Genomic DNA, 122,496 nt, shown 5'->3' with positions numbered 1-122,496 from the left:
GAGCCAAACCTCAGGGAAGAGGCTTCCAGGCCAGCTCCAGCTCCATCCCTCCAAGTTCTGTACCCAAAATGTGTGGTGTATTTAGAAATAGGATAGGAGTTTAGAGTTCCAGGAGGCAATTAAAGAAAATGGCAATAGCCTATATATTTTGGGGAGTCTCTAAGATTCCTCTGACCAAGAACTTGAAGTGATGCTTTCCGTGCCTGGCACTAAGAGTTTTGTTAATCTTTTGCTATTGGGGCAGGGGGCACACTAGCACCTCAACAGATATACAATTATTTAAATTCTATGCATGTACGTATGTATGCATGCATCTATCAATTAATATGTCTGTCTACACTTAAATAGGTGTTATATACATGTATTTCATTTAATTTTTTATTTTTATATTAATTTCAGTTTATTCACTTTGCGCCCCAGCTGTAGCACCCTCTCTCATTTCCTCCCAATCACACCCTCCATCCTTCATCTCCTCCCAGGCCCCTCTCCAAGGCCATAGATAAGGGAGGTCTTCCTACCCTTCCATCCTACCCTAGCTTATCAGGTCTGATTAGAAGTGGCTGCATTGTCCTCCTCTGTGGCCCAGCAAAGCGGTTCCACCATCAAAGGGAGGCAGTCAAAGAGCTAGCCACTGAGTTCATGTCAGAGATAGTCCCTGTTCCTCTTACTAGGCATCCACTTGGATACTGAGCTGACATTGGCTACATCTGAACAGGGGTTCTAGGTTATATCTGTGAATGATCCTGAGTTGGAGTATCATTCTCAGGAAAGACCCCTGTGCCAAGATATTTTGGTTCTGTTGCTCTCCTTGTAGAGTTCCTGTCCTTTCCAGGTCTTATTATCCACCCTTTCTTTCCTAAGATTCCCTGCACTTTGCTCAAAGCTTGGTTACGAGTCCCAGTATCTGCTTTGTTACACTGCTGGGTAGAGTCTTTTAGAGGCCCTCTGTGGTAGCTTCCTGGCCTGTTTCCTGTTTTCTCCTTCTTCCAATGTTCATTCCCGTTTGCCTTTCTAATGAGGATTGATCATCTTACCCAGGGTCCTCCTTTTAACTCAGCTCCTTTAGGTGTACAGATTTTTGTAGGAGTATCCTATATTATATGTCTACTACCCAGGTATAAGTGAGTGTATATCATGTGTGTTTTTCTGTTTCTGGGATATCTCACTGAGGAAGGTCTTTTCGAGTTCCCAACATTTGACTGGAAATTTCATGATTTCCTTGTTTTTAATTGTTGAGTAGTATCCCATTTCTGTACCATACCACAATTTCTGTATCCATTCCTCAACTGAGGGACATCTGGGTTGTTTCCAGTTTCTGGATATTATAAATAAAGCTACTCCTAACATGGTTGAACAAATGTCCTTGTTGTATACTGGAGCATAGTTTGCCTAGGAGTGGTATAGCTGGATCTTGAGGAAGCACAATTCGTTATTGTCTGAGAAAGTGCCAGATTGATTTCCAAAGTGGTTGTACAATTTTACTTTCCCATGAGCAATGGAGGAAGACTCCCCTTTCTCAACATCCTCTCCAGCAGGTGTTATCAATTGAGCTTTTGACCTTAGCCATTCTGATGGGTGTAAGGTGAAATCTCTGGGTCATTTTGATTGGCATCTCCCTGAAGACTAAGGACATTGAGCATTTCTTTAAGTGTTTCTCTGCCATTCTATATTCCTCTAGAGAGAATTCTCTGTTTAGCTCTGTACCTCATTTTTTAATTGGATTACTTGATTTGCTGCTTTTTACCTTCTTTAGTTCTTTATATATTCTGGATATTAGCCCTCTGTCAGATATAGGATTGGTGAAGATCCTTTCCCAGTCTGTAGGCTGTTGATTTGTTCTGACAACAGTGTCCTTTGCTTTAGAGACGCTTTTCAGTTTCATGAGGTCCCATTTGTTGATTGTTTACCTTGAGCCTGTGCTGTTGGTGTTCTGTTCAGGAAGTTGTTTCCTGTGCCAATGAGTTCTGGCTCTTCCCCACTTTTGCTTCTAACTGCTCTAATGTGTCTGGTTTTATGTTGAGGTCTTTGTTCCACCTGGACTTTAGTTTCATAAAGGGTGTAAATATGGATCTATTTTCATTTTTCTGAATGTAGACATCCACTTAGACCAGTACATTTACTGAAGATACTATCTTTTTTTCATGGTCTTCAGTTTGATTTCATTGATCCACCATTCTGTTTCTATTCCAGTAACATGCAGTTTTTATTACTATTGCTCTCTAATACAGCTTGAGATCAGGTATGGAAATATCTCCAGATGATCTGTTGTTGTACAGGATCGTTTTGGCCATCCTTGGTTTTTTGCTTTGCCATATGAAATTGAGAATTTTTCTTTCAAGGTCTGTAAAGAATTGTGTTGGTATTTTGATGGGAATTGCATTGAATTTGTAGACTGCTTTTGGCAAAATAGCCATTTTCGCTATGTAAATCTTACTGATCTATGAGAGGATTTCCATATTCTGATAACTTCTTGAATTTCTTTCTTCAGAGACTTGAAGTTTTTTTTTTCAAACAGGTCTTTCACTTGCTTGGTTAGAGTCACACTAAGGTACTTAATTATGTTATTAGTGGCTATTGTGAAGGGGGTTGTTTCCCTAATTTATTTCTCAGTCCTTTTGTCTTTTGATTACAAGAGGGCTTCGCTGAAGGGGTTTATCAGCTGTAGGAGTTCCCTGGTAGAATTTTTGGGGTCACTCATGTATACTATCATATCATCTGAAAATAGTGATACCTTAACTTCTTCCTTTCTGATTTGTAGTCCCTTGATCTCCTTTAGTTGTCTTATTGCTCTAGCAAGGAACTCAAGTACTATGATGAAGAGGTATGGAGAGAGTGGGCAGCTTTGCCTTGTCTCTGATTTCAGTGGGATTGATTTAAGTTTCTCTCTGTTTAGTTTGATGTTGGCTTTAGGCTTGCTCTATATTATCATTACTATGTTTAGGTGTGTGTTTTGTATCCCTTATGTCTCCTAGACTTTAAACATGAATGGATATTGGATTTTTTCAAATTATTTTTCGGGATCTAAGGAGATGATCATGTAGTTTTTCTTCTTTAGTTTGTTTATCTGATGGATTACATTGATGGATTTCCGTATATTGAACCACCCCTGCATGTACTACTTGGTCATGGTGATGATATCTTTTATATGTTTTTGGATTCGGTTTGCCAGTATTTTATTGATTATTTTTGCATCAATGTTTATAAGAGAGATAGGTCTTAAGTTCTCTTCTTGCTTGGGTCTTTGTGTGGTTTAGGTATCAAGGTGACTGTGGCTTCATAGAATGAGTTTGGTAATGTTCCTTCTGTTTCTATTTTGTGGAATAGTTTGAGGAGAATTAGAAATAGCACTTCTTTGATGGTCTGGTATAATTCTGCACCGAAAACATCTGGCCCTGAGCTTTTTTGAAATGGAGATTTTTGATGACTGCTTCTGTTTCCTTGTGGGGATATATGGCTATTCAATCTTTCTACCTGATCTTGATTTAGTTTTGGTGAGTGGAATCTATCAAGAAAATTGTCCATTTCATTAAGATTTTCAAATTTTGTAGGTTATAGTCTTTTGTAGTTAGACCTAATGATTGTTTGGATTTCCTCAATGTCTGTTGTTATGTCCTCCTATTCATTTTTTATTTTGCTGATTTGGATAGTTCCTCTCTGTCTTTTAGTTAGTTTGGGTAATGGTTTGTCTATCTTGTTGATTTTCCTAAAGAACCAGCTTTTGGTTTCATTGTTTCTTTGTATAGTTTTATTTGATTCTAGTTTATTGATTTCAGCCCTGAGTTTGATTATTTCCAGCCATCTACAACTATAGGGTGTGTCTGCTTCTTTTTTTTTTTAATCTAGGGCTTTCAGATGGGCCATTAATTTGCTTGTATGAGATGATGTTTCAAATTTTTTCTTGAAGGCACTTAGTGCTATGAATTTTCCTCTTAGTACTGATTTCATTGTGTCCCATAAGTTTGAAAATGTTGTGCCTTCATTTTCATTGAATTCTCGGAAGTCTTTAATTTCTTTATTTATTCCCTAACCCAGCTGTTATTGATTGGGGAGTTGTTCAGTTTCCATGTGTGTGTAGGCTTTTTGCTATTTCTGTTGTTATTGAGGTTCAGCTTTAGTCTATAGTGATAAGATAGAATAGAAGGGATTATTTAAATCTTCTTGTATCTGCTGAGCCTTGCTTTGTGACCAACCATATTTTCTATATATCAGGATAGCTACCCTAGCTTGTTTTCTGGTTCCATTTGCTTGAAAAACATTTTCCAGCTCTTTATTCTGAGGTAGTGTTTATCTGTTGTTTGTTCCTGGAGTCTGTACTTCAGACTAGTTCTGTCTTTCTCTGGTGTCTGGGGTATTCTTCAGGAAGATGAGAGAGGTCCATGATTTGAGAGTGTGCCTTGTTGTTTCTCCTGTACCTAAGGGAGCAATGACCGCTGGTGCAGAATCACAATTGCGGGGGAGCAAACATGCAAGTGTGCGTTGAAGTTTTTCTTAAAGGACAGGGTGCTAGAGATTATAGATGCTTGGAATGTGGAGTGGGGGAAGAATGTCTAGGAACGGGTGTGGATGCTAGTGCTGTTCATGGGTGCAGTTTGTGGGTGCAGTTTGCTGGTACTGTTTGCTTGTGCAATGTGCCTGTGCTGATTTCCTGAATACCTCAGTGGTCTACAGTCCTGTCATACTGTTGTTTTGGTATTCAGATCTGTCTGGGATCCAGGAGTTGTTTGCCTCAATTTCACTGGTAGACCCGCAGAGCATGGGCTTCAATGTTGATAATGCTGTCCCAAGAATCTCTATGTTGCTGCAGATCTTGAGTGCTGGTGTTGCGGTTCACTGGGAGTCCAGCCATAGTGGCAGAATTAGGAGGCAGCTGGAACAGATGCCTTCTGGAAGGCCCTGGGGAGCCACGGACCTGGTTGGCCTGGTGGAGCTGCTGGTACTTTGTGAAAAGAGCTATGGGCACTGTGGACTGGGCACTGTACTCTGTGGTGGGCATTGTAGGCTGCCTCTGCAGCCTCCATCTCCACTAAGGAAAGAGAAAGGGAGCCTGTCGAGGGGAAGTGCCAGGGGATTGAGTATTCTCTTTCTCAAATCTCAATCTAGGGGTTCTGTGCTAGGAGCAGCCAACACTATGTTCTGTGCTAGGAGCTGCTTGCACTGTAGACTGCCTCTGCTGCTGCCTTGGCTGCCTCCACCGCTGCCTCCACCATTGAGTAGGGAGCCCCATTAAAGGCAAATTGCCTGTGAATCGAGTCCCCAGGAGAAGTTTGCTGTTGACCTGAGTCCTAATCGTCTCAGTTCAGGGTTTGTCTCCTTTCTCCCAGGAAGCTTCAATGTCAATGTTCTGGGTTCAGCTGCCCTTTCACTCACCAATTTCAGAGTTTCAGATCCTCTGTCCCTCAGATATGGTGCATGCTGGTCGCTGCCATCTTGGATCTCCTATATGTATTTTAAATACACATATACTAGTAGGTTTCCTATTGTTTTTTCTCATTCTTAGTGTTCTTTTTCCCAGTTACCTCCCTCTTCAGTCTTGCCTTCCTTTCCCATTCGCAGATAAAATCTTCTCTCCATTTTTCTCATTTTCTTCTTCATAGCACCTTCATCCTACTATGTTCCTCTCTACTGTTCTTTCTTGTCTCTTTTAACTTCCCTGTTTTCTGTGGTTACTCTAGGTTACATGGTCATATCAAAAGATTCTGAGCTAAGATCTCAAAGTACCAGAAAACAGGTAACATTTGTCTTTCTAGATCTGTTACATCTCTCATATAGTATATTCTAGTACTATTTACTTACTTGCAAATTCTACTTTATTTTTCTTTACAGATGCATATTCCATTGTGTTTCAGTAACTACAGATTTGTTTGTTGTCTTTCTAATTTTTCTTGACTGTGCTTATTCCTCTCTTCCATCTGAAATATTGTTTCCAGTATTTTCTGTAGGGATGATTTTGTCGACATGACTTTTTTTTTTTTTCAATGCAGTTTATTCAGGAACCTTGAACAATCCTTGTACCCTGGGGAAAGCCAGCCCACAGCTTAAATAGCCTCTGGGTAGCCAACCCAGGCGTGCCACGTGGGCAATGCAGATAGGTCCACATACATGGAAGCAAGCCAGATCCTCAGCCTTAGCCAAATGTGGAATTGTTCGTGACAGAGAGCACTCACCATCGGGAAGGTGGAAGGCAGAAACCAGCTCCATCTTTAAGGCATAGCATTCCACAGCTCTCTACAGTTCCCCCTTTTTGTTTTAGACGCATCAGGCAAGAGTAGAGGTCTGATCTCTGATATTAGAAATCAATTGGGACTTTGTACCGATGTTCATTTAGGTGTCATCCACCCAAAGAGCATCAGACCTGTCTGATACCTTTTTCTCAGAGGCGGGACCTGGGGTATCAACCCGCATGCAATCAGACATGCTCTTCTCTGGGTCCAAAGCGGCTGACCCTGAGTGCAGTGCTTAGCCTCGCATCCTGAGCCTAACATTTTAGCTTTTTATGGTATCCAACCATGCTTGGGGAGAATGTCCTGCTTCAATGGCTGTAAAGGCCTGAATGATCATGGCTGCATCACACTGTTGTGAGACTCTAATCTTGCATATATACCACAGGCAAACCAAGGAGACCAACACCAGAAGGCCTGCTAACGCTCCCATATAGTTTGTTTATAGCATGGAAAGTTTTTCTTTTTTTTAAACAAGAGCAGATAGTATCTCAAGATGCACTAGTTTAAGCTGGAAGTCATGATCTTTTAGCTCTTAAAATGCATTATTCCAGGTTCTTCTGGTTTTCAAAAATTCTATTGAGAAATTAGCTGTTATTTTGATGGATTTTCCTGGATGAGTGACTTGTATTTTCGTCTTGAAGCTTTCAATAGTCTTTCTTTGTTCTGTATATTTTGTGCATATGTATGGGGATTTTCTTTTCTGACCTTGTTATTTGTTTTTTCTTTGTTTGTTTGTTTTTTATTTTTTATTTTTTGCATGCTTCCCAAATCTGTACAGGTATGCCTTTCTTTAGTTTGGGAGGTATTATTTTGCCAAAAATATGGTCTATGGCATGGACCTGGGATTCTTCTCCCTTATGTGTGCCTATAATTAGAAGGTTTTGATTTTTCATGTTGACTCACATTTCCTATATATTCTTTCCCTGTGTTTTTAATTTTTTTTAATATTCTTTACTTATTCCATATAAATCCTTCTATTCTATAAATCCTTCTTTGAGTCCTAAAATTCTATCTTCTGCTCAATCTGTGATCCATTCTACTTGTAAAGTAGAACTTTCTTATTGAGTATTGAGTTTTATTCCAGCCAATCTTTATTTCAGCTTGAGTTCTCTTCAATGTTTCTATCTCTTTATTGACGTCAGATTTCAAATCCTAAGTTGTCTTCATCATTTCATTCATTGTTATGCCTGTACTTAGTGAGATTTTTCTTTAAGTTAACCAAATTGATTTTTTTCTTTAAATGCCTCAATTCTTTGATAAAATTTATAATTGTTTTTTAAGTTCTATGTACTGGGTTCATCTAGGTAATTCTCACTAAAGAACTGGTGGAAGTGGGGGTATAATATCTTGGCCTTCATATTGTTTGTGTGATCAGACCTCAGCATGCAGATCTCTAATTGGTTTTATGTCTGATATGAGGTTCTATGAAGCTTTTCTTGAGTAAAACTTGTTTTGTTTTTGTTGTTGCTCAAGCTTGGTGGATCTTACAACTTGAGAGCAGATATGAGGAGTTGGCAGGTCAATCCTTCTGATAATGTGTTGATTTTGGATTAGAGGAATAAGGATGTTACAAATTCAGTGGCAAGCAAGACAGAATACAAATGTACAAACAGCTGGATCTGTTTAGGCTCGTTTACAAGGCTGTGATACCTAAGTTATGCCAAAGAGTTTGAGGATATGATGAGTGAGTCTGCTCTTTGGGTGATCACTAGACTAGGTTTATAGTCTGTCTGACTTAGCTGACCTGAGGAATGGGGAGACTAACCATACTTGGCTGGTACACAAATATGCATTCTTGGCTATGCCTGGATATTGGATGTGATGCAGGTTAGAGAAGGTTTGAGGGACTTACTTAACTGGAGCAATGCACACTATGTCCAACCTGAACTAAGCCTGGAAGTTGAATATGGTGTGGGTGGGCTTGTTCTGGTAGACTCACCAGTCAGATTTAGTCTGGTAGTCCTCCAAATCCTACCCTGACTGTGTTATTTCCAATCTCTAGATTCATCCAAGGAACATAGACTACCAGACTAAATCTGACTTCAAGATACATGACTGAGACTAGGCTCAGAAGTTGAATATGGTGTGGGTGGCCTAGAATCTATCAGACCCACCAGGCTGAATTTTGGAGAAAGTTCCATGTGGTCCTGAGGAAAAAAAAAAGTGTATTCTTTTGTATTTGGGTGAAAAGTTCTGTAGATGTCTTTTCCATTTGATTTAGGACCTCTGTAAGTATCATTTCTCTATTTAGCTTCTGTCTCAAGGATCTGTCCCTTGATGAGAGTGGTCTCTTGAAGTCTCCCACTATTAAGGTGTTAAGATCAATGTGTAATTTAAGCTTTAATAATGTTTCATTTACAAATGCAGGTGTCCTTGTATTTGTGGCATAGATATTAGGGATTATGGTGTTTTCATGGTGAATTTTTCCTTTGATGAGGATGAAGTGTTCTTCCCCATCCATTTTGATTAGTTTTGGTTGAAAGTCTATTTTATTAGATATTAGGATGACTATTCCAGCTTTCTTTATGGGTCTATTTTCTTAGAAAACTTTTTTCCAGCCCTTTATTCTGAAATAGTGTTAATGTCTGTTGCAGAGGTGTGTTTCTTGGATGCATCACAGTGTTGGATCATGTTTCTACAACCATTCTGTTAGTCTGTCTTTTTTTTTTAAGAGTTGATTCCATTGGTGTTGATAGATAAAAGTGGTCAATGATTGTTAGCTCCATTTATTGTGAAGTTGGTGGTGATAGTATGTTTGTGTGCTTGTTTTCTTTTTATTTATTTATTTATTTATTTGCTGTGAAGTTATCTATATTCTGTGTTTTCTTGGGTGTAGTTGATTTCTTTAGATTGGAGTTTTCCTTCTAGTATCTCCTGTAGGGCTGGGTTACTATGTAGATATTGTTTAAATTTTGTTTTGTCATGGAATATTTTATTTTCTCCATCTATGTTGGTTGAAAGTTTTGCTGGGTATAGTAGTCTGAGTTGGCATCTGTGGTCTCTTAGAGTCTGCATGACATCTGCCCAGGTCCTTCTGGCTTTTATAGTCTCTGTTGAGAAGTCAGGTATGATTACGATAGATCTACCTTTGTATGCTACTTGGTCTATTTCCCTTGCCACTTTTAATGCTTTTTTTCTTTTATCTGTAGATTTAGTGTTTTGATTATTATGTGGCAGTGGGAATTTCTTTTCTGGTCAAGTCTATTTGGTGTTCTTTAAGCCTCTTGTATGTTTAAGGACATCTCTGTCTTTAGGTTGGGGAAATGTTCTTTTATCATTTTCTCAAAAATATTTTCTGGTCCTTAGATTCTGGAATATTTTTTCCATCTATTCCTATTATTCTTAGGTTCCTTCTTTTCATGGTGTCCTTGAATATCTTGGATGTTTTGTGTCAATAATTTTTTCATTTTAATATTTTCTTTGAGAGCTTTATTGATTCCTTCAATTGTATCTCAATCACCTGAGATTCTTTCCTTCATCTCTTGCATTCTGTTGATGATGCTTAACTCTGTGGTTCCTGATCTCACCTCTAAGTTGTCCACTGCTAAGGTGTTCTTGGTTTGTGTTTTCTTTATTGATTCTAATTCAGGTCTTGAACACTTTTATTCATTTCCTTCACCTGTTTGATTGTGGTTTCCTGTTTGTCCTTGATGGCCTCTATTTGTTTGGTTGTATTTTCCTGTATTCTCAGAGGGATTTATTCAATTCCTTTTTGTATGCGTCTAATAACTGCATAAGCATAGATTTAAGGTCATTTTTCTGTGTTTTAGCTGCATTACAGTATTCCTTTTTTGTATGAGTTTCTAATGGAGCCATGATTTCCTTTTTTTTGTTGATTGTGTTCTTATGGTAGCCTTTAACCATCTGGTTGTCTGTAGTCTTGGCTGTTTGTTTCTGGAACCTGCTGGGTTTTTCAGGTCTTTATGATCAGGTGAGGACTTGCTGGTCTCTTCAAGTAGAAGAGTTTCATTGAAGACTGGTTCTGCCCATCTCTGGAGTCTAGTGTAGGTTTCACCATGGCAAAATAGGTCCAGGGAAACACAAATGGTCTTAATGTTTGGGATGTAGCCCTGCTGGGGTGGGTATTTCTTAGGAAAGCAGGAGTGTGGACACAGGTGCCTAAAAGAGCAAGTCCTCTTCTGTGGCTTAACAGGACTGCTCCTCCCTTGGGGGGTCGGGAAGTCAAAGAGCCAGCCATTGAGTTCCTGTTAGAAATAGTCCTTGTTCCCCTTACTATGGGAAACCAATTGGTTACTGAGCTACCACAGGATACATCTGAGCAGAGGTTCTAGGTTATATCCATACATGGTCCTTGGTTGAATGTCAGTCTCAGAAAAGACCCTGTGCCCAGATATATTTGGTTCTTGTGGAGCTCCTATCTTTTCCCCATCATATTAACTCTCCTTCTTTCATATGATTCCCTGTACTCTGCCGAAGGTTTGGTTATGAGTCTTTGTATCTGCTTTGAAAACACTGCTAGTTAGAGTCTTTCAGATGCCTTCCATAGACTCCTGTCATACAGTCAATGCACATCCCATCTGTCTTTCTAAACGAGGATTGATCATCTTACCCCTTGTGCGTTCTCTTGATTATCTTTTCTAGGTGTATAGATTCAATATGTTTATCATATCTTATAGGTCTATATAAGCGAGCATATACCGTGTTTGTCTTTCTCCTTCTGGGATATTTCACTAAGAATGATCTTTTCTAGATCCCACCATTTGCCTGCAAATTTAATGATTTCCTCCTTTTTGATTGCTGAGTAGTATTCCATTGTGTAAAAATACCACAATTTCTGTACCCATTCCTCCGTTGATGGACATCTGGGTTGTTTCCAGGTTCTGGCTATTACAAACAAAGCTGCTATAAACATGGTTGAGCAAGTATCCCTTTTGTGTACTTGAGCAAACTTTGGGTATATACCTAGCAGTGGTATAGCTGGGTCTTGAGGATGCACTAGTCCTAATTGTCTGAGAAAGCACCAGATAGATTTCCAAAGTGGTTGTACCAGTATACATTCCCACCAGCAGTGGAGGAGGGTTCCCCTTTCTTCACAACCTCTCCAGCATGTGTTCTCACTTGAGTTTTTCATCTTGGCCATTCTGATGGGTATGAGGTGAAATCTCAGGGTTGTTTTGATTTGCGTTTCCCTGATGCAGCCTGAAATTTGATCTGCAATACATATTAGTGTTTATTTTTTCCTAAAATAATTACAACAATAAAAATCACACACACACACACACACACACACACACACACACACACCCTTAAAAGTTCATGTCTTTCTCCTCACTTGTTTTTTCTATCCTGTGTTCTCCATAAGTCCAGTCAGTATTGTGACACTATAATGTACTAGACCCCTTCTTCTTTTAATGAAAACTAAACAAACAGACAAACAAAAACTTCTGTGACTAGAAGTTAAGAATGTGAGTATAATTGTGCTTCCTCACACTGAAATTATAAAATATTCTCCATTGTCTGGAAAAGGTACAACAATCCAGGCTATATTCCCTCCCTCAGTGACATTGGGATGTTGGATTTTATGACAAAATGCAGCTGTCACACTCAGTCTCTCTGCAGAAGACAATAATCCCACTAGTATCAGCTGATGGATGAAAAGCAAATCACAGCATTCTTTGGGAAGAGAGTCTATGGATTTATTATTCTCACTACTCTTCTTCTTTTTCTGTTCTTGTTTCTGTTTCTTTTTTTTCTCCTTTCATACTACTAATCTGATTCATCTAATAAGTAAATATTTTTTTCTCTTGTCAAGATGACCAATATGGGCCATACTAGCTCTGCAGGATCGCCATCACGAAAGGTACAGCCCTCCCAATCCCACAGTGACAGAGAATACGCTATATACGCACCAAAACCAGGCAGAAACGTCATACAACCTGGACACACCAGGCGCTGGGCGTCCCAAGCTGGGAGAACACAACAAAGAGAAGCCAGGACTTCCCAGAAAGTGTCAGGACTAGCGACCCAGTCTCCAGTTACAGCGGGACTTGGCAGCGGAGCAGCACTGAAATGGCCGGGCACAACAACCCTCCAGTTTAAGACTAACCAGGGCCAAACCAGAGAACGGAGAGCCTGGTTACCCCATCCCTACTGATGTGACCACCCTGAAATCTCCAGCTGCAGCAAGACCTCAGAACCTGGCAGTGACAGCAGCACAGAACTGGCAGAGCACATCAAAGAAGCAGGGCCAAACCAGAGAGCAGAGAGCCCCAGATACCATGATCTCTGCCAAGTGACCTGCCTGTAAGTGAGTGCACCCTTGAAAATCTGCAGTTCCCAAGATCCAGGGTCCTTCTAAATCAGAAGCCAGGCATCGAACACCCTCCCACCCACATACCCACTTTGGGAAACAAAGGGGCACTAGGACATTGAAGTTCCTGCACTGTGGGCCTAATTGAGGAGTTAAGGCAGTTAATGCCAGAAATTGCGCTGCGATCATCATTAGTGCCTGCAACATATACAGTGCAGAGCCCTTCCCACACACTCAAGGGTTCAACATTAGCCATCACTCTGTCCCTTGAGACACACGTCCACGCACACTTACACACACACACACACACACACAGACAGACACACACACGTGCGCGCACACATGCTTGCATTTGCCCCGTTTGTGCCCTGCGAACTTTCCTCCCACAGGTACAGCTAGTCCTCAGCACACGCTGAGAGTGCTCAGCTTCCTGAAGAACTCTCCAGACACCAGAGAGAGACAGTACCAGTCTGATCTGCAGAATCCAAAAACAAACAGGGAAGGTTTCAGATAAGCCAATGGCCAGGGGTAGGCGAAAAAACACTTCCAACATAAATCAGGACATCATGGCTTCACCAGCAAACCCCAAAATTGATGAATACTCCAATTCAGCAGAAGCACAGGAAAATGATTTTAAAGCCATGCTTGCCCAATTATTTGAGGCTCATAAGGAGGAAATAAACAAGTCTTTCAAAGAGATGGCCAATCAATTGGAGGCAAAGAAAGAAGAAATAGACAATATCCTTAAAGAAACACAGGCAAACATAGACAATCTAATAGATACACAAGTAGAGGAAAACTTGGTGGCATATAAAAAGGAAATGAACAAAGAAATAGAGGCCGTCGTAGAGAGACAGGAATCCAGATTCAAACACATGAAAGAAATGGTGCAAGGCATGAAAACAGAATTAGAATCAATAAAGCAAACACAAAATGAGAAAACCCTTGAGCTGGAGAACTTGGAGAAAAGATCAGGAACCACAAAAGTAAGCATCACCAACAGAATACAAGAGATGGAAGAGAGAATCTCTGGAGCTGAAGACACACTTGCAGAAATGGATACTTCTCTCAAAGAAAAAGTAAAATCAGAAAAGTTCCAATCACAAAATATCCAAGAAATCAAGGATGCTATGAAAAGACAAAATCTAAGAATAATAGGAATTCATGAAAAAGAAGACTCCAGGCTCCAAGGTCCAGAAAATATGTTCAAGAAAATCATAGAAGAAAATTTTCCCAACTTAAAGAAAGAGATGTCCATAAATATACAAGAGGCCTACAGAACTCCGAATAGACTAGACTAGAAAAGAAATACATCACATCACATCATAGTCAAAAGACCAAATCTACAGAACAAAGAAAAGATATTAAAAGCAGCAAGGGAAAAAGGCCAAGTAACATATGAAGGTAGACCTATCAGAATCACACCGGACTTCTCATCAGAAACTATGAAAGCCAGAAGGGCCTGGGTAAGTATCATGGAGACTCTTAAGAGATCACAAATGTCAACCCAGACTACTATACCCTGCAAAGCTTTCAATCAACATAGATGGAGAAAACAAAATATTCCATGACAAAACTAAATTTACACAATATCTACACAGCAAACCATTCCTACAGAAGATACTAGAAGGAAAACTCCACTCCAATGAAAACAAATTCACCCAAGAAAACAGGGCATACAGATAATATCCCAACAAAAATGAAAAGAAAACAAGCAAGGAAACAGGGTTAGATCACCGACTACATTACAAAAGGAACTAACATGCATGGGTCACTCTTATCTATCAATATCAATGGACTCAACTCACCAATCAAAAGACACAGGCTAACAGAATGGTTAAGGAAACAGGATCCAACATTCTGTTGCATCCAAGAAACACACCTATGCAACAAAGATAAACACTACCTCAGAGTAAAGGGCTGGAAAACTGTTTTTCAAGCAAATGGTTCCAGAAAACAAGCTGGAGTAGCCATCCTAATATCTAATAAAATAGACTTTCAACCCAAGTTAATCAAAAAAGATAAGGAGGGCCACTATATTCTCATCAAAGGAAAAATCCACCAAGAAGACATCACAATCTTGAATATCTATAACCCAAATACAAGAGCACCTACATTCGTAAATGAAACATTATTAAAGCTTAAATCATACATTGATCCTAATACCTTAATAGTGGGAGACTTCAACACTCCACTCTCACCAAGGGACAGATCAACTAGACAGACACCAAATAGGGAAATAAAAGCACTCACAGAATCCCTAAATCAAATGGACCTAATAGACGTCTACAGATCGTTTCACCCAAACTCAAAAGAGTACACCTTCTTTTCAGCACCACATGGAACCTTCTCCAAAATAGACCATATAGTGGGTCACAAAGCAAGACTCAACAGATACAAAAGGATTGAAATAATCCCTTGTATACTATTTGACCACCATGGACTAAAGCTAGACATCAACAACAACAGAAACAACAAAAAGCCGACACGCACTTGGAAACTGAACAACTTACTACTCAATGACAGCTGGGTTAAGGAAGAAATAAAGAAAGAAATTAAAGACTTCCTAGAATTCAATGAAAATGAAGGCACAACATACCCACATTTATGGGACACATTGAAAGCAGTGCTCAGAGGAAAATTTATAACACTAAGTGCCTGCAAGAAGAAATTCGTAACATCACATACAAACAACTTAATGGCCCAACTGAAAAACCTAGAAAAAAAAAGAAGCAGATACACCCAAGAGGAGCAGACGGCTGGAAATAATCAAATTAAGGGTTGAAATCAATCAATTAGAAACAAATAAAACTATCCAAAGAATCAATGAAACAAAAAGCTGGTTCTTTGAGAAAATCAAAAAGATAGACAAACCCTTAGCCAAACTAAGTAAAAAGCAGAGAGAAACTATCCAGATCAGCAAAATCAGAAATGAAAATGGGGACATAACCACAGACACTGAGGAAATCCAAACAATTATTAGGTCATACTACAAAAGCCTATATGCCACAAAATTTGAAAATCTAAATGAAATGGACCATTTTCTTGAAAGATTCCATCTACCAAAACTAAGTCAAGATCAGGTAAAAAGACTGAATAGCCCTATATTTCCCAAGGAAATCAAAGCAGTCATTAACAGTCTCCCCTCCACAGCGCAGAATTCTACAAGACCTTCAAAGAAGTGCTAACTCCAATTCTCCTCAAGCTATTCTACAAAATAGAAACAGAAGGAACACTACCAAACTCCTTCTATGAAGCCACAGTCACCTTGATACCTAAACCACACAAAGACCCAACAAAAAAAGAGAACTTCAGACCTATCTCTCTTATGAACATTGACGCAACAATACTCAATAAAATACTTGCAAACTGAAACCAAGAACACATCAAAGATATCATCTACCATGACCAAGTAGGCTTCATTCCAGGCATGCAAGGGTGGTTCAACATACAGAAATCCATCAATGTAATCCACTACATAAACAAACTGAAGGAGAAAAACCACATGATCATCTCCTTAGATGCCGAAAAAGCATTTGACAAAGTCCAACACCCATTCATGTTTAAAGTCTTGGAGAAATCATGGATACAAGGCACATACCTAAAGATAGTAAAGGCAATATACAGCAAGCCTATAGCTAACATCAAACTCAATGGAGAGAAACTTAAATCAATCCCACTGAAATCAGGGACAAAACAAGGCTGCCCATTGTCCCCATATCTTTTCAACATAGTACTTGAAGTCCTAGCCAGAGCAATAAGACAACTATAGGAGATCAAAGGGATACAAATCATAAAGGAAGAGGTCAAAGTGTCACTATTTGCAGATGATTTGATAGTATACATGAGCGACCCCAAAAATTCAACCAGAGTACCCCTCCAGCTGGTAAACACCTTCAGCAAAGTGGCAGGATACAAAATCAACTCAAAAAAATCAGAAGCCCTCCTATATACCAAAGACAAAAAGGCTGAGAAAGAAATTAGGGAAACAACACCCTTCACAATAGCCACTAATAACATAAAGTACCTTGGGGTGACTCTAACCAAGCAAGTGAAAGACCTGTTTGAGAAAAACTTCAAGTCTCTGAAGAAAGAAATCGAAGAAGATCTCAGAAGATGGAAAGATCTCCCCTGCTCATGGATTGGTAGGTTTAACATTGTGAAAATGGCCATCCTGCCAAAAGCAATCTACAGATTCAATGTAATTCCCATCAAAATACCAACTCAATTCTTTACAGACCTTGAAAAAAAGATTCTCAGCTTCATATGGAGAAACAAAAAACCCAGAATCTCCAAAACGATCCTGTACAACAACAGATCATCTGGAGGTATCTCCATTCCTGATCTCAAGCTGTACTACAGAGCAATAGTAATAAAAATTTTATGGTATTGGCATAAAAACACAAAGGAGGATCAATGGAACTGAATAGAAAACCCAGAAATAAACCCACACACCTATGCATACTCAGTTTTTGACAATGAAGCCAAAACCATTCAATGGAAAAAAGACAGCATCTTCAACAAATGGTGCTAGTCCAACTGGATGTCTACATGCAGAAAAATGAAAATAGATCCATATTTATCCCCCTGTACAAAACTAAAGTCAAAGTGGATCCAGGACCTCAACATAAAACCAGATACCCTAAATCAATTGGAAAGAAAAGTGGGGAACAACCTAGAACTCATTGGCACAGGAGACAACTTCCTGAACAGAACACCAACAGCACAGGCTCTAAGAGCAACAATCAATAAATGGGACCTCATGAAACTGAAAAGTTTCTGTAAAGCAAAGGATACCATCATCAAAACAAAATGACTGCCTACAGATTGGGAAAGAATCTTCACTAACCCTTTATCTGACAGAGGACTAATATCCAGTATATACAAAGAACTAAAAAGCTGAAAAGCAGCAAACCAAGTAATCCAATTAAAAAAATGGGGAACAGAGCTAAACAGAGAATTCTCGACAGAGGAATATCGAATGGCAGAAAAACACTTAAAGAAATGCTCATCCTCATTAGCCATCAGGGAAATGCAAATCAAAACGACCCTGAGATATCACCTTACACCCATCAGAATGGCCAAGATGAAAACTTCAGTGACAACACATGCTGGAGAGGTTGTGGAGAAAGGGGAACCTTCCTCCACTGCTGGTGGGAATGTAAACTGGTACAACCACTCTGGAAAGCTATCTGGCGCTTTCTAAGACAATTAGGAATAGTGCTTCCTCAAGAACCAGCTATACCACTTCTAGGTATATACCAAAAGTTCGTTCAAGTACACAAAAGGGATACTTGCTCAACCATGTTTATAACAGCTTTATTTGTAATAGCCAGAACCTGGAAACAACCCAGATGTCCATCAACGGAGGAATGGGTACAGAAATTGTGGTATTTTTACACAATGGAATACTACTCAGCAATCAAAAAGGAGGAAATCATGAAATTTGCAGGCAAATGGTGGGATCTAGAAAAGATCATTCTGAGTGAAATATCACAGAAGGAGAAAGACAAACATGGGATATACTCACTTATATAGACCTATAAGATATGATAAACATAATGAAATCTATACACCTAAAAAAGTTAATCAATTGAGCAGACATGGGGTAAGAGGATCAATCCTCGTTTAGAAAGACAGATGGGATGTGCATTGAATGTATGACAGGAGTCTACTGAGCGCATCTGATACACTCTAACTAGCAGTGTTTTCAAAGCAAAGACTCATGACCAAACCTTCGGTAGAGTACAGGGAATCATATGAAAGAAGGGGAGTTAGTCTGATCGGGAAAGGATAGGAGCTCCACAAGGACCAAATATATCTGGGCACAGGGTCTTTTCTGAGACTGACATTCAACCAAGGACCATGTATGGATATAACCTAGAACCTCCACTCAGATGTAGCTTGTGGTAGCTCAGTAACCAATTGGTTTCCCAAAGTGAGGGGAACAAGGACTATTTCTAACAGGAACTCAATGACTGGCTCTTTGATCTCCCCACCCCCGAAGGGAGGAGCAGTCCTGTTAGGCCACAGAGGAGGGCTTTGCAGCCAGTCCTGAAGATACCTGATAAAACAGGATCAGATGAATGGGGAGGAGGTCCCCCCCATCAGTGGACTTGGAAAGGGGCGCGGTGGAGATGAGGGAGGGAGGGTGGGAGGGAGGGACTGGGAGGGAATGAGGGATCGGACATGGCTGGGATACAGAGTTAATAAAATGTAACTGATAAATAAATAATAAAATAAAAAAAACAGAAAAAAAAAAGATGACCAATATGGTGCATGTCTAGAAGTCAGTGTTCACAGAGCTTAGCAACTATGCTGTCACTAAGAGTAGTTCTTTTGTGGCACTTTTTTTGTGAGCATTGCTTCTGAATTCCAAGTCATGGTGTCAAGTATTATCCTAATTGATCACAACCAACCCTGATCATTTGATTTTTTATTATGGTGTTACCAGTGGAAGAAGAGTGTTGATTTGACTAGTTTTGAATCTTAGTCAATCCTTTAAGAATCATAAGTCTAGATCTTTCCAAATGCTGCATCTAAGATCTCATCAGTTTAGCAGTACTACTACTTCCTTTCTTTCGATCTAGCAAAATGCTCAACAAAAGGAAAACCAAATTCTCTTCTTGATTGCAACAGTAGTGCATCTGGTCAATGTATTCCTCTAGTCTCACTTTAATCCTACAGTATAGATCTTTCAGCAGTCTTCCTTAGGGTAATGTAGAGAGCTCATCTTGTTTAAGTCAAACTTGTTTGTCATAGATAAGTAGGCTTGCTGGAGTGTACCAAGCACTTCTTTTAGTATTATTCGGCTCTCTTCTAATAGCACAGAATCTGTATCTTCCTAAATGTACAGACATTCACAGTCCCCATTGTTGTCTATTAAATGAAGGTAAGATGCTAGGTTCTATGATGTGACATATATCTTCCACAAAATTTATAGTCTGTGATAAAGCTGAACACTCACGATCAGTTTTCAATAGCATATGTATGCTTGGAAAGAATCTAGGAGCCTCTGTATGCTTTAAGAACTCACAAACCCATATTTTCTTCACTGTGGTATTTCATCGGGCCATCTTGCATTCTTCTGAACCCAGCTGTGCTTTGGAAAAACAAAACAAAACAAATAAAAAAACCAACCTTCATAGGGAGATGATCTCATCTTGAAGCTGTACTTTTTTATTTTTTTATTTTTCATCAACTACACTTTATTCATTTTGCATCCCCCCATAAGCCCCTCCCTCCTCCCCTCCCAATTCCACCCTCCCTCCTCCCTCTGCATGCATGCCACTCCCCAAGTCCACTAATAGGGGAGGTTCTCCTCTCCTTTCTGATCTTAGTCTATCAGTTCACATCAAATGTGGCTGCATTGTCCTCTATTATGGCCTGGTAAGGCTGATCCCCCCCCCCAGGGGGAGGTGATCAAAGGGCAGGCCACTCAGATTATATCAGAGGCAGTCCCTCTTCCCATTACTATGTTATCCACTTGGACACTGAACTGCCATGGGCTACATCTGTGAAGGGGTTCTAGGTTATCTCCATGAATAGTCCTTGGTTGGAGTATGAGTCTCTGGGAAGTTCCCTGTGTTCAAATTTTCTTGTTCTGTTGCTCTCCTTGTGGAGACCCTGTCCTCTCCTGCTCTTACTATTTCCCAGTTCTTACCTAAAATTCCATTCACTCTGCACAACAGTTGCCCATCAGGCTCAGCATCTGCTTTGATAGTCTGTAGGGCAGAGGCTTTCAGAGGCCTTCTGTGGTAGGTTCCTAGGTTGTTTCCTGTTTTCTTCTTCTTCTGATGTCCATCCTCTTTTTTGTAATAGCCAGAAGCTGGAAACAACCCAGATGCCCCTCAACTGAAGAATGGACGCAGAAATTGTGGTACATCTACACAATAGAATATTACTCAGCAATGAAATAAGGAAATCATGAAATTTGCAGGTAAATGGTGGGATCTGGAAAGGATCATCCTGAGTGAGTTGTCCCAGAAGCAAAAAGACACACATGGTATATACTCACTCATATAGACATACAACATAAGACAAACCCACTAAAACCTGTGCATCTAAAGAAACTAAGCAAGAGAGAGGACCCTAACTAAAATGTCCAATCCCCATCCGGAAAGGCAAAGAAGCTGTACTTTTGAGAGAACATTTTGAAGAGTTATACAGGGTGAAGACTGAAAGTCTTTAAAGTGGATCTTATCAAAAGTGCTTTCATTTGTGACTCCATTTGATACCTTTTTTAATAGTCAGACCAGAACTGCTAGTCAATTTTGAACTACAAGATAATAGTACTTAACACTGTTTTACAGTTTTTATCAAAAGCCCATAAAGAACAGTTCTCATTTTATTTATTTTGTGGCCAGTAGTCCTGTCTGTGGTCTCCATGTACTTCAGAAATATGAGAAACACTAAGTACCTATTTCTTCCTGATCTTCACTTATCAAGTTTAATGAACAGCTCCAGTTAGATGGTAAAAAGCCCAACAAGTACTGAAGCTATTTTGGGTTCAATGCTCAGGCTTTCTATGAGAGGTTGTAGCAGAACTGCTAAGTACACATTATTGATGGCTGCTTTATAGAGAAGCCTACAAAATCTGCCATCTGCCTCTCTACTGCTTCAACAGGTTTTATTATTAATCATCATCATCATCATTGCTGTTATTAATTCTATTAATATAAGCATTGCCTGAATAACTACAAGGTTTCTCTTTTTCTAAGATGCAGACAAATGCGAGCACAGTGGTATTCTGGTATGTCTAATCAGTGCTCTCAACACATCCTTTGACAGGAGAAGAATACGTAGGATAGTGTCACCTTCACATCAGGTGTCCAGGAACACTCTCATTTTCATCATTCTTTGCCAGTGTCTGTATATGAACTGGAACCTTGACTATTGGACTCCCTAGGCACAGTACTTGCTGTGTGCTGTGGGGGCTTTCTTTATTCCCCTGCCTCTTAGAGGCTTTAATAGCCAAATCTATTCTTTTATCATAGATATTGAGCTAGAATTTTATACCTTATAGGGTCACTTCAACAAAGTCACATTCATTACTTCAATTGTGACGACAAAAAGAGCAGGAGTCATATGTGACTCCATGGACTGATAATACAGGGACATTTTCTTTATTAGATTCTGTAAAGTAGACTCTCATACCTTATTATCTTGATAATAGGTTGCACCACACACTACTCATACAATAAATTGCCTCTCAGACTCTGTTAAAATTTTCTGCAGTGAACTCTAGTAGTTCCAGAGTGCTTCAGTCATCACTAACTTAACATCACTGCCAGGATCTTCTTTCCTCTTCAGGAGTATGGCAGTTAGAATCCAGTTAGACTTCCCTGTAGCTGCCCTGTGTAAATACATTGGCAGATGTAATAATTTGTTTCTGAATCTGGCTCTTTGATGTTCTTTGATCTGTCAGGACTTTTGACATTGGGTCTCAACTAAAGAATGAGTTCTGACCGCTGGTTCACGGGGATCTCACTAAAGACAGTGTCAGCAATGATAGGGAGGAAGAACTAAGCTGGTAGGTCACTGTATTCAAAGCTTACAAAATTGTCCTTAGCTTTTTTTGTCAAACATTATCACTTCTGGCAGTCTTTTTGTGGGTATTGTGACTAGATGATTGGGTTTTTAAATGTCAGAGAAATCTGAATTTGTACATGAGTTACAGACCCTGACTCGTTGGGTGCTGTCTCTGAGTTTTGTGGTGTGCTGGGAGAATTCCAGAATTATAAGTTGACAAGTTATAACATCCCAGTTCACAACCTTCTAGCTTGAGTAGTGGAAATGTTACATCTTATGTTAAAGCATCTCCAAGGTGAAGGTAGTGGCATTTTCTTTCACTCAAATGAAACCTGGTATTTCAGTTATAATTAAGCTTAAAGGTTGGGAATGGAGGACAGGAAGAAGATCAGAGTCACCAGTTCATTCATCTGCTTGTTCTTTGTATTGTTCCACCTCCCCACAGGACCCCACTCGAACACACACACTCCTTGTTCATTTATTATGGCAGTGGCAGTTGTTCGTCTCTTGGGAAAGTGGAAAACTTAGTGGTGGCTTGTAGTGGTTCTCAACCATTCTAATGCTGCAACCCTTTAATACAGTTCCTCATGGTGTGGTGATCCCCAAACATAAAATAAATTTGTTGATATTTCATAACTGTAATTTTGCTACTGTTATGAATCTTAATATAAATATCTGAGAAGCAGGACATGGGACCCTTGTGAAAAAGTCATTTAATCCCCACAAGTTGAGAACCACTGACTTAGAGGCTAGCTAGAGCTTGATTGATCAGAAGAGTAAAATTAGAGGGAGGCAGAGATTGTACAGCAGCTAGTAGAGAGAACTGTGCTAAATTTTAGATTATAGAAGCTAAAAGCTAAATCATTAATTGCAGAGAGTATTTAAATGACTAAATACTATTTGTAGGACAATGCATATGAATATTAATATTTAGGTCATTATTTTGGCAGAGTGGTGATGATATCTTTTTTTTATGTCCGCATTTTTTATTTATTTTTTTTATCAGTTACATTTTATTAACTCTGTATCCCAGCCATGTCCCGATCCCTCATTCCCTCCCAGTCCCTCCCTCCCTCCCTCATCTCCACCGTGATGATATCTTAGAACATGGATTTCTTAAGTTGCATTATAAATAAGCTTGGACAGGTGTGGTAGCAAAAACTTGGTGATGAAAACTTAAAAAAGAAAAACCAAAATTAAATAAATCGATATTTACATGAAAAAAAAAAAAAGAAGTTCTAGGCCAGCCAGAACTACAAAGTGAGATCTTGTCTCAAAAACAAAATAACAGCAAGACTTATAGCCTAGTATTCACACAGTTTATTCCTATCATTTATGTGCAATAATCTAACTTTCATTATTAAGTGTTCCAAAATTTGGATTGGTGTTGAGTTCTTAAAACAAACAAACAAACAGACAACAGCAACAAACACCTCTTGTTTATATGGTACAAAAGTATCACGCATCAGACTTCTTGTTCAAAATAGTAAAAGACCTTAAAACCATTATCAGTGTCTCCTGCAATACACAAAAGTAAAAGGAATTAAGTGGTTCTTCACTAAATCTTAAATTCATTTGACAGAGGTCTGAAAGACATGGGTGGCAATTATACACACTAAAATGTCATGCAAGCACACATATCAAATATAGTTCAAGACTGCAAGAGCAGAAAAATTTTAGGAGAAAAAAAGAAGAGAAATAATAAGAGGAAGAAAAGAAGAAGAGGACAATTTTATTTTATTTTCAAACTGTCATAAATTAATGAGCAGTCAATTTTACATACCAGTATGGTAGAGCTAGCTGGGAACAGAAATAACATTACTGGTATAGAGACAGACACAATAGCTCAAGGGCTTCCTCTTAGAAGGGGAAGGATGATGATGCTATGTGCCATAGGTAAAATTCAGGAAGCAAAAGTACATTCTGGAGGAAAACAGTGATGATTAGGTAGGGCTAGGTAGGAAAGAGATGCAGAAGATAAAACTATGGACTTATTTTGTACAAAGCATGAACAAACAAATAAACACCTGGGTCTCTATTTCTTTGACAACAGCTGTCCAGTGTCTGGCTGCAAATGAGGATGGCAGAGAAATTAGTGTTACTCATCATAGTAGACATGCAGAATATATCTCCCAGTCTCATCCAGAAAGTTTGTAGAATTGGTAAGTACTTTCCATGGCAGTATATATATTACTAGTGTATGATCTTTCCAATATTCTTAGAGTGCTTAGACAGCTATTTTTGAAAAAGTTACAGACTCAGTGTGAAATGTGTAGTTTGGAAATATCCCATTGTTGCTATAGTATGCACTTTCTGTTTTATAATTTTTTTATTATTTTCACAATTTATTCATTATAAATCCTGATTGAAGCCCCCTCCCTCAACTCCTCCTAGTCTCACCCTCTCTCCCTCTTCCCTCTTATCCCCTTTCCCTAGTCCACTGAAAGGGGTAGTTCTCCTCCTCTGCCATCTGCCCATAGCTTATCAAGTCTCATCAGGACTGCCTGAATCCTCTTCCTCTGTGGCCTGGCAGGATTGCATCACCAGGAGCAAGTGATCAAAGAGCAGGCAATCAAGTTCATGACAGAGGCAGCCTCTGCTCTCTTACTAAAGCCTGCTTTAAAATCTGCAGTGAAATTGGTAAACACTATAAGCTACTGATGCACATTATTAAAGAACAAAACAATATGTTCTAACAGTAATATAAAGGTAAATGAAAGTAATGTAATTTTTAATAAAATAGTACGTACTTCAGTATGCACACTATCAGGAAAAACTTATCTAGAACACATAAGAAAATAAAATGATGCTTAAAATTATAGATAAAATTACTATGCTATGCCAGATACCAAGGGGTCTTCATGGGTATCCAACACCCAAATATCCAAATATCATGCATATTATTTTTATTAATGACATGAGGTTTTCTGGATGTTTAAAAATGCTTATTCACTTATTTCCTTAAAATAAGGAAAAACATTTCCTCAAATTATAACATATATAGTCCCTTTTATTTAAAAATTATTATTTTCATATTTAAATTGTTTTTGTTGTTTGACAGTTTCATACACAGAAAAAAAACATGAAAGTATGAGGAGAACTTGTTGGAAATAAAGATTATAGAAGGAGAAGGAGGAGAATGAGAGAGGGAAATGGAGGTGAAAATCACTAAAGTTTATTATATAAATATAAACGTTTTTCAAATACATGAACACAGGCTGAGACATGTTTGGAATTCATTCAATAGATCTTTTTACTCACTGAGTGTCAGCTACTGTCCCAGACACTTGTGGGGAGGAGGTCCCCCCTATCAGTGGACTTGGAAAGGGGCACGGTGGAGATGAGGGAGGGAGGGAGGGAGGGTCTGGGAGGGAATGAGGGATCGGGACACGGCTGGGATACAGAGTTAATAAAATGTAACTGATAAAAAATTAAAAAAAAAAAAAATAGCACAATGAACAAGCAGGTAACATCTTTGCCCTCGTGGATCCAACAAAGCAGTTGGAGATTAAGGAGGAATGATACAGTAAACATGGTTTAAAAAGTAAAAAGAAAACCGTGTTAACAAGATAATGTCTCAAGAAAAAGCAGGGCAGAATAACTTGTTGTGCTTGTCATGGCATGGTAAATGGTTGGAATTTGAAAATGAATATGGTTGTGACAGTCTTTACTGAGAAGATGTCTGCATAAAATCTGCCAGGATGAAGTTAAACATGCAGATGTCTAGTGAAAACTACTCTGGGCAAACAGATTCTAACAGAAAGACATTCCTGACATTTTGAAGAAGCTGAAAAGAGGACAGTATAGCAAAATGTATGCATTGAAAAAGCACAGAACACCCTGAAGACTATCAAAGAAGATGCTGAGAGTTATGGCCAACTGTTGGGCAGAGTGCATGGAATCCCATGTAAGAAGTGGGAAATAGTAAGATCTGGAAAGGACAGGAACTCCACAAGGAGAGCAACAGAACAAAAAATCTGGGCACAGGAGTCTTTTCTGAGACTGATACTCCAACCAAGGACCATGCATGGAGATAACCTAAGACCCCTGCACAGATGTAGCCCATGGAAGTTCAGTATCCAAGTGGGTTACATAGTAATGGGAACAGGGACTGCCTCTAACATGAACTGACTGGCCTGCTCTTTGTTCACCTCCCCCTGAGGGAAGAGCAGCCTTACCAGGCCACAGAAGATAATAGTGCAGCCACTGCTGATGTGATCTGATAGACTAAGATCAGAAGGAAGGAGAGGAGGACCTCCCCTATCAGTGGACTTGGGGAGGGGCGTGCATGAAGAAGGGGGAGGGAAGGTGAGATCAGCAGGGGAAGAGGAAGGGGCTTATGGGGGAATACAAAGTGAATAGTGTAATTTATAAAAGAAAGAAAAGAAAAAGCACAGATAGAGGAAGCCAGAGAAGTAATGTTAGAAAAGGACATATCATCTAGGGCCTTGATACCCTGTGAAGTACTTTAAACTGGAAATGAGTTGAAAGGCATTTCAGGATTATGAATTGCAAGGAATCTATGCTATATAGTGAATTAAATAGATTGAGTTTAGAATACTTGGAGTAGGCAGTTAAGGGAGGAGGCCAAAGATTGAATCAAAAGTCCCTCGTGTGCTTAATATAGTGATCCAGGCAAGAAATTGTAGTAGTTAGAACAAGACTTTAGCATGGGAGATGGTGGAACTAATGGGATTCTGTATATTTCTATTTGTTTGTTTGTTTACATTTAATTACTTTGTGTGTATATGTGTCTGAGAGTACATGTACCATGAGTTGGGTGTGGAAGTCATAAGACAACTTTTTGGGAGTCAGTTCTCTTTTTTCACCATGTGTGAGTTCTGAGATGAAGCTTAGATCACCAGGCACGGTAACAAGTGTCCTTATCTGCAGAATCATCTCACCAGTCTAAGATGAGTTTTAATTCACCAACAGGATTTCCTGATGAATTTAATGCAAAGTATAAGAAAAAGAGGGAGAGATAAATATGATTTCAAAGTTTTACCCAGAAAAGCTCCCAGATGGTAAAATATACCATTTAGGGAGAAGAGAAATATCTTAGATGTGTTTCTGTTGCTGTGAAGAGACACCATGACCAAGACAACTTACAGAAGAAAGAATTTACTGGCATCTACAACTCTAGAGGGTTAGAGTCCATGAATATTATGGTGCAGAGAAGGGCAAAAGCAGGCAAGCATGTTGGAGCAGTAGATAGGAGCTTACATGTTGATCCACAAACATTGGGTAAACAGAGCTAACTAGGAATTGCAGGGTCTTTTGAAACCTCAAGAGCTCCCTAGCAACACACTTCCACCAAAAAGGCCACGCCTTCTAATACTTTCCAAACAGTTTCACCAATTGTGTACCAAACATTCAAACATATGAGATTAAAGGGCCATTTTCATTTAAACCACCACAGGAAAATCTATAGCATTATGAGGTGGAAAAACAGGAATAACAAGCTCAATTTAGAATTATCTTATATATTTAAGCATATCTAGAATATCTGATCGATGTTCACTAAATGTCTATAAGGTCTCCAAATAATTATGACCACATAAATTTCCTTATGTATTTCTAAATGATCCATGGAAAAGTTGTGGATATTCTTTATTGTGATTGCCTTGCTGTTTTACACAAATATAGTTTCCAAAGTGCTAAGTGAAATATGTCTTCACTCAGAGGAACATTATAATCTTCTAAATATTCTCTAACACTGAGAAAAATCTTACAGTATCTCTACCTCTACATTTCAACTTTGACCCTACTCTCAAATATCCCTTAAAAGCCCCACCAGGTAGTTTTAGACTTAGCCATTTTATCTTTAATAATGGGAAGCTATTTCCCAAATACCTCTTAGGTACTGATGCTAGAAGGAGAGTGTTGGGTATTTGAATTGCCATATTATCTAACCCTTTTTAACCATTTTGAGACAAAATTGGGAAATACACAGGATATAGAAAAAAGAGAAATGGATAGAGATTTACTTCATTAGTTTCATAAAAATATTCTCCTATCTAAAGAATAGCTATAATGCAGAAACAAGTATTCTCCAGTGCCTTTTGGAAGTAAGCAAATGGCTTTAAGTCACAGAGGGAATTTCATCTACTACAGAATCTAAAAAGGCATTTACTGGAGTGAGGATGTGGTGATGTGCTTTTTCTGGCATTCATGAGGCCTTGGGCTCTATTTATACCACCACAAGAGAGAAAATGGACATTTGTAAAAAAAAAGTTTCTGAGTGAGTTTTGATCATATATATGTATGTCTTTTGTAAATTGTGTAGCTCTTCAATCAATCCTACTTGTTTAAGGAAACACAATTTATTTTTTTCTCAAACCTAAAATACTATTACTATCACAGTCTTCATATTTACCAAATGTCCATTGGGTTCCTAATACTCTGCTAAATTTTAGAATATGTTCTTGGTTTTGTAGATTAAAATATTAAGGCTGAGATACAATTTGAAGAAATTATCTCTCCATAGCATCAGGAAAAGCATCGCAACTCAGTGGTATATTAAGAAGTGTTAACTAAATATAATTAAAAGACCCCTGGTCAAAGATCTTCTGCTCCCCTACTAACAAAAATCCCTACAGGACATCTGCATCAGTGAATCCCTAGGTCCCTAGGTACTTAGAGTCAGAAAAAGATCCTTAGGAGCATTAAATTTGCTTGACATGAAATGCCTTGAGACAATGGCAGGGGTTTCTTCATAGTACCTGGAACTCACAATGCAGTTAGAAGTCAATACATTTATACAAGATAATATTTTCAAAACTTGACACTGTATTTCCCTAACAGATGTGTAATAAATTTAAAAAATTGGCAGATGTAATTCTGCAGTGGAATAGCATCCCTATCAAACTCCAGAACATTATCAGTACCATCTCTCTGCCTAGGTGCTAAAGGAAAAGATTATTTCAGAATAGTGTCAGAGTCAGATGGTTCTACAAGCTGCACCGCAACATGTTGGCATCCATTTCAGTACTTTTGAAAGGCCAAATATGAAGCCTGACTGCTGACAAGTCTTTGTTACTTCTGTCAGTAAGTGATATTGAATATCTCAAGCAGCAGTGTGTTATTTTGATCTTTTCCTACTGTTCCTTAGTTCTTCCCTGGCCCCTGGCACCAAAAGATAGTCACATCTGGGAAAAATTAATTCACCTACAGATTTTTCTTTATATCTACTGCACTGCATTTGTTATGAGAAGATGTATAGCTCCAAGTAACAAGAATCCCTGAAAATTCCCTTGATTTAAAAGCCAGTTAAATCAGAGCACAGATTTACAGACACACTGCTTTTTCTGACCTGAGGGGCAAAACCTTTTCCTCAGTAGCTGTTGTGCATTTTAACTGGGTCTCTCTGGGTTCTGAGTAGCCCAGCTACCTAAACTCAGTCTTTTCAATTCACAGGTACTACCTATAACATGTCATCATGTCTTAGAACTGTCTTTAGCTGCCCCTTTCTTTTTTAGTTTCTTGAAGGAAGTTCCTTGCAATGGATTCTTCATCTTTTTATCATGATCTAAGAAAGAACACGTACTAGTTAGAATTTCTTCAGTATCAGCCAAATAGGTTGATTCAAATTCTGTGTTTACACCTAAAGAAGGTAATCAAGAAAACGGACACAAGGTAAGATGATCAATCCTCATTTACAAAGACAAATGGGATATGCATTGAGCATATGTCAGGAGTCTACCGCAGAAGGCAACTGAAAGACTCTAGCTAGCAGTGTTTCAAATTAGATAATAAGACTCATAACCAAATCTTCGGCAGAGTACAGGGAATCATATGAAAGAAGGAGAGTTTGATGTGGAAAGAATAGGAGCTCCACAAGAACCAAACATATCTGGGCACAGGGTCTTTTCTGAGATGGACACTCAACCAAAGACCATGAGTGGATATAACCTAGAACCTCTGCTCAGATGTGACCCATGATAGCTCAGTAACCAATTCCTATAGTAAGAGGAAAAAGGACTAATTCTTTCTTTTTCCTTTTTTTATTTATTAATTACACTTTATTCATTTTGTATCTTCCCCATAAACTCCTCCCTCCTCCCCTCCCAATCTCACCCTCCCTACCCTTTCTGCATGAATGCCCCTCAACAAGTCCACTGATGGGGGAGGTTCTCCTCTCCTTTCTGATCTCAGTCTATCAGTTCTCATCAAAAGTGGCTGAATTGTCCTCTACTGTGGCCTGGTAAGGCTGCTCCCCCGTAAGGGGGAGGTGGTCAAAGAACAGGCCAACCAGATTATGTCAGAGGCAGTCCCTCTTCCAATTACTATGTAACCCACTTGGACACTGAACTGCCATTGGCTACATCTGTGCAGGGGTTCTAGGTTATCTCCATGAATAGTCCTTGGTTGGAGTATGAGTCTCTGAGAAGTTCCCTGTGTTCAAATTTTCTTGTTCTGTTGCTCTCCTTGTGGAGACCTTGTCCTCTCCTTGTTTTATCCACTCCTTTGTTGATGGACATCTGGGCTGTTTCCAGGTTCTGGCTATTACAAATAAAGCTGCTATAAACATGGTTGAGCAAATATCTCTGTTGTGTACTTGAGCAAATTTTGGGTGTATACTTAGCAGTGGTATAGCTGGGTCTTGAGGAAGCACTAGTCCTAATTTTCTGAGAAAGCACCAGATAGACTTCCAAAGTATTGTACCAGTTTACATTCACACCAGCAGTGGAGGAGGGTTCCCCTTTCTCCACAACCTCTCCAGCATGTGTTGTCACTTGAGTTTTTAAGCTTGGCCATTCTGATGGGTGTGAGGTGAAATTTCAGGATCGTTGTCATTTGCATTTCCCAAATGGCTAATGAAGTTGAGCATTTCTTTAAGTGTTTCTCTGCCATTCGATATTCCTCTGTCGAGAATTCTCTGTTTAGCTCTGTTCCCCATTTTTTAATTGGATTACATGGTTTGCTGCTTTTCAGCTTTTTAGTTCTTTGTATATACTGGATATCAGCCCTCTATAAGGTAAAGGGTTAGTGAAGATTCTTTCCCAATCTGTAGGCAGTCATTTTGTTTTGATGATGGCGTACTTTGCTTTACAAAAGCTTTTCAGTTTCATGAGGTCCCATTTATTGATTGTTGCTCTTAGAGCCTGTGTTGTTTGAGTTCTGTTCAGGAAGTTGTCTCCTCTGCCAATGAGTTCTAGGCTGTTCCCCACTTTTTCTTCTAACAGACTTAGAGTACTTGGTTTTATGTTGAGGTCTTTGATCCACTTTGACTTTAGTTTTGTGCAGGGTGATAAATATGGATCTATTTTCATTTTTCTGCATGTAGACATCCAGTTGGACTAGCACCATTTGTTGAAGATGCTGTCTTTTTTCCATTGAATGGTTTTGGTTTCTTTGTCAAAAATCGAGTATTCATAGGTGTGTGGGTTTATTTCTGGGTTTTCTATTCAGTTCCATTGATCCTCCTTTCTGTTTTTATGCCAATACCATACAGGTTTTATTACTATTGCTCTGTAGTACAGCTTGAGATCAGGGATAGAAAAACCTCCAAACGATCTGTTATTGTACAGGATTGTTTTGGAAACTCTGGGTTTTTGTTTCACCATATCAAGCTGAGAATCTTTTTTTTTTCAAGGTCTGTAAAGAATTGAGTTGGTATTCTGATGAGAATTGCATTGAATCTGTAGATTGCTTTTGGCAGTATGGCCATTTTCACAATGTTAATTCTACCAATCCATGAGCACGGGAGATCTTTCCATCTTCTGATATCTTCTTCAATTTCTTTCTTCAGAGACTTGAAGTTTTTCTCAAACAGGTCTTTCACTTGCTTGGTTAGAGTCACCCCAAGGTACTTTATGTTATTAGTGGTTATTGTGAAGGGTGTGGTCTCCCTAATTTCTTTCTCGGCCCTTTTTTCTTTGGTATACAGGAGGGCTTCTGATTTTTTTGAGTTGATTTTGTATCCTGACACTTTGCTGAAAGTGTTTATCAGCTGAAGGAGTTCTCTGGTTGAATTTTTGGGGTCGCTCATGTATACTATCATATCATCTGCGAATAGTAACACTTTGAACTCTTCCTTCCCAACTTGTATCCCCTTAATCTCCTTTAGTTGTCTTATTGCTCTGGCTAGGATTTCAAGTACTATGTTGAAGAGATATGGAGAGAGTAGGCAGCCTTGTCTTGTCGCTGATTTCAGTGGGATTGATTTAAGTTTCTCTCCATTGAGTTTGATGTCGGCTATAGGGTTACTGTATATTGCCTTTACTATCTTTAAGTATGTGCCTTGTATCCCTGATCTCTCTAAGACTTTAAACATGAATGGGTGTTGGACTTTGTCAAGTGTTTTTTCCGCATCTAAGGAGATGATCATGTGGTTTTTCTCCTTCAGTTTCTTTATGTGGTAGATTACATTGATGGATTTACATATATTGAACCACCCTTGCATGCCTGGGATGAAGCCTACTTGGTCATGGTGAATGATATCTTGGATGTGTTCTTGGATTCGGTTTGCAAGTATTTCATTGAGTATTTTTGTGTCAATGTTCATAAGAGAGATAGGTCTGAAGTTCTCTTTTTTGTTGGGTCTTTGTGTGGTTTAGGTATCAAGGTGACTGTTGCTTCATAGAATGAGAATGGTAATGTTCCTTCTGTTTCTATTTCATGGAATAGTTTGAGGAGAATTGGTATTAGCACTTCTTTGAAGGTCTGGTAGAATTTTGTGCTGAAACCATCTGGCCCAGGGCTTTTTTTGGAGGGGAGACTGTTAATGACTGCTTCAATTTCCTTGGGGGATAAAGAGATAATCAGTCTTTCTACCTGATATTGTCTTAATGTTGGAAGATGGAATCTATCAAGAAAATTGTCCATTTCATTTAGATTTTCAAATTTTGTGGCATATTTGCTTTTGTGGTATGACCTAATAATTGTTTGCATTTCTTCAGTGTCTGCAGTTATGTCCTTCTTTTCATTTCTGATTTTGCTGATTTGGATAGATTCTCTCTGCTTTTTATTTAGTTTGGCTAAGGGTTTGTCTATCTTGTTGATTTTCTCAAAGAACCAGCTTTTTGTTTCATTGATTCTTTGAATAGTTTTATTTGTTTCTAATTGATTGATTTCAGACCTGATTTTTATTATTTCCAGCCGTCTGTTCCTCTTGGGTGTATCTGCTTCTTTTTTTTTTCCTAGGGTTTTCAGTTGGGACATTAAGGTGCTTGTATGTGATGTTACAAATTTCTTCTTGAAGGCACTTAGTGCTATAAATTTTCCTCTGAGCACTGCTTTCGATGTGTCCCATAAATTTGAGTATGTTATGCCTTCATTTTTATTGAATTCTAGGAAGTCTTTAATTTCTTTCTTTATTTCTTCCTTAACCCAGCTGTCATTGAGTAGTAAGTTGTTCAGTTTCCATGTGGGTGTAGGCTTTTTTTTTTTTCTGTTGTTATTGAGGTCCAACTTTAGTCCATGGTGGTCAGATGAAATACAAGGGATTATTTCAATCTTTTTGTATCTGTTGAGGCTTGCTTTATGACCAACTATATGGTTTATTTTGGAGAAGGTTCCATGCAGTGCTGAAATGAAGGCCTACTCTTTTGAGTTTGGGTGAAAAGATCTGTAGACATCTATTAGGTCCATTTGATTTAGGGACACTGTAAGTGCTTTTATTTCCCTATTTGTTTTCTGTCTAGTTGATCTGTCCTTTGGTGAGAGTTGAGTGTTGAAGTCTCCCATTATTAAGGTATTAGAATCAATGTGTGATTTAAGCATTAATATTGTTTCATTTACAAATGTAGGTGCTCTTGTACTTGGGGCATAGATATTCAAAATTGTGATGTCCTCTTGGTGGATTTTTCCTTTGATGAAAATATAGTGACCCACCTTATCTTTTTTGGTTAACTTGGGTTGAAAGTCTATTTTATTTGATATTAGGATGGCTACTCCAGCTTGTTTTCTGGAACCATTTACTTGAAAAACTTTTTTCCAGCCCTTTACTCTGAGGTAGTGTTTATCTTTGTTGCATAGGTGTGTTTCTTGGATGCAATAGAATGTTGGATCCTGTTTCCACAACCATTGTGTTAATCTCTATCTTTTTATTGGGGTGTTGAGTCCATTGATGTTAATAGATACTAGAGACCAACAATTGTTACTTACTTTTGATACGGTGTTGGTGGTGTCACTGAGTTTCATTGCTTGTATTCTTTTGGGTTTTTTGTTGTGTAGTTATCTATTTCCTCTGTTTCCTTAGATGTAGTTGTTTTCTTTGGTTTGGAGTTTCCCTTCTAGTAACTTTTATAGAGCTGGGTTACTATGTAGATATTGTTTAAATTTGGTTTTGTCATGGAATATTTTGAATTCTCTGTCTATGTTGATTGAAAGTTTTGCTTGGTATAGTAGTCTGGGTTGGAATCTGTGGTTCCTTAAGGACTGCATGATTTCTGTCCAGGCCCTTCTGGCTTTCATAGTTTCTGTTGAGAAATCTGGTGTGATTCTGATAGGTCTACTTTCATATGTTATTCGGCCTTTTTCCCTTGTTGCTTTTAATTTTTTTTCTTTGTTCTGTAGGTTCAGTGTTTTAACTATGATGTGACGTGAAGAATTTCTTTTCTGGTCTAATCTACTTGGTGTTCTGTAGGCCTCTTGTATGTTTATGGTCATCTCTTTTTTTAAGTTGGGAAAATTTTCTTCTACAATTTTCTTGAAAATATTTTCCGGACCTTTGAGCCTGATGTCTTCTTTTTCTTCTACTCCTATTATTCTTAGATTTTGTCTTTTCATGGTGTCCTTGATTTCTTGGATGTTTTGTGTATGGAACTTTTCTGATTTTATATTTTCTTTGAGAGACGTGTCAATTTCTGCAAGTGTATCTTCGGCTCCTGAGATTCTCTCTTCCATCTCTTGTATTATGTTGGTGATGCTTATCTTTGTGGTTCCTGATCTTTTCTCTATGTTCTCCAGCTCCAGGTTTTTCTCTATTTGTGTTTTCTTTATTGATTCTAATTATTTTTTCATGTCTTGCACCATTTCCTTCATCTGTTTGAATGTGTAATGCTGCTTTTTAATGAAGGCTTCTGTTTTTTTGTCCATTTCCTCTCTATTTAACACTAATTGTGTCTCTACTTCTCTGGCTGTATTTGCCTGTATTTCTATGAGGGCTTTGTATATTTCTTCTTTATTTGCCTTCATTTGTGTGGACATTTCTTTGAAGGCTTTGTTCATTTCCTCTTTGTTCACCTCAACTTTTGTGGTTATTTCTCTAAGAGCTTTATTTATTTCCTCTTGTTTGTCTTTGGCTATTTCTCTGAGGGTTTTGTTCATTTCATCTTTATGGGCCTCTAATAGCTGGAGAAACATAGTTTTGAGGTCGTTTTCTTGTATATCTAGTGAGTTGAAGTGTCCATTGGTTTGTGGGGTTTCTGGTGAGGTCATTATGTCCTGATTTTTGTTGGGTGTGTTCTTACGTCTGCCTCTAGCCATCTGGTTATTGATAACCCTCACTGTTTGTTCCTTGAGTTTGTAGTTCAGGCTATGAGCTTCTCTTCCTGTTTTCTGGACTGTTTTTTTCAGGAAGGTGAGAGAGGTTCACTGGTTTGGGAGTGTGCGTTGTGGTTTCAGTTTTGCCTAAGTAAGGAATGTGACGCTGGTGTTATTCGCATGCCATTTTAGTGGGCACAGTGTGCATGTGTGGATTTTCTGACTATTGCAGTGTCCTACAGGCCAAACTAGTATGCATTTCTGTCTGAGATCCAGGGATTGTTTACCTGGATTACACTGGTGGACCCACAAGGCAGAAGCTTCAGCATTGGGGTTGCTATCCCAAGAATCCCTATGATGCCAACACTAGGGGTGTGGTTGGCAGGGATCTCTTCTGGTTGCTTGTGTGGAGAGGCCCTGGGTCTGGGGCAAACTTTCCTTAGAAGCCTCACTCACTCCCTTGCAGGGCCAGTTGGAATGCACAGGGGTTCCCCTTGCTCTCTACTCTCCAATTTCGTCCTGCTGCGGAGAATGTGCGGGTAGGCTAATAGCTCTGTGGCACTGTGGCAGCAGGACTCCGTGTCCACCCTTCCTGTGTGCTGCCTCTCTGTCCTTTCCTCTGCCAGGAGGGGTTTTGTTGGCTGGTCCGGGGGTAGCACGGGAAAGATTTGGGTTGAGTGTTCTCAATCCCAGATCCCGGGCTCAGATCTCTTTGCCAGAAGCAGCCTGGCGGTAGAGCCTATGTTTGCTGATTCCGGGATAGTACCAATTAGGGTTGAGTGTCCTCAGATCCAGAACTCAGGTTTCTCTGCCAGGGGCCGCTGGGTGAGCTGGAGAGCGGGAGCTGTCTCCTGTGGCAGGCTGCCTCTCAGTCCTTCTCCTTTGACCTTCCCCTCCACTAGGGCAAGCTTATGTTGGCACTGTCAGGGGAGTGCCAGGAGGGGTTGGGAATTCTCAGAACCAATCCTAAGCAGGGGTTTCTCTTCCAGGAGTCGCTGGGTAAGCTGGAGAGGGGGTGCTGTGTCCTCTGGCAGGTTGCCTCTCTGTCCTTCCCCTCTGACCTTCCCTTCCACTAGGGCAAGCTTATGTCTGCACTCTCAGGGGAGTGCCAGGAGGGGTTGGGACTTCTCAGTCCCGATCCTTAGCCGGGGTTTCTCTGCCAGGGACTGGTGGGCCACCCGTGCTAGGACTTGGTGCTAGTCCTTATTGTGCTGTGCCCGGGAGAGTCTCAGGACGTGTTGAATGACCACAGTCCCAGATCCAGAGCTGAAGATTGTTTGCTAGGGGCAGCCGGCAGCACTGGGGTCCGGTTGCTGTGATCCTTCAGCTCTGCTGGGGCTGAGTTACCATGGTGTTCTTGTTTTGGGGGAGTGCACGAAAGGATTGGGTTTTCTCAGCCCCGATCTTGGGTTTTTTGTTTGTTTGTTTTTTGTTTTATTTTTGTGGGAGCTTTAGCTCTTGCTGGGGCTGGGGTACAGACAGTGTGGTCTGTGGCAGATTCTTCTGGACGCATCCTGCCTCCTCCGAAGAGGGAGTAGGGTGCTGGGTGCGGGGAAGTGCCTGGAGATCACCTCTCAGAGTGTGTCCTCCCGGAGGAGTCTACAGTGACCTGATTCTAGATGGACTCAGATCATGGTTAGTCTCTTTCTTCTTGGAAGCCTAGATAACTCTGTTCTGGGTTGATCAGCCCCTTCACTCACCAATTTCTGCGTTGTGGGTCCTCTCTTCTTCAGCTAAGCTGCATACTAGCTGCCGCCATCTTCAAGGATCCCTGAATCTCCAATAATCTTCCTTTTAAAATTCTGTTTGGTGGCCCTCCGAAAAACCCCTGTGAAAAATTTTACATGGGAGCAGTGTGGTGGTGGCTCATGTCTTTAATCCCAGCAGCCAGGAGATAGAGGCAGGTAGATCTCTGAGTTTAAGGTCAGCCTGGGCTACAGTGCAAATTATGGGACAGCCAGGCATATACAGAGGAACCTTGTCTCAGAAAAGAAAAAAAAAATCTACATGGATTTTATTTATTTATTTATTTATCTATTTATTTATTTATTTATTTATTTTAGTGTGCCCATCTTTATTTCCGTTATTCCTGTCTAAAAATCCTTATTTTTCAATAATATCAATGCATCTTGCTGTCCATTCTCTCTACTCTTTAAAGGCTTCCATGGGTTTCTGCAAATTCACATGGTCAGAACTATTTTTCAAAGTTGCTCTTGATGCATCGCTGGAGTCCTCATTGATCTACTTCATCAGCGCTTTGTATCTCTCTACAATATTGAAGCCAATAGCATACTGCAGCTTGCGTAAGCACATGGGCAAAGGTTTAGAGGACACCAGTCAGATTCCTCCAAGTGACTGGAGCCTTGAATTAAGCACACAAGCCACTAGCAGTGTCGCAGTCCAAATATGTGTCCAATCTCTTGGGTTAAAATCTTACAGGATGGCCACAGCAAAATACTAGTAATTTCAGGATTGTAATAGTTATCAAAAATGGAATAGTCGTTGGAAGATGTTCACTGTGGAGTCTTCACTTTGCTTTTGTACTTCGAACTATGGAAATCCTTGCCATACCTGGCAAAGCTGAATATACCCATATCTGCATGAATTTTTGTGTGATCTTTCACACTAAAGGAACACTTTTTTGCAGAGACTGAAACTGGTTCTAAGAACTTCACTGTCAAACCATAGAAATATGCTTCACAGTAGCCCTTGAGCCATTTTATATACACTTCACTGACAATTCTGGTGTTGCCTAGAGAGCCAATGGGCTGTATATAGATAATGTGTTTCTCTGGAGAGGGTTACTTTCAAGGATTACTGAAAAATTCTTCGAAGTCTTGGGGAACCTCAGGGTAGGAGGTGATCCAATCTGACCATGAATGCACCGTGAATGGGTCCAAACAGATTACTGGATGGCTGGAAGGCTTCTTTTATTAAACGTTGCTCCCCAGCAGCTGATTGCTCATACTCTGACACAAGCACTGGGTTCTTTGAGAGGAGAGATGTTTTCATAGTGTGGTAAAATCTGCATCTTTATACAGGAGAACGCTCCAGCTGCTGTTTTCCCACTTAAGTTTTAAGGACAGATATGTCTGGCAAAGGGCTGTGGAGGGCTCCTTCACTGGGACAGGCCCCTAGGCCGCCCTCCACAGCCCACCTACATGGATATTTATAGTCAGAGAACAGCATGGAAACCTAAATGTGTGTGGCAGTGTGGGGCCACTACCACCTTATGTTGAGATAAACATACTATTTGTAGTCCTGATTGACAATTTAACTATGTGGAAGTTGGGAAAGGTTGATATTCAATTTTGTAATATAGTTTGTTTTTAAATTTATGATTGTTTCCTCCGCTTATCTTTGACTTTGTTTTCTATATATAATGTAGTAAAATCAAATATCATTTAATAAAAAACTATTATTGTTTTGTTGTGAAGAAGACCTGTGGTTTTCAAAACCAAAGTTACTGTAATTCAAGATGCAAGCTCTCTTGCCATATATCCTTAGAAAGATTGTCTTAATACAGTTTGACACAGTTTGGTAGCATAATTCCTACTATTTGAGAACATGCTTCTTTAGAAGAACATAGATAAAATTAACTATAAATTAATAACAAGTTGTAGCCATTCATGTCAGTCTAATATGGGGATCATAGGTAATGTTGAGAAGGAACTACATTTATAAAGCTATAATCTCAGCATGAACCTGGACACTGTGTTGATTCTTATGTATATTAGCAGATCCAGGATTTATGGGGCCTAGAGACTATTTGCTTTGGAGGAATCTCTTCCTAAAAATAATACAATATTATAAAGAGGAAATTGATGAAAAAGACTAGTGAGAGTAGGACCTCAACCTAAGATTCATTAATTCCAAAGCAAATCTGGCTTTGGTAGAGCACAAAGTGACTGTGTAGATATGCTTGCCATTGTGCTGTTGCACTTGATGAAAAGGGAAACAGTTGAAAACACAGTGATGTTTTATAGAGTCAAGGATATATAGCATGTGAAAACAGCCATGAGATTGGAAAGACAGACAGCTCAGCAGGTGAGAGCACTGGCTCCTATTCCTGGAGACACAGGTTCCATTCCCAGCAACCTTCTGTGACACCAGTTCCAGAGGTCAGGCCTCTTCATGGTACTGTACATATGTGCTACATGTACATACATGCAGAAGCACACATATAATTTCTTAATTTAAAAATAAAAATGAAGTGTCAGTCTCAGAAAAGACCCCTTTGCCCAGATTTTTTTGGTTCTGTTGCTCTCTTTGTGGAGCTCCTGTCCCCTCCAGGTCTTTCTATCTCCCCCTTCTTTCATAAGATTTCCTGCACTCTTCCCAAAGTTTGGCTATGAATCTCAGCATCTGCTTTGATACACTGCTGGGTAGAGTCTTTCAGAGGCTCTCTGTGGTAGGGTCTTGTCCTGTTTTCTCCCTCTTCCAATGTTTGTCCCATTAGCCTTTCTGAGTGAAGATTGATCATCTTACTCAGGGCCCTCCTTCTTGCTTAGCTTCTTTAGGTGTACAGATTTTAGTATGTTTATCCTATATTATATGACTAATATCCTACCATGCATGAAGATTATCTAGAACCCCTGCACAGATGTAGCCCACGGTAGCTCAGTCTCCAAGTCAGTTCCTTAGTTATGGGAACAGGACTGTTTCTGACATGAACTCAGTAGCTGACTCTTTGATCATTTTTCCCTGGTGGAGGAGCAGCCTTACCAGGCCACAGAGGAAGACAATGCAGACAGTCCTGAAGAGACCTGATAGGCCAGGGATAGAGGGAAGAGGAAAAGGACCTCCCCTATCAGTGGACTTGGGGAGGGGCATGGAAGGAGATGGAGGAGGAAGGGTGGAATTGGGAGAGAGTGAGGGAGAGGACTACAGCTGGGATACAAAGTGAATAAACTAATTAATAAAAAATAATTAAAAAATAAAAATGAAAACAAAAGTCTGTTTTGGTTTAATATTAACATCATTTTATCTTATGCTTGTCATTTATATTTTTATACATTTTTACATCCTTGAATTTTGATCTATAAACACATTTTCATTTGAAGCATAATCTTTGAATATAAAACATAATTCCATATTAATTTTTAAAGTTTTTTATTTATGTTTTTGTGTTCAAGTGTGTATGTGCATGTGTGCATATGCATATGTATGGGTATGCACAAGATGTTACAGCCTTGTGTAGAGGCCACATGGCAGCTTCTAAGAGTAGGTTTGCTCCTTCCAGCATGTGGTTCTCAAGGATCTGACTCAGGCTGTCATGTTTGGTAGCCTGTGCCTTATAGCCCCTGAATAATTTCCCTAACATACAAAATACAATTATATCTTGTTTCTTAAATTTAGAAAAATTATTGGATAAATACAGGTGGAGGCTTTAAAAAATGAGTAACAGAAGCAAACCAGAAAACCAACAAAATACAGAATGACTTCCATATTGTAGAGTTAAATTTAACCATATACATATACATGAAGATTTGTGGAATATGCAATAATCTCAAATTAGAAGTTTTCTTTTGGATTAATCCAGTAATTTTCCCAGCCCATTTGAAATTCTGTTTTGGATTTCTAGTTATTGCTCTTTGTATCAGTTCCATAGGTGATCTTAATTTAATATATTCATATTTATTTTTACAATATAATTAAATACACAAATTTAAACAAATAAAAAGTACTACCCTGAGGAGTAAAAATGTTAAATTTTCACCACTAATCATGTTATTGCTATAATTTATTTTGTCTATACATGTTATAAATTAAACAATTCAATGTAATTTTTATTTAAACCCTCATTTAACTTTAAATATCATAAAAATGAGAACTTTTAAAATTTTTCTACATAGTTATTATTCCTATTTCTTTTTTTTAAAATTGTTATTAATTGCACTTTATATTCCTATTTCTTTCATCTTTTTCTATAGATATGGCTTTCCATCTTTTGTAATTTTCTTCAATTTAAATAATTTCTTTAGTATTTCTTATAGGCTAAGTATTATGACAATAATCTTGCCTTCTGATATGTAAAATAACTTCTTCTTTCACTCTCATTTCTGAAGTATATTTTACCTGAATGTTGAATTCTAAATTGATGATTTTCACCTAGCACCTAAAAAAAAATGAATCTAGGGTGGAATCCAAGATGGTGGTGCCAGGAGGACACTGTGTCTGAGGAGCAGGAGAGCAATGTCAGTTCAGTGACCAAGAGACTGAACTCTGGGCCCTAAAACACCAGCAATCGTGTTCCCCAGGTGAGAGGAAACTCCACTATGTGAAAATCAGTTGGCTCCACTCTGGTCCACTTTCAGGTCACCCAGGAAGAACCTGGAAGAGATCCCCGGTCACGCAGGCATTTGGTTGCCAGATCAGAGCCACAGGCCTGTGTATCCTGATCACCTTCCCAGGATGAACTGTGGCCAACAAAACAACAAAGACTGGGAGTCCCAGTTGCGAGAAAAACCCACAGGGAAGGAAGCAAATGGTACTGACCTCAGGTCACCCAGCCTATCCCTGGAAAAAGTCCCTCAGACCAGCGGGTGCACAGCCCAGAGTCTTACTGTGTTCCCAACTCTCTGTCACAGACAGACCTGTGCACCCCAAGGCACCATAAACTGTGTTTCCTTGTTGGGAGAAAACCACACAGTGAGGAAAAGAGCAGATCCCAGTTCAGAGCACTCAGCCAACCTTCCCTCCCACCCCTCCACGGAAAACTTCTTGGGAAAAGTTCCCAGATTCCTGCCCAGTCACTAGCTTGGAGCCAACACCCACCAGAGCCTTGGTGCTCTACGCACCACCCCAAACACAACAGACTGAGTCTTCCTGTTGGGAGGAAACCCCACGGTGGAGGAAACATCTGGCCCTACCTCAGCACACCTAGCTCTGGAAAAGTTTCTGGTTATCCACAGGCAATAGACTCTAACCTCCCACTGAACACATGAAAGCTGTACTCACCTGCCACTGATTACCACTTGGGTGCTGGAGCACAGAGCTCCAACCTCAGACCTACAGAAGCTTGGGATCCCAGAGATCAACCCCCAGATATTACTCCAAAGGGCAACCAGTTATTGCTAACTAATCTGACCAAACCACGGGGCACCAAGGTTACAGCAGCAGTTCCCTAATTTACAGCAAGAAACCCAGAAATAGAGCAGCTTTCTTCAGGATTTCTCCGGGTAAGAGAAGAGCTCCCTTGACTAACAAAGACCACAGTTACCACTCAGGTCTGTTCGCCTGAGGTGACTTATGGCAATTCCTGAGAAATACCAGCCATTCAGTTACTATACCCAAATAGCCATAGAGGCCTCCTTCAGGAAAATCATATTCCTGCCAAGGGGATTCTCCTCACCACAGAATTCCAGGAAGCAGCAGAAACTGACAACCAACACCTCTATCCCAGTGGGTAGAGGCCAGCATAAAAGCTCAACCAACAAAAGACAGAGCAGTATGGCATCAACAGAACCCAGTTTTCCAGGGACAAGCAGCCCTGGACACCCCAGCAAAAATGAAATTCAAGAAGATGACCTTACATCTATGCTTATGAAGAGGATAACAAAGGAAACGAATAAAATGTTTAAAGGACTAAAGGAAGATAAAGTCAAACAGATTATGGACATCCATAAAGAAATACAAGAAGATGCAGCCAAACAGTATGTGGCCTTTAGAGAGGAAATATTAAATCACTGAAAGAAAAAAAAAAGAAAAGAAAAAACAAAAAACAAACAAACAAAAAAATAGGATTGTTCAAAAAAACAGCTGAAAGAATTGAAGAAAAAACAGGAAAATACAGTCTGACAGGTGAAGGAAATCAACAAAATGGCTCAAGGTCTGTAGATAGAATTGGAAAAATTAAAGAAAACAAAATGGAGGAATTGTAGAGAGAAAGAACTTAGGGAAGAAAACAGGAACTACAGAGGTAAGCATAACCAATAGACAAGGGATGGAAGAAAGAATCTCAGGTGTGGAAGATACAAAAGAAATTGATGTATCCATCAAAGACAATGTTAAGTCTAAAAAATTCCTGACAGACTGTCCAAGACATCCAAGACAACATGAAAAGATAAAACCTAAGAATAATAAGAATAGAGGAAAAAGAAGATTTCCTCTTCCAAGGCCCAGAAAATATTTTCAACAAAATCATTGAAGAAAATTTTCCCAATTCAAAGGAGAGGCCTATAAGAATAAAAGAGTCCTACAGAACACCCAACAAATTAGACCAGAAAATAAAATCCTCCCACCACATAATAATCAAAACAGTAAGTATACAGAACAAATTAAAAATACTAAAAGCTGCAAGGGAACAAAGCCAAGTAACATATAATGGCAAACCCATCAGAATCACACCTGACTTCTCAACAGAGACTATGAAAGCCAGAAGGGCCTGGATGGATATCATGCAGCTCCTAAGAGAATACAGATGTCAACCCAGGCTACTATACCCAGCAAAACTCTAGGTTTTGCAAGATGTTCAACAACAAAAGCAAATTTCAACAGTACCTACCCACAAATCCAGCATTACAGAAGATACTAGAAGGAAAAATACAACCAAAGAAAACTAACTGCTTTTAAGAAAACAGGAAATAATTAACCTCACTACAGCAAAACAAAAAGTAGTCAAGTAAACACACTAACACAGCCAACTTCAAAATCAAAGGATCTAATAGCCAATGGTCATTAATCTCTCTCAACATCAGTGGACTCAATTCTCCAATAAAAAGACACAGATGCATAAACAAGAACCAACAATCTGTTGCATAAAAGAAGCACACCTAAGTCACACCTAAGTCACAAAGATAGACATTACCTTGAGAGTAAAGGGCTGGAAGATAGTTTTCCAAAGAAGCAAGCAGGAGTAGCCATTCTAATATCTAATAAAATAGACTTTCAATCAAAATTAATAAAAAGACATGGGGAAGGACATTTTATACTCATCAATAGAAAATTCCACCAGGAAGACATCACAATCCTGAGCATCTATGCCCCAAATATAAGGGCACCCACATTTGTAAAAGAAACATTAATAAAACTTAAACCACACATGGGTCCCCATACATTGATAGCAGGAGACTTCAACACACCGCTGTCAACAAATGACAGGTCAACAAAACAGAAATTGAACAACTAAACAATATCTCTAACAGAGGCAATGAATCAAATGGACCTAACAGACATCTACAGAACCTTACACCCAAACAAAGAAGAATTTACCTTCTTTCCAGGATCTCATGGAACCTTCTCCAAAATAGACCATATAGTTGGTCACAAAGCAAGACTCAACAGATACAAGAAGACTGAAATAATCCCTTGTATCCTATCTGATCACCATGAACTAAAACTGGACCTCAACAACAATAGAAGTAGCAAAAAGCCTACATACACATAGACAGCTGGGTCAGCGAAAAAATAAAGAAGGAAAGAAAAGTCTTCCTAGAACTCAATGAAAATAAAGACACAACATACCCAAACTTATGGGATACAATGAAAGCATTGCTAAGAGGAAAATTTATAGCACTAAGTGCCTTCAAGAAGAAATTCAAAACATGTCATTCAAGCAACGTAATGGCTCCCTTAAAAGCCCTAGGGAAAAAAAAAAAAGAAACAGACACACCCAAGAAGAGTAGAAAGCTGGAAATAATCAAACTCAGGGCTGAAATCAATCAATTAGAAACAAATAAAACAATTCAAAGAATCAATGAAACCAAGAGCTGTATCTTTGAGAAAATCAACAAGATAGACAAACCCTTAGCCAAACTAACTAAAAGGCAAAGAGACACTATCCAAATCAACAAAATCAGAAATGAAAAGAGGACATAACTACAAATACTGAGGAAATCCAAACAATCATTATGTCTTACTTCAAAAGCCTGTATGACACAAAATTTGAAAATCTACATGAAATGGACAATTTTCTTGACTGATTCTACATGCCAAAGATGAATCAAGACCAGGTAAATCAATTAAATATTCCTATATCCCCTAAGGAAATAGAAGCAGTCATCAAAAGTCTACATTGTAAAAAAAAAAAAAAAAAGCCCAGAGCAGAATTTTACCAGAACTTCAAAGAAGAGTTAACAGCATTACTCTCCAAACTATTTCACAAAATAGAAATGGAAGGAGCACTACCAAACTCATTCTATGAAGCCACAGTCACCTTAATACCCAAACCACATGAAGACCCAACAAAGAAAGAGGATTTCAGGTCAATCTCCCTTATGAACACTGATGCAAAAATACTCAACAAAATATTTGCAAACCAAATACAATGACACATCAAAGATATCATCCACTATGAACAAGTAGGCTTCATCCCAGGCATGCAGGGCTTGTTCGATATATGGAAATGCATCAATGTGATCCACCATGCTAACAAACTGAAAGAGAAAAGCTACATCATTATCTCCTTAGATGCTGAAAAGCATTTGACAAAGTCCAACATCCATTCATTTTTAAAGTCTTGGAGAGATCAGGGATATAAGGCACATACCTAAACATAGTTAAGGCAATACACAGCAAGCCAACATCAAACTAATCAGAGGGATTGATTTAATTTCAATCAGAGACAAGGCAAGGCTCTCCACTCTCTCCATTTCTCTTCAACATAGTTCTTGAAGTCCTTGCTAGAGCAATAAGACAATTGAAGGAGATTAAGGGGATATAAATTGGAAAGGAAGAAGTCAAAGTATCACTGTTTGCAGATGATATGATAGTATACCTGAGTGACCACAAAAATTCTACCAGGGAACCTCTACAGCTGATAAACACCTTCAGCAAAGTGGGCAGATACAAAGTTAACTCAAAAAACAGTACCCCTACTGTATATAAAAGAAAAAAGGGCTGAGAAAAAAAATTAGAGAAACAATACCCTTCACAATTGCCACAAAGCACATAAAAGTACATTGGTGTGAACCTAACAAAGCAAGTCAAAGATTTGGATGAAAAAAATTTCCAGTCTCTAAAGAAAGAATTATAAGAAGATATTAGAAGATGGAAAGATCTCCCATGTTCATGGCTTAGCAAGATTAATATAGTAAAAATGGCCATCTTACCAAAAGCAATCTACAGATTCAATGCAATTCCCATCAAATTACCAACACAATTCCTTACAGACCTAGAAAGAAAAATTCTCAACTTCATACGGAATAACAAGAAACCCAGAAATTCTAAAACAACCCTCTACAATAAAAGATCTTCTGGAGGTATGTCCATCCCTGATTTCAAGCTGTACTATAGAGCAACAATACTAAAAACTGCATAGAAACAGACTGGTGGATCAATGGAATTGAATAGAAGACCCTGAAATAAATCCACACACTTATGGTCACCTGAATTTTTACAAAGTTGCCAAAACCATTCAATGGAAAAAAGATAGCATCTTCAACAAATGGTGCTGGTCTAAGTGGATGTCTACATGTAGAAAAATGCAAATAGATCCATAATTATCACTCTGCACCAACTAAAGTCCAAGTAGATCAAAGACCTCAATATAAAATCAGACACACTAAACCTGTTAGAAGAAAAAATGGGCTAAATCCTTGAACTCATATGCACAGGAGACAACTTCCTGAAGAGAACACCAACAGCACAAGCTCTAAGGTAAACAATCAATAAATGAAACCTCCTGAAACTGAAAAGCTTCTGTAAAGCAAAGGACACTGTTGTCAGAACAAAAAGACTGCCTACAGATTGGGAAAGGAACTTCACCAGTCCTGTATCTGACAGAGGGCTAATATCCAGAATATATGAAGAACTGAAGAATATAAACAGCAACAAATCAAGTATACCGTTTTAAAAATGGGGTACAGAGCTAAACAGAGAATTCTCTCTACAGGAGTATAGAATGGCAGAGAAACACTTAAAGAAATTCTCAATATCCTTACTCTTCAGAGAGATGCCAATCAAAATGACCCTGAGATTACACCTTACACCCATCAGAATGGTAAGATCAAAACCTCAAGTAAGAATACATGCTGGAGAGGATATGAGAAAGGGGAACCCTCCTCCACTGCTGGTGGGAATGTAAACTTGTACAACCACTTTGGAAATCTATCTGTCCCTTTCTCCAACAATTAAGAATAGTGCTTCCTCAAGATCCACCTATTTCACTCCTGGGCATATATCCAAAAGATGCTCAAGTATGCAACAAGGACATTTGCTCAATCATGTTTGTATCAGCTTTATTTGTAATAGCCAGAAGCTGGAAACAGCCCAGATGCCCCTCAGTTGAGGAATGGATACAGAAATTGTGGTACATTTACACAATGGAATATTACTCAGCAATAAAAAACAAGGAAATCATGAAATTTTCAGGCAAATGGTGGAAAATGGAAAAGATCATTCTGAGTGAGGTATCCCAGAAGCAGAAAGACACACAGGGTGTTTACTCAATCATTAGTGGATATTAGATATATAATATAGGATAAACATACTAAAATTTTACACCTAAAGAAACTAATCAAGAAGAAGGACTCTTCCTAAGATGCTCAATCCCAGTTCAGAAAGACAAGGAGGATAAACATCAGAAGAGGGAGAAAATAGGGAACAGGACAGGAGCCTACAACAGAGAGCCTCTGAATGGCTCTACTCTGCAGGGTATCAGAGCAGATGCTGAGACTTACAGCCAAACTTTGGGCAGAGTGCAGGGAATCTTATGAAAAAAGGGGGAGATCGTAAAACCTGGAGAGGAAAGTTGCTCCACAAGAAGACCAATAGAACCAAAAACATCTGGGCACAGGGGTCTTTTCTGAGACTGATACTCCAACCAAGGACCATGCGTGGAGATAACCTAGAACCTCTGCATAGATGTAGTCCATGGCAGTTCAGTGTCCAAGTGGATTCCATAGTAATGGGAACAGGAACTGTCTCTGACATGAACTCATTGGCCTGCTCTTTGATCACCTCCCCCTGAGGGAGGAGCAGCCTTACCAGGCCACAGAGGAAGACAATGCAGCCAGTACTGATGAGACCTGATAGACTAGTATCAGAAGGAAGGGGAGGAGGGCCTCCTCCATCAGTGGACTTTGGGAGGGACATGGGTGTAGAAGAGAAATTGAGGGTGGGATTGGGAGGGGAAGGGGAAGGGAGCTACAGAGAGGATAAAAGTGAATAAACTGTAATTAATAAAAATAAAAAAAACAAAAAAAGAATATACTTATTTTCATTTTATACTGTACTTTCATGAGAAATTACCCATAACATCATTATTTCTGTGTAAGTAATGTGTCTTATTTTCTACTGCTCTTTTACTGTTATTTCTTTGTTCTTGATTTCTACAACTTGACTGTACCGTGTCATAGTTTTCTTTCGACATATTTTACTTCAGCTTGCTTTATGTTTCTGGAAATTTCTATATCATTATTTTCTTCTTCCTACAAAAGTCGAAGATAGTTAAAACACTTTATGCACCATGTTACCTCTATCCTCACTTATGTAACTCAGAATTCATATATGTTGGAAGTTTTATAATGTCTTGGGTATTTCAAATTTTCATTTTGAATATCTTTTTTTATTTTATTTTATTTTCATTTTGAATATCTTTGAGTTCATTGACTCTTCTATTATTATGAACCCTTGTTAAGCTTATAGAGTAAAGTTTTTTCATTTCTGATATCTTACTTTGATTCTAAAATGATCACCTGTTTGATAGATTCTGTTTCTTTATTGGAATTTTACAGTTGTTTACTTATTTAGACAATTGGTTCCTCTAGGACTTTAACTATATTTTAAAGTCACTTTCTAATTTGTTAACCTGGATCATTTATAAGTTACTTAAAACTTACTGCTTTTTTCTAACTTTTGGTCCTAATTTTCTTATTTCTCTGCATATGGTATAAATTTTTAGGTTCAAGATTATCTTTGTTTTGAATTACTAACTGATCAATTTGAACATGTGTAGGATTTATTTTGTCTTATAATGTCTTCTTTAAAAACCCTTCCCTTACCGTAAGATTAATCAATTCTTTAAATATTGAAACATAACTTTTACCTTTGAGAATCAACCATTAATAATCATGATCATGACCTAGGTCTCAGAGGTAAATCTGACATGGTTAACAAGACTCTGTAAAACTCCAAATTCTCTTTCCCACAAGTAACTCAATTGAAATGTCTATATGACATGATCAGTCATTTTTTCAAGGGCTCCACAAATGTGTGGTACATGGAGCATAGTAAAATAGATAAAAGGATAAACAGATAGATAGAATGATGAAAACATAGATACTTGAGAATAGTTTTATAGAAATTTGAGAGTTATCCTTTTGTAATTTCCTTTCTCAGAGTGTCTCTTAGTCTTTGCATACCATTATTTGATTCTTAAATATTGCTTCTCCTTAACTTGTAGTTTATGTGTCATTTTTGTTGACAATGAGATAAAAATTGTATGAACATTTGTCTCATAATTGTATTCTGAGTAAGGATACATGTATTTTTACTTTTGGGTTAGTGTGTGTGTCTGTGTATTCACATGTGAGTGCAGATAACTTGGGAAGCCATAAGAGGATATACTCTCCTTAGAGCTGAAATTACACGTGGCCATAAGCCACCTTGTCTCGGATGCTGGGAACTGGATTCTTAACCTCTGAGTATTCTCTCTAGCCCCAGTAATATAAAATTTTAATTTGCAATTATTTTCTTGCTCAAACATTTGACATATTAGATTAAAATGAAGAGGAAGAGTGCCACCTGCTTCTCTGTAATTCAAGTTACTTTTGTCACTTTATGTGCCAAATTCCACAACCAATGTCTTATTTTCTTGACTGTTTCTGATTAATCTTTTGTGACTCTTGTTTCTGAACCTCTTAGCAGTATGAAGTCTCATATCTGCTCCTATAGATTGACCTCGACTTCTAGAATCTGATTGATGATATATCTCTAAGTAATCCAAAACTTCTAATAAAATGTGACTTTATTGAGCAATTTCATTCAACCTAAGTTACAATGCAGTAGAATAGTCTGCCAATTAGTCAGGGAAGCAGAAATGCATACCACTTATCCTTAAGAAATTTTATTGTTTAGCACAGAAGAAAGAAAAAACAGCTTCTTATTGAGGGAAAAATAACTTCTTATTCCTTTACTAAATGTATTTTAATATCAGTCTAAGAGACTGATAAACCAGCAAAGTGCTTGCTGTGCAAGCATAGGATATGAGTTCCATCCCTAGAACTCACTTTTCTTAAGCTGGAATAGTGCAGTGAACTTCTAAGACAATTGCTGAAGAAGTGAAGACAAGCTTCCATGAGGTCATCAAAAAAGAAGAAAGTGTTAAGCATCATAAAATGATGTTAACTTTCTTCTAGAATATAACATGAAACAGTAGTGAGAGGATCTAGCATTATGACTCTCTAAAGCTGAGAGAGACACGATAGATTCAGTATGAGGTAAAAGAATAAAAGTGTTGAGACAGAAAATCAGATAGGAATGTTGAGACAACATACCGGTCTGGTAAAACTTACAAAAGTAGAGTCATAGTGAAGTTTTTCTTCATATAATATTTTCAAAATAGGAATAGTTAATATTTTCTTGGGAAGATATTTAAGAAAAATAAAGACTGGGTAAGAAACATCCCCATGTGAATTTGGTTTTACATAATGCCCTTTTATGTATCTTTATTTCTATTAGACTACAAATTATAAAAACATTTGGATTTCTTGTCTTTGTATTTCCATAGCTGCTCATAGCCTTAATTAGAGAAGTCTCTTTCATCAGTGAGCAGTAGTTAGTGCAGTCACTAATAACAGGAAAAAGTGTTAATAATAAGAGATACAGGAGTGACCATTGCTAAAGAGTGTCTTTTTCCATTCTCGCCGGGACCTGGATTTCAGCAGGGGCCTAGAACTAGGCTTTTGGATAGAAAATGGGGGTTCTGTTGGTTTTTGTTGTTGTTGTTGCTTTGTTTTGTTTTTGCATGTGCTCCTTTTTTGTTTGTTTAGTATTTATTACAAATTATTGACTTTCTATCCTGGCTGTACAACCCTCCTTTATCTCCTTCCAGTCCTACCCTCCATCCCTCTTGCCCCTCTATGCCCCTCCCCTAGTCCCCAGATAGGGGAGGCACTCCTTACCTTCTATGTGACGTTGGCCTATCAGGTCTCATCAGGACTCACCGCATTGTCTTCTTCTGTGGCCTGGCAAGGCTGCAACCCCAGGGGGAGGTGATCAAAGAACTAGCCACTGAGTTCATGCTAGAGGCAGCCACTGTTCCTCTTACTAGGAAACCCACTGAGACTGAATTTATGGCCTCAACTGAGCAGGGGTTTTAGGTCCTCCCCATGCATGGTTCTTGGTTGGGATATTGGTCTCTGCAAGGCACCCTGGGCCCAGTTTTTTTGTTTTTTTGTTTGTTTGTTTTATTGTTTTTGTTGTGTTTTATTTTGTGTTTTCTGTTTATCTCTTTGTGGAGCTCCTGTCCCCTCCAGGTCTTTCTATCTCCCCCTTCTTTCATTAGATTCCCTGCACTCTGTCCAACTATGAGTCTTGGCATGTGCCTTGGTATCCCAATCAGTAGAGTCTTTCAGAGGCCCTCTGTGGTAAGCTCCTGTCCTGTTCCTTGTCGTCTCTCAATTCTGATGTCTATCACATTTGTCCTTCTGAATGAGGATTAAGCATCCTCACCAAGGTCTTCCTTGTTATTTACCTTGGTTAGGACTACAGATTTTAGTATGACTACCCTATATTATATGTCGAATATCCACTTATAAGTGAGTATTTACCATGTATGTCTTTCTGCTTCTGGGATAATTCACTCAGGATAATCTTTTCTAGTCCCCACCATTTGCCTGAAAATTTCACGATTTCCTTGTTTTCAGTTGCTGAGTAGTTTTCTGTTGTGTAAATGTACAATTTCTGTATCCATTCCTCAGTTGAAGGACGTCAAGGTTATTTCCAGATTGTGGCAATTAAGAATAAAGCTGCTGCAAGCATGGTTGAGAAAATGTCCTTGTTGTATACTTAAGCATAATTTGGATATATGCCTAGAAGTGGTATAACTGGATCTTGAGGTAGCATTATTCCTAATTTTCTGAGAAAGGGCCAGATTGATTTCCAAAGTGGTTGTATAACTTTACATTTCCACCAGCAATGGAAGAGGGTTTCCATTTCTCCATGTGTTCAGTTTTTTCCAGTGGCAGCTAGAGCACTTTAGGGCAAGGTCCATGTGCTAAACCGGGGTATGGAAAAGTTTTTTCCACAGTGTTACAGGTTACCTCTTTTTTTTTAATGAGATTCCAGGTGGCAGTGGAAACTCAGGTGTTCCAAAGTCTATGGTGATACCAAACTGTTACAGCTTTTGGTTAAGCTGGTATGTTGAGTACCATGGCAAAGATGTGGGCAGAAGCCCATTCCTGGTCAGCTTGCAGCTGAGATCACAACCTGGTAAGGACCAGGCCCAGTGGACTGGAGGGCAGACTCAGCAAGACAAGGCTAGGTAGGGAAAAAAGACAAATCTGAGATAATCATGATAGAAGGCTAATGGTAGCAAGAAGCACAAAACCCCAGAAGCATGCATACACCTCCAGCACAATTATTTAAAACAAAGACTTATAAACCTTGGGCAGAGGGAGGGGTTTCCAGGGTGAATGTGTTTGATTTGCTAGGGTCATGGGTCAAATATACTTGATTTGCATGTTGTGGTACAGTGCCTCATTTACATGCAGCAGCACGGTACTATCACAGGAAAGAGAATACAATATCTAATTATCCTATGTGTGAAAGGATCTCCAGGTAAAGTCAAAGGTCAGTTGGAAGGTCAAGGCATGAAGGCATTTTAACATAGGAGGTGTATTTCCATGAATAAAAACTAACTGAACCTATTTCATTATCAGGGAAGGGTCTTGTCTTTAATCTTCCCTGAGAAATATGTGATGCTTCTTACAAAACCTGGGGTCACCCAGATTAGAGGGGGTGGCACTTTTAGAACCTGGCTACAAAAAAGGAGTCTATCATAGATTAAGCACAAACAAATGTCTACACAGAGAAGCTCCACAAAATGAGATATGTACATCATTACCTCCAGGGCCCAGTGAATATTAGAGAAGAGGGAGTAGCAAGAAGAAAGGCCCTTTGGGATGGGGAGGAGTACTCTGAAGTTCTGTCTTCTGGATATGGCCCTAACATTGAAATTATGAACATGCAGCAATCATGGATACATGCACAAGACTGAGAATATCAATATTCCATTAAGAATGGGGCGGGTAGGGGTTGTGAAACTCCACCTTTCCAAGAGGAGCAATGACTAGTTAATAGTTGCCAGGGGGAATGGAATAGCCATTGGTAATTTGCCCATACTCCATGTTCTAGTAAATAGCATCCTGTTGATGTTCAAAAAAGCAGTCCCAATTAGACTCAGTAGGGGAAAAAAAAGAGAAAAAAAGGAGGAGGACAAGTTGGAAAGAACAAGATGATCAGAATATCGGGAAGGAGAAAAAGAGTAATGGAGGGGTAAAGAGTGAATATGATCACAGTATATAATATATATTAAAAAAGAAAAAGAAAAGGAATATAGCTAGAGATAACCATAATAAACGTGATTGCCTCAATAAGAATGGCCTCATGGGCTCAAATGTTTTAATACTTGCTCATCAGTTTGGAAAGGGTTAGAATGTATGGCCCTGTTGGAGAAGATGTGTCATTACAGGTGGTCTTTGGAACTTCAAAAGATTAGCACCATACCCAATACATTCTCTACCTTTTGCTTATAGTTCAAGATGTGAGCTTTTAGCTGCTCCTGCTGAGCATACCTTTACTCTACCATCATGGACTCCAAGCCCAATTAAATCTTTTTTTTAAATTTTTTTATAAGTTGCATGGGTCATGGTGCTTTTAATCACAGCAATAGAAAAGTAATACTTAAGTTGGTATCAAGGTGTGACTATTGTCTTGACAGACCTGACCATGTGGTGTTTTAGAGGAAATTACAAAACTTTAGAAATTTAGAATAGAAAAACAGTTGAACACTGTAAGCATAACTTAAAGGTGCAGTGCTATTGGGGCTTGGAAGACATTAGGGCTGAGAAACATGCAGACTGGAACATGGAGTATGGGCAAATTACCAATGGCTATTCCATTCCCCCTGGCAACCATTAACTAGTCATTGCTCCTCTTGGAGGGGTGGAGTTTCACAACCCTTACCTACCCCATTCTTAATGGAATGTTGCTCAAGTGGTTTCAGAAAAGAATAATATTAACAACTGGGCTAGAGACTGTTAATTTGATATTTTGACAAAATATGTGTCTACCTTCTTCCCGCTTTCTGAGAAAAATTAAAAAGTTATTTACTAATTTCTTTTTTGGAGGATACTTTCTGACAGCTGAATATTGACTTTGTTGTATGGTTGTTAGTTATGAATTGTATGCAGTTCTACACTGAAAGAAGATCAAATAAGGCAAAAAAATACAAAATGAACAGTTTGTAGGAAAACAACATTAGGAAATTTAATGTTGACAACAAAGCTTGTGCTGAAAGAAATATATTAAGGAGAAGCATTGGAATAAAGAGAGTGCCCTCAGAAAAAAACCCTCACTCCACTAAGCTTTCAAAGAACCTTGCGAAAGGACAAGGCCTGGGGAATTTTCTGCTCCTAAAAAACAACAACAAAACAAAATTGCTGCAAATGTGATTCAAGGCAGGCAGAAATCACCCCTGTAGTGAAACTTAGAATGTAGTGTTGGCTTTGGAGCCCTGAAGGATATAATAGTAAAGGGGATATAGAATGTTCCCCTTTGGATACAGAAAAGCCAGGTGTTGGTGAATCTCTTCATGGAAGTTCTGAGAAGCCATTATATGAAGTTCTGAAAGTAAAGCCTAGATTGGATTGCAGATTTCAAGAATATGGAGATGCCAGAGCCATGATACAGTGTCCATGAGAGATACACACAGAGACTGGAACCAAAACAAGAGAAAAAAGTATTATGTATCAGGTAACAAAGCCAGAACCGTTTAAACCTTCTGATATCAGACATGGAACTCTAGGATTTGGAGTTTGACTGTTGTTTGGTCTTGCTTTGGTTCAGTATTTCCTCACTAAACCGTCTCTTTTGGAATAGTGCTGTATATTCTGTGCCATTGTGTATTGTAAATACATAATTTGCTTTTTTAATTTTATAGGAAGTTGCAATTAAGAGATTGTCTTCAGATTTTTTTTTGTTTTTTGGCAGTTCTGCAACTTTATTTGACATACAGTTTAGTTCTCATCCACATTGACCGTCTGTAGATTTTTGAAGGTGGTCACCGGCACATAAGTTACCAATGTGTAGAGCTTATTTGGTGAATCCTCATCTTCATTACATTTTCTGGACAAACATTCCTTATTCCTTTGGCCCAGACAGCTTTATTGAGCTTTGTATCTATGCGCACATCTAGAGTCCCCATCTCTTTCATGGCAAACTTCCGAATTTCTTTGAGTGCCCGGGGAGCACTCTTCTTGAAGCCCACGCCATGGATACGCTTGTGGATGTTGATGGTGTACTCCCGGGTCACCACCTCGTTGATGGCAGAGCGGCCCTTCTTCTTCTCGCCACCCTTCTTGGCGGGAGCCATTCTGCCCGGGCCAAGCTGGAAAAGCTTGTCTTCAGTTTTTGAAAAGACTTTGGAGTTTAGAATAGATTAGACTGTGAATGACTATGGAAACTTTGGAAGTTGGACTAAATTCACTTTACATTGTGATTGAATGTGGCCAGGAAGTGGAATGCATTAGATTGAATAAGAATGGCCCTCATAGGCTCATATGTTTTAATACTTGGTTCCCATTTAGTGAAAATGTTTGAAGAGTATTAGGAGGTGTAGCCTTGGTGGAGTAGATGTGTCACTGGGTCAGGCTTTGAGGATTCAAAAGCCTTGTACCATTGCCAGTGTGCTCTGCCTCGTGCTTATGGTTTGAGATGTAAGCATTTGTGCAACCGTGCCTTTGTTCACCATTATGTACTCTAATCCTCTGAAACAATAAATACAATTAAATGCTTTATTTTGTAAATTGCCTTGGTCAGGCTAGAGAGATGACTCAGAGGTTAAGAGTGCTTCCTGAAAAAGATAGCATCTTCAACAAATGGTGCTGGTCTAACTGGATGTCTACATGTAGAAAAATGAAAAGAGATCCATACTTATCACCTTGCACAAAACTGAAGTCCAAGTGGATCAAAGACCTCAACATAAAACCAGACACATTAAATCGGCTTGAAAAAAAAGTGGGAAATACCCTAGAACTCATTGGTACAGGGGAAAACTTCCTGAACAGAACACCAACAGCACAGGCTCTAAGAGCAACAGTCAATAAATGGGACCTCATGAAACTGAAAAGCTTCTGTAAAGCAAAGGACACCGTCGTCAAAACAAAGCAACCACCTACAGATTGGGAAAGAATCTTCACCAACCCTTTATCTGACAGAGGACTCATATCCAGTATATATAAAGAACTAAAGAAGCTGAAAAGCAGCAAACCAAGTAATCCACTTAAAAAATGGGGAAGAGAGCTAAACAGAGAATTCTCTGCAGAGGAATACCAAATGGCAGAGAAGCACTTAAAGAAATGCTCAACCTCCCTAGCCATTAGTGAAATGCAAATCAAAACAACCCTGAGATTTCACCTTACACCCATGAGAATGGCCAAGATCAAAAGCTCAAGTGACAACACATGCTGGAGAGGTTGTGGAGAAAGGGGAACCCTTCTCCACTGCTGGTGGGAATGTAAACTTGTACAACCACTCTGGAAATCAATCTGGCGCTTTCTCAGACAACTAGGAATAGCGCTTCCTCAAGATCCAGCCATACCACTACTGGGCATATATCCAAAAGAGGCTCAAGTACACAAAAAGGACATTTGCTCAACCATGTTTGTAGCAGCTTTATTTGTAATAGCCAGAAGCTGGAAACAACCCAGATGCCCCTCAACTGAAGAATGGATGCAGAAATCGTGGTACATCTACACAATGGAATATTACTCAGCAATGAAAAATAAGGAAATCATGAAATTTGCAGGTAAATGGTGGGATCTGGAAAGGATCATCCTGAGTGAGTTGTCCCAGAAAAAAAAAAGACACACATGGTATATACTCACTCATATAGACATACAACATAGGACAAACCCACTAAAACCTGTGCATCTAAAGAAACTAAGCAAGAGAGAGGACCCTAAGTAAAATGTCCAATCCCCATCCGGAAAGGCAAAGAGGATGGACATCAGAAGAAGAAGAAAACAGGAAACAACCTAGGAACCTACCACAGAGGGCCTCTGAAAGCCTCTGCCCTTCAGACTATCAAAGTACATGCTGAGCCTGATGGGCAACTGTTGGGCAGAGTGAATGGAATTTTAGGTAAGAACTGGGAAATAGTAAGAGCTGGAGAGGACAGGTTCTCCACAAGGAGAGCAACAGAACAAGAAAATTGGAACACAGGGAACTTCCCAGAGACTCATACTCCAACCAAGGACTATTCATGCAGATAACCCAGAACCCCCTGCACAGATGTAGCCCAGGGCAGTTCAGAGTCCAATTGGGTTACATAGTAATGTGAAGAGTGACTGCCTCTGACATAGTCTGATTGGCCTGCTCTTTGATCACCTCCCTCTGGGGGGGAGCATCCTTACCAGGCCATAGTAGAGGACAATGCAGCCACTTTTGATGTGAACTGACAGACTAAGATCAGAAAGGAGAGGAGAACCTCCCCTATTAGTAGACTTGGGGAGTGGCATGCAAGCAGAGGGAGGAGGGAGGGTGTGACTGGGAGGGGAGGAGGGAGGGGCTTATGGGGGGATGTAGAATGAATAAAGTGTAATTGATGAAAATTTTTAAAAAAAAGGGAAAAAATAATTTAAGAACCTTAAATGACTTTCAAAAGTGGAGGAAAACATGGAGTTAGTCAATTGGCATGGAGCACGTCTCGCCCCTGGGGGCAATGGTCTCCTGAACCTACTCAGACCTCTGACACCACCACTGCTAGTTCTAGAACTGACTCAGGATGTTTCAACGAGGGGGTTAAGGCTTCTCATAATATTTCCTATAAGCCCACGCCTGTTTGTCTATATCCCCCATTTTTATTCATTATTAGCCAGATAGAGCCAAGTAATTGTGGTAATGATACTTGCTTTTTTGCCCAATGCTGGAATGCTAGTAAATTTAGATATGCCCTGGGTGCCTGTGCCTGTTGATGCCCCTCACGCTATGACTCTCTTCAGACAGAAAAGGGAACTTGGAACTACAGCCACCATTGTTAGTACCATCTCATTGGCGGCTGTTGGAGCTACCACTGGGGCATTAGCCATGAGTCATACTGGGCAGACTGCTCAGACCCTGAATAATCATTTAGCCAATGTAGCTCATGCCTTAGTTGTACATAAAGGAATTAATGCTCAACTAAAAGGAAGCTTGATGATGTTCAATCAGAGGATTGACCTCGTGCAGGAGCAAATTGATACCCTATGGCAAATTGCTCAATTTGGCTGTCAATGAAAATATGCTGGACTTTGAGTCACTAGCATATAACATGAGAATTTTTCCTGTGCTGCAAATCTGTCTAAACAATTGTCTAGCTATATTTTAGGTAATTGGACTGGAGAATTCGATACTACGATCGAGCAGCTGAGAGTGGCCATTGTCACAGTAAATTCTACCAGAGTGGACGCAGGACTAGCCACAGGATTATCATCATGGATTGCTGCAGCCATGAATCATCTGAAGGAATGGGCGGGCATGGGAGCGTTAGCAGGCCTTCTGGTGTTGGTCTCCTTGGTTTGCCTGTGGTATATCTGCAAGATTAGAGTCTCACAACAGTGTGATGCAGCCATGATCATTCAGGCCTTTACAGCCATTGAAGCAGGGCATTCTCCCCAAGTATGGTTGGATACCATAAAAAGCTAAAATGTTACGCTCAGGATGCGAGGCTAAGCACTGCACTCAGGGTCAGCCGCTTTGGACCCAGAGAAGAGCATGTCTGATTGCAGGCGGGTTGATACCCCAGGTCCTGCCTCTGAGAAAAAGGTATCGGACGGGTCTGATGCTATTTGGGTGGATGACACCTAGATGAACATCGGTACAAAGTCCCAATTTATTTCTAATATCAGAGATCAGACCTCTACTCTTGCCTGATGCGTCTAAAACAAAAAGGGGGAACTGTAGAGAGCTGCGGAATGCTGTGCCTTAAAGATGGAGCTGGTTTCTGCCTTCCACCTTCCAGATGGTGAGTGCTCTCTGTCACGAACAATTCCACATTTGGCTAAGGCTGAGGATCTGGCTTGCTTCCATGTATGTGGACCTATCTGCATTGCCCACGTGGCATGCCTGGGTTGGCTACCCAGAGGCTATGTAAGCTGTGGGCTGGCTTTCCCCAGGGTCAGATGATTGTTCAAGGTTCCTGAATAAACTGCATTGAAAAAAAAAAAAAAAAAAGAGTGCTTCCTGCTCTTCCAGAGGATGCAAATTCAATTCCCAGCACCTGCCTGGTGGCTCACAACTGTCTGTAACTCCAGTTCTAAGGGATCTGACAACTTTACAGTAATACAAATAAAATAAACTTAAATAAATTAAAAAAATAAACTGTCTTGATCATGGTCTTTTATCACAGTAATAAAAAAGTGAAAAATATAATAAGTGGATTAAGCCACTCTTATAAAGACAAATATCAAATATTTTATTCCATTTGCTTTCCCTAAATTCATATAGATCCATAAAATCTGAGAGCTCATGTATGTATATATACATATTATGGATAATATAATATATTGAATAATACATGCACATAATATTTATATAATAGTATATATATACATATTCATAATATACATATGTTATGAAAGTAGAAGTGAAATACCAAAAGATAAATTAGCAGCTATTATTAAGGCCTGAAGTAGGTAGGTAAAAGAAGTCTAGTAATGCCCTGAGGGGAAGGGCCACATCACTGCATTCTTTCCCCACCCACTAGAGATAAAGTTGCTAGGAAACTGGACCATTCCCCTAGGGAGGAACACCACCAGGTCATTATGGTTTGGGAACTTTCCTATAGACAATCAATTCAAAATTTTAACCAATAGATGCTTGCCAGGCAGGAATCGCCCCTGCCTTGGGCATGCTGGGATGGACCAGAATCTTTAAATCACCCAACTAACCTGGGCACAGGGTGCTCGGCTCCCACCGCTTTGGCAGTGGGGGTGTGTGGGCCCAAGCTGCAGCTTGTAATTTACAATAAAAGAATCTCATGTATTTACAGCAGAGTCTGTTTATTCCTGGTCTTTTGGGGTTCGTGAACTGGGCAGAACAGAAGTAAATGATCTAGTGGGGCAAACAGGGCTACTGGGAGGTAGGGGTAAAATCAGAGAGCAGAGCATATGCAATGTACAATATACTATGTGCAAAAAAATTAAAAATAAATTAAGTTTTAAAATGTTTTCAGTATATTTTATTAAAAAAACATATTTGATAATTTTACAGCCTGATCCCAGACCCATCTCTCCTCTCCTCCCTGTCCCATGCGAACAACCTATCCCCCCTCTCCTTCTTAGAAAGAGGACACCCACAAGGGAAACCCAGCACATCCTGGCACTTGAAGTCACAGCAGGACTTGTCAGTCACAGAGGATTTGTCAGGCCTCTACTAATGAGGGCTGACAAGGCAGGCTGTCTGCTAGTGGAAAAGGATCCCGAGGTAGGTAACAGAGTCAGAAACTGCTCCTACTCCAATTGTTAGGGGACCTATATGTTGACCAAGCTGCACATCTTCTGTATATATGTAACAGGTCTAGGTCCAGCCCATGCATGCTCTTTGGTTGGTGGTTCAGTCACCGTGTGCCCTGATAAGCCTGGGTTAGTTTACTTTATAGGTCTTCTTTGTGGCCTTGACCGTTCTGATCCCCTCTATCCTACCTTCTGCTCTTTTATAAAACTCATGAGCTCAGCCTATTGTTTGGCTGTGGTTCTCTGCATCTGTTTCCATCAGCTGGTGAATGAAGCATCTCAAACGACAGTTATGCTAGGCTCCTGTCTGCAAGTATAGCAGAACATCACTAATAGTGACAGGGGTTGACTCTCTTCCATGGGTTGGGTCTCAAACAGAGCTAGTTACTGATTTGCTATTCTTTCAATCTCTGCTCCATCTTTTTTTGTTTGTTTATTTTTTATTTATTTTATTATTTTTCTGGTCATGGTGATTTATTATAACAACAGAAGCATAACTACTACAGTCAAGTATAAGCCACTCATAGATCCCATGCCAGAGTGACCCCTCTCCAAAGTATCCCTAAGGGAGAGTTCTTTCCTTTTTTTAATATATAAAAATTAATTTTTTTATAAATTACAATTTATTTACTTTGTATCCCAGCTGTAATCCCCTCCCTCATCCCCTGCCAATCCCACCCTCCATCCTTCATCTCCTCTCATGCCCCTCCCCAAGTCCACTGATTGGGGAGTTTCTCCTCCAATTCACTCTGACCCTAGCCTATCAAGTCTCATCAGAACTGGATGCATTGTTTTCCTCTGTGGCCTGGTAAGGCTGCTTCCTGTTCAGGAGGAAGTGATCAAAGAACCAGTCATTGAATTCATTTTAGAGACAGTTCTTGTTCCCCTTACTAGGAACCCTCCTGGATACTGAGCTGCCAAGGGCTACTACATCTGTGCAGGGCTTCTAGGGATTCTAGGTTATGTCCATGCATGGTCCTTTGTTGGAACATCAGTCTCAGAAAAGAGTACTATGCCCAGAATTTTTTGATTTGAGGCTCTCCTTGTGGAGCTCCTGCCCCCTCCAGGTCTTCCTCTCTCCCTCTTCTTTCATGAGATTTCCTGCACCCTGCCCAAAGTTTGGCATTTCCTTCTATTCTTTGCTGGGTAAGGTCTTTCAAAGGTCCTCTGTGGTAGGTTCTTGTCCTGTTCCGTTTTCTCCCTCTTCTGATGTTTATCACCTTTGCCTTTCTTCATGAAAATTGATCATCTTATCCAGGGTCCTCCTCCTTGCTTAGCTTCTTTAGGTGTACAGATTTTATATGTTTATCCTATATTAAATGTATAATATCCACTTATAAGTGATTATATGCCATGTGTTTTTCTGCTACTGGGATACCTCAGGATTATCTTTTCCAGTTCCCACCATTTGCCTGAAAATTTCATGATTTCCTTGTTTTTAATTGCTGAGTAGTATTCCATTGTGTAAATGTACCACAATTTCTGTTTCCATCCCTCAGTTGAGGGACATCTGGGTTGTTTCCAGGTTCTGGCTATTATGAATAAAGCTGCTACAAACATGGTTGAGTAAATGTCCTTGTTGTATACTTCAGCATGTTTTAGATATATGCCTAGGAGTGCTATATCTTGATCTTGAGAAAACACTATTTCTAATTGTCTGAGAATGCTCCAGATTGATTTACAAAGTGGTTGCTCAAGTTTACATTCCCATCAGCAATGGAGCAAGTTTCCCCTTTCTCCACATCTTCTCCAGCACGTGATCTCATGTGAGTTTTTGATCTTAGCCATTCTGATGGGTGTAAGGTAAAATCTCAGGGTCATTTTTGATTTGCATTTCCCTGATGACTAGGGATGTTGAGCATTTCTTTAAGTGTTTCTCTGCCATTCTATATTCCTTTAGAGAGAATTCTCTGTTTAGCTCTGTACCCCAATTTTTAATTGGGTTACTTGATTTGTTGCTGCTTAAGTTCTTCATATATTCTGGATATTAGCCCTCTGTCAGATATAGGGTTGGTGAAGATCTTTTTCCAGTCTGTAGGGTGTTGTTTTGTTCTGACAACAGTGTCCTATGCTTTACAGAAGCTTTTCAGTTTCAGGAGATTTCATTTATTGATTGTTTACCTTAGAGCTTGTGCTGTTGGTGTTCTGTTCAGGAAATTGTCTCCTGTGTCTATGAGTTCAAGGCTCTTCCCCACTGAGAGACCAAAAGATTAAAAATCAGCCATTATTAAAGTTTAAGGCCTAAACTAGCTGGGTGAGGTCCAGTAATGCCCTGAGGGGAAGAACTTGCTGTACTGCATTCTTTCCCCACCCACTAGAGATACAGTTGCTAGGAAACTGGCACATCCCCCTAAGGAGGGACACCAGATCATTAATGGTTTGGGGTCCTTCCTAAAGCCAATCATTTCAAAATGTAGCATTTTGACCAACAGACTCTTGCCAGGCAGGAACTGCCGCCGCCTTGGGCATGCTGGGAGGGATCAAAATCTTTAAATCACCCAACTAACCTGAGCACAGGGCTCTCTGCTCTCACTGCTTCATCAGTGGGGGGTGTGAGCCCGAGCTGCAGCTTGTAATTTGTAATAAAAAGATCCTCATGTGGTTTGCAACGGACTCAACTCCTGGTGGTGGTCTTTTGGGGTATTGTGATTCGGCACAACACCCACTTTTTCTTCTAAGTGGTTTAGTGTGCCTGTTTTTATGTTGAGGTCTTTGATCCACTTGGATTTAGTTTTGTCTGTGCTCTATCTTAATCCCTACACTTTTTGTAAGCAATACAAATTTGAGGTTAAACATATTTTTAAAATAATTTATTTACTTTATATTCCAATTGTAGGTCCTCCTTTCTCTCTTCCTGGTCACACCCTCTCTCCCTAAAGCCCACTATCCCCTTCTTTTAGTCCTCAGAAAAGAGAACTCCCCTACCAGCTGATCCCAGCCTATCAAATCTCATAGGAACTGTCTGCATCCTCTTTCTTTGTGGTCTGGCAAGGCTGAACCAACAAGGGCCAGTGATCAAAGAGCAGGCAACAGAATCCATATCAGAGACAGAACCTGCTCCCCTTACTTAGGTAGCCACATGGAGACCCACCTGAGCTGCTTTTGAGCTACATCTGTGCAGGGGGCCTAAGGCCCTCTTCTTGCATGGTCCTTGATTTGTACATCAGACTCTGCAGGCTCCCTGGGCCCAGAATTTTTGTCTTTGTCTCCTTGTGAAGCTCCTCTTCCCTCAGGGTTCTTCTATCCCCTAATCTTTCATAAAACATCCTGCACCATGCCCAAAGTTTGACTGTGAGTCTCAGTATCTGCTTCGATCTCCTGCTGGGTGGAGTCTTTCAGAGGACATTTATGGTGGGCTCCCATCCTGTTCTGTCTCTTCAAATGGTTCTGTTTATTCTATTTGCCCTTTAAGAAGGGCATTAAGATTGGAATTAAGCATTCTCCCTAGGGTCTTTCGTGTTGTGTAGCTCCTTTAGGTCTGTGGATTTTAGTATGGTTATCCTGTATTACATGGCTAATATCCACTTATAAGTGAGTATAAACCATGCATATCTTTCTGCTTCTGGGTAACCTCGCTCAGGATGACCTTTTTTAGTTCCATCCATTTGCCTGAAATTTTCATGATTTCCTTGTTTTCAATAGCTTTCCATTGTGGAAATGTATCCATTCTTCAGTTGAAAGACATCTAGGTTGTTTCTCAGTTCTGGCTATTACAAATAAAGTTGCTATGAACATAGTTGAGCAATTGTCCTTTTATAGTTGAGCATCTTTTGGGTATATGCCCAGGAGTGGTGTAGCTGGGTTAAAGGTTTTTTGGATGGTTTGGTGTGACACACACCCTCCACTGGAAGACCGGGCTTCAGGAGGAGGTGACTTCAGGCTCCTTAACCCTCACTGCTAGGAGTCTCAGCTAGGCTTACCCCTATAGACTCCTGGGGGCCTCCTCTGTCCTCAAGATGCCCCCCACACTGGTTTCCATTCTCTCTCCCAGTCCTGTCCTCCCTCCCCAATTTCCCCACACCTGGTACCAACTGCCATTACCCTCCCCATATCTCCCACTGAGTTTCTTCCCTCTATCTACTTCAGGTGTCTATTTTATTTCTTCTTCTCAGAGAGATTCCAGCATCCTTCCTTGTCCCATCTTAGCTTCTTTGGGTCCATGGATTGTGCCATGGTTATCCTGTACCAAATTAGCTAATACCACTCATAAGTGTATACATGCCATGGGTGTCTTTCTGGGTCTGGATAACCTCACTCATGATTATCTTTTCTAGTTCCCTCTATTTACTGCAAATTTAATGTCTTTATTTTTAATAGCTGAGTAGTATAACATTGTGTAAATGTTCCACATTTTCTGCATCCATTCTTCAGGTGAGAGACATCTGGGTTGTTTCTAGTTTCCAGGTATTACAAATAAAGCTGCTATGAACATAGCTGAGCAAGTGTCCTGGTGGTGTGGTAGAGCTTAGCTTCATTTAGAGTACGCAGGAGTGGTATAGTTGAGTCATTGGGTAGAATTATTCCAAGTTTTGTGAGAAAGCACCAGATTGATTTCCAAAGTGGTTATATAAGTTTACTCCTGACAATAATGAAGGAGTGTTCCCCTTTCTCCAGTGACAGTTTGTGCTGTCACTCGAAATTTTGATCTTATTCATTCTGATGGGTATAAGATGAAATCTCAGAGTCATTTGCATTTCCATGATGGCCAAGGATATTGAACATTTCTTGAAGTGCTTCTTGGCCACTAGAGTTTCCTCAGTTGAGAATTCTCTGACTAGCTCTGTAGCCCATTTTTTAATTGGTTTGTTTGGTTTGTTGGTGAGAGACCAAAAAAATTAAAAATTATTAGCTATTATTAATTAAGGCCTGAACTAGGTGGGTGGAAAAGTTCAGTAATGCCCTGAGGGGAAGGACCGCCTTACTGCATTCTTTCCCCACCCACTAGAGATAACAGTTGCTAGGAAACTGGCCCATCCCCGTAAGGAGGGACATCAGGTCATTATGGTCTTGGAACCTTCCTCTAGCCAATCGATTCAAAATGTAGCATTTTGACCAATAGATGCTTGCCAGGCAGGAATTGCCCCTGCCTTGGGCATGCTGGGAGGGACCAGAATCTATATCATCCAACCAACCTGGGCATGGGCGCTCAGCTACCACACCTTCAGTGGTGGGGCTGTGTAGGCCCAAGCTGCAGCTTGTAATTTACAATAAAAAGAACCTCATGTATTTACAGAGGAGTCTGTTTATTCCTGGTCTTTTGGGGTTCGTGAATTGGGCAGAACAGTTGGTATTTAATTTCTTTAGTTCTTTATATATTTTGGCTAGTAATCCTCTGTTGGTGAAGATCTTTTCCCATTCTGTATGCTGTTATTTTGTCCTATTGACAGTGTCCTTTGCCTTAGAGAAGTTTTTCAGTTTCATGAGGTCTCATTTATTATTATTATTTTTCTTTATGGTAGAAAAAGTACATATTTAGAATTCACCAGTTGGACTTAGTTTAGAAGATCCCAATCTTGGTGGCAACATCATAATCAGGAGCCAGCCAAGCATATGCGTTCTTTTTCTCTCTCAGGCTTTATCAGGGTAACAACTTTGACCACATTAATGCCACAGAGTTTCTTCACTGCCTGTTTGATCTGGTGCTTGCTAGCCTTGATATCTACAATGAACACAAGTGTGTTGTTGTCCTCTGTTTTCTTCATGGCTGCTCGGTGGTCAGGGGAAATTTGATGATGGCATAGTGGTCAAGTTTGTTTCTCCTGGGTATACTCTTTTGAGGTTATTTGGGCTGCCTCTGGAGCTGCAGGGTCTTGGGCTGCCAGAGGGTGGCTGTGAACACCTTTCAACACTGCCTTCTTAGCTTTTAAGGCCTTCACTTTGGTTTCAGCTTTAGGAAAGGCAGGAGTTTCCTTCTTCTCTTTTTGTACCATCCTGGAGAAAAAAGGCAAGGTCTCATTTATTAATAGTTGCTCTTAGTGCTTGAGATATTGGTGTTCTGTTCATAAAGTTATTTTCTGTAACAATGAGTTCAAGACTATTTCTTACTTTCTCTTCAATTATATTTAGTTTTATATTGAGGTCTTGGTCCACTTGAACTTGAGTTTTTTGCAGGGTGATAATTATGGATCTATTTGCATTCTTCTACATGCAGATATCCAGTTAGACCAGCACCATTTGTTGGAGATGTTTTCTTTTTTCTATTGTATGGTTTTGGTGTCTTTGTCAAAAATCAAATGTCTATAGGTATGTGGATTCATTTTTTGGTCTTCAATTCAATTCCATTGTTTAACCTGTCTGTTTTTATTACTATTGTTCTGTAGTACAACTTGAAATCAGGGATGTTGATACTGCCAGAATTTCTTTTATTGTACAGGGTTATTTTAGCTATCCTGGATTTTTTATTTTTCCACATGAAGTTAAGGATTGCTCATTTAAAGGTCTGTAAAGAATTATGTTGAAATTTCGATGGAAATTGCCTTGAATCTGTAGATTGCTTTTGGTATGATGGCCATTTTTCCTACATTAATCCTACCACTCCATGAGTATGAGACATCTTTCCACTTTCTGAAATCTTGAATTTCTTTCATTAGAGACCTGAAGTTCTTGTCATACAGGTCTTTCACTTGCTTGCATAGAGTAACACCAAAATATTATTTGTGGCTCTTATGAAGGGTATTGTTTTCTTAATTTCTTTCTTAGCCCATTTATCATTTGTACATAGAGAATGGGCAGCCTGATCTTGTTCCTGCTTTTAGAGGAATTGCTTTATGTTTCTCTCCATTTAATTTGATGTTGGCTATTGGCTTGTTGTATATTGTCTTTACTGTGTTTAGGTATATGCCTTGTATTCCTGATCTTTCCAAGACTTTTAACATGAAGGAGTGTTGAATTTTGTCAAAGGCTTTTTTCAGCCTCCAATGAGATGATACATGGTTTCGTTTCTTTCAGTTTGTTTATATAGTAGCTTACATTGAATTTTTGTATGTTGAACCATCCTTGCATCCATGGGCTGAAGCCTATTTGATCATAATGGATGATAATTTTGATATGTTCTTGGGTTCAGTTTGTGAATATTTTATTGATTATGTTTGCATCAATGTTAATAAGGGAGACTGGTCTGAAATTCTTTTTCTTTCTTGAGTCTTTGTGTGGTTTAGGTATAAGACTGACTTATGGGCTTGTAAAATGTGTTTGCCAATGTTCCTTTTGTTTCTATTTTTTGAAATAGTTTGAGGAGAATTGGTGTTAGCTCTGCTTTGAAAGTATGGTAGAAATCTTCTCTAAAATCATCTCATCGAGGCTTTTGTTGGATCAAAGACTTTTAATGACTGCATCTATTTCCTTGCAACTTACTGATTTCAGCCCTGAGTTTGATTCTCTCCTCCTATCTACTCCTCTTGGTTCTATTTGCATCTTTTGTTCTAGAGCTTTCAGGTATGTTTTTAAATAGGGATTATAGTTCTATTTAAATTATTTACCTGATCTTGTTTTAACTTTTACATTTAGATTTTCCAGTTTTGTAGAGTACAGGTTTTTGAAGTAAGATCTGTTTCTTTGAGTTTCCTCTGTGTCTGTTGTTATGGCCCCATCTGCATTTCTGATATTGGTAATTTGGATACTGTCTTTCTGCTTTTTGCTTAGTTTGTCTAAGGGTTTGTCTATCCTGTTGATTTTCTCAAAGAACTAGCTCTTGTTTATATTGATTCTTTGCATTGTTCTCTTTGCTTGCAATTTACTGATTTCAGCCCTGAGTTTGATTCTTTCCTCCTATCTACTCTTGTCTGGTATATTTGCATCTTTTTGTTCTACAGCTTTCAGGTATGCTTTTAAATTGCTGGTTTGAGATCTTTCTGCTTCTTTATGAAGGCATTTAGTGCTATGAAATTTTCTTTAAGCACTGCTTTCATTGTGTCCCATAGTTTGGGTATGTTGTACCTTCATTTTCATTGAATTCTAGGAAGTCTTTAGTTTGTTTCTTTTTTTTTCTTCCACAATACTTTGGTCATTGAGTAGAGAGTTGTTTATTTTCCATGAGTTTGTAGGCTTTCTGTTCTTTCTGTTGTTGAAGTTCACCTTCTTCTAGTCCTGTTATTCATCGGTTATGTCTTTTCATAGTATCCCAAATTTCCTGTATGTTTTGTGTCAGGAATGTTTTAGACTTAACATTTTCTTTGACTGATGCATCATTTTCTTTGATTGAATCTTCTATACCTGAGATTATCATTTTCATCTCTTGAATTCTGTTGGTGATGCTTGCTGTCTATAGTTCCTATTCTCTGTTTTCCATCTACAGAATTGTCTCAGATTGTGTTTTCATTATTGCTTTTATTTCCATTTTTAGGTCGTGAAGAGTTTTAGTCATTTCCTTTACCGCCTTGTGTTTTCCTATACTTATTTATTTACTTATTCATTTCTTTTTATTATTAGTTACATTTTAGTAAGTCTATATCCCAGCTGTGTCCTGCTCCCTCATTCCCTCCCAAAACCTCCCTCTCTCCCTCATCGTCTCCCTGCCCCTTTCCAAGTCCACTGATGGGGGAGGACCTCCTCCCCTTTCATCTGACCCTGTTTTATCACATATCTTCAGGACTGGCTGCAAAGTCTTCCTCTGTGGCCTAGCAGGACTGCTCCTAGCTTGGGGGGGTGGGGAGGTCAATGAGCCTGCCATTGATTTCCTGTTAGAAATAGTCCCTGTTCCCCTTACTGTGGGAAACCAATTGGTTACTGAGCGACCACAGGTTTCATCCGAGCAGAGGTTCTAGGTTATATCCATACATGGTCCTTGGTGGAGTGTCAGTCTAAGAAAAGACCCCTGTTCCCAGATATATTTGGTCCTTGTGGAGCTCCTATCCTTTCCACTTCAAACTAACTCTGCCTTCTTTCATATGATTCCCTGCACTCTGCCGAAGGTTTGCTTATGAGTCTTAGTATCTGCTTAGATATACTGCTAGGTAGAGTTTTTTCAGGGGCCCTCTGCAGTAGGATCCTGTACTGTTACTTGTTTTCTCCTATGTCCAATGCACCTCCAATTTGTCTTTCTAAGTGAGGACTGATCATCTTACCCGGGTACTCTTTCTTGTTTATCTTCTTTAGGTGTATAGATTTCATTATATTTATCATATCTTATAGGGCTATATGAATGAGTATATACCATGTGTGTCTTTCTCCTTCTGGGATACCTCACTCAGAATGATCTTTTCTAAATCCCACCATTTGCTTGCAAATTTCATGATTTTCTTGTTTTGTTGAATAGTATTCCATTGTGTAAAAATACCACAATTTTTGTATCCATTCCTCCATTGAGGGACACCTAGGTTGTTTCCAGCTTCTGGCTATTACAAATAAAGCTGCTACAAACATCGTTGAGCAAATGTCCTTGTTGTGTACTTGAGTAAATTTTGGGTATATGCCTAGGAGTGGTATAGCTGGATCTTGAGGAAGCACTATTCTTAATTGTCTGAGAAAGCACCAGATTGACTTCCAAAATGGTTGTACCAGTTTACATTCCCACCAGCAATGGAGGCGGGTTCTCCTTTCTCCAGCATGCACTGTCACTTGAGTTATTTGTCTTAGCCTTTCTAATGGTTGTAAGGTGAAATCTCAGGGTCATTTTGATTTGTATCTCCCTGCTGGCTAGGGATGTTGAGCATTTCTTTAAGTGTTTCTTTGCCATTCTATATTCCTGTAGAGAGAATTCTCTGTTTAGCTCTGTACCCCATTTTTAAATTGGATTACTTGATTTATTGCTTTTTAACTTCTTTAGTTCTTTATATATGCTGGATATCAACCCTCTGACAGATATAGGGTTGGTGAAGATCCTTTCCCAGTCTGTAGGCTGTTGATTTGTTCTGATAACAGTGTCTTTTGCTTTACAAAAGCTTTTCAGTTTCATGAGGTCCTATTTATTGATTGTTGCTCTTAGAGCCTGTGCTGTTGGTGTTCTGTTCAAGAAGTTGTTTCCTGTGCCAATGAGTTCTAGGCTCATCCCCACTTTTTCTTCTAACCTATTTAATGTATCTTGTTTTATGTTGAGGTATTTGATCCACTTGGACTTTAGTTTTGTGTTGGGTGATAAATATGGATCTATTTTCATTTTTCTGCAGGTAGACATCCAGTTGGACCAGCACCATTTGTTGAAGATGCTGTCTTTTTTTTCCATTGCATGGTTTTGGATTCTTTGTCAAAAATCAAGTATTCAAAGGCGTGTGGGTTTATTTCTGGGTCTTCTTTTCAGTTCCATTGATCCTCCTTTCTGTTTTTATGCCAATACCATGCAGTTTTTATTACCATTGCTCTGTAGTACAGCTTGAGATCGGGGATGGAGATACCTCTAGATGATCTGTTGTTCTACCGGATCGTTTTGGAGATTCTGGGTTTTTTGTTTTTCCATATCAAGCTGAGAATCTTTCTTTCAAGGTCTGTTAAGATGTGAGTTGGTATTTTGATGGGAATTGTGTTAAATTTGTAGAGTGCTTTTGGCAGGATGGCCATCTTCACAATTTTAATACTACCAATCCATGAACACTGGAGATCTTTCCATATTTTGATATCTTCTTCAATTTCTTTATTCAGAAACTTAAAGTTTTTTTTCAAACAGGTTTTTCACTTGTTTGATTAGAGTCACCCCAAGGTACTTGATGTTATTAGTGGCTATTGTGAAGGGTGTTGTTTCCCTGATTTCTTTCTAGGTCCTTTTGTCTTTGGTATACAGGAGGGCTTCTGATTTTTTGAATTGATTTTGTATCCTGCCACTTTGCTGAAGGTGTTTATCAGCAGAAGGAGATCCTTTCCTGTATTTCTTTAAGAGATTTACTAACTTCCTATTTAAAGAGCTCTATCTTTTTCATAAATTTAGATTTTAGGTCATTTTCTTATGCTTCAACTATGTTAGGATATTCAGGACTTGCTGTAGTAAGATAGCTGGTTCCTAGTGTTTCCATGTTGTTCTGGCTCTTGTTGCTCTTATTCTTAACCTGGTCTTTAGCCATCTTGATGTCCTTGGTGTTGCCTAAATGTTCTTGATGCAGGATTCCTCATGGAGGCAGGCAAACCCTTGGGCCTGACAATGGACCTCAGTTATAGCTCACTGCTCATATCTGATAGCTGTTCCTGGGATCCAGCAGGCCTCTGTTTTGGTTGCTATGCTGCAGAAGGATCAGGAAGGTAGAAAATAGGTGGAGAGGGCTCTATGCTGAATGTTCACTGGATGTACCCCAAAGGCAGGGCAATGGTAGTCAGGGACAGTGTGCAGCTAACCTCTTCTGGCTCTGCTGGCTGTGTGACAACTACATTCTTGTTCCATGAGGAAGAAATACGGCTTCAGAGGTCACTCAGCCAGTAGAGTGATTGCATTGTAAACACAAGTACTGAAGTTCGATCCCTGAGAATGTCTGGTCACTGTACTGAGATACTACCTTTTACCCAATGTCTGGGCACATCAATGTCACCAATGTAAGCTAGATCTTAACACTAAAGGCTTCCAGACAGTTGTTTTCCCCTAAGATATGGTAGTGTTCTGCCCAGTTCATGAACCCCAAAAGACCAGGAAGAAACAGACTCCCCTGTAAATACATGAGGTTCTTTTTATTGTAAATTACAAGCTGCAGCTTGGGCCCACACACCCTCACCGCTGAAGCTGTGGGAGCCGAGCGCACTGTGCCCAGGTTAGTTGGGTGATTGAAAGATTCTGGTCCATCCCAGCATGCCCAAGGCAGGGGCGATTCCTGCCTGGCAAGCATCTATTCTTTAAAATGCTACATTTGCTATAGGAAGGTTCCCAGACCATTAATGACCTGGTGTACCTCCCTAGGGGGATGGTCTAGTTTCCTAGCAACTGTATCTCTAGTGGGTGGGGAAAGAATGCAGTAAGGCGGTCCTTCTCCTCAGGGCATTACTAGACTTCTCCACCCACATAGTTCAGGCCTTAATTAATAATAGCTGCTAATTTTTAATCTTTTTGCTCTCTCAGTAGCTCAGAAGTAACCTGAGAATCCAGCCTCTTAAAAATCTACCTGTATAGACCAAATAAATTAATTTTTAAAATTAATAAACAAATGATACATAAGTTTCTCTAATTGATATAGACATAAAAATTTTAAATAAGATATTTGAAACAGCAACTAAAATAATCAGCATGGTAAAAGACAATCTATTAAATATAAAATATTAGTTAACTATGAATTAGAATATTTATGTAACAACTGTAAAAACTGAACACAGGAAAAATCATCCAATTGATACATGGTCTAATGAACTCAATAGAAAAAAAATTCTTAGTAGAAGAAAGAAAAATGGCCAATAAATATTTGAAAAAACTACTCAACATCCTTAGCCATCAGGAAAATCCAAATTAAAACTGCTTTGAGATTCTGTCTTACCCCAGTTTGAATGGATATCATCAAGAAAACAAATAGCAAATACTGTTGAGCCTGTAGGGAAAGCACAATTCTTATCTACTGCTGGTGGGAATGTAATCCATGAATATCAGTATGGATGATCTTCACAGTTTACAATTCAAATGCATATAACTGAGCTATACCACTGCTGGGCACATAGCTGAAAGACTCTAAGTCTACATACCACAGAGATGTTTCTAGTTCTCTTTATTTCAGCACTATTCACATTAATAAGGAAATGGAACCATCCAGAGAACCCATTAAGAGAAGAATGGATAAATAAATAAGAATTGTGCTACATATACACAATGAAATTTTATTCAGCCATAACACATGACATCATTAGATCATTAGGTGTTTCAAGATCAGTAGTGTATCTGGAAACCATTGTGTTAAGTGAAATCAGCCATATCAAAAAGACAAACTGCATATTTTTTCTCATACGCTGAACTTAGCAGAGGAAGGATCTTAAGGGAGAGGAAAGGATGTTGGACAGAGAGTAAGAGAATACAAATTACATGAAAATAATAGAGGAAATATTTGTGGGAACCAAGAGGACCAGCAAGAGTTAACTGGGAAATAAGAGAGAACAATAAAATGATGTCACACATCTACCATTCTACTACTTGAGAGAGAGGCAAAAAGATTATCAGCTACAAAACAAATCCAGAGCTAGCCAAGGCTTCATGAGATGTTGCCTCAAGAAAAAGAGGCTGAGTAAAGCACAAAGTATAATGATATACAGGTATGAAAACACCATCATAAAACTTCATACTATATATGCTAACTTAAACAATTAATTTTTAAGTTAAAAAGTATTTATATTCTCTAGGCCCTAGTAGCATACCTTAGGTGACTACTCTATCTTCTATTAGAATCTGCTTCATTCTATTAACGCATCAATATAGATACAGATATAATCTTACTCTTACCTACAAAGCATGATAGTGACATTGATTTAGAAGTTATAAAAGGTCTCATGAACCAAAATCTTCCTAAACTTATGTGGACTGTTATTCAAGGCATTAAAGCCCTCTGCTCAAATAGAAATGCTTTCTCAAAAGGACATAATATGTAACTCTTTGAGAGTGGCACCACTTCAGCTCTGGACTAGCCATCAAATAAAGTAAACTAAACACTGGGGAGTACAGGATAGAAGGATAGGTATGTTAGGTGGAAGAGATCAAAGAAGAAAAAGATTTAGAGCTTTCTTGGGTTGCCAAGCAGACCTGGTTACCATAGTATTCAGAAGTGTTTAGATTCAAGCACTCAGAAGAAAACATTAGTGCCCTGAAAGCCTAGAAACAAATGGACTGGAAAAGTACTTCCACAGCCACAAGAGCTGTTCTTTCCTGGTCTAATCTGCTTGTAATGCCCAGCTCCTTTAAGAATAAGAATCTTTTTTTTTTCTCTTTTCAATGCAGTTTATTCAGGAACCTTGAACAATCTTCTGACCCTAGGGAAAGCCAGCCCACAGCTTAAATAGCCTCTGGGTAGCTAACCCCAGCATGCCACGTGGGCAATGCAGATAGGTCCACATACATGGAAGCAAGCCAGATCCTCAGCCTTAGCCAAATGTGAAGTTGTTTGTGACAGAGAGCACTCACCATCGGGAAGGTGGAAGGTGGAAACCAGCTCCATCTTTAAGGCGCGGCATTACACAGCTCTCTACAGTTCCCCCTTTTTGTTTTAGATGCATCAGGCAAGAGTAGAGGTCTGATCTCTGATATTAGAAATAAATTGGGACTTTGTACCAATGTTCATTTAGGTGTCATCCACCCAAAGAGCATCAGACCTGTCTGATACCTTTTTCTCAGAGGCGGGACAAAAAAGATCAGAAAGAAGGAGAGGAGGACCTCCCCTATCAGTGGACTTGGGGAGAGGCATGCATGCAGAAAGGAGGGGAGGGTGGGAGCGAGAGGGGAAGGAGGGAGGGGCTTATGGGGGGATACAAAAGAAATAAAGTGTAATTAATAAAAGTGAAATAAAAAAAAAGAATGAGAATCATTCCAATGGAGTAGCTTGGATGTGTTCTACCACTGTACTGTTGCTATTTAATCCTGGGTGTGACTCACAAGTGCTGTCTGTTGATTAACCAAACACACTTTTAAGCAGTAAGATGTTGCATCTTCAGGGTAATGTATAAATGAAGATGAAACCACTTAACTACAATCATTCATAACTATATCTATAAATTGATAGATGGGGGAGAAAATCCCAATTCACTGAGTAACACTTTTGCATTAGAAAACAAAAAACCTTATTCATAACAGAGGCTGAATGAACAGATCATATAACACAGTTTTCAGAACTAGAATATCTTCCTGCCCATATTTACGTCTTTGTCTAAAACTTCTGCCTAAGAATTTGGCTTTTTATTAGCAACTACGTAGTTTTTACATAGGAATTAAATGAGACCCAAAAGCATCTCCAAATTGTGTCCCTGTAAATGTCTAACTGTTAGAAGAGGAAAATGTAATGTGATCCTCTGGGCTAGTTACTCTTATGCACTCATTTTAGGGATCTCTGGTCTGTTTTTTTACATGGCTTTGACTCTTTATAGTGACTGAATTTTGTTCAAGCTATGTTGCTGCTCAAAAGCAGACTGACATTGAAATTGTAAGATTGGCATGAAAAAGTGTTGGAGAATACAGATTTCTTATTTGTGTGACTATGCACCAAACACTGGGAGGCCTGATACAGAAGGCAACCAAACAGTATACTAGTCATAGTTTTTTTTTTTTCTCAATTTTGAAGTAATCTTGAAATAAATCTTTACTTTATGACATTTGTTATATTAAAACTAGATGTGTGCCATGTGCTGAATAGCAAGAAATAGCTTCTTCCTCTGAGGCTACTATCAGAAATACCCAATTAGAAATAATGCTTTATGAGCATGTTTCATGCTATGTTGGATTAATTCAAGAAGCATTTAGAGGGTTATTTATTTGTTTGTATTTCCAAACCTATAAATGAGCCATGGAGAGTAAGCCAGTGACCAGGACCTTTCCATGGTTTCTCAGTCAGCTCTTGCCTTCAGTTTCCTGCTGTTTGAGTTCCTGTCCTGATCTCCTTTGATGATGAAATAAAAAGGCAGTTTAAGCCAAATAAGACCTTTTCTTCCCAACTTGTGTTTTGGTCATGGTGCTTCATTATAGCAATAGTAACCCTAACTAGGAAAATCCCTCTTCACAATTTTTAAAAATGGCTTTATTGAGATATAATTCTCATATAATTAAATCCACTCATTTAAAGTGTATTATTAGAAGATTTTTAATACTATCATAGACTTCATAAACTATCATAATAGCCCAACTTTAGAACTTTTGCTTTATCATTCTAAAAGTAACCCATTATTGATTACTTTACATTTCTCATCTCGGTGACAAAACACCAAGCAGACACCAGTTTTGTTTTGTTTGTTTGTTTTTTTTTTTTTTTGTGTGTGTGTGTGTGTGTGTGTGTTTGCTTGGTTGGTTGGTTTCCTGTCTTTGTATGGAGCCTCCTCAGGACTTTTTCAGTGCCAGGTCTACAAACAGACTGTCTGAGAGAATAGCCATTATTTACTGAAAACATTGCAAAAGGAACTTTTTTCTGTATTCTATCTGAATTTAATTTACCACAATCATTTTATAAAGTCTCCCTTTTGTTTCTCCAACTTTCAGATAAGCCACCTGGTGATCAGTAGACTGAGATAGCTTACCCAGGTCATACAGTTGGTTGAAATGATATTATAATTCTAATGGGCATGCTCAAAGTTCTAGGGTTTTCCAGTACACTAAAGTGAGGTATGGTAGAGGAGCTTAACTCTGAAATTGAAGCAAGTAAATATCCAAACATTAAGTCTTTTATTGCCTCCAAAAACAGTGTTATATTAAAAAATGGGGAACAGAGCTAAACAGAGAATTCTCTGTAGAGGAATACCGAATGGCAGAGAAGCACTTAAAGAAATGCTCAACCTCACTAGCCATTAGGGAAATGCAAATCAAAACAACCCTGAGATTTCACCTTACACCCATGAGAACGGCCAAGATCAAAAACTCAAGTGACAACACATGCTGGAGAGGTTGTGGAGAAAGGGGAACCCTTCTCCACTGCTGGTGGGAATGTAAACTTGTACAACCACTCTGGAAATCAATCTGGCGCTTTCTCAGACAACTAGGAATAGTGCTTCCCCAAGATCCAGCTATACCACTCCTAGGCATATATCCAAAAGAGGCTCAAGTTCACAAAAAGGACATTTGCTCAACCATGTTTGTAACAGCTTTATTTGTAATAGCCAGAAGGTGGAAACAACCCAGATGCCCCTCAACTGAAGAATGGATGCAGAAATCGTGGTACATCTACACAATGGAATATTACTCAGCAATGAAAAATAAGGAAATCATGAAATTTGCAGGTAAATGGTGGGATCTGGAAAGGATCATCCTGAGTGAGTTGTCCCAGAAGCAAAAAGACACACATGGTATATACTCACTCATATAGACATACAACATAGGACAAACCCACTAAAACCTGTGCATCTAAAGAAACTAAGCAAGAGAGAGGACCCTAAGTAAAATGTCCAATCCCCATCCGGAAAGGCAAAGAGGATGGACATCAGAAGAAGAAGAAAACAGGAAACAACCTAGGAACCTACCACAGAGGGCCTCTGAAAGCCTCTGCCCTTCAGACTATCAAAGCACATGCTGAGCCTGATGGGCAACTGTTGGGCAGAGTGAATGGAATTTTAGGTAAGAACTGGGAAATAGTAAGAGCTGGAGAGGACAGGGTCTCCACAAGGAGAGCAACAGAACAAGAAAACTTGAACACAGGGAACTTCCCAGAGACTCATACTCCAACCAAGGACTATTCATGGAGATAACCCAGAACCCCCTGCACAGATGTAGCCCAGGGCAGTTCAGAGTCCAATTGGGTTACATAGTAATGTGAAGAGGGACTGCCTCTGACATAATCTGATTGACCTGCTCTTTGATCACCCCCCTCCTGGGGGGGAGCATCCTTACCAGGCCATAGTAGAGGACAATGCAGCCACTTTTGATGTGAACTGACAGACTAAGATCAGAAAGGAGAGGAGAACCTCCCCTATTAGTGGACTTGGGGAGTGGCATGCAAGCAGAGGGAGGAGGGAGGGTGGGATTGGGAGGGGAAGAGGGAGGGGCTTATGGGGGGATGCAGAATGAATAAAGTGTAATTGATGAAAAATTAAAAAAAAGTCTTAAAAACTAAAAAAAAAAAAAAAAAAACTTAACCTAGATAATACTGAACACCTTTTGTAGGATTGAACCTTAAAGGTAAAATCAATATACTACACCTGAAAAGTCTTATAGCTTATCTATGATGTTCAATAGACAAGTCTGTGGAGCTTATATATACTTCTGGATATTTTATTATCCTTTAAGATACCATATATACCCTGATGTCTGTGAAATTATCCATCTGGTTTCAAGTTAGTCTAGAAGAAGTAGAGGTTGGTTTAATTGCTTATAAAATAAAATTGAAAAATTAAAATGTGTAGTATATGTCTATATAAACATGAGGAAAACTACTGATTCTGAGAGAACCAGACCCAAAGCCATAAGGAACTAGTGACTCCCCCTCCAAAGTTACCAGGAATTAGGCCATAGGTAACCAATTACAGGAAGAAGATAATAAAATTCCCTACCCAAGGAATAGCCTGGAGGTAACCATAAGGATGGGAAGATTTCTTATCTCAGGGTGGGGCATCTGTGCTGGGCAGCCCACTTTTGATGAGAACTGATAGAGTAAGATCAGAAAGGAGAGGAGAACCCCCCCCCCCTATCAGTGGACTTGTGGAGGGGCATGCATGCAGAAAGGAGGCGGGGCACGCCGGGGTTGGATACCCAGAGGCTATTTAAGCCGTGGGCTGGCTTTCCCCGGGGTCAGATGATTGTTCAAGGTTTCTGAATAAACTGTATTGAAAAAAAAAAAAAAAAACAAAAAAACTCAAGTGACAATACATGCTGGAGAGTTGTGGAGAAAGAGGAACACTTTTCCTTTGCTGGAGGGAGTGTAAACTTATACAACTACTTTGGAAATCAACCTGGCAGTTTCTCAGAAAATTGGGAATATTTCTACCTCAACACCCAGCTATACCACTCCTGGGCCTATACCCAAAATATGCTCCACCAATCTGGTAGTAGAATTTTTATGGTAGGGAAATACATAACATTCCTGAGGTCTATAGATAGCTTGTTCAGTGTTAGCCATACTCACCTTTTAACAAGCTTGCCCTAGCTGAGTGTCATCAAATTGTGTATCAGCTAAACTGTAATTTCCCAAACCTCTCTGTAAACCAATAAAAATCTTCTCCCCCTAAGCTCAGGGCTCTATACTCTACAATGCTGCATTGAAGACAGTGTGGCCCTCCCTAAGCTAGAGCTTGTAATGAAAGAGCCTACTGCATTTGCATTGGAATAAGCTCCTTGGTAGTCTTTGGCGTCTGTGAGATTTGGGCATAAAAATTCAACTTCAGTGTTGGTGCCAAATTCCATCTCCAACTTTCACCTTAGTCCTTACTAATGTCTCTTGCCATGAAGAATAAGGCAAGATCAGGAGGAATGAGTGAAACTGCCTCTTTTTTACATTACTTAGTAATGTCAGCATCAAAGAAACCACATCAAAACTTTATGCAGACTTCAAAGTATGAACTATTCTATTGGCATGGGATAGAACTTAGAACCCTCCTCTCATTACTGTACAGCTTCAGACTTCGTTTTTTATTTAACAGAAATTCATGGGCTACTAACTGTAGACAACGTGTGTGAAAGAGACACACAGGGGAAAGAAACTGCCTATCTGGAATGTTATATCATGTTTATAACTGTATCTCTATCTCTATCTCCATCTCCATATATAGCTACCTAGCTATATATATTATAAATAGAATTCAGGAAACACACTGACGTTTTTGTTTGTTTCTGGCTTTAACTACAAAAGCACAATATGACACAATGGCAGGGTTTGGATGATAAATTCATATTTCTGGAATTTGTTCCTCTCTCCTGGTCTTTTGCTCTCTCTCTGTCTTTTCAGTTGAGGAGGATTATCATAAATCTTATTTTCTTTAGAGGGCTGTTTATAGGACTTTCCTTATATTTAGCTGTTTATCCTTTGTAAGAATGCTTAATAGATCATCCTTATGTGAATGATCCAGATCATTAAAGATGGATAACTGCCTAACAAATTTTGAACTTGTCTAGTTTCTATCAAATGATTCTGTACAGTGTTAGAGAATACTATAAACAAGAAACTTAGTAAACTATTTTATTTTCCTAATATTGGTTTTGGCAGCCTGATGCTTGCTCTAGCTGCAATTATTATTAGGTATTATGTTATCTTGTCAATAATGTCACATAATAGGAAATGAAAGAAAGAAGTTGAAATTTGAGAAAGTTCTAAATTACCTCATAAGTCTTGATACTCTTTCATCTTCCTTTTAAACTGACAGTGCAAGAAAGGTAAAGAGCAAGCTGTATTTTGATGGATTGACACATCTGGGCATAACTAAGGTACTTGTTGGAAGCCAAACTGTGGTGGATTATCCACATCTGTTTCCCAATTTTCTTGTGTCTATTGACACTAATTTTTATTAAATTTTTATTTTTTATATTAGAGTTTATTCACTTTGTATCCCAGCCTTAGCCCCCTCTCTCATTCCCTCCCAATCCCACCATACCTTCCTCAGTGGATATTGTTTTAAAGTTTAAAGCAGAAGCCTGAACAAAGGCTAGCTAGGTGGAGACATGCTCAGTTACACTGGGGTGTTGGGGGGGGAAAATAACTTTAATGTCCTGAGAGGAAGAACAAGCCTTACTGCATTCTTTCCTGCTTGCTAATTATACAGTTTCTAGAAAACCGGCCCATATGACTAAGCCAGAACTGTTTGTAGTCTTGGCACCTAAAGTGGACCATCATTTCAAAAGTCAGTTTCCCTTACCCAATCATGTAACGGCAAAGCATGTAAGTCCCTACTTGCTGTTTTGCCCTATAAAAACCTTGCTTCCCTAGACTGCTGGGCCGCATTTCTCTCTTATTTCCACAGGAAGTTTGTGTCCCTTGTTCAAACTCATGCAACAATTAAAAACATCTCATGTATTTATAGCTTAGTCTATTCCTGACCTTTTGGGGTTCACGAACTAAGTACAAAACCTCATCTCCTCTCATGCTCCTCTCCAAGTCCACTGATAGGGCAGTTCCTTCTCCCCTTCCATCTGACCCTAGCTTACTAGGTCTCATCAGGACTGAATGATCCAGCTATACCACTCCTAGGCATATATCTAAAATATGCTCAATTACACAACAAGGACATTTACTCAACCATGTTAGTAGCAGCTTTATTCGTAATAACCAGAACCTGGAAACAACCCAGATGTCCCTCAGTGGAAGAATGGATACAGAAAGTGTGGTACATTTACACAATGGACTACTACTCAGCAATTAAAAACAAAGACATCATGAAATTTGCAGGCAAATGATGGGATCTAGAAAAGATCATCCTGAGTGAGGTATCCTAGAAGCAGAAAGACACACACAGTATAGACTCACTTATGAGTGGATATTAGATATATAATATAGAATAAACATAGTAAAATCTGTACACTTAAAGAAGCTAAGCAAGAAGGAGGACCCTGGGTAAGACCTCCTTCTTAACACGCTTAGCAGGGAAGGTATCTCTAGGGACTTCGTCAAGAGAGATGTTGCTTTTCTATTGATTTAGAGATTAACATGTTGAAACCATGACTGAATTCAAGCTACAAAAATTATTTGTAGATAGATGATATTATTAAAAGGACTATCAACTTCCTCCCTTTTGTTCAGACATAAATCTAAAGGAAGGTGCCACCAGCAATCTGTTAATATAATTAACCCCAAACCCTATGAGTCATTGTGCCCAATTTGTGAAGAAAGTTATCATTGAGGTTCTTTTGAAGGTCTTAACACACACCTTTTAATTTTCCTTTTAATTCAGCCAATTAAAACTCTACTCAACCTGGGTCTTTTCACAAAGGAATGGTATTTCTATCCTAAGGCTTCTGGAAGTATGAGAATTTGCAGTCACTGAAGTGATCTCCTGCTTTATTCCATATTCTCTGCTGTTAATTCAGACTCATAGATAAATATTAAACTCTTCCTGAAAAAGCTATAAATCTTCTGGTAACTCTTCTGGCAACATTATACAGAGTGATTCTTTCCTTCTGGGGGTTGAACTAGCAGATCATAATTTATCCAATACTATTATCACCTTAAATTTTTTTTTGTCACATAGAGTCCCATTAGGTTAAAAAAATATCTCATCATTTTATTATTCAGAAGTCCTGGCTTCTTGCTGAGCTGCCTCTTCATCTAGTTATAAACCATATCAAGGAAGTGACAATTCAAAATGAACATTGTGTGCATAGAATAAACCAGCTCCTACTCTACAAATCCAGTGCTTCCTCAAGGAACACTAATATCCTAATTATTTTTAGTGAGAAATTAAGTCAGAGTATATATAATAACAGCAAGAAAATTTTTATGATCGAGTAATATAAGGAATGCCCATTCAAACCAGGCCCAAAGATGGTGCCGCTGACCCTCTCTGCATATCCGTTTTGCTGGTGTTTATTGGTGTTTATAATGTTTGCTGTTATTATTGAGCTTGTAGTCAAAGCATTGTATGAATAAGTTTAGCTTCCACTTTAGAAATCAGAGTTGGTCCAATTCTTTGCAACTTAACTTATCTACCTCCCCATATTGTAAAACCATGTCAATATCCACAAAGTATCTCAAAATAAGGCTAAATATTTAGGTATGAAAATTATTCAAATGTAATCATGTGGAAAGTAAAGTTTATAGCTCTGATGAAGGAAGTGCTGTGCTTACTCATCACTGTCAAGAGAAATTTTTCTTCAGAAATGAATGTTTTCCTCTTATTTTTGAAGGTGTGAAAACTATACAAATGGCAAAGGAGAATGAGTATCAAAGTCTATCCCTCACACTCCAATATAGACTTTTCATTAAGATAAACTCAGACTAAAAAACAGAGATTATTATATATAGTGCTCACAACCTCAAAATTGTAAGTATTGTTTTAAGACTATTTGTATACCTCATACCTTTGCACCATTGAGAAATCACAAACCACAAAGTGATTGTTTACACCTCCTGAACAGAAGAAATTATCCTGTGAACATTGCCTAATTCTATGACTAGGTGATTGAGTTAACAAGGAGACTTTTCTCTACAGTTGTCTAACTCGAACAAGAAAAGAAATTTCATACAAGAAAATTAGGTAAGAAAAAAAGCCATATAAATTTGAACTTCAAGGAGATTTCAAGCATCCACCTGAAACATGCAGGTATTAAGGGACTATCCCAAAGTCAACCAGCTAGTAAGTAGAACACCAGCTGACAGTTTCATTTTTCATTGTGTTTTCTAAGTTGTACTTTGAATGCTTTGCAGGCATAGCAGTAAAGGAATATAAATCAAAGGTGTTCCTCAAAAATTCTTTCTCTAACACTGTAAAAGAAAAATAGACAAATGCAACATTCTGAGTTCTTTTTTCATGGAAATTTTCCCAATAGTGGAGAAAAGTAGATTACCTTCAAAAAACAACTATGGCTCTAAGCAAACGTAAATGCCCAGGGAATTTTGGAAATGGTACACAGGCTTTTCTTTAGAGAACTTTCATGTATGTTAAGTTGTATAGTCATGATGACCACTGGGCTATACATAATCTTTCCAAAACTGATGATAAACTCAAAATTGTGATAAGGTAGTGGTCTATTCGGAATGAATTTTGTTGGGGCTGTTTTGAAACTACAAAAGCAATAGAATATTCATCAGTTACAATTGATTTCCATTTTTCATTTTAATTTCACATTCCATGATCATGATTGTATGGTTTAAGTATTTTGCAAAATGCTGTAGCATGTCAAACAATGTAAGCCAAGAATATTAAAAAGAAAAGAATAGCATGGATTTGAATAATAGATGGGCATTAAAATTCAATATTGCTTGCTTCTGACAAATGTTTATTGAAGAGAAAGTAGCACTATTAATTCATTCTCATGATAATTTACAAGATGAAAACAAAACAAAGTATACTAATACAAATCTCTTCGTCATGATTTTTATTCTCTTATGATAGTTACATCCCAAGTGTTAACTTCATTTTAGGAAGAATCAATGAAACAATACAACTCATTGCAAATTATTCAGCCTAGTGTGTGATATATGGTCACTCATTGTAAGAATTATACATTCTTTTCAAAAACCCTGTTGGCTTCTGTGTTGTATTTGTTTTATTTCTTTTATTTCCTTTGTTAATGGTTACCAATTCACTTGATTCTGACATGAATAAAATATGCAACATTTTTTCACCATTACTCATACCTTGCTTTTATGTGGAAACATGAAATAACAAAAAACATAAGCCATTTATTAAATTCCAATTATGAACAATTTAGACTCTTTACATGGTGCATCATTTACCTCTCACAAGAAACCTGGGACACAGGAATTAGTTTTCCCATGTAAGTAGGAAAAGAAAAAACTGAAGCATAGAAAAGGCAATTTGTGCATTTATTAAAAAGTTACGTCACGACATTAGATGCTGAAAAGGCATTTGACAAAATCCAACATCGATTCATGTTTAAGGTCTTGAAGAGATCAGGGGTACAAGGCACATACCTGAACATAGTAAAGGAAATATAAAGCAAGTCTATAGCCAATATAAAACTCAATGGAGAGAAACTTAAATCAATCCCACTGAAATCAGGGACAAGGCAAGGCTGGCAACTATCCCCATATCCCTTCAACATTGTTCTTAAAGTCCTGGATAGAGCAATAAGACAATTGAAGGAGATCAAGCAGATACAAATTGGAAAGGAAGAAGTCAAAGTATCACTGTTTGCAGATGATATGATAGTATAACTGAGTGACCCCAAAAATTCTACCAGGGAACTCCTACACCTGATTAACACCTTGAGCCAAGTGGCTGGATAAAAAAATACCTCAAAAAAAAATCAGTAACCCCCTGTATACAAAAGACAAAAGAGCAGAGAAAGAAATTAGGGAAACAACACCTTTCACAATAGCCACAAAAGACATAAAGTACCTTGGTGTGAACCTGACCAAGCAAGTCAAAGACTTGTATGAAAAACGTTTCATGTCTCTGAAGAAAGAATTAGAAGAAGATAGCAGAAGATGGAAAGATCTCCCATGCTCATGGCTTGGCAGGATTAATATAGTAAAAATGGCCATCTCACCAAAAGCAATCTACAGATTCAATGCAGTTCCCATCAAATTACCAAAACAATTCTTTACAGAGCTTGAAAGAAGAATTCTCACCTTCATATGGAACAACAAGAAACCCAGAATTGCTAAAACAATTTTCTACAGTAAAAGATCTTCAGAAGGTATCTCCATCCCTGATCTCAAGCTGTACTGTAGAGCAACAATACTAAAAACTGCATGGTACTGGCATAGAAACAGAATGGTGGATCGATAGAATCGAATAGAAGACCATAACATAAATCCACACACTTATGGACACTTTATTTTTGACAAAGATGCCAAAACCATTCAATGGAAAAAAGACAGCATCTTCAACAAATGGTGCTGGTCTAAGTGGATGTCTACATGTAGAAATATCCAAATAGATCCATACTACACACCCTGCATAAAACTAAAGTCCAAGTGGATCAAAGACCTCAATATAAAACCAGACACACTAAACCGCTTAGAAGAAAAAGTGGGGAATACCCTTGAACTCATTGGCATAGGAGACAACTTCCTTAACAGAACACCAACAGCACAGGCTCTAAGAGCAACAATCAATAAATGGGACCTCATGAAATTGAAAAGCTTCTGTAAAGCAAAGGACACTGTCCTCAAAAGAAAACGACAGCCTACAGATTGGGAAAGGATCTTCACCAACCCTATATCTGACAGAGGACTAATATCCAGTATATATATATATATATATATACTGGATATATATATATATATATATATATATATATATATATATATATATATATACTAAAGAAGTTAAACAGCAACAATTCAGTTAAGCCAATTTAAAAAATGGAGTACAGAGCTAAACAGGGAATTCTCAATAGAGAAATATCAAATGACAGAGAAACACTTAAAGAAATATTCAACGTCCTTAGTCATAAGGGAAATGCAAATCAACCCTGAGATTTCACCTTATACCCACCAGAATGGTTAAGATCAAAAACTCAAGTGACAACACATGCTAGAGAAGTTGTGGATAAAGGGGAACCCTCCTCCACTGCTGGTGGGAATGTAAACTTGTACAACCACTCTGGAACGCAATGTGCCGCTTGCTCAGACAACTGCAAAGTGCTTCCTCAAGACCCAGCTATACCACTCCTAGGTATATACCCAAAAGAGGCTCAAGTACACAATAAGGACATTTGCACAACCATGTGTGTAGCAGCCTTATGTGTAGTAGCCAGAAGCTGGAAACAGCCCAGATGCCCCTCAATGGAGAAATGGATGCACAAATTATGGTATATCTACACAATGGAATATTACTCAGCAATAAAAAACAAGGAAATCATGAAATTTGCAGGTAAATATTGAGATCTGGAAAGGATCATCCTTAATGAGCTATCCCAGAAGCAGAAAGATGCACATGGTATGCACTTATTTATATAGACATATAATATAGGATAAACCTACTAAAATCTGTACACCTAAAGAAACTAATCAAGAGAGAGGACTGTTGCTACAATGCTCAATCCCTAATCAGAAAAGCAAAGAGGATGGACATCAGAAGAAGGAGAAATGAGGGAACAAGTCAGAAGCCTGACACAGAGGACTTCTGAAAGGCTCTGCCCTGCAGACTATCAATGCAGATGCTCAGACTTATGGGCAACCTTTGGGCAGAGTGCAGGGAATCTTAAGAAAGAAGTGGGAAACAGTAAGATCTGGAGAGGACAGGAACTCCACAAAAAGAGCAACAGAAACAAAAAATCTGAGCACAGGGGTCTTTCCTGGGACTGATACTCCAACCAAGGACTATTCATGGAGATAACCCAAGACCCCTGCACAGATGTAGCCCATGGCAGTTCAGTATCCAAGTGGGTTCCATTGTAATAAGAACAGGGACTGTTTCTGACCTGAACTGATTGGCCTGTTCTTTAATTACCTCCTCCTGAGGGGGAAGCAGCATTACCAGGCCACAGAAGAAGACAATGCAGCCACTCCTGATGAGACCTAATTGATTAGGATCAGAAGGAAGGAAAAGAAGTCCTCCCCTATCAGTGGACTTCGGAAGGGACATGTAGAGGGTAGAAGTAGGTAGGGATTGGGACAGAAGGAGGAAAGGAACCACGGGGGGGGGGATACAAAGTGAATAAAATGTAATTAATAAAAAAAATATAAAATTAAAAAGACTATTTTTAATCTGTCAAAATCTCAAGCCAAACTCCTTGCCTTTTCTACAGTATGAAAATCATAACATAATGGACTTACAGTTTGATTTCCTCCAGGAAACCCCCAAATCTTTGTGAGGAGTCATTACTATAACATACTTACCAAGGTGCCTATACCCAGCTAATTCCATATGTTCTCTCTCTTTCTCTCTCTCGCTCTCCCCCTCTCTCTCCCTCTTTTTTCCTCTCTCTCTTTCTCTCTCTCTCTTTCCCCTGTATCCCTAAACAGTTTGGATTTTTCTAGTTATTGCACTTTTTTTCTGAATAGAAAATTTTTATGGGGTCTTTCTGGAAATGGTCCAGTGATGACTTTTTTCAAAACTGCTCCTCTATCACAATTTTTCTTCTTATAGTTTTATGACCCTGGCTTTGATCATCTCCCGTATATTCACTATTTAAGCTTTATCCTCTCTGCAAAGAATTGTGTCCCCTGTAGAACTATAAAAGAAAAAAAATATGTTTCTTCTTTTTTTTTAATTTCTTCCATATGAGAGTTGTTTTCCTCTTTCTTTTTCAATACTATGAATGCTCTTTCATATAGTTCATTTTTTATTCTTTCTGGAGTCTCTGTATGCTTTTCAACAATATAAAATAACAAATGCTATTCCTTAAACATTCTCCTTTTTTTTGGCTAATGCCCATTTAATCCACACATAAATTAATAATCATCTCCAACCTGAAAGGCAAATATGTAATCCTTTCTGGAGTTCAGTAAACCAGTTCTTTGAGGTTCTAATTTTGAACATAGTGACGTACAAAAGTAGAACCAAAGCCTTTGTAATTGCCCTCAACATATTTCTTAGTGGACTGCCAGTTTTGCTGGACTCCACTTATGCTGGGTTTTCTGAGTTCTCTCTCTCTCTCTCTCTCTGCAGAAAAAGGACCTCTGGGTATTTACTACTTGCTGCCATAATGTCATATTTCCACTGATCATCAGGAGTATTTTGAAGGAGCTGGCAAAATATAATCTGAACAGAACAACAGAATGAAAACCCAGGAGAATTTCACATAATGCATTTCTTATTTCTGCTTTTCAGCTTTTGGCAGAAAGTCAAGATCTTTCTAGTCACTTCAGACAGTGACAGTTGTTTAAGGAAATTAAATATTAAAAAAAAAACAGACTGGAGAGAATCAATAATGACAGGTATCTTTAAAAGAAAATACTAGTGAAAGAGTCCAGGAACATAGCCCAGTGGTAGAGTGCTTTCATAACAATGTACTGTTCTTTGGGATGGATCTCCAGCATGGCGGGGGAAGGGAGTTAATATGACCTGGAGAGGACAGGAGTTCCACAAGGACCAAATATATCAGGGCACAGGGGTCTTTTTATGAGACTGTTTCTCCAAACAAGGATTATGTGTGGCTGCAACCTAGAGCCCCTGCTCAGATGTAGCCCTTGGTAGCTCGGTATCCAAGTGGATACCCTAATAAGAGGTACAGGGACTGTTTCTGACATGAATTCGATGGCGGGTTCTTTGACACCCCTCCTCCCCCTCAGGGAGGAACAGCCTTGCTAGGCCACAGAGGAGGACTTTGCAGCCAATCCTGAAGACAACTGATAAATAAGTTTCGGATGTAAGGGGAGGAGGTTCTCCCTTATTAGTGGACTTGGAAAGGGGCAGAGAGGAGATGAGGGTGGGATTGGGAGGAAAAGAGGGAGTGGGATACAGCAGGAATACAAAGTTAACAAACTGTAACTAATATTAAAACATTTTTAAAAAATGTTGCAAATTGAATATTAACACAAGCTAAAAAGAAACTTCGAGAAATTTGGAAAGGAGAAAAGATGTTGATGAAATTTGCTGGTAGTAGGCAGTGTTACTCATGGAGGACAGTGGAAAACACAGGACTGTTCTCATCACTGAGCATATGCCACATTACCTGGATGACTAGTTAAAATATGAACTTCATGGGTTAAACTCATGCTTTGGCTGTAGTTGAGCTAGATAGGATCCTAGACTACATCTTTTTTTTTTCTTTTTCTTAAAAAAAATCTATCCAGGTACTGCTGATATTTCTAGTATAAAATAACTTTTGAAACGTAAATTATCAATGTCACATAAACAAATTTGAAAAATAAAGAGTGTGTAATTCTTAAAAAAAAGGACAAAACTTAAAGCAATGAAAAGATACTGATAGAATAATTCAATCGTATGTCTATATTTTTTAAATGGATACTTTTTATTTTAAGGGTGAGGATCAACTTTTCTATATAAGCAATGCCAACATTTGGTGAGTGTTTATTCATAACCAATATTTTAAGAAGTATTATTGTTTAGAAATGCACAATACAATTCTATCTTTAAAATTTCTCTATCTTAATGTTAGAAACTTTGAATCTCTGAAAGTAAAGCTGTTAGGATTAAATCTGGAATAGCAGAAGAATCCTGAGAGACAGAAAAGCAATGAGTGTAAATGTACAAGTGGACTGATGGCCCCACTGTGGTGTAAAACACTTTGGGAGAAAAGTGAAAGGGTCTTGTTGAGGAAAAGTATTAATTAAATCAGAGTGTTATAGTAGGAGCCACAGCTGTCCTGCTCTTAGTTAAAAGCAGCCACTGAGCAGAAATTGGGTCACTTTAGGGCTTTTGATTTGTTTTTTAAAGTAGCACAGCTTGAGCCAGGGATTGCTACTCTTTTAAGAAATGCCAGAAGATTATGGACAGTGATAAGTTGGAATCACATACCAAGAGATGCTGAATAGTTTCCTGGACTCTCAAAAGGAAAACTGTTCTCTGTAATTTCACTTACTATTTTCTGTTATTTGCAGCCTCGCTTAATGCCTAAAACATATTATCACAGGTATTTTCAAAACATTGTTCATCTAACCTCAGAGTCTCTTTAAGAGGAATCTGAATAGATGAAATTGATAAGATATTTGGAAACTATTGATCACCAAATCATAGCTTGGTGATTACCACAAAATCCAAAATAACACTGGGAAACAGTATGAGTAGCTCTAATACTTCTAACTTCTTAGCTATAAAATTAGATGTATATTATCTGAACACATTCTCTACTTGTCTTCAGTATTTCAATTCCCTCTACCTGCTACTATTCCATGAATAAACATGATTTTTCCAGTAGGAAATTTCATTTCAACTCTAAGAGAAGTTACTTTTTAGATTTTTGAAAGATTATTTTTTAAAAACCCATCAAGGTAAAACCTAAGTTATTTTTTTTTTTTAATTAGAAGCTCTTATACCTAAGTAGAACATTTTGCTAATGAAAGAGCAAATATATAAAATGTAACTTTGATTTCTGGGCAAGATTGAATAACCTGTACTGCCTCTCCGGAACCTGGAGAGTAAGTAAGGAGGCCTAAAGATGGATTAAATGGGCCTGTGTCATGTTTGGCAGTTTATTAGCACTTATTGGAAAACACTCTTGAGTGCTGTACTTGGATAGTTCAGAAACTTTGAGTTGGAGAGTAACAGGAAGGTTGGATTTCCTCTATTTCCTATTCCCATATTGCTTAACTAATTTTAATACCTTTAGTTTTTAGAATCACAAATTATACTTTTCTTATTCTGTACCTGAGTCCCATTGTTTATGTACATTCTCAGGAATACAGTTGAAACAAAATAGAGCTCTTGGTAAATCTCTATATATGTACAGATTCTCACCTATAATATTGGGGCACATAAATGAAAGTGAAAATAACTTAAAAAGAAGATTGTATAAAATATTGAGTAAGAAGGTGGAGGAGGAGGAGAAGGAGATGATTAAGATGAGGAACAAGAAGAAAAAGGAGGAAGAGAGAAAAGAAGGAAGAAGAGGAGAGTGGAGGGAGGAGGAGGGAACACTAAATGACAATCCTATCCAGCTGATGTATAAAACACGTAAAAAAAAAAAACACAAAATATGTCAGAATATAGGCTACTACAACACCTCTTACAATATCACAGCTCCTCAATTCCTAATGCCAACATAACAAGATAGCTAGAATGACAAAGAAAGATTTCGGAGTCTTACTTTTACAACACATAAATGATCACATTAAAAACTCAAACAAAACAAAACAAAACAAAAAAAAACAAAAACTGAAGAAAGGGCTGAAAACTCAGCAGTCACTTCTCAGCACATTAAGTAGTTATGATTCTCTTTATTAGCTACTACTCAGCGCAAAAAGAAGCTTCTCTGACAAAGGCTGAGAGCAGCAGTAGTCCATGGATCCAAAAATGAATATTTAGAAAGCAATTTGGCTACATGTCTATTTAGCAAAACAACAGTGGCAGATTGCCTCCTAGGACCTACTGACTTTCAAACCATTGTTTTTGACCAAGTTAGCAGTATCAGGCAAGTACTACCTCTTGTGGAGTAGATATCAAATTATAAGAAAGCAGTTGGTTACTTCCTGCCCAAATTCTCCTGCTCCTCTAATACCAGTGAGCATCTCTATCAGGTGTATATCATAGCACCCAGAGTCCACAGCTGGGTAAGAACATTGGTTATTACTCTCCCCAGCATAGCATCTTTGGGTACTATGAACACTAGCCATCAGTGAAGGAACTCCCAACTAAGTTCTAGATTGATTTACTTTGAACTAGTATACCAAAGTGTGCATTATCTTTAGCAATGTGGATCTTACTATGTAATTCTGGTGGGTGACCAAGAGCAATGGCAATTGTCTGTATTGTTTGGGAAAGTCATGAGCCCTTCATCACCAACACAGTATATTATCATTATTGTGATGACATTATCACAACTGTATGTGTATGTTCAAACTTTTCAAAATATGTGTATTGTATGTAATAAATTTGTGCAGTAGTCTGAATATCAATTATACCTTGATAAGTAGGGGGAAAATCTTCTATTTTATGTTCTAGAAATTGAACCAAAATTAATGGGTTGGTTACATATAATCATGATAGAGGGCAGCAAGAGGAAGTATACCAATTTCAGGGCTTGTTTCAGCTGCTCACATGGAAGAAAAGCAAACTCAATCAGAAAGTATTTTTGGAGGCATACAGACACTAGATGAAAATGAGAAGAGAAATTCTCTGATATGAGGATATGAAACAAAGTTATAGTCTAATTTCTATACCATGTACAAGAAAAACTATAATAACAACTACTATAACTACTATTACAAAGCAGCTTGTAATGGAACTTTCGGTTTCTTTGTAAACTCAGTTATGTAATATAAATATGTTTTTGTTTTAATCCCAAATGTGAGATTTTAGTTGGGCTATAGTTTATCTGTACCTGATAATTGTCTCATGCATGATGTGACCTTTGCTAGCTTTTAATGGCCTTCTGCATGTGGCACATGGAGAGACACATGGTCTACAACTTTGAAGATATAAATTAAGAGTTGAGAAAGAGAATGTGTGGCATTTGGTGTTGGCCTATGCAAAGTAGCAGTTTGGAGAGAACAGAGAATGTTGGAGTGGCAGTTTGGAGCAGAAAAAGAAAGAAAGAAAGAAAGAAAGAAAGAAAGAAAGAAAGAAAGAAAGAAAGAAAGAAAGAAAGAAAGAAAGAAAGAGAAAGAGAGAAAGAAAAAAAAAGAAACTCTTTGGGACACAACGTCTTGAAGGAGACTGTTGGCTGTGTCTGCCATTGACAGAGATCGGTATAGAGCACTAAAAGACCCATTGACCCCAAACAGCTGGGACAAATAAAGGGGTCCTCTCTTCCCAGTAACCTTTCTCCTAAATAGGGCTGTGAGGTTGGAAGGGAGGTTGAGGCCTCAACAACCCAAATACAGCAAAGTTTTAAAAATGAGCCCTGCAGGAACCACCATTGATTCCACCATGGAACAGACACTGCAATGAGAATTTTACATGCATTAGCTTGTTTAACTATCTTGTGAACTAGATACTATTTTTCCCACAATTTAGAAATGAAGAAACTAGGCCACTAAAAGATACAGCAACATAGACAAGGTCATATAGCTTATAAGTGGCAGAGCCAGGATGGAAACCAGGCAGATATCCAAGCCTTAGAAAAACCAATAACCAGAGTGACTATGACACTCATATTGGACTGAAATCCCAACCTCATTTGATTCTGTATTATTGCAATAAATCTCTACCTGTGAAAGGAACTTAGGTTTGTCTATTTATTTTTTGTTTTGTCTTTTTTTATGATTTCAATAGTAGCTTCTTTTTTATTTTATTTTTTTTCTTTAGTAATTACTCTTTATTCACTTTATATCCCCCCTGTGGTTCCCTCCCTCCTCCCATCCCAATCCCTTCCTTCCTCCACCATCAGCATGCATGCCCCTCCCCAAGTCCACTGATAAGGGAGGACTTCTTTGCCTTCCTTCTGATCCTAGTCAATTAGGTTTCATCAGGAGTGGCTGCATAATCTTCTTCTGTGGCCTGGTAATGCTGCTTCCCCCTAAGAGGGAGGTAATTAAAGAGCAGGCCAATCAGTTCATGTCAGAGACAGTCCCCGTTCCTATTACAATGGAACCCACTTAGATACTGAACTGCCATGGGCTACATCTGTGCAGGAGTCTTAGGTTATCTACATGCATAGTCCTTGGTTGGAATAGCAGTCTCAGGAAGGACCCCTGTGCTCAGATTTTTTTTTCGTTCTGTTGCTCTCTTTATGGAGTTCCTGTCCTCTCCGGATCTTACTGTTTCCCACTTCTTTTCTAAGATTCCCTGCACTCTGCCCAAAGGTTGCCCATAAGTCTCAGTATCTACATTGATAGTCTGCAGGGCAGAGCTTTTCAGAGGTCCTCTGTGTCAGGCTCCTGACTTGTTCCCTTTTTTTCTCCTTCTTCTGATGTCCAGCCTCTTTGCCTTTCTGGATAGGAACTGAGCATTTTAGCAAGAGACCTCCCTCTTGATTAGTTTCTTTAGGTGTACAGATTTTAGTAGGTTTATCCTATATTATTATGCCTATATGAGAGAGTATATACCGTGTGCATCTCTCTGCTTCTGGGACAGCTCACTCAGGATGATCTTTTCCAGATCCTACCATTTACCTGCAAATTTCATGATTTCCTTGTTTTTTATTGCTGAGTAACAGTCTGTTGTGTAGATATACCACAATTTGTGCATCCATTCCTCCATTGAGGGGCATCTGGATTGTTTTCAGTTTCTGGTTATTACAAATAAGGCTGCTACACACATGGTTGAGCAAACGTTCTTATTGTGTACTTGAGAGTCTTTTGGATATATGCCTAGGAGTGGTATAGCTGGAACTTGAGGAAGCACTATTCCTAAATGTCTGAGAAAGCGCCACATTGGTTTCCAGAGTGGTTGTACAAGTTTACATTTCCACCAACAGTGGAGGAGGGTTCCTCTTTCTGCACAACCTCTCCAGCATGTGTTGTCTCTTGAGTTCTTGATCTTAGCAATTCTGATGGGTGTAAGGTGAAATCTTAGGGTCATTTTGATTTGCATTTCCCTGATGGCTAATGATGTTGAGCATTTCTTTAAGTGTTTCTCTGCCATTCCATATTCCTCTGCAGAAAATTCTCTGTTTAGCTCTGTACCCCATTTTTTAATTGGATTACTTAATTTTTTGCTGTTTAACTTCTTTAGTTCTTTATATATAAGGGATAGTAGCCCTCTGTCAGATAAAGGGTTGGTGAAGATCCTTTCCCAATCTGTAGGCTGTCGTTTTCTTCTGAGGACAGTGTCCTTTGCTTTACAGAAGCTTTTCAATTTCATGAGGTCCCATTTATTGATTGTTGCTCTTAGAGCCTGTGCTGTTGGTGTTCTGTTAAGGAAGTTGTCTCCTATGCCAATGAGTTCAAGGGTATTCCCCACTTTTTCTTCTAAGCGGTTTAGTGTGTCTGGTTTTATGTTGAGGTCTCTGATCCACTTGGACTTTAGTTTTGTGTAGGGTGATAAGTATGGGTCTATTTGCATTTTTCTACATGTAGACTTCCAATTAGACCAGCACTATTTGTTGAAGATGCTGTCTTCTATCCATTGAATCGATTTAGGATCTTTTTCAAAAATCAGGTGTTCATAAGTGTGTGGATTTATTTCAGGGTCTTCTATTCGATTCCATTGATCCACCATTCTGTTTCTATGCCAGTACCATGCAGTTTTTAGTATTGTTGCTCTATAGTATAGCTTGAGATCAGGGATGGAGATATCTCCTGAAGATCTTTTACTGTAGAAAATTGTTTTAGCAATTCTGGGTTTCTTGTTGTTCCATATGAAGGTGAGAATTCTTCTTTCAAGCTCTGTAAAGAATTGTGTTGGTAATTTGATGGGAATTTCATTGAATCTGTAGATTGCTTTTGGTGAGATGGCCATTTTTACTATATTAATCCTGCCAAGCCATGAGCATGGGAGATCTTTCCATCTTCTGGTATCTTCTTCTAATTCTTTCTTCAGAGACTTGAAATTTTTTTAATACAAGTTTTTGACTCCTTGGTTAGTTTCACACCAAGGTACTTTATGTCTTTTGTGGCTATTGTGAAAGGTGTGGTTTCCCTAATTTCTTTCTCGGCCCTTTTGTCTTTTTTATACAGGAAGGCTACTGATTTTTTTGAGTTAATTTTGTATCCAGCCACTTGGCTCAAGGTGTTAATCAGCTGCAGGAGTTCTGTGGTAGAATTTTTGTGGTCACTCAGGTATACTATCATATCATATGCAAACAGTGATACTTTGACTTCTTCCTTTCTAATTTGTATCTGCTTGATCACCTTCAATTGTCTTATTGCTCTATCCAGGACTTTAAGAACAATGTTGAAGAGATATGGGGATAGTTGCCAGCCTTGCCTTGTCCCTGATTTCAGTGGGAATGATTTAAGTTTCTCTCCATTGAGTTTGATGTTGGCTATAGGCTTGCTGTATAGTGACTTTACTATGTTCAGGTATGTGCCTTGTGTCCCTGAACTCTCCAATACTTTAAACATGAATGGATGTTGGATTTTTTTTTAAATGCCATTTCAGCATCTAAGGAGACTATCATGTGGTTTTTCTCCTTCAGTTTGTTTATGTGGTGGATCACATTGATGGATTTCCATATACTGACACACCCCTGCATCCCTGGGATAAAACCTACTTGGTCATAGTGGATGATATCTTTGATGTGTTCTTGGATGCAGTTTGCAAGTATTTTGTTGAGTATTTTTGCATCGATGTTCATGAGGGAGATTGGCCTGAAATTCTCTTTCTTTGTTGGGTCTTTTTGAGGTTTGGGTACCAAGGTGACTGTGGCTTCATAGAATGAGTTTGGTAGTGTTCCTTCTGTTTCTATCTTGTGGAATAAATTGAAGATTATTGGTGTTAACTCTTCTTTGACTTTTTTATTTTTTCAATGCAGTTTATTCAGGAACCTTGAACAATCATCTGTCCCTGGGGAAAGCCAGCCCACAGCTTAAATAGCCTCTGGGTAGCCAACCCCAGCGTGCCACGTGGGCAATGCAGATAGGTCCACATACATGGAAGCAAGCCAGATCCTCGGCCTTAGCCAAATATGGAGTTGTTTGTGACAGAGAGCACTCAATTGTATGGTAGACTTTAGATGACAGCTTCTATTTCCTTAGGGGATATAGGACTATTTAATTGGTTTACCTGGTCTTGCTTCAGCTTTGGCATGTAGAATCAGTCAAGAAAATTGACCATTTCATTTAGATTTTCAAATTTTGTGGCATATAGATTTTGAAAGTAAGATCTATTTTGTTTGGATTATTGTTTGGATTTCTTCAGTGTCTGTGGTTGTGTCCTCCTTTTCATTTCTGATTTCTTTTTATTTGAATAGTTTCTCTCTGTCTTTTAGTTAGCTTGGCTAAGGGTTTGTCTATCTTGTTGATTTTCTCAAAAAACCAGCTCTTTGTTTCATTGATTCTTTGAATTGTTTTATTTGTTTCTAATTGATTGATTTCAGCCCCGAGTTTGATATTTCCAGCTGTCTACTCCTTTTCAGTGAGTCTGCTTCTTTTTTTTTTTTTTTTTTTCCTAGGGCTTTTACGTGAGCCATTAATTTGCTTGCATGAGATGTTTCGTATTTACTTTTGAAAGCACTTAGTGCTATAAACTTTCCTCTTAGCACTGCTTTCATTGTGTCCCATAAGTTTGGGTATGTTGTGCCTTTATTTTCATTGAATTCTAGGAAGTCTTTAATATCTTTCTTTATTTCTTCTCTGACCCAGCTGTCATTTAGAAGCAAGCTGTTCTGTTTCCATGTGTGTGGAGGCCTTTTGCTATTTTTGTCATTGAGGTCCAGTTTTAGTCCATGGTGATCACATAGGATACAAGGGATTATTTCAATCTTCTTGTATCTGTTGAGGCTTGCTTTGTGATGAACTATATGGTCTATTTTGGAGAAGGTTCCATGAGGTGCTGAGAAGAAGGTAAATTCTTTTTCGTTTGGGTGAAAGGTTCTGTAGATGTCTGTGAGGTCAATTTGATTCATGACCTCTGTCAGAGTTATTGTTTCTTTGATTAATTTCTGTTTTGCTGACCTGTCCTTTGTTGAGAGTGGGGTGTTGAAGTCTCCCACTCTTAATGTGTGGGGGTCTATGTGTGGTTTAAATTTTAGTAAGGTTTCTTTTTCAAATGTGGGTGCCCTTGCATTTAGGGGAATAGATGTTCAGGATTGTGATATCTTCCGGTGGATTTTTCCCTTGATGAGTATGAAGTTTCCTTTTCTGTCTCTTTTGATTAATTTTGGTTGAAAATCTACTTTATTTGATATTAGAATGGCTATTCCTGCTTACTTCTTGGGTCCATTTGTCTGGAAAACCGTCTTCCAGCCCTTTACTCTCAGGTAATGTCTATCTTTGTGATTTAGGTGTGTTTCTTGTATGCAACAGATTGTTGGGTCTTGTTTATGCATCCATTGTGTTAGTCTGTGTCTTTTTATTGGAGAATTGAGTCCATTGATGTTGAGGGAGATTAATGACCAGTGCCTGTTAGAATCTTTGATATTGATGTTGGCCATGGTATTGTGTTTGTATGTTTGTCTACTTTTTGTTTTGCTGTAATGAAGTTTTTTTTTTTTCCTGTGAATTCTTGAAAGTAGTTAGTTTTCTTGGGTTGTATTTTTCCTTCTAATATCTTCTGTAACGCTGGATTTGTGTGTAGGTATTGTTGAAATTTGTTTTTGTCATTGAATATCTTGTTTTTTCTATCTATGAGGACTGAGAGTTTGGCTGGGTATAGTAGCCTGGGCTGACATCTGTGTTCTCTTAGAATCTGCATGATATCCGTGCAGGCTCTTCTGGTTTTCATAGTTTCTTTTGAGAAGTCAGGTGTGATTCTGATGGGTTTGCCATCATATGTTACTTGGCCTTTTTCTCTTGCAGCTTTTAGTATTTTTTCTTTGTTTTGTATACTTACTGTTTTGATTATTATGTGACAGGAGGATTTTCTTTTCTGGTCTAATTTATTAGCTGTTCTGTAGGCCTCTTGTATTCTTATAGGCTTCTCCTTTAAGTTTGGGAAATTTTCTTCAATGATTTTGTTGAAAATATTGTCTGGGCCTTGGAGGAGGGAATGGAGGAGGGAATCTTTTTCCTCTATTCCTATTATTCTTAGGTTTTGTCTTTTTATGTTGTGTTAGATTTCTTGGATGGTTTATGTCAGGAATTTTTTAGATTTATTATTTTCTTTGATGGATACATCGATTTCTTCCATTGTATCTTCCACACCTGAGATTCTTTCTTCCATCTCTTGTAGTCTGTTGGTTTTGCTTACCTCTGTAGTTCCTGTTTTTTTTTCCTAGGTTCTCCCTCTCCATGATTTCCTCCATTTGTGTTTTCTTTAATTCTTTCAATTCTATTTTCAGATCTTGAACCATTTTGTTGATTTCCTTCACCTATCTGACTGTATTTTCCTGTTTTTCCTTCAATTCCTTCAGCTGTTTATTTGAACGTTCCTCTGTTTCTTTTATTTCTTTCAGTGACACAAACTGTTTGGCTGCATCTTCCTGTATTTCTTTATGGATGACCATAATCTTTTATACTATATCTTCCTCTAATTCTTTACGCATTTTGGCATTTTATTTACTTCCTCCATTAACCTCTTCATAAGCATAGATGTAAGGTCATCTTCTTGAATTTCACTTGTGTCAGGGTGTCCAGGGCTACTTGTCCTTAGATAACTGGGTTCTGGGGATGCCATATTGCGTTGCCTTTTGTTGGTTGTGCTTTTTCGCTGGCTTCTACCCATCTCTCTGTCTCAGGTGTTGTCTGTTAATTTCTGGTGCCTACTAAGTCCTGGGGCAGGGAGAACCAACTTGGAGTGGTTCTGAAGTTCTCCTCTGCTTTTTGTATATGGTCAACTTAATGGTGGTGCTTCTCACGAATTGTCACAGTTCACTTCAGTTGTATGGACCTATATGGTAACTGTGGTGTTCAGGAAGGCTCTCCTCTCATCAGGAGAGGTCCTGGTGATGGCTGCCCTGCTGCTGGGTTTCTTGCTCTGAATTTAGTGAGCAGCAGCTGTTGCTCTTAAGGTGTAATTTTTGGGTGCAGCCCTCTTGAAGAACCAGGGATTCCCACAGTTTTGTCAGTCTAGCTAGGGATAACTGGTTGATCCTTGGCGCAGTATCTGAGGGTGGTTGTAATGACTCTCTGAGTTTTGTAGGTCTGAGGATGCAGCTGTGTGCCCCTGTGCCCTGTCAGTACTCAATAATGGGGGGTAAGCACAGCATTCCTGCCTGCAATAGACAGCTAGAGCCTAGAGTCTGCGTGAATCCAGAAAGTCTTTTGGGGCTGGGTGTCCTGAGCATTGGACCTGATGATCCCCCCTGCTGTGGTGTTTCCTCCTGATGAGGACACCCAGTCTTTGCTTTGGGGATAACCTTTCTGTCTGTGATGGCGAGTAGAACCTGCAGGCACAGACTTACGTGGCTCTGCCTTTCTGCCTTTTTGGTGATTGGGTGCCTGGGTATCTTCCCAAATTGGATAACTTTTCCTGAGACCTTTTCGGGGTGGTGGTATCAGCTGAGTGCTCTGAGATCAGACCAGCTGTTCCCTTCCCTGTGTGTTTGCACCCGACAAAGAAACTCAGTCTCTGGTCCCCTGGGGCCAACAGTTCTATCTGGGGCAGTGAATCAGGCACATAGGCAGGGCTCTGTGCTGGCACCTGGGTCACTGGCTCTGGCTCTGGGCCGGCTCCTGGGCACCTGAAGAACCCGAGGCTTTTCCAGGGGATGTCTGGGTGACCTAAGGTCAGTCCCAATCATTTCCTGCACCATGGGGTTATCTCTTAACTGGAAATCGCAGTCTCTGATATTGTGGTGCCCACAGTTCAGTCTGGGACAGTGATCAGAGCACACTGGCGTGTTGCTCTGGGCTGGCGACCAAGAGCCTTGCGGAACTGGGATATCTTCTATGGTTTACCCGGGTGAGTTAAAGCTGAATGAATCCCCCACCGTGGGGTATCCTCTCACCTGTGAAACACAAACACTTGTGTTTTATGGCTGCAAGTTCTGACTGCTGGTCACTGTGCTGATCCTGCTGTGCTGCTGGTCAGAATGAGAGTCATCCTGGTGCCGACATCTTACCCCTCTGGTTTGCCTATTTCTTAAAGCTTGAAAGATGCTAATGACAACAACTACATCTGATATTCCTGAATCCTGTCCAGTGTGAATCACAAAAAATAGTCATCATAGATACAAGTTAAATATGAACATATTTCATTATATTCTACCACATTGTGTGGGAGATACTATACCAAAGTGCATCATCTATGTAGCACAATGCTATGTAGTATAATTCACGTAAACAGTATGATGTAAGTATGTAAGTAGAAAACCCACATTCCAAAATTTGTTTGAGAATAGCACTGATTAGTATACACTATGGGTCAAACATTAAATAATGTTTGTGTTGTGCCTTTTTTAGTATTTAATTCTTATACAAATATTACTCTCCTATATGTACAGAAGAGGAAACTGATGCTCAGAAATAACACAGGTATTCTAGCTATTTACACAGTAAGTAATAGAACTAAACTAAAAATTACTGTTTGCCTTGCTACAGACTGTTGTTCACAATGTTTGAGTAGCATAGTTAAGTATTTAGATGTGCAAGAAAGGAAGAGAATGTTTCTACCAGGTTGAAAAGAAGAAAATATATGTTGGGTATGAATTTTCATTATTATGGAAGGTTTAGTTATGCTTGAGAGTCTGCAAACTTGATAAATCAAAATGGAAACTTGCAAAACAGAAACAGAATATGACCATTTGCATTACAAAGGTTTATTTGTATCACAAAGAATCATTACAGGTTTCTTCTAAATAACAGTCTTTCTTTTTGTATTCACAATGTGATTGGATTTCCCCCACATAGTAGGAAATGAATTAATGTACACACCATTTTAATAATATGACTATTTTATGAACAGGATACAACCTCACCACATTCCATATCCAAACTTTGAAGCTTCAAGCAAATAATAAGAAAACAAGGAAAGAGAATACAGTTTAGTAATGTCCATGTCAAAATCCTTTATTTTATATATGAGAAAATGGTGACTCGAGATGTGACTGAGCTGATGATATAAGTAGTTGTGTCATACTAGTTAATGGTTTGCTGATCTTTTAGTGCCCACCTTAAGTTTCTTTTAGATTCACCACATCATTGCTTATAAATTAGAAGCAAGTATAAATCATCAATGAATATTAGGTAAAATATTCTAATTTTCTACTTTGTTGTTGAGGATGATTTAAAAGAGACAAAATATCCCATATTAATTTTGATACTGCTATTACAACAATCCAAGTATCACTCATTTCTCTCCTCCAATTTCTCCCACTTTGTTGGTATTCCAGGGATGAATTACACGCATGTATTTTAAAGCTAAGAAAGTACTTGCTGGGCTCTGTGACATTTCTTTGTCAATGGATTTTTACATGATTCCAGTGTGACAGCAAATCAACACAGTTGCATGGCATAAGTGGTTCAGAAAAGCTTTCTGTTTCAATTCATAGAGGCTGATAGATTTATTATGCAACTTATCAGAATGTTACTTATGAAAGGATAAAGGTGAAACTCACTGTTTTCACTCCTGATTTGTCTGAAGAATAACATAAGCAATAAATAAATTCTGAAAATAAAAAAAATAAACTTCCAAGAAAAATTTTCATGTGGATGATCATAGATAAAGTACAAGCATTTACTCTCATGAATTGCAATGGATGTACTATCTTACAGCCTATGTGACTGGAATTTCTATCAAGTCATTACAAGTCCTCATCCATAGAGGTATTTGACTCATACCATTTGTATTTTAATCTGGTTCATTAAACATGTTATTTAAGGGTTATTAAAATGCCCTGCGGTATTTTTGCATTACAGAAAAATACAAGAAATTATTTATGTGGTTTGTGCATAAATTGATACATGTCATAAAGACAAGATTTTTTTAACAGTAGTAACACTGACAGTTTATTGAGCACTTACTGGATCTGACATATTTGCTCAGTTACATACACAGTACTCAAAATAGGCTCAGGAAATCATAACAAACATTCTTGTTCTAAGTTTTGAATGAAGTTTTGTTAGGTAGAATGGGGGGTGTTAAATAGATTTCTACTTTGAAGCAGTTCCTAATGGATTCTACAGAAATAGTAAAACAAAAGTTTATCCTTAAACATTAAAAAGAAAAGAACTTTAAGACAAGTCACGTATTAGTGTATGTGTATCACAAAACAGCTCTACAAATTTAATTACATTAATTGGAATGTTTTTAATGTTAAAGGTTTTTTGTAGGGTAGAAAAAAATAAATTATTTTAAACTTGTTTCCAAATAGTACTTCTTTACTATCAGAAATTGTCATAGCTTTCAAAGCCTAATCACACTGAAAACTTGATTAAATCTGACAGTTGAACTGGTTTGGATGCAAAAGTCTGCCTTCCTAAAACTACTTGCTCTGGATGGCTGGTGTTTTTTCAGGAGTTGCTGCTGCTCACCTCGGGAATAGAGACCTGAGTGGTAACTGTGGTCTTTGTTAGTCCCTGGGTTCTCCTCTCACCCAGGGAAGTCCTGAAGATAGCTGCCCTGTTTCTGTGTTTCTTGCTGTAAATTTAATGATCAGCTTCTGTGACACAGTTGGACATTTGGCGCACAGCAACTGTTTGTGCCTGTGTCTGGAGCACAGCTCAGTGATGGCGGCTCGGCCCCGCCGGTCTGCGAGACTTTTTCTAGGGAAGGACTGGGTGATTTAAGTCAGTACAGTTTCCTTCTTTCTCTGTGGATTCTCTGGAGACAGGTACTCCTAGTCTCTTTTTTGCCCTGGGGCACACTGCTCAGTCTCTGCCAGCTAGCTGGCACGCAAAAACAACCTGTGTCAGCCTTACCAGGCCACAGAAGATGACAATGCAGCCACTTCTGATGAGAACTGATAGACTAAGATCAGAAAGGAGATAAGGACCTCCCCTATCAGTGGACTTGGGGAGGGGCATGCATGCAGAAAGGGGAGGGACGGTGGGATCAGGAGGGGAGGAGGGAGGGGCTTATGGGGGGGATACAAAATGAATAAAGTGTAATTAATAAAAGTTAAATAAAAAATTTAAAAAAAAACCTAGTTGCTCTAGCTGGTTCATCCTCCTGTTTTAGCCCTTAGCCTATGCCCCTTTCTTGACTGACATATAAAAATAGACAGTACTAGAATAAAGTATCTTTGGCCACTTGAATCTACATATTTCTACCAACTTCTAGCAATAGCAAATGCAAAAGATGGCAAATCAAAGGAAGGATAAAATGAAGGACAAATATAATAAGATATTTGGTGAGAAGCATCTCTGTTCTTTTACCTATCGACATAAACAGAAATCCCAGACCGGAGGTTATAGTTCTGGATCATCAAACCTTATCTTCTTATAGTGGCCTCCCAAAGTATTCCTCCCCAAACACTCATGTTTGCTTTTTCCAAACAGAATATTTCACACCATAAAAGAAACCTGGAAAAGGTCAACTAGAGATGAAAATCCCTTGCAATGCTAATGACTTTTTCAATCATATTTTTTTCTTTGAATACACAGCTTCATTTCTTCCAGAATGTCCCTAGTTTGTATTTAGCTTCTCCCTTTGCTGCAATGCCACATTTATGCACACCTTGATTTGAAGACAAATCAGAGGCTTAACATTCAAGAGATATAATGATAATAAATAAGCATTTTATTGTTAAATTCACCACATATTTAGAGCTTTTCTATTCTAGTTAATATTTTGCCTGGGGATTTTAACACCATTTAGACTCCAGCAATATTCTGATGTGCTGCAAATTCTGCTGCTTTGCCTTTTATAGACATAAACCCATTCACCCCACCTATCTTAATGGGGTTAGATTAATGAAGCTTTCAAAAGTACAGCATTTGGTGAAAATTAGAGAAGTACCTGAAGGACTGGTTATTTGCAAATTCACTAGCAAATGAGGTTGTGATTTTGGCTGCTGACTAGCATGTATGTAATATCCTACTGTATTGTCTCCAAGATGTACTACATTCAACTCTCTATCATCCACACTAATGAAGGGGAGCAATAAAACTGATAATGTAAAGCAGCAGGTAATGTCCCCATTTCCTCATTAACCTAAGGAGTAGAGAGAAAGAGATCCTCTTATTAACCTCAGATGTAGAGATAAAGGAATGTAAAAGCTGCTGCAAGAGAGGGTACAACATAAATTTTATTTCTTGAAGGTTGCCATAAAAAAATACAAATGAGTTGTCTTTGAAAACTGCCTACCTTGCCTGTTACCTGCTTCCCCCATGAACTTGTATCCTGCTAATCTCTTAGTTTCCCAGCATGCCTAGACAGCTATTTCTCTTGCTCTCTCCAAAGAGCATTGTGCTCTGCATGCTTCCTTGCTCTAATACTCATCCCAAATCAAAGCATACCTGCTTTGTGTTGCATTTCATTTCATCACTGTTTGATGGCTCCCAAGGTGATATAGCACACATGTTACAATTCTTCCTCCTGTGTGCTCATGGCAGATCACATAAATCAAATATGCCACTTTTTTGCTGATCCTAGAGTCAGCTTCAAAGCTATTATCAACAGTCCAGGTAGTCATTACTGGTTCAATGATGCAAAAAAAATTGTGATAAAAGTTATACTATATGGATAAAAAGGTACTTTCACAGTTTGACAAGACTATCACAAGTATTTGCAGGGAAGCCCTGGACACATTCCCAAAAAACTCAGAAGGAAAGTAGATGGATTTTGACTGTCACTGCAGTGATGTAGCTAACATTAAAAAAGTGAAAACAAGAACTAAAGCATTCTAAAGTTTTCTTACAATTGATATAGAAAATAACAGTACTGACAGATTGTTTTTACACTGCTATGTCAAAGTGAGCATGTTTGAAAAGTTAAGTGGCCTCTAAGCTTTATACTTAAAATTAACCACTTCAACCCACAGTGCTATAATATATATAAACAATAGATATATAGAGATAAAAATAATGGGAAATATATGGCACATTTAAATAAATTCCAATATCCTAGAAATTTCTATAAATATAAATATACTAAACTTTGCAGCTGAAAGATAAAGATTGTTTAAATGATACCTAGCAAGATAACTCAGCATGTAAGGGAACTTACAGCCAAGCCATACAAACTATGCTTGTTCTATGGGATTTACATGGTAGAAGGAGAGAACCAATTCCCAAAAGTTGTCATCTGACTGTTGCTGATGATTAATATTTATTATTGGTTTATCTTTTATTTAAACAGCAGTTATTCCTAAACCAGATGTATATCCAAATCATCACACAGAGACTAGGATGTGTTTAATTAACCTAGAGCACAATGCTGGGCAATGATTACTCCATCCCAAACCACCAAGCCCACATAACTTCCTCCCATTCAGTTTCCCACATTATTCTTGCTTTTTAGTCATATCTTAGGTCTGGTTCATCTCTCCTGCTGTTTCCAGGTCCTCTCCTCTCAAATCTCTCTTCCCATACTCTCCTCCCACTCACTTCTTTCTCCTCCCCTCCAGAACAGAATGTCCCACCCTATTCTCTCCATTGCTCAGCTTTGGCTGGGTGTTTTATTGACAATACAGAGAACAAATGGTGGCATGTTTACAAATTGAAACATCACAATGCAATGTCCAAATGGAAACCAGATAGTGGGGTAGAGAAATCAGCATTTGAATGAACAAGGGTAAATTGTATACGTTCCACAAGAATATTATACCAGCATTTCCCCTTTTAAGTCCAATAAAAGGCTCCTTTTCTTTCAATACAATGATAATTATAAAACAATTATGAAAACTATTAGGTAAGATTTACATGTGCAATGACCAGACCATGTGCGTTTGACAACTTTGGAGAAAGTATTTGATTATCCTATTTTGACAAGTTTAGAGTTCTATACCCAAATTAGCTTTTATCCTTATTGGTATTACCCATATGAAAACATTTTCTTAAATTCTCAACAACTTAAGCTTAACTGTGGCGCTATAACTATTTGGTCTTCAACCCCAACAGAGACTTAAGAATAAATAAAATTAATTACTGGAGTAAATAGGAAGTGCATGTTAGCAGCTTCCAAAAAAATTTAAAAAAAAATTGACAGAGACACTTTGCTGCCTGAACAATCACCCAAAACTCTATAACATTGGAGCATCATCTTCAGCCTTCTGGCTCAGTATATTTGACGACATACATACGAAACAGGAACTATTTAGGATGTGCTTACCCTGTCTTGGCAGAGTCAGTAGTCTACTTAACCTGCATTTAAGCTTGTCTATTTTAGGTAAATTCCGTCTGTCATGAAACAAGGGCATTTCCTTTTTGTGTGGTTGGGTCATTTGCCACATTTGAAGCCATTTCCATAAGTAGGTTCTTTGATGCTCACCATCTTCTTTGAGGTAGGCTTGGTGCTGCCAGGAGACGACCTGTCTCATTGTCAAAGAATATTTTATAATTATTTAAAGATACATTGTTTTCTAAGAAATATAAACATACAAACATTATCTTCTGAATAATAAAAAAGTAACAAATATCAACTGTTTTTAAATTTTCATTTAACAGCAAACAACTTACAGACTTTGAAGCTTCACCATATGAAATTCACATGCACACACATAAACTGTGTAGTTAAACCTAATGGCAAACAGAACTAGTATAACTTTGATTATCATCAATGTTTATTTTTCAATCTGTAAACCTAGTATTTAGTTGCTTTAGAGAGTGGTAGACATTAACCACCAAATAAATTAAACACAAATGAACACATACCTAATCCTTACTCTGCATTTCTTTTTTTTTTTTTTTTTTTTTTCAATGCAGTTTATTCAGGAACCTTGAACAATCATCTGACCCTGGGGAAAGCCAGCCCACAGCTTAAATAGCCTCTGGGTAGCCAACCCCAGCGTGCCACGTGGGCAATGCAGATAGGTCCACATACATGGAAGCAAGCCAGATCCTCAGCCTTAGCCAAATGTGGAGTTGTTCGTGACAGAGAGCACTCACCATCGGGAAGGTGGAAGGTAGAAACCAGCTCCATCTTTAAGGCATAGCATTCCACAGCTCTCTACAGTTCCCCCTTTTTGTTTTAGACGCATCAGGCAAGAGTAGAGGTCTGATCTCTGATATTAGAAATAAATTGGGACTTTGTACTGATGTTCATTTAGGTGTCATCCACCCAAAGAGCATCAGAACCGTCTGATACCTTTTTCTCAGAGGCGGGAACTGAGGCATCAACCCGCACTGCATTTCTTTTAAAAAATAGGTTACCATCTGCTGAAGTAAGTTGCTTAAGGTTTTTCTATGCTTGGCCACTTGTTACATACAATTATTAAAGGTATCTGGGAAATATTTGGTCCTAGAAAAACTACACATACTTAAAAATGCTTAAAATGCATTTCATTAGAAACGTTTATTTTTTTTAAATTTTTTATTAATTACACTTTATTCATTTTGTATCCCCCCATAAGCCCCTCCCTCCTCCCCTCCTGATCCCGCTCTCCCTCCCTCTTCCTCATGCATGCCCCTCCCCAAGTCCACTGATAGGGGAGATTCTCCTCTCCTTCTTTCTGATCTTAGTCTATCAGATCTCATCAAAAGTCTCTGCATTGTCCTCTTCTGTGGCCAGGTAAGGCTGCTCCCTCCTCAGGGGGAGGTGATCAAAGAGCAGGCCAATCAGATTATGTCAGAGGCAGTCCCTCTTTCCATTACTAGGTTATCCACTTGGACACTGAACTGCCATGGGCTACATCTGTGGGGGTTCTAGGTTATCTCCATGAATAGTCCTTGGTTGGAGTATGAGTCTCTGGGAAGTTCCCTGTGTTCAAATTTTCTTGTTCTGTTGCTCTCCTTGTGGAGTTCCTGTCCGCTCCAGCTCTTACTATTGCCCACTTCTTACATAAAATTCCATTCACTCTGCCCAACAGTTGCCCATCAGGCTCAGCATCTGCTTTGATAGTCTGTAGGGCAGAGGCTTTCAGAGGCCCTCTGTGGCAGGTTTCTAGTTTGTTTCCTGTTTCCTTTTTCTGGCTTTCAGAGGCCCTCTTTAGCAGATTCCTAGGTTGTTTCCTGTTTTCTTTTTCTGATGTCCATCCTCTTGGCATTTCAGGATGGGGATTGAGTTAGGGTCCTCTCTCTTGCTTAGTTTCTTTAGATGCACAGATTTTAGTGGGTTTGTCCTATGTTGTATGTCTATATGAGTGAGTATATACCATGTGTGTCTTTTTGCTTCTGGGACGACTCACTGAGGATGATCCTTTCCAGGTCCCACCGTTCAACTGCAAATTTCATAATTTCCTTATTTTCCATTGCTGAGTAATACTCCATTGTATAGATGTACCACAATTTCTGCATCCATTCTTCAGTTGAGGGACATCTGGGTTGTTTCCAGCTTCTGGCTATTACAAATAAAGCTGCTACAAACATGGTTGAGCAAATGTGCTTTTTGTATACTTGAGCCTCTTTTGGATATATGCCTAGGAGTGGTATGGCTGGATCTTGAGGAAGCGCTATTCCTAGTTGTCTGAGAAAGTGGCAGATTGATTTCCAGAGTAGTTGTACTAGTTTACATTCCTACCAGCAATGGAGAATGCAACCTCTCCAGCATGTGTTGTCACTTGAGTTTTTTATCTTGGCCATTCTGATGGGTGTAAGGTGAAATCTCAGGGTTGTTTTGATTTTCATTTTCCTAATGGCTAATGCGGTTGAGCATGTTTTAAGTGCTTCTCTGCCATTCGATATTCTTCTATTGAGAATTCTCTGTTTAGCACTGTTCCCCACTTTTTAACTGGATTACTTGGATTGCTGCTTTTCAGCTTCTTTAGTTCTTTATATATACTGGATATGAGTCCTCTGTCAGATAAAGGGTTGGTAAAGATTCTTTCCCAATCTGTAGGTAGTCGCTTTGTTTTGATGATGGTGTCCTTTGCTTTATAGAAGCTTTTCAGTTTCATGAGGTCCCATTTATTGATTGTTGCTCTTAGAGCCTGTGCTGTTGGTGTTCTGTTCAGGATGTTTCCTCCTGTACCAATGAGTTATAGGGTCTTCCCCACTTTTTTTTTTCTAACCGATTTAATGTGTCTGGTTTTACGTTGAGGTCTTTGATCCACTAGGGCTTCAGTTTTGTTCAGGGTGATAAGTGTGGATCTATTTGCATTTTTCTACATGTAGACATCCACTTGGACCAGCACTATTTGTTGAAGATGCTATCATTTTTCCATTGTGTGATTTTGGCGTCTTGTCAAAGTTCAGGTGTACATAAGTGTGTGGGTTTATTTCTGGGTCTTCTGTTCTGTTCCATTGATCCACCATTCTGCTTCTATGCCAGTACCATGCAGTTTTTAAAACTGTTGCTCTATAGTACAACTTAAGATCAGGGATGGAGATACCTCCAGAAGATCTTTTATTGTAGAGGATTGTTTTAGCAATTCTGGGTTTCTTGTTATTCCATATGAAGTTGAGAATTTTTCTTTCCAGGTCTGTAAAGATTGTGTTTGTAATTTGATGGGAATTGCATTTTTTCTGTAGATTGCTTTTGGTAAGATGGCCATTTTTACTATGTTAATCCTGCCAAGCAATGAGCATGGGAGATCTTTCCATCTTCTGATATCTTCTTCTAATTCTTTCTTCAGAGACTTGAAATTTTTTTCATACAAGTCTTTCACTTCCTTGGTTAGGGTTACTCCAGGGTACCTTATGTCATTTGTGGCTATTGTGAAGGGTGTTGTTTCCCTAATTTCTTTCTCAGCCCTTTTGTCTTTTGTATACAGGAGGGCTACTGATTTTTTTGAGTTAATTTTGTATCCGGGCACTTTGCTGAAGCAGTTTATCAGCTGTAGGAGTTCTCTGGTAGAGTTTTTGGGGTGACTCACGTATACTATCATGTCATCTGCAAATAGTGATAATTTCACTTCTTCCTTTCCAATTTGTATTTCCTTGATCTCCTTCAACTGTCTTATTGCTCTAGCAAGGACTTCCAGAACTATGTTGAAGAGATGTGGAGAGAGTGGGCAGCCTTGTCTTGTCCCTGATTTCAGTGGGATTGCTTTAAGTTTCTCTCCATTCAGTTTGATGTTGGCTATAGGCTTGCTGTATATCGCCTTTACTATGTTTAAATATGTGCCTTGTATCCCTGATCTCTCCAATACTTTAAACATGAATCGATATTGGACTTTGTCAAATGCTTTTTCAACATCTAGGGAGATTATCATGTGTTTTTTTTTTCCTTTCAGTTTGTTAATATGGTGGATCACATTGATGGATTTCCGTATATTGAACCACCACTGCATACCTGGGATGAAGCTAACTTGGTCATTGTGGATGGTATCTTTGATGTGATCTTGGATTCGGTTTGTGAGTATTTTGTTGAGTATTTTTGCATTAATGGTCATAAGGGAGATTGGCCTGAAGTTCTTTTTTTTTTTTGGGGGGGGGGTCTTTGTGAGGTTTAGGTACCAAGGTGACTGTGGCTTCATAGAATGAGTATGGTAATGATTCTTCTGTTTTTATTTTGTGGAACAGTTTGAAGAGAAATTGAGTTAGCTCTTTTTTGAATGTCTGGTAGAATTCTGCACCGAAACCATCAGGTCCTTGGCTTTTCTTGCATGGGAGAATTTTGATGACTGCTTCTATTTCCTTGGGGGATATAGGACTATTTAATTGATTTACCTGGTCCTGATTTAGCTTTGGGAAATGGAATCAATCAAGAAAATTGTCCATTTCATTTAGATTTTCAAATTTTATTTCCTATAGACTTTTGAAATAAGTACTATTTATTGTTTGGATTTCCTCAGTGTCTGTAGTTATGTCCCCCTTTTCATTTCTGATTTTGTTGATGTGGATGGTGTCTCTCTGCCTTTTAGTTAGCTTGGCTAAGAGTTTGTCGATCTTGATGTTCTCAAAGAACCAGCTCTTGGTTTCATTGATTTTTTTGAATTGTTTTATTTGTTTCTAATTGATTGATTTCAGCCCAGAGTCTCATTATTTCTAGCCGTTAACTCCTTTTTGGTGTGTCTGCTTCTTCTTTTTCTTGGGTTTTTAACTGAACCATTAAGTTGTTTGAATGAGTTGTCTTGAATTTCTTCTTGAAGGAACTTAGTGCTATGAACTTTCCTCTTAACAATGCTTTCATTGTGTCCCACAGATTTAGGTATGTTGTGTCTTCGTTTTCATTGAGTTCTAGGAAGACTTTAATTTCTTTCTTTATTTCTTCCCTGACCCAGCTGTCATTTAGTAGCAAATTGTTCAGTTTCCATGTGTGTGTAGGCTTTATGTTATTTCTGTTGTTGTTGAGGTCCAGCTTTATTCCATGGTGATCAGACAGGATACAAGGTATTATTTCAATCTTTTTGTGTCTGTTGAGGTTCACTTTGTGACCAACTATATGGTCTATTTTAGAGAAGGTTCCATGAAGTGCTGAGAAGAAGTTAAATTCTTTTGAGCTTGGGTGTAAGCTTCTGTAAATGTCTGTTAGGTCCATTTGATTCATGACCTCTGTTAGAGATATTGTTTCTTTGTTTAATTTCTGTTTAGTTGTCCTGTCATTTGTTGAGAGTGGGGTGTTGAAGTCTCCCACTATTTGTGTGTGGGGATCTATGTGTGGTTTAAGTTTTATCAATGTTTCTTTTACAAATGTGGGTGCCCTTGTATTTGGGGCATAGATGTTCAGGATTGTGATGTCTTCTTGGTGGAATTTTCCCTTGATGAGTATCCTTCCTCACCTCTTTTGATGTCTTTCCCCATCTCTTTTGATTAATTTTGGTTGAAAGTCTATTTTATCAGATATTAGAATGGCTACTCCTGCTTGCTTCTTGCATCCATTTGCTTGGAAAGCAGTCTTCCATCCCTTTACCCTCAGGTAATGTCTATCTTTGTGACTTAGGTGTGTTTCTTGTATACAACAGATTGCTGGGTTTTGTTTACGCATCCATTCTGTTAGTCTGTGTCTTTTTATTGGAGAATTATGTCTATTGATGTTGAGAGAGATTAATGACCAGGGGTTGTTAGATTCTTTGAATTTGATGTTGGCTGTGGTCATATGGTTGTATGCTTGGTTGCTTTTTGTTTTACTGTAGTGAAGGTTATTTATTTCCTGTGTTTTCTTGAATGTAGCTAGTTTTCTTGGCTTTTATTTTCCCTTCTAGTATCTTCTGTAATGCTGGAATTTTTTGTAGGCATTGTTGAAATTTGTTTTTGTCATTGAATATCTTTTTTTCTCAGTCTATGAGGACTGAGAGTTTTGTTCGGTATAGTAGCCTGGGCTGACATTTGTGTTCTCCTAGGGTCTGCATGATATCCGTCCAGGCCCTTCTGGCTTTCATAGTCTCTGTTGAAAAGTCAGGTGTGATTCTAATGGGTTTGCCATTATATGTTACTTGGCCTTTTTTCCTTGCAGTTTTTAGTATTTTTTTTTCTTTGTTCTGTATGCTTACTGTTTTGATTATTATGTGGCGGGAGGATTTTCTTTTCTGGTCTAATTTATTGGGTGTTCTGTATGCTTCTTGTATTCTTATTTTCCTCTCCTTTAAGTTGGGGAAATTTTCTTCAATGATTTTGTTGAAAATATTTTCTGGGCCTTGGAGGAGGGAATCTTCTTTTTCCTCTATTCCTATTATTCTTAGGTTTTGTCTTTTTATGTTGTCTTGAATTTCTTGGACGGTCTGTGTGAGGAATTTTTTAGATTTAACATTTTGTTTGACAGATACATCTATTTCTTCCATTGTATCTTCTACACCTGAGATTCTTTCTTCCATTTCTTGTAGCCTATTGGTTATGCTAACCTCTGTAGTTCCTGCTTTCTTCCCTAAGTTCTTTCTCTCCACAATTTCTTCCATTTGTTTTTTTTTTTAATTTTTCCAGTTCTATCTTCATGTCTTGAGCCATTTTGTTGTTTTCCTTCCCCTGTCTGACTGTATTTTCATGTTTTTCCGTCAATTCCTTCAGCTGTTTGTTTGAACAATCCTCTGTTTCTTTTATTTCATTCAGTGATTTAAGCATTTCCTCTCTAAAGGTTACAAACTGTTTGGCTGCAGCTTCCTCTATTTCTTTTCGTATTTTATTTGTTTTGTTTCTTATCTTCTTCATGAGCATAGATGTTAGGGCAGGTTCTTGAATTTCAATTATGCTGGGGTTTCTAGGGTTATTTGCCCCTGGATAACTGGGTTCTGGAGATGCCATATTGCTCTGGCTTTTGTTGGTTGAACTTTCATGCTGTCTTCTACCCATTGGGCTATCTTAGGTGTTTGAAGTTAGCTTCTGGTTGTTCCGGACTCCTGTGGTGGAGAGAATTCCTTTGGCAGGAAGATGGATTTTCCTGAAGGAAGCCCTCTCACCTTTTTGGGTATAGTCACTGGATGGCCAGTGTTTTTCAGGAGTTGCTACAGTTCACCTCAGGCATAAAGACGTGGGTGGTAACTGTGGTCCTTATTAGTCGAGAGGACTCTCCTCTCACCGGGAGAAGTCCTGGAGACAGCTGCCCTGCTTCTGGGTTTCTTGCTGTAAATTTAGTGATCAGCTGCTGTAACCTGTGTGTCGTGTGGTTTGGTCGGTTTTGTTAGAGATAAGTAGTTGCCCCTTGGAGCTGTATCTGGGGGTTGATCTCAGGGTTCCTGATCTTTTGTAGGTCTGAGGTTGGGGTTCTGTGCCCCAGAACCCAAGAGGTAATCTGTGGCGGGTGAGTATTGCTCTCCTGGTAACTGCAGGCTATCTGGGGCACAGCAGTTCCCTGGGTTGGGCCATTCTGTAGTACCTTTTCCGGGGATATACTGGGTTACCTAAGTCTGTCCCCTTTGTTTTGTTCCTTGTTACTTGTGAGGGTTTCTCCAGACAGTGACTCCAAGACTCTGGTGTCTTGTGGTATACAGTTCTGTCTGTAAGGAGTAGGTGGTACAAAGCAGGTCTCTGGGCTGTTGTCACATGTGCTTGTCTGCTAGTCTGCCAGAGCTGGGTTCCCAATAACTCTGTGCTCCCTGCTTGGGTCCAGATCCATGATGGCTGGGCGTACTCACCTGTCTGTGGTCTGTGGTCTGCAAGACTTTCCCTAGGCAAAGCCTAGGTGACCCAAGCAGCACGGTTTCTTCCTTCCCTGTGGGGCCCTCTCTGTACAGGGATTCCCAGTCTCTGTTGTACTGGGATGCGCAGCCCGTCTCTACAGGTGTGCTGGGTGCACAGCCGCTCTCCACGTGGTGGGATCTCAGTTGTGATGGCGGCGGGTACCCATGGTCTGTGAGACCTTCCAGGGAAAGAATGGGTGACCCGTGATCAGACTTGCAACTTTCCTTCCCCGTGGGGTTTCTTGAGACTGGGACTCCCAGTCTCTGGCACCCTTGTGCCCACTGATCTGCCTGGGAAAGTGATCGGGACATACAGGCGTGAGGCTCTGGCCCGAGACCCAAACCCACGTTACCCGGCATCTCTTCCGGGTTCTGGCTGGGCGGCCAGAGTGTGGATCTGACAGATTCCCACCCCATGGGAGCCTCCCCTCACCTGGGAAACACGATCGCTGTAGTTTTAGGGCCCAGAATTCAGTCTCCTGGTCACTGCATGGAGAGTGTTGTCTTGCTTCTCATACACAGTGCTCTCCCGGCGCTGTCATCTTGCTCCCCCCCCCCCGAAATGTTTACGACCTACAAAAGTTCATTTCTGGAGAGGTCACGTAGGCTAGTCAACCACCACAGTAGAAGTCCTTGTTTAGGAGAAAATGATTAAAAAAAAAAAAAAAAGACGTATTTTCACATCATTCCTGTAATATATCAAGTTAGCCTACTGAGACCAAATATATTTTCTAACAATGTGTTAAAACTTGAAGCATTCCTTAAATTATCCAAAGCAAAACTCCATTGTTAATTGATCAACTCACCTAAGAACCCTTAGGACACTGGAAATAAGGGGTCTTAGATGTATCCATAATAATCTACTCATTTTAACAAAAGGAAATCAGAGCCAAGAAATTGCACTTTATTTTTTCAAGTTGGTTAAATAATAAAATATCAGCCATGGTTGCCTAATTCATACTTGGACGTTTTATTTACCCACAGTCATTTTTAATGAAACCTTTAGGATTCACTGAAACCATGTGACTTATTACAATTTTGTCTTTATTTCCTTCTGGACTTCTTGATTGTGTGTGTGTGTGTGTGTGTGTGTGTGTGTGTAATCTTCCAATTTCAGCACACTGTCCATCCTTCAAAGTAAAGAACCCTAAGGAGCATTTTTACCACCACTAAATGTATACTTCTGTACTGTGCCAATGACCTGGAGTCAGTGAAATGGCCAAATCTGCCTTGGAATTTAACCCACTTTCTGTAAGCATCAAAAGAAAGTTTTTCTGGTAAGCCTTCTGTGCTTCAAGTAACACTAAATTACAAATTATATGGGCTTAGTCATATAATGAAGAACATCTTGTGTTATGCCACCCTGTAGATTATTCACAGCTTGTCTTTGAAGATTCATGGTCTCTACACCATATTTACTATTTTCTGTTTTATTTCTAGTTAACATCACAGTGGGTTTATGAAGCACAGTCCAATGTTTCAATACATACAAACAGTGTGTAACGATCAAGTTATGGTAATTATCAGTCCCATCATTACTTTAAACATTTTTTTGACATCTTTTATTCTTCTATTTCATTTTGAAAACAACAAATTACTAACTGCAGTCACCTTTCACTATTGCATACAAAGCAGAATAACAGAAATTACTCCAACTTTGTAGCTGTAACATTGTACCATGGATCAATTTTCCACATTCATCTCTCTTCCTCTTCCTCCTTTTGTTCTCTTTCCTTTCCTTTCCATTTCATTTTTCCTTTCCTTTCTCCTTTCCTTTTTCTTTTCCATTTCCCTTCCCTTCCCTTCCCTTCCCTTCCCTTCCCTTCCCTTCCCTTCCCTTCCCTTCCCTTCCCTTCCCTTCCCTTCCCTTCCCTTCCCTTCCCTTCCCTTCCCTTCCCTTCCCTTCCCTTCCCTTCCCTTCCCTTCCCTTCCCTTCCCTTCCCTTCCCTTCCCTTCCCTTCCCTTCCCTTCCCTTCCCTTCCCTTCCCTTCCCTTCCCTTCCCTTCCCTTCCCTTCCCTTCCCTTCCCTTCCCTTCCCTTCCCTTCCCTTCCCTTCCCTTCCTTCCTTCCCTTCCCTTCCCTTCCCTTCCCTTCCCTTCCCTTCCCTTCCCTTCCCTTTCCCTTTCCCTATTTTTCTTTCCAACTTTCCTTTCCTTTCCCTTTACTTTCCTTTTCTCCTTCCTTCCTTTTTCCTTCTTTCCTTCCCTCATTTATTCCTTCATTCTTTCCTTCTCCTCCTTCTCCTCTTCCTCTACCCCTGTCTCTCTTTGTCTCTGTGTGTCTGTCCATCTTCAGTCTGTCTCTCTATCGTTCTGTCTCTCTTTCTTATCACATCTTCAGTCTGTCTCTCTATTGTTCTGTCTCTCTCTCTTATCACACACAAATCAAGCTCTGGGAACCATTATTTTAATCTCTACTCCCATTATATCAACGTTTTAGAACTTATGTTTACATATCTCTCTGTGCTTGATTTATATTACTTGGCATCTTCTACATTCATCTTAGTTATTCAGAACAAGATTCCATTTTATTTGATGGAATACTATTAAACTGTGCATATATACAATATGTTTTTCATCCCCCACACATACATACATTGATCACACATAGAATACAGTGTATTACAATAATTCTACAGCTATTTCTCCCACATAAAGCTCCAGTAGTAGGTTTGCTAAATCAGAAGATAGTTTTGTTTTTAACTCTTAAAGGAAACTCCACAGTATTTAACAGAGTCTAAGAGTTTGCATTCCTACCAAGGTATTCATAGTCTACAGTCTTGCCAAGTCCTCACCAGTGCTCCTTATCATTTGTCTTCTTCATAAAAACCATTCATACTGGAGTGAGGTGTTTTTTCATAGTTATTTTTGTTCACTTTTCCCTGATACTACTGACAATAAGAATTTTACTTTTTTTTTTCAGTTTATTCACATTGTATCCCAGCTGTAGAACATTAATTCATCCTCTCCCCATCCTACCCTCTACATCTCATCTCCTCCCATGCCCCTCCCCAAGTCCACTGATAGGGGAGGTCCTCCTCTCTTTCCCTCTAACCTTAGCCTATCAAGACTCATCAGGATTGGCTGTATTTTTTTCTTCAGTGGCCTGGCAAGGCTGATCTAGCATCAGGGGGAGGTGATCAAAGAACCAGACACTGAGTTCATGTCAGAGACAGTCCCTGTTCCCATTACTAGGAAACCCACTTGGAGACTGAGCTGCCATGAGTTACATCTGTGCAGGGGTTCTAGGTTATATTCATGCATGAGTATCAGTCTCAAAAAAGAACACTGTGCCCAGATTTTTTGTTTTACTCTGTTGATCTTCTTGTGGAGCTGTTGTCCCCACCAGGTCTTCCTGTCTCCCCCTTCTATTATAAGATTCCCTTCACTCTACCCAAAGTTTGGTTATGATTCTCAGCATCTGCTTTGATACATTTCTAGGTACAGTCTTTTGAAGGCCCTCTGTGGTAGGCACTTGTCCTGTTGAGTTCCTTGTTTTGTCCCTCTTCTGATGTCCATCACCTTTGCTTTTCTGAGTGAGGATTGATCATCTTTCCCAGTGTCCTTTTTCTTGCCTAGCTTCTTTATGTGTACAAGTTTTATATGTTTATCCTATATTATATGTCTAATAAATTTTTATTACTGATTAAATATCATGTGTGTGTTTCTGCTTCTGGGAAACCTCATTTGGAAAGATCTTTTCTAGTTCCCACCATTTGTCTGCAAATTTCATGATTTCCTGATTTTTAATTACTGAGTACTCTTCCATTGTGTAAATGTATCACAATTTCTGTATCCATTCTTCAGTTGAGGGACATCTGGGTTTTTCCTAGATTCTGGTTATTATAAATAAAACTACTATGATCATGGTTGAGCAAATGTCCATATTGTATACTTGAGCATATTGTGATAAATGTTTAGGAATGCTAAAGCTGGATTTTTAAAAATGTATTTATTTTTTATTAATTACACTTTATTCACTTTGTATCAGAGCTGTAGGCCCCTCCCTAGAACTTTTCCAATTCCACCTTCCCTCCCTCATCTCCTCCCATGCCTCTTCCCAAGTACACTGAGAGAAGAGGTCTTCCTCCCCTTCCCTCTGATCCTAGTCTATAAGTTCTCAACAGAACATAGCTGAGAAAGGGCCAGGTTGATTTCCAAAGTGGTTGTACACGTTTACATTTCTGCCAGAAATGGAGGAGGGTTGCCCTTTCTCCACATACTCTCCAGTATGTGTTGCCACTTGAGATTTTGACTTTAGCCATTCTGATGGGTGTAAGGTGAACCTCAGGGTTGTTTTGATTTGCATTTCCCTGATGACTAAGGATATTGAACATTTCTTTAAGTGTTTCTCTGGCATTCCATATTAACCTACTGAGAAATTTCTGTTATCTCTGTATTCCATTTTTAATTAGTTTACTAGATTTTTTGGAGTTTAACTGTTTAAATTCTTTATATATTTTGGATATTAACCTCTGTAGGATCTAGAGTTAGTGAAGATGCTTTCCCAATCTGAAGGATGTCATTTTGTTCTGATGACAGTGTCCTTTACTTTACAGAAGCTTTTCATTTTCATGAGATCCCATTTATTGATAGTTGATCTTAGACTTGTGCTGTTGGTATTCTATTCAGGAAGTTGTCTCGTGTGACAATGATTTCAAGGTTCTTCCCCACTTTTTCTTCTAAGAGGTTTAGTGTATCTGGTTTTAAGTTGAGGTCTTTGATCCACAGGGACTTCAATTTTGTGCAGGGTCATAAATGTGGTTCTATTTGTGTTAGACCAGCATTATTTGTTGAAGATGCTATCTTTTTTCCATTGTATGGTTTTGTCTTCTTTGTGAAAAATCAAGTATCCGTAGGTGTCTGAGTTTATTTCTGAGTCTTCTTTTCGATTCCATTGATCCGCCATTCTATTTCTATTCCAGTAGCATACAGTTTTTATTACTATTGCTCTGAGATTACAGCTTGAGATCAGGTATTGGGGATACCTACAGATAATTTGTTGTTGTACAGGATTGTTTTAGCAATTCTGGGTTGTTTTTCCACACAAAATTGAGAATTGTTCTTTCAAGGTCTGTAAAGACTTGTGTTGTTATTTAGAGAAGAAATGCTATTGAATCTGTAGGATGGCTATTTTCACTCTGTTAATCCTACTGATCCATGAGCATGGGAGAGCTTTCCATATCCTCATATCTTCTTCAATTTCTTTTTTCAGAGACATGAAGTTTTTTTTAAACAGGTCTTTCACTTTCTTAGAGTCACACAAAAGTATTTCATGTTATTAGTGGCTATTGTGAAGGGTGCTGTTTCCCTAATTTCTTTCTCAGGCCTTTTGTCTTGGGTGTACAGGAGTGCTACAGACTTTTTTTTTAGTTAATTTTGTATCCAACCACTTTGCTGAAAGTATTTATCAGCTGAAAGAATACCCTGGTTGAATTATTGGGGTCACTCATGTATACATCATATCATCTTTGACTTCTTCCTTTCTGATATTTATCCCCTTGATTGCTTTAAGTTGTCTTATGCCTGTAGCAAGAACTTCAAGTACTATGTTGAAGACATATGGAGAGAGTGGACAACCTTGACTTTTTCCTGATTTCAGTAGGATTGATTTAGTTTGATGTTTAGTTTGATATTGGCTATAGGCTTGCTGTGTATTACCTTTATTATGTTTAGGTAAGTGCCTTGTATCCATGATCTCTCTAAGACTTTAAACATCATTTTTCAAATTATTTTTGGCATCTAAGGAGATCATCATGTGGTTTTTCTCCTTCAGTTTGTTTATATGGTGGATTACATTTATGGATTTCTGTATAATGAACCACCCTTGCATGCCTGGGATAAAGCCTACTTGGTCATGGTGGATGATATATTTTATGTGTTTTGGATTCAGTTTTCCAGTATTTTACTGAATATTTTTGCATCAATGTTCATAAGAGACATAGATTTGAAGTTATCTTTTTTTGTTGAGTCTTTGGTTTAGGTATCAAGGTTACTGTGGCTTCATAGAATAAGTTTCGTAATATTCCTTCTGTTTCTATTTTGTGGAATACTTTGAAGAGAATTGGAGTTAGCACTTCTTTGAAGGTCTGGTAGAATTTTGCACTGTAACCATTTGGCCCTGGGCTTGTTTTGGAAAGAAAAATTTTGATGACTGCTTGTATTTCCTTGGGGGATAAAAGACTATTCAATCTTTCTACCTTACCTTGATTTAATTTGGGTAAATGGATTCTATGAAGAAAATTGTCTATTTCATTTAAGATTTTTAAATTTTGTGGCACATATGCTTTAGTAGTAAGACCTAATGATTGTTTGGATTTCCTTTGTATCTGCTGTTATGTCACCATTTTCATTTCTGATTTTTTTGATTTGGAAAGTTTCTCTCTGCCTTTAAATTAGTTTGGCTAAGGGATTGTCTATCTTTTTGATTTTCTCAAACAACCAGCTCTTGGTTTCATTGACTCTTTGAATAATTTCATTTGATTCTAATATATTGATTTCAGCCCTGAGTTTGATTATTTTCAGCTGTCTGTTCCTCTTGGTGTGTCTACTTTTATTTTTTTCGAGGACTTTCAGGTGGGCCATAAGTTGCTTGTATGATATGTTTCAAATTTTTGTCTTGGGGGCACTTAATGCTATGAATTTTCCTCTTAGCACTGCTTTCATTGTCTCCTATAAATTTGGGTATATTGTGCCTTCATTTTCATTTTATTCTAGGAAGTCTTTAAATTTTTTCGTTATTTCTTCCCTAACCCAGCTGTCATTGAGTAGGGAGTTTTTCATTTTCAGTGTGCGTGTACTCTTTTTGCTATTCCTGTAGTTGTTGAGGTCCATCTTTAGTCCATGGTGGTCAGATAGGATACAAGAGAATACTTCAATCTTTTTGTATCTGCTGAGGCTTGTTTTATGACCAAATATATGTTCTATTTGCAGAAGGTTCCATGAGGTGCTGAAAAGAAGGTATACACTTTTGAATTTGGGTGAAAAGTTTTGTAGACATCTATTAGGTCCATTTGATTTAGAATATCTGTAAGTGCCTTTATTTCCTTTTTAAGTTTCTGTATAGATGATGTGTCCCTTGGTGAGAGTAGAGTGTTGAAGTCTTTCACTATTAAGGTGTTGGGATCAA

At 38.8% G+C, this 122,496-nt stretch overlaps 2 pseudogenes; both read right to left on the bottom strand.

Moving 5' to 3' along the window:
* Nucleotides 1-37,554: 37,554 nt before the first annotated feature.
* LOC110543588 (archaemetzincin-2-like) lies at nucleotides 37,555-48,763 on the bottom strand (annotated as a pseudogene).
* Nucleotides 48,764-55,605: 6,842 nt separating this feature from the next.
* Nucleotides 55,606-56,003, bottom strand: LOC110542911 (large ribosomal subunit protein eL31-like; annotated as a pseudogene).
* Between the last annotated feature and the right edge of the window lie 66,493 nt (nucleotides 56,004-122,496).

This window comes from Meriones unguiculatus, chromosome X, assembly GCF_030254825.1.
Source record: "Meriones unguiculatus strain TT.TT164.6M chromosome X, Bangor_MerUng_6.1, whole genome shotgun sequence".
NCBI classification, from domain to species: Eukaryota; Metazoa; Chordata; class Mammalia; order Rodentia; family Muridae; genus Meriones; species Meriones unguiculatus.
This window is presented reverse-complemented; position numbering and strand designations above follow the sequence as displayed.